Genomic DNA, 144179 nt, shown 5'->3' on the forward strand with positions numbered 1-144179 from the left:
GGTCACTTTTAGAAAAGGTAAGCGGACATAAACAATTGCACATGAGATAATAAACACAGAGGTCCAAGTTAGAAAATTTTGCGCAAGAATCACATAGCAAGAAATTACAATGCACGGGGTGCACAAAGCACAACACTCACAATGTCCCTCAGGCCAACTGGCCTCGAAAGGGGCGGAATGCCCTGAGTCTCAGTGTCAGGGAGGTCTGCGCAGGCAGCACAGAACACAAAGCCTAAACGTGGCAACTGTCCACTAAGTGCTGGACAGTTGTAAATATGACTGGGCAACGTTGGAGCCAGGAGGGCTCAAGAACAAGGGGGCAAGGAGCCTCTCAGGGGCTCACAAAGCAAATGTGCAAATTAGAGCTTTAGCGCTCTCAGGATAATCAAAAATGCCCCCAGAGCCTCTCTCAGGGCTCTAAACGATGTGGGCGTGTGGAGCCTCTCGGGCTCAAAGAAGGAAATGCCCTGAGCCACTCGGGGCTCTCAAGAACTAATGCGGCTGGTGGAGCCTCTCAGGCTCGTAAATCACGAATATGGCCACGTGGGAGTCCCTCACGGGGGACTCAAGAATTACACAATGCCCCCAAGAGCCTCAGGCGGCTCTCCTCACTTGGGCCGCTCTAAGGCCCGGTCTGCACACGGAAGGGGAGGGGCGGGCACCGACAATATGCCCCGACGCCCTCCTCCCTTCCCTCGCTCTCCCTCGGCCCCGCTGCACTCACCGGGTCTCCTGACGGCAGCAGCGCGGGGCTCCTCTCCTCACTCGGGAGCCTCGCGGACACGGGAGCAGGCTTCCTTGGTCTCCCGCCTGGCCTCGTCACAACGTCCTTCTGCCTGACTTCCGCCGGGGCCGCCAATGGCAGCGCGGCACTGGGGGTCAGGAGGCGGGACTTCCGGGTCGCGGAAGGCAGCGGCCCGGCAACAGCTTTCGGTGCTCCTGGGCCGCGGCGGTGATTCCTTGGCAATGCAGGGTGGCACCGGCTCTCAAATTTAAATATAAAGCGAGGTAGGCACTCGCTGTGCACAAAAATCGGCAATTCAGCTCCAATGCCGGTTGGGCACCGGCGATGCAAATAAAGCGCTCCCAAGCGCTTAGGGGCTGAAGAAAGCACGCTCAGCGCTAAGAAATATCAGCAAAGCGCTATTGAGCGCTGGGGCACAAGGAAAGCGCTCCTAGCGCTACAAATCAATTAAAAGCGCTTCCAGGTACAGCAAAGCTCCAGCAGGGTCTGGAGGCAGGCAGAGGGGCAAGGCAGGGCCAGAGCCAGCACACTGGGTCTCCAGGCAGGGAGACAGCCAAGTGGCGGTCCTCTTGGCCCCTGCAGCAGCAGCAGCCCCCTCTGGCAGGATCCTGGGAGGAAACCAAAGACAGGACAAAGTGTATGGGGACACAGCCCCTTCCTATACAGAAAAACCCCTTTGTCTCAGGGTGCAGGGTGGGGGGAAAACCAGTCGCAGCTGGTTCTGAAGTACTCTGTTTACCTCAACCACCCTCTCTATTCACTGGCAGGGCTAGGGCCATCAGTCGCACTACAGGGGGTGGAGCCAGCATTGTCTGGGGAAAGTCCAGGCCCATCAGGGACCAAGTGCACTCCTCCCAAGCCATCAAGGAAGCTAATCTCACACTCACCACCGGGCAGACCCATCCAGCCTTCCTGGAGCCAGGCTCACCAGCCAGCTCCAGCCAATCGCACTGCAGACATATTTTACAGTAATATGCCAAGTCCAAGAAATGGCATTTCTACTTATGACACACACATGCCACATACACCACTGCGAAGCATTCATTCCCACGAACTCGCACATACCAAATTCGAGCATGCACTCCCCACGCATCAGGAACTACTAGGGACACAGACATTCCCCATGCATCCCTATGGGAGAGCAGGCCAGCCTAACTACATGCACGCACTTTACTCTGGGGCACAGAGAAAAAGTGCGCACAGACCAGAAAATCATCCACGCATATCACAGATTAAAAGCAAAAAGATTAGGGGTGAACCTGCCTTAAGGGCCAAGTCCAACATACTGCATGAACAGTCTCAAATATTTCAAAACGAGATATTGAAATATAGTAATAAGAGCATACACAAATTGGGATTACAACTCGGGTATAAATTTGGAACATAAATGACTTTTCACCCACATGATTTTCAATTGGAAATTAGGAGTCATGTAAGCATGAATGGAGTCGCCCTTGAACAAGTGGATGTCATGACCTATCTTGGAGTGATTTTAGATTACCGGTTACGCTGGAACCCACAGGTAGATGCTCTCCACTTAAAATCAGTTCGCTTAATGGGTTGTCTAATCCAAGAACAAAGATTATCTTTGACTAAAAGAGTCCTACCAGCATTAAAGATTTATGAAGCAAAAATTAATTCAGCAATTTTGTACGGGGCCGATCTTTGGGGTTATAAGGACCTAACACCCTTAGTTAGAGCTCAAAATACATTTTTGCATAAACTGGTAGGCTTACCCCAATCCACACCAATTAAACCCTTTTGCTAGATATGGGTTGTAAACCGATAAACGCAATTGGCTCGTTGCATTGTGGAGACGGATCTGGACGTCGCCGGATCTAAGTCTCTTTGCTAACGAACTAGCGGATGTGAGATCAATAATGGGCGCAGGTAATATCCCATGGCTCCGGGAAGTGAAACTTCTTTTGGAAAGTATGGGACTTACCAATTGTGGGCTAACCCGGGGTTTTCTGTGTTTTCATCCAAAAGAGAATTTAAAATGCTTTACTGGGCTTCGGTTAGAACTCAATCTGTTGCACTGTCAGATACCCCCACTCTAACTGGTTGCTTCCTGGCTCACTAACTGGATCCCCTACTTGAAAACTATTGGGATGTTATTACCAAGAGTCTGGACAAAAAATTATATTTTTAAAAATAAATTATATTTTTAAATAATTTAGAGTGGGGTCCTTACCTGTCAGGTCTTTTACTAAGAAATGGGATGGTCATACAACTGAGCACTGTACCTGGTGTAATGACCAAAAATAGAGTGTGGGTCATCTTTTCTTTGCCTGCCCAGCCTATTTAGCTGCTAGGAATAAATGGATTAGGCCTATTTGTCCGCCAGTTGAATTGTGGAGGGAGTGTAGAGGCGCTGTGGGTTTTAAGAACAAATACCTTTGAGATAGTGGTTCTAGGAGCGGCAAAGTTCTTAGGGTGGGCTTGGATAACCAGAGCCAGACATCTTCATGTTCAATGATTTTAACTTTTACATTTCATACTAAGTCTTTTTACTGTTTAATTCTTGTCTTAATGAACCTAGGATGTAATATGTTGCTGTTAAAATTTCAAACAAATGAGCTGTTTTTTTAATCTTTTTTGTAACTGTCTTTTATGATGTAAAAATCGAAATAAAGACGTATGAATCTGAATCTGACTTTTCACCTTGATGATTTTCAATTGGAAATAACTGGTAAAATTGTGGAGGTAAACAACACACAATCATAGGTTGCATAGCTCAAAATTGGGAATAACGTTCCTTGTTTGCATGACACCCCTCCATTCTGAGGTGAATAATCAATAATGGGGCACAGATTGTAGATTTAGTAAATAATGAACACTGCCGGGGCGGCTCCTCCACTAGGGCGGAGGAGCATTGCCCCAACACAGTGCGAAAAAGCCAAAACATAAAATGGTAATTACCATTTTATGTTTCTTTCTGCATTGCGGGTGGTTGGGCGGAGATGCCCAGGCAGGGCAGGAGCGGTTTGCCCACTCCTTAATGCGCATGACTGGTTAGGTCTGCCCTTTCGGGCTGCCCAAACCAGTCATGCACGCTCTGCACTTCTCCATGCAGGCTAAGGAAACCCACCATGCTTACCCATGAGCCCACCTGTGCAGCACATTTTCGAGTAGCCCCCTTCGCCTTTCCGCATCAAATTCGAAGACCCTCAGCACTCTGCTCCCTCCCGATCCAGGATGCTCCCAATCTGCTCCTGCTGGAAATTTGAACCTGATATCGACACCGACCTAGAAATGCGCATGTGCGGGCACACATGCATGCAGTTTTTCCAGACACAACCGTGGAAAAAGAGGAGGGAAGCCCGCGGATGCCTCAGGCAAGGTAAGTGGTTTAAATTTACTTTGGAGTCATTTGATTTTACTGTCTATAAATTGTTAATAGAGGTAAACAACACACAATCATAGGTTGCATAGCTCAAAATGGGGAATAACGTTCCTTGTTTGCATGACACCCCTCCATTCTGAGGTGAATAATCAATAATGGGGCACAAATTGTAGATTTAGTAAATAATGAACACTGCCGGGGCGGCTCCTCCACTAGGGCGGAGGAGCATTGCCCCAACGCAGTGCGAAAAAGCCAAAACATAAAATGGTAATTACCATTTTATGTTTCTTTCTGCATTGCGGGTGGTTGGGCGGAGATGCCCAGGCAGGGCAGGAGCGGTTTGCCCACTCCTTTAAGCGCATGACTGGTTAGGTATGCCCTTTCGGGCTGCCCAAACCAGTCATGCACGCTCTGCACTTCTCCATGCAGGCTAAGGAAACCCACCATGCTTACCCATGAGCCCACCTGTGCAGCACATTTTCGAGTGGCCCCCTTCGCCTTTCCGCATCAAATTCGAAGACCCTCAGCACTCTGCTCCCTCCTGATCCAGGATGCTCCCAATCTGCTCCTGCTGGAAATTTGAACCTGATATCGACACCGACCTAGAAATGCGCATGTGCGGGCACACATGCATGCAGTTTTTCCAGACACAACCGTGGAAAAAGAGGAGGGAAGCCCGCGGATGCCTCAGGCAAGGTAAGTGGTTTAAATTTACTTTGAAGTCATTTGATTTTACGGTCTATCAATTGTTAATAGGGGAGTGGGATGCTGGGACTGGCCAACTCTGCGCCACCGCAGAGTGTGCAGAGATTTACCTACTCCACGTTCTCCGCGTAATGCTGAGTATGCAAATCTCTGTACACTCTGCGGACAGAGCGGAGTTCTCTGTCCACAGTTAATTTAGATGTGGCCATGGCATGAACAATAGTTTTCCTGGCTGCTATGGGTAAAAGATTTATAGGTTTCATTAGAGCTTTAAGAATTCCAAAGCTCTTGACAGCAACTTTTCTAATTTGGTTATTGAGTTTGGATTTGAACTACACCCCCAGATTTTTTACCTCTGTTTGGGGGTTGGGGGGGTCGCTTCAAGGACTCTGAGGTACTGATAGAGGCATCTTTCCCAACTGTCAGTACCTCAGTTTTATTGCCTTTAGGTTTAAGGCAATGATTGGCCACCCACAATGCTAGCTCTTCTAGACATAGGGAAAAACGGTAGGCTATAGCCTCAGTGTCCTGAGAAAGGGTGAATTAGCTGTGTGTCATCAACGTAAGACACAATTGTCACATTGTGTCTTTCCACAATGTCCACAAGGAGACCAATATAAAGAGAGAACAGGGTAGGGCTTAGAATACAATCTTGTGGAACTCTTTCCTTAGGGGCACGTTGATTGACAGAAAGGGATTCTGACAGACCTGGATCCTCTGCTCATAAATAAAGGAATGTAGTAAGCGCAAACTCGGCCTCCTACACCGCATTGGTTTAGCCTATGAAGGAGTAAGTTGTGCGGTATGGTGTCAAAGGCCACAATTAAATCCTGTAGAACTAGTGCAGCTGTTTGTACAGCATCCGCAAACTTTATCAGAGTTTCAGTGACTAGCAGGAGGGCAGATCCCAAAGAACAGGAGGTTTGAAAGCCTGACTGAGTCGGATAGTATAGGTTGTTCGTGGTGATGTATGTGGTTAGTTGACTATTCACCACTTTCTCATAGATTTTGGCAAATAAAGGTAGCAAGGAGATGGGACATACGTTTTCTAGTACAGTGTGGTCAGTGGAGGGTTTCTTCTGAAGTGGTAGGACTATTGCCTGCTTCCAATTCAGAGGGACCTCACATGCACGGAAAGAGAGTGTAATGAGCGGTTGAATGTATGGCATGATGATGTCCTTCCCCTGCATCAAAACCTTAGGTTTCTTCAGCTCCTGCAGATTTTGGGCCGTAAATTTCTTAAGAACATTCACGCTAACTGTTTCTTACGTCAGGACGTCTAGATTGATGGAACTATGCATTTCTAAAGGAAAGGTATCATAGATGTTTGCTACTTTGGACCTAAAAAAATATGCAATCTTATTGTAGTTCTCAACCAATGATGGAGCGGGTGCTGTAGTTCGGTCCAGTGAAGACATGGATTTCAGGTTTGAAAACAATTCTTTGGATGAGTTATTGGCAGTTTCTATTTTTTCTGTGTAGAAGTTACATCTAGTTTTCCTAATAAACACATGGCAGTTTGTGAGTTGCGCTTTATAGTTATCTTTGCTGATGGGGCATTATTCTTTCCTCCAAATGCGTTCCAAATGTTTGTATGCTTTTTTGGCTAGGCTAAGCTCTTCTGTAAGCCAAGGAATGGAGTTCTACCCCCTGGGATTTTTATTTCCCTGTTGTCCATGGCACTGCTTTATCCAGGGCTTCCAATATAAAACTTTCAATTTTGGAGTTGGCTAGAGTGACATTTTCAATCACCTGGGGGACTGCATAAGAGAGACTTGGCAAATAGTTTGGGGGTGAGTGTGTTCCACTTTCTTCTCCTAGACATTTGTTTAGGCTTGTTATTAGGAAAAGTCCTCATAAATGGCACGAACAAAGGCACCCCATAACTGTCTGACCAGGGAACTATTAATGGTGCCTCGACTTTAATTGTGTTAAAGTTGGTGAATATGGGATCTAAGGAGTGGCCTAGTTGATGAGTCAGGGTGCGCACACTTGGGTTAGACTCATGGAGTCCAGCTCCCTGCATGGAGCTAGTGCCTCAGGATTTGTAGATTCAAATCATCTAAGGCTGTCAAGTTTTTATGGCGTAGAGTCAGCTGGACAATGTGCTCAGCCAGACTAGAGATTAATTGAGTTGTGAGGCCAAGTGGGTGATAAATCAAAAAGCCCATGAGGTCAACATTTTCTCCTAGAGAGGGAGAGAAAGAGATGGATTCACAGTTTTCGGTATTGGTAGCTTTAATCGCTCATTTTTAGTTAACTTATGAATAATGGCAATCCCTCCACCTCTTTTTATGGGAGTGGTCTAGTCTTTCAATAGCGTAGTCTAACATGATCGCATCTCAAATGTTTGGTGCTGAGGATTCACTGAGCCAGGTTTCAATCAGAAATAGGGCACCAGGTTGCTTTTCTATAATGATTTCGAAAATGTAATTCTTATTCATGGATCAACAGTTGATCAGTAGGAACTAAGCCTTGCCATCCCTAGGCCTGAGTTGCTCACTGCATATGAGACTAAAGTCACAGTGAGGACATTTCATTTGATGATGTCCCAACGTGAGATTTTGCACACACCCTGAGGTGGTTTTTAAGGGCTAAACTTTTGAGCTGGTCCGGAGCGTAACTTAGCTTAGGTTGAGTCCATCTCCAGGGGTGTGGCCAATCTGGAGTGAGTAAGGGAGGGGGTCGAAGCACTCACTCGTGAACTGGAACAGGGACCCCATCCCCTGTAAAGGCTGTATGGGGAAAGTGGAGGGAGCCCTGAGATCATGAGATTTTACAGAAATTCTATATAAAACAAGAAAAAGAGGGACAAAAATTCCCCAACAAAAAAAATTGTTCTATGTATATACAAATTAAATACCAAACAAATATTGATTTTCAGAAATAATAAAAATTTAAATATCAAATCCACCTTAGGCGTTGAGTCTACATGTAATGGGCTTTTATATATAAAGTATTCTTGAGAATTATGCACTACTAGCTATAGATCTTTTTCAAAGAAAGGGAGCCCTGCAGCCCTCATCCATTAAAGTCCCTGGGAACCCTATCCACTATGGCTGGCTTACAGGCAATGTCCAGGAGTACGCTCCCCTGAAAATTAGCAGTTTCCCTGGCCGCACTCCCATGGGCTGGAAAACCTGTGCTTACTTTCGCTTGGCGGAAGCATATTTAAATCTCCCGCTAAGTGAGAGCAAACACTATGACCTCTCCCAGCGGCGACAGCTTGAACATTTATCCCAACCACTGTGAGCAGACTTTAGATCTGTTTTCCTTCACGCCGTAAAGCACACAGGAAAGCAGATCTAAATATTGCTACTGACTGGAATGATAATTAATATTAGCTACTCCCTCCGTGCGGAGATCTGGGCATAAAACCATCGTTTTTTTGCTCACCATGCCATTCCAGTTTGGACCCAGCCATATGCAAATCAGTCTTGACCCTGCACCCAATGCGAACAGTCCTGCCCGAACTGCCAGGTCAGGTCCTCCCTGGACTGGAGACAAGCATTCTAACCTTTGGCCATCATAGCACAGAGATATGAAAGGCACAAGTTAACTCTCAACTCTCTTCCGTACAAACTGACTGTAGCTCAGGTTTATGGAACTTACCTTACATTACAAGATTCAGCTGAAATGTTCAGACTGTTAGGAATAAAATGAAAAATGTATAAATAAAAACTGTAAAATAGTGAGTGTGTGTGTGTGTGGCATTTTGGGTATGCACCAATGAAAGTGCCCCTTTATGGTTATATTAGATGATGTACAGCAAGCATCTCAGTGAGGATGTTGATTATTGTAAGTTCCCAATTGCAGTGCTTTATGCATCTTTTTGTGTTCACCCATGATTTATAATAAACACAAGTCACCACCTAATCATGTAATAAGATATTTCATTTGTTAGATATTCAGTAACACAATGCTTCGCTAATTCCCAGCTGTCCCTACATTGAAGTGCTCTATAGAAAAAAATATTTCCAAATTGAAGGTGACCTTATTAGCCGATGTGGCACAATTCTGCAGATTTCAATGGAGCCAGACACTGTGGATGTGAATGATCGTTTTCATATTCCCACTTTTAAGCGTGGTACGGTAATAAAGCTAAAGTTTGCCAGTTTATCAGCCAATTAGATGTGAAATGCTAGTGAGCTATTATTCGTATTTACTGTAAGTCCACTCTCCCAATGACAATAAATGTAATGGATGTGTGAATGGAATGGTCTCAGTAGCCTGAATTTATTAGTTTTGCGCAAATCTAAATTCATTTCACGTTTGGATGACCACTTTCTGATGCACTAAGGAGGCTTTAACAATATGTTTTCTGTTCCTATTTTTTGAACTTTATCTACAGTCAACTTTTCTTTAAGCAGTTTTACGAAAACATTTAACGAACGGTGAATCTTTTGCAGTCCAATAGCTTGCACCATAAAATTTAAGTTGCTGTATAACTACCATATTCTTGTTTTTTTTTTCATTTAAGAATCTACTCCTATGTTGATCTGACATGTCCAAAATGCTTCAATGCCCCAAAATTTACGAAAACAAAATCTAAACACGCATATATTGCCTATTCATATCGAGTACAAAAATATTCCAGCCTTATACTTAAAGAAGCGGCACACACTCACTGATTCTAAAATATCGCTCATAAAAATCTGTAAAATACCTAAATATTGAAATAAAAAATACAGACATACACACTATCATTATCACATTAACTATAGTAATCAATACACATAATTACCAATGATGTAAAAAAAATAATACTAAAATATGATATATAATAGAAGCAATCAACACAACTATAACAATATATATTTTTATATCTTTTTGAACATAATCTGCAAAGGTCACTACTTTGGAACAGTGCCTGGAGTATATTTCAAAATGCTGTGTCTTATCATTGCTTTCTTCCTGTTCTTGATGTACCACTTCATGTGGAGAAGTAGATTGACCTTCAGCTCCCCAACTTTTCTGCATCTGAGCACCAGCAATGCCCTCAGATGCTTCCACACCCCACTGGTCCACGAGGATTGTCCAGCTTTTATCCGTTCAGCACCTGGTTGAACTCCTGATGCACTTGTTTGGCCAACTGGAAGCTTGAAAAATTGTCCACCACTGACTTTTGTACAGCCTTGGTTGTTGTTATACTATCATAGCGCGCAGGACCACTAGCTCAATTTACCATACTCACCTCAGCAAATAAAACATTCACACTTTGAACTAGTAGTCCTGCTTTTCTTTACTAATTTTAGCCTATCAGTACTTTGAGTCCTTTTAGGACTTTTATTTGTAAACCATGACTTACCAATCCTTGTCACCTTAGCTATAAGTCCTAGGGATCGAAAAGGGTGTCATAATAAATAAGTAGTTTCAAACCAATTTACCTTTCCTGTAATAACCACAGACTCTGGAGAAGTTTTAAAAGCTTTATATATGCACGTTTTTTGTGAGTCTTCATCCAAATTACAGAGATCATACATTTTATATGTAAGAATATAATTAATAAAGTTTGCAGGAAATCACAGTAACACCTTTAGACATTGGTCCTGGGAAGGGTGAGAAAGGGAAATAGCACGAGGACATGCCACATGGATTATATTTCCCTAGAATGGTGCAAGGACCAATCCTGGCCATGGGCTAGGGAAATAGACAAGGCTCCCGACTAATCAGGTGCCCATGGGACTGGGCAGGTGCGGATCAGGACAGGTGACCTCCGCTAAGTGCAACGCTAGCGTCACACCCCTCTCTAGCCAAATTTGGTACCCCAAATGGGTAATCAATAATTTCCCCTCAGCAAATTTCGATTCTTCTGACAGAGTGCTCCACCAGCACCTCAGCTTTCGATCTCCTATTGCATGCATTGGGTCAGTGACAGGTCAGCTACTCAGACAAGTCCGACAATTTCTCTATCCAAGCCTACCTTAGTTATACCATTTCGAGGACCCCTAAATGTTGCAAATCTATGTGTTCCCCTTCAGTGATTGATCAGAAAGACGAGCAGAGGTCATCACACCATACTAAGATGAGGTAATTTCAATTGACTTATATTGATCAAGTTCCCGCCCATAATTTATTTTCTCACCACTTTATTTGGCCCTCCAATATTATTTCATTTTGTTATACAAAATAAAAATAGTTGCAACATCTTCATCCTTTGCCAGGCTTGTAGTTTGTGGTTCTCAGCCTCGTTGCCGGAAAGACAGTTCATTGGCAAAGTTTCAATGCCATTGCTTGAGGTCTCCTAAAGTTCCCAGTGCCTGCGCAATGCTAATTCAATATGGAGATGCAAGTCACTCTTGGGCCCAAATACGAGCGAGTAACAAAGTCAAAGAGATACATATTAGAATACAAAAATAAATGAATGCACTGTATACCACTTATCTCTACTATAACCCCCTTACTTTATTTATACTATAGCATTAATGGTTAAGCAGAACAAACAAAGTTTAGTACAAGCGGCAGCATGTGTGTCAGTATGAGTAAGCATGAAGCAGCCATCTTGGCACTAGTGCGCAGAAGCAAGAATTTCCCACCAAAGCACAGATACGTCACACCACATAGATGTGGCAGACGCATGGCAGAAGAGTTCCTGCGTTTTCGACGGCCATTTTAAGGCACTCGGGTTACTGTTAGTAAAAGCACATTGTCAAGCTTCCCCAACTTATGAAATATGTTGTGTAATGCAAATATTAATAGACAAAACATGTTGATTAGTACGTTAAATGTTACTTTGAGAGTGCTGAATATGAGCAAGTTTCTGTAAATGTGAAACCTTGCTCCATCAACTGAAAAAAACCATGAAAGAACAATGATGTCACTGTCGCAAATGCTGAACCCGAATCTGTTAGGCCTGGCAGATGATGTGCAAGAGATGTTTCTCACTGTTCCAGTTTGTCTGAGGCCAAGATGGATTGGTTTGTATTTATAAAGCACAATTTGTGAAAGTGGTTCTGTTGAACACCAATCCAGCAATGTTGGTCAGGAAAATCATGTGAATGTCTTTCTGAATGGCATTTTTCAATTGTGCCTTTTGAGTACTCATTAAAATGGCTGCTTTATTTTACCACCTATACGGTGCCCTTGGCCCCATAGAACCAATCAGCTGTTCCCGCACCAAACCTGCAGGGCCTTTCTTTTCTTTTCTGTGTCCTGTTGAAGTACTGCACGACCTCAACGTTTTACATAAAAGTTGTGTTACTGTGTAGGGGTAATATTATTTAAACTGGTTGTCCAGGGGTACCCCAACAGGAGTAAAGAAATAGGCAAGATATCTTGCACTTTTTGGTGAAATACACCTTTTTAATGAGGAGCTGTGGTACTACAGTTCTTTTAATCTGCACTGTGTGAACTGTGACTTTCAGTAAAACCACACCTGATTGACTGATGTCCTTGTATTTATGTATTTTGAGTCACGCCCTATTATTGCTTTATGGGGTGCCACTTGAGTATTCTCTAAGTTTTTCTATAGTTCTGAACTTTTTGGGGGATGCAACAATGTACTTCACAGTACATTGTTTTTAAATCATGTTTAGTCCTTATACGAAAGAAGAAGATCTTGGCGAAGAAGTCAACATGTAACCTCTGCTACCCTAAATTTCAGGGGTCCTGAAAATAAAGTTCTCACTCAGGAGATCTGGAATTAGAAAAACATGGAATGCAGGGCAAAACCCTCAGTTGAAGTCTGCTACAAGAAGATATAATAAAGGTGAGGGAGCTTCTACATCGTCAGTTGGACCCCAGAATGTTCAGCTTGGTGAGCGTTTTCCTGAGAAAGTTGTTTGCATCCTCAGCCAAGACACCAATAAATCATGTATGGATTTAGCTTTTTGTTGCACAAAATGTACTAAAATAGTCTTTTTGGAGAAACAGTTCAGCAGTACGAGACCAGCCGTTGGTTGCTCACAAGGTAAGCTGCAAACTATGTTTTCATTTTTTTATTCTTTGGATTCAAGTTTAGACACCTACTTTCAAGTTTTTTTTATTTGAATACTTAAATTAAATAATACAGAAAAAATGAAAACATGTTTACGAAACAAAACAACAAAGACTCTTTTGAAACATATATTCTTTGTTAAAAGATAGATTGTTTTTGTCATTTGTGTCCATTAACCTGTTAAGAGCTTCTCGCATACCCTCCCTATTACAGCAAATGGACATTCTCCCTGCCCCCCTACCAATTTGTGTCACAAATCCCCACAGGACTGGTTACAGATAGCAGGTAAGGGCTATTCCTGGGTCTGGGTCTTTTGGGGGTTTTGGATGACCCCACCCCATGTTTGTGGGAGGCATCGCCGGAAAGGGGTGAGTCTCAACTTTCCAGCGATCTCTATCACAAATGGATTCCTGCTCCTGGATCAATGTGCACCAAGAGCAGGAATCTCACTTGGCCCACTAGGCCACCAGAGGCACCGCAAGGGAGGGTCGTCCCTTGTGGTACCGGCTGGCCACCCACCCAGGGACAATTTTTATTATCTAACTTTGTTTTTGGTTCCCGGTGAGCATAATCGAGCCCTCTTTCGAGACTATAAGAAAAGCAGGAAAAATTGAAATTGTCAGGGAATCGGCCCTTGTACATGGAGGCCAACCTTCTGTGAGGGGCAATTTTTTTATCTATTCATTGTTTCCCTGGGGGCCGTGATCGGCCTGATAAAAAACACACATGTATAATAAATTGCAATCTTTGTAAATATATATAGAGAGAGGCTCACTATATATATATATTCACTGAAAAAACATAGGTTTCAGGGACATTATAGTTAGTTGGACATTCCTCTCGTACAAAACAATAGAAATTGCCCCATTATAGTTAGTTCAGCTAATTATAACTTGCGCACCTGCAATGCAATTTTGATGACGGCACATATTACATCATTCACGACATGGTCAGTGACATCACTGATGACATCACTGATGTCATCGCAAATGACATCACTGATGGCATCACTGATGACATCATCCAGTGACAGTGCTTTTCTGTAAAATATGTTTTTATTTATATATATATTACCTACTGGCGGTCGCCAGTAGGTATATATAGTTAGGATTTTTTCCCTATGGGATTTCTGAAAATTCTATGTCTAATAACTTTGGCGTTTGTGGACGGAATCGGCTGAAATTTTCAGGAAAATGGCACATTTTGTTTCTGAGCAGCCCCTGAAAATTTGGGGGGGGTTCGGCAAGGGGGGGCCGAGAAAAAAGGGGGGTCCCAAAACGCGTTTTTCCCATGTTAATTTCCATAGGGCGGTTGGCCTCACTTTTAGCCCGAACGGCTGAATGGATTTCCACGAAACTTGGCAAAATTGTAGGGACTGTTAGCCCGATGTGCCTTTGCTAGGTCTCAATATATGTGCTTCAGTGGATTTTGAGAAATTAACATTTAAAACAAGATATATATCTGTAACAGCGCTCCGGGCTGCGCTCCGGTTCGCGTACTTTTCGCGTATCGGAACTTTGCGAAGCGAAGCTGATTGGCTCTCCGGTGTCTGTCAACATTCTAAACAGTCCGGAGCGGCCGCCATCTTGTCTCTCGGTAGGATCGAGAGACAGGAGGAGGCCAAAACAAAGGGGGAAATGAAGGAAAGGGGGCAAGGTAGACCCCTTCTGACCCCCTAGGATTGATGAGGGGGATATTATAGAGCCACGCGGGGCCCCCAAAAAAAAAAAAAACTCCGATTTTTTCGCCGTAGAGACGCGTCTTGGTACGCGAACCGGGAAGCTAACTGGCAGAGTAACGGGAGTTTGAGGAGTAGCTGATTGGCTGTCAACATTGTAAACAGTCCGGAGCGGCCGCCATCTTGTCTCTCAGTAGGATCGAGAGACAAGAGGAGACCAAAACAAAGGGGGAAATGAAGGAAAGAGGGCGAGGTAGACCCCTTCTGACCCCATAGGATTGATGAGGGGGATATTATAAAGCCACGCGGGGCCCAAAAAAAAAAAAAAAAATCCGATTTTTTTCGCCGTAGAGACGCGTCTTGGTACGCGAACCAGGCAGCTAACCGGGCAGCTAACCGGCAGTGTAACGGGAGTCTGAGGAGTAGCTGATTGGCTGTCAACATTGTAAACAGTCCGGAGCGGCCACCATCTTGTCTCTCGGTAGGATCGAGAGACAAGAGGTGGAAAAAAAAAAGGTGTAAATGAATGAAAGGGGTAAGGCAGACCCCTCCTGAAACCCTAGGATTGATGAGGGGGCTATTAAAGTTCCCTGCGGGGCATAAGAAAAAAAAATTGCGATTTTTCGCGGTAAAGGTGCTTCCTGGTACGTTAACCGGGCAGCTAACCGGCAGCGTAACGGGAGTCTGACATATTGTGTTTTTTGAACGTTTGTGATATGTGCACGTGTGGATTTTGTCTAATTAAGGTTAAAAAAAATATATATATATCTTTAAGCGTGTTCTGGCGCGCTTACGTTTTGGGTTTGGTTTGCGCTGCAGAGACGATACGTCACGGTTATGCGATGCATCATGAGGCGTCCCACGGGCTACGTGATACGTCACTTAATAAAGAATATATTTTACAGCTATAGATATTAGCTTTTAAAACAAAACCTTGAAAATTCACTGAAAAAACCATAGGTTATAGACCATATATAGTTAGGGATTAGCATTTAAAAAACCTTATTTTATTTGCACAAAACCATTGAAATTCCATATATAGTTAGTTGCACTAACTATATATCGCGGACCCGCAATCCACTGCTAATGATGTCACATATTACATCATTCATGACATGGTCAGTGACATCACTGATGACATCACTGATGACATCTCAAATGACATCACTGATGACATCACTGATGACATCTCAAATGACATCACTGATGACATCACTGACATCTCATTTGACATTACTGATTACATCACTGATGATATCATTTATGTGATAATACATCTTCAGACTCTAATATAACCTTAGATACACTCAGTGTAAACAGGCACTCACAGACTGTCACACATCCATGGAGTTACTCACACACCTAGTCAGTCATGCAAAGAATCAATCACATCTCCATTTCCTCAACTATACAGTTATACACACCTTACTTATTCAAACATATAGTAACACATATTTACTCTCTTATACAATCCTTGATACAAGTTCACAATGATTCATACAGCCACTCACACATTCACTGGCTCTTATGTTCAGTTATTTATATATGTCAACTCTCACATGGAGTGTGTTTTACATATGTACTTACTTTGACATGTAGCACTGAGATATCCATTCACTCACCAATATACTCATGCACACAGTCAACTGTCCATACAGCTGTTTCTACATGCACTTTTGAACCCATACACCTAGGGAATCAACTGCTCACACATCTATGCACAGAGTTATACACCTCCCAGCCACCCACACACATACTCAGTCTCCCATACAAATACTTGGGCAACCATTCAATAACCCATATAGTTACTGATATAGCTACTGATTTAAACATGCAGCAGTTTACAGAACAACATAAATAATGATTGCCAAATTAAGACACTTTAATCACTAACCCATACACTCAGTGAGACACATTTAATCATTCTCTCATACAGTCAGTCATGCACCTACTAAATCCTTCATCCAGACACTTATACATCCACTCATTCTTCAATATGTAAGACATATTTTAACTTTACAGAAACATACAGTCACTGGGTGTTGTCATCAATGATGTCATCAGTGATGTCATCAGTGATGTCATTTGAGATGTCATCAGTGATGTCATCAGTGATGTCACTGACCATGTCATGAATGATGTAATATGTGACATCATTAGCAGTGGATTGCGGGTCCGCGATATATAGTTAGTGCAACTAACTATATATGGAATTTCAATGGTTTTGTGCAAATAAAATAAGGTTTTTTAAATGCTAATCCCTAACTATATATGGTCTATAACCTATGGTTTTTTCAGTGAATATATATATATATATATATATATATATATATATATATATATATATATATATATATATTCACTGAAAAAACCATAGGTTTCACACCAGTTATAGTTAGGAATTAGCATTTAAAAAACCTATTAAATTCACTGAAAAAAACATAGGTTTCACACCAGTTATAGTTACCTGGAAATTTTACTGACATAAAACCATTGAAATTCCCATGTTATAGTTAGTTGGACTCACTATAACTTGCGCACCCGCAATCCACTGCTGATGATGTCACATATTACATCATTCATGACATGGTCAGTGAAAGAAGGTGAGTGTGGAGAAGGAGAGTGAGGAGAAGGAGAGTGAACATGGGGAATGTGGATATGCGAAGAAAATGTAGTAAAGGAACGGGGGTGTAGAAGGGTGAGAAAATAGCAGTGAAGTTTTGGAAAGAGTGGAAATACAGACTGGATAAAGACAAGTAAGTGTGAGCCTAGGTGAGTAAGGCAGTGAGGAAACAGAGAAAGTGAAAGAAAAAATAAGCGTAAAAATTTTTGCTTTGCGTAATTTTTACGCCACCGGTACGTCACTTTTTGTGATGCACCAGTGCTGTAAAAAAATGCACCTTATTGAGTCATACTTACAAAGTGACGCATCTAGGTAGATGCGTCACTTTGTAAACCCCTGCGCCACATTATACCTACGTCATGTGTAATGTATACAAAAGGGGTGTATTGACGCAAGAAAGGGTCGTAGAGGTGGCGCAGTGAAATCTAGGAGATATCACTGCGTCACTTTTATGACGCTGTTGCGTCCAAATCTTGTGCCTGTATCACAGCAGGCGTAAGACTGATGCAGGCCCTTTCACATGGGCCTGGCTCCATGTGAAAGGATGCATTGCTGGAGTTGCATCATTTTTGTGACACACTCCAGCAATGCATCACTTTTGCGCTTACAGATACGTCTGAAATACTGATGTATCTGTAAGTACTTGCGACATAATGCGTCACATATTTAATATGACGCATGCGTAGAAGACTGAAGGCCTCATTTATGAGGCCATGCATCTCTTTTACGCCACCGGTACGTCACTTTTTGTGACGCACCAGTGCTGTAAAAAATGCACCTTATTGAGTCATATTTACAAAGTGACGCATCTAGGTAGATGCGTCACTTTGTAAACCCCTGCCCCACATTATACCTACGTCAGGTGTAATGTATACAAAAGGGGTGTATTGACACAAGAAAGGGTCGTAGAGGTGACGCAGTGAAATCTAAGAGATATCACTGCGTCACTTTTATGTTGCTATTGCGTCCAAATCTTGTGCCTGTATCGCAGCAGGCGTAAGACTGATGCAGGCCCTTTCACATGGGCCTGGCCCCATGTGAAAGGATGCATTGCTGGAGTTGCATCATTTTTGTGACACACTCCAGCAATGCATCACTTTTGCGCTTACAGATACGTCTGAAATACTGACGTATCTGTAAGTACTTGCGACATAATGCGTCATATATTTAATATGACACATGAGTATAAGACTGAAGGCCTCATTTTATGAGGCCATGCATCACTTTTACGCCACCGGTACGTCACTTTTTGTGACGCACCAGTGCTGTAAAAAATGCACCTTATTGAGTCATATTTACAAAGTGACGCATCTAGGTAGATGCGTCACTTTGTAAACCCCTGCGCCACATTATACCTGCGTCAGGTGTAATGTATACAAAAGGGGTGCATTGACGCAAGAAAGGTTTGTAGAGGTGACGCTGTGAAATCTAAGAGATATCACTGCGTCACTTTTATGACGCTATTGCGTCCTAATCTTGCGCCTGTATCACAGCAGGCGTAAGACTGAGGCAGGCCCTTTCACATGGGCCTGGCCCCATGTGAAAGGATGCATTGCTGGAGTTGCATCATTTTTGTGACACACTCCAGCAATGCATCACTTTTGCGCTTACAGATACGTCTGAAACACTGACGTATCTGTAAGTACTTGCGACATAATGCGTCATATATTTAATATGACGCATGAGTAGAAGACTGAAGGCCTCATTTATGAGGCCATGCGTCACTTTTACGCCACCGGTACGTCACTTTTTGTGACGCACCAGTGCTGTGAAAAATGCACCTTATTGAGTCATATTTACAAAGTGATGCATCTAGGTAGATGCGTCACTTTGTAATCCCCTGCCCCACATTATACCTACGTCAGGTGTAATGTATACAAAAGGGGTGTATTGACGCAAGAAAGGGTCGTAGAGGTGACGCAGTGAAATCTAAGAGATATCACTACGTCACGTTTATGACGCTATTGCGTCCAAATCTTTTGCCTGTATCACAGCAGGCGTAAGACTGATGCAGGCCCTTTCACATGGGCCTGGCCCCATGTGAAAGGATGCATTGCTGGAGTTGCATCATTTTTGTGACACACTCCAGCAATGCATCACTTTTGCGCTTACAGATACGTCTGAGATACTGACGTATCTTTAAGTACTTGCGACATAATGCGTCATATATTTAATTTGACGCATGAGTAAAAGACTGAAGGCCTCATTTATGAGGCCATGCGTCACTTTTATGCCACCGGTACGTCACTTTTTGTGACGCACCAGTGCTGTAAAAAATGCACCTCATTGAGTCATATTTACAAAGTGACGCATCTAGGCAGATGCGTCACTTTGTAAACCCCTGCGCCACATTATACCTACGTCAGGTGTAATGTATACTAAAGGGGTGTATTGACGCAAGAAAGGGTCGTAGAGGTGACGCAGTGAAATCTAAGAGATATCACTGCGTCACTTTTATGTTGCTATTGCGTCCAAATCTTGTGCCTGTATCGCAGCAGGCGTAAGACTAATGCAGGCCCTTTCACATGGGCCTGGCCCCATGTGAAAGGATGCATTGCTGGAGTTGCATCATTTTTGTGACACACTCCAGCAATGCATCACTTTTGCGCTTACAGATACGTCTGAAATACTGATGTATCTTTAAGTACTTGCGACATAATGCGTCATATATTTAATATGACGCATGAGTAGAAGACTGAAGGCCTCATTTTATGAGGCCATGCATCACTTTTACGCCACCGGTACGTCACTTTTTGTGGCGCATCAGTGCTGTAAAAAATGCACCTTATTGAGTCAAATTTACAAAGTGACGCATCTAGGTAGATGCGTCACTTTGTAAACCCCTGCGCCACATTATACCTACGTCAGGTGTAATGTATACAAAAGGGGTGTATTGACGCAAGAAAGGTTCGTAGAGGTGACGCTGTGAAATCTAAGAGATATCACTGCGTCACTTTTATGACGCTATTGCTTCCTAATCTTGCGCCTGTATCACAGCAGGCGTAAGACTGAGGCAGGCCCTTTCACATGGGCCTGGCCCCATGTGAAAGGATGCATTGCTGGAGTTGCATCATTTTTGTGACACACTCCAGCAATGCATCACTTTTGCGCTTACAGATACGTCTGAAATACTGACGTATCTGTAAGTACTTGCGACATAATGCGTCATATATTTAATATGACACATGAGTAGAAGACTGAAGGCCTCATTTATGAGGCCATGCGTCACTTTTACGCCACTGGTACGTCACTTTTTGTGACACACCAGTGCTGTGAAAAATGCACCTTATTGAGTCATATTTACAAAGTGATGCATCTAGGTATATGCGTCACTTTGTAAACCCCTGCCCCACATTATACCTATGTCAGGTGTAATGTATGCAAAATGGGTGTATTGACGCAAGAAAGGGTCGTAGAGGTGATGCAGTGAAATCTAAGAGATATCACTACGTCACTTTTATGACGCTATTGCGTGCAAATCTTTCGCCTGTATCACAGCAGGCGTAAGACTGATGCAGGCCCTTTCACATGGGCCTGGCCCCATGTGAAAGGATGCATTGCTGGAGTTACATCATTTTTGTGACACACTCCAGCAATGCATCACTTTTGCGCTTACAGATACGTCTGAAATACTGATGTATCTTTAAGTACTTGCGACATAATGCGTCATATATTTAATTTGACGCATGAGTAGAAGACTGAAGGCCTCATTTATGAGGCCATGCGTCACTTTTATGCCACCGGTACGTCACTTTTTGTGACGCACCAGTGCTGTAAAAAATGCACCTCATTGAGTCATATTTAAAAAGTGACGCATCTAGGTAGATGCGTCACTTTGTAAACCCCTGCGCCACATTATACCTACGTCAGGTGTAATGTATACTAAAGGGGTGTATTGACGCAAGAAAGGGTCGTAGAGGTGACGCAGTGAAATCTAAGAGATATCACTGTGTCACTTTCTTGACGCTGTTGCGCCCATATCTTGTGCCTGTATCACAGCAGGCGTAAGACTGATGCAGGCCCTTTCACTTGGGCCTGGCCCCATGTGAAAGGAGGCATTGCTGGAGTTGCATCATTTTTGTGACACACTCCAGCAATGGATCACTTTCCATTAAACACTCAACATTTTTTTTACTCTAGTTTTTTTACACTGTTTTTCCCCGTGGTGCACTCACGGTGCGCGTACCGGAGAGCATACTGGGAAGCGCCGCCAGCGCTTACCCTGCAAAAAAAGAAAAAAAAGAAAAAAAAGTTTTTAGCCCTTCATGGTCCTTCTAGGTCCCTTGGCCTTTTAATTATTTCCCCCTTTCTTTTTTCACCTCTTGTGTCTCGATTCTATAGAGACACAAGATGGCGGACTCTCCAGACTGTTTAGAATGTTGACAGACACCCAACAGCCAATCAGCTTTTGCTCGCGCACTGCCGTAGCGCGCCGGTTGCGCTCCCCGGTACGCGCACCGGTGAGCGCCCGCAGCGCGCCTACAGATATATATGTGTTTTTGAACTTAATTTTCATAAAAACCACTGGAGCATTTTTCACTAAACATAGCAAAGGCACATCTGCGTACCAGTCCCCACAATTTTGCCAAGTTTGGCGTAATTCCGTTCAGCGGTTCGGGCTGTAGACTTGTCAGACCGTATTATGGAAATTAACATGGAGAAAACACGTTTTGGGACCCCCCTTTTTTCTCAGCCCCTACTTCACAAATCCCCCTGAAACTTTCAGCGAAGGAGCAGAGCGCACCAAGACCATTTTAAGGAACATTACAGGTAGATCCCTCAATCGGCGCCAAAGTTATTCCCAATAGAATGTTTGAAATTTCCTATGGTTGCCAATCCTAACTATAACTGTCTGTTGTTGTGTAAGCTGCTGCATGAGTTGGTCTATGGGCTATTGATTGGTTGATTGAGTATTTGTATGGGTGCCTGAGTGTGTGTGCAGGTGGGTGGGAGGTTTGTAACTCTGTGCATAGTTCTGTGAGTGGTTAGTTTACTGGGTGTATGGGTTCAAGAGTGCATGTGCAAACAGCTGTATGGGTGGATAAGTGTGTGTCTGGGTGTGTTGGTGAGAGAATGGATGTCTCAGTGGTACATGTCCAAGAGTTGGAGTATATAAATGACTATACATGAGAGACAGTGATTGTGAGAGTGGCTCTATCAATGAGTGTGTACTTGTATCAGTGATTGTATAAAAGAGTAAGTATGCATGTGTTTCTGTTTGAATAAGTGATGTGGTGTGTGTATAAATGTATAAATCAATAAATGGAAGTGTGATTGATTCTTTGCATTACTGACTAGCTGTGTGAGTAACTCCAAGGATGAGTGTAGGTGTGTGAGGGTCTGTATAGGTGTATGAGTGCTTATGATAGTGTTGTCTTGATGAGTGACAGCATGTATGAATGACTTTATGGGTGAATGAGTGGATGTGTGTATAGACCTACGAGTCAGTGAGTGCGTATGTAGTAACAGGTATTGGTATGTCGATGGTTTTGAAAATGGTAGTCTGTATTTTTCAGTGGGTGTATCAAATGTTATATTAGAGTGTGAGGAGGTGCATCATATATTCACATGGATGAAGTCATCAGTGATGTCATTTGAGATGTCATCAGTGATGCACTGACCATGTCATGAATGATGATGTGATGTCATCAGAAGTGCATTGCAGGCTCGTGAGAAATAGTTAGCTGAACTAACTATAATGGGGCAATTGCTATGGTTTTGTACGAGAGAAATGTTCAACTAACTACAACAACCCTGAAACCTATGGTCTTTTCAGTGAATTTCACCATTTGTTTAATGCTAATTTCTAACTATAATGTCCCTGAAATCAGTTTTTTTCAGTGAATTTCAAAGATTTTTTAAATGCTAATTTCTAACTATAGCATACGAGTCTTGTTTCCAGAGTGGTGGAAAAAGTTGAGCATGGCCTCCGAGACACCTCTTAGCAATCCCACTGTGTGATATTTACTGGTGTTAACAGGAGGGGTAGTTAGCCCCCAAAGTCAACATTGGGGGCCGACTATCCCTTTTATTACCACCAGTAGGTCCCACAGAGCAAGATTGCTAACTTCTTATATCAGGCCCGCCCCCTCCCTGCACCACTGTGCAAATGTGACAACTAGCACGTTGTAAATTGGGGATTAGGTCCCCTTGAATCCTAAGGGTCTCTGGGGGCCAATTAGCCCACCAAGTACCGGCAAGAAGCGGCACAGAGCTGCGTTGCAGAGAGGTTTTAGAGGCATGCCCCTTTTTACACCTCTCTGCAATGCACCTCATGGGTGCTTACTTGAGGTACCTGGTGGGCTAGGTGGACCCAAGGGACCCTCAGGATTAACAGACACTTTATCCCACAACTTACATTGTGCCAGAGGGCCCATTTACACAGTGGGGCAGGAGAGGGGGTGGGACCTGATGTGACAAGTGTACAAACGTGCCCTGTGGCACATTTTAAGTTGGGGGATTAAGTCCCCTTGAATCCTGAGGGTCCTTGGGGGCAAAGTAGCCCACCAGGAACATCCAGTAATCCCCCTCCTTTAAACACACCACAGGACGTGTTTGCTCACATGTTACATTAGGCCCCGCCCCCTCACTTCACCACTGTGAAAACACGCCCGTGCCACATTTAAAGTTGGGGGATTAAGTTAATTTATATATATAGACCTAAGTCGACTTTCATACCTCCAATGAGCTTTGGCACCATTGACGTATTCGAAGAATTTGTCATAAATGACCTGGTGAATTTAAGACAACAAAAATTTGGAAGAAATAATGGAATTATTAAGATTCCTGCAATGAAAGAAAAAAGAGCAATTGCGAACATTGTGAAAAACCCAAACATTGTCGGTAGACCTTCTGATAAAGGGGGTATTATTGTGCTTATGACAATAGACTTCTATTGTAAAGAGGCATTAAAACAGTTATCGGATAATACATTTTTTGTACAAATCAGCAAAGAGGAATATAATTACAGTATCCAAGAGTATAATTTGATGATTCTGAAATGGCATTGATAAAGCAATGATCAATATGGATGAATTCAATTTTCTCTCGTGTCCCCATCCCATGATATCCATGTTTTAGCACCTCCCAAAGATTCACAAAGATGCTATGAAACCACCTGGTCGTCTGATCATATCATCTAAAGGAAGCCTGACTGAATTCATTTCAAAATGTATTGACTTTTTTCTTGTGGATTTTGTCAAAATATTACCAGCCTATATTGTGATACTAAAGATTTTATCAGAGCAATATCACATATACCAAAGGAATCTGACATGTTGATGATGGTACTTGACGTAACAAGTTTATAAACCTGTATAAATCATGCAAATGGTGTCAATGCAATTCGCTACTTCCTCTAAGGCAGATCTTTGAAATACGCTGAGCATAACGATATATTGATTGAGTTTCTCCTTGTCTGCTTAACCAACAACATTTTTCTTTTTTACAAACAACACTATAGACAGGTCAAAGGTACAGTGATGGGCACCTACTTCACCCCCAGTTATGTAAACTTGTTAATAGGCTGGTGGGAGAAGCAGGTGGCCTGGGCCGAATGTAACAATTACTGGGTCTCGTCTATTGTGGGTTGGTATAGGTACATAGATGACCTTTTTATTCTTTGGAAAGGCTCAAGAGTTGAGGCAGAAACATACATCAAGGAAGTAAACAGCAACACAGTTAATCTTCATTTTAATGGACAGATTAGTGCAACTGAGGTGGAGTTTCTTGATCTCCAAGATTTTATTCAAGATGGTGAAATCTGTACATCCCTGTACAGCAAAACAACAGTGGGGAATTCGATTATGGAGGCCCAGAGCATCCACCCGAAATCTCTAAAGGACAGTATTACCTATGGGGAACTCTTACGACTTAAGAGGAATCATCCTAGAGATAATGATTTTCAAAAAGCTGCTAGGGAGGCCATAGATAGATTTACTGTGAGAGGGTATTCACAATCAATATTACAGAAGACTCTGGGCAGATTTGAAACAATTCCCAGACAATCTTTTCCTAAATATAAGAATCAGCCCGATAAAAATTAAGGGGAGACACCGAGATGTATCACAGCATTCTCAAGTGACTCTAATGCAGTAAGAGTGATCATCTCATGTAATTGGCACATCCTCAATCAGACGTGGTGATAAGAGGGAGCCTATCAGGCCATACGCCAATTACTATCTTGAGCTGTCAGTCATTTAGGGATACTCTAGTACAAAGTCATTTTGAAGGGATTCCACAAAATCCTAGAATGAGTAACCTAACCGGATTCTATCACTGCTCCAAATATAAAGCTTGTAGGAATAGTCCAAAAACTTTCACATATGAGATCCCAGGCAGAAAACAGAGCCACACATTAAATTCTTAACCTGCACTACTTTATTGTCTAGTCTGCCCATGTAAAAAGTGCTGCATAGGCAGTACTATACACCCAGTGAAACAAAGAATTTTTCACATGCCAGGGCTATTGAGAAGAAAGATTTCTCGTGTGCCGTGGCGAGACACTTTGCCAGATTCCTTAAAAAATTATTGGAATCACCCTAGATTATATTGTTTAGTTCATGTTTTCGCTCACGAACGGGGAGGCAATGGAGAATTGAAATTATGCAGACTTGTCTCTATATATATATATATATATATATATATAGTTGATTTGCAGACCAACTCTCCCCTAGGATAAAATACAGAGGAGGATTTAGCAATTCATCTGGGATGGAATGTGCTAAATTGTAACCAAACCTAATGTTGCTGTGTTAACTTAGATTATGAATTAATTGTAAATAAGTAACCCTGGTCATAGTTCGAGTAGTAGTGCTACGTGTAGCGACGCGCAGTGCACTTCGCTCTGCGCAAGCTACACGTAGCACTGTGTGAACTGCGTAGTACAGTATGTAAATGCTGTTCGCAATGATTGCACAGCGCCAGATGCTTGTCCGCACTGTGCAATCATTGCAAACGGCATCTTGCACAGTGCAAGTGGTCATTTTCTGCCGCTCAAGTAGATTTGTACTCGAGCTGCAGTTTTCTCAAAGCGGACTAGTAGTTTCTCATCGCGAGAGGTTGCGAGCATAAGCAACCACTCTCAATGAGAAATCTGACCTCCCCACATTGAGAATCTCACCGGGAGGTTTTTTTCCACACTCTCCTCTGACTTAGAGGTAATTTTAATACCCCTGCCCTAATATGTACTAGGGCTTACAGAGAAGGTCATGCTAATCACAGGGGTACCCCAACGCATCGTAATCCCTAGTGTATGTAGGTGTTTTCACTGTATTCTAAGTGTCTTTTAGCATAGCACTGGCCCTAGGCTTGGTTAGTCAGAATCAGTTACCACCAGTACCTATCGGAAATAGTTGTGGGTAGAGGATGATTTTACAACAAAGGCCTCTTTTTGTGCCTCTGTTGGTCCTTTCTGCACACGTCTTGCTTCTTCTTGTACTTTCCTTCATCTTTGTGGACTTCTGCATTTCTTTTGCTTCTTTCTGTGCATTTTTTCTTCTTTCTTCACATGTCCTACCTCTGTAAGCACACTTATAAAGTAGCATTTAAAAAAACTTTGAAATTCACTGAAAAAAAATAGGATTCAGGTAAGTTATATTTAGAAATTAGCATTTAAAAAACCTTAAAAATTCACTGAAAAAACCATAGGTTTCAGGCACATTATAGTTAGAAATTAACATTTAAAAAACCTAGAAATTCACTGAAAAAACTATAGGTTTCAGGGACGTTATAGTTAGTTGGACATTTCACTCGTACAAAACCATAGAAACACATGCACTGCTGATGTTGTCTAAACAACAGGAGTATGGATCCTTCAACCACGTTGGGATTAGTGTAAATATTAGCAAAAACACATATAGTATCCCAACTGGTGTAAGTATTAGAACAATTAGAGAGGATATGTAAGAAACATTATCAGAAAAGAAGTAAGGAGACTCAATACATATGTCGAAAGTGCCTGGGGCATCATGTTTATCTGGCCAAACAAGGTATTTTACAGTTGTAGCAGCACTGTAGGTACATAAGTAATACAACCCCAATTGTACTTGGTGCGTAAAAGGTGCATATGGTGAGCAAGGTGGTGACGCAAGTGATCAGCGTAAACGGCGCAATGGTGATTTGGTGTCAAATATATACAGTGGTTTACACAAAGCAATGTGGCTGCAATTGATTTCACACAGGTTTGTTTTGGATACCTTGTTTGTCCAGATAAACATGATGCCCCAGGCACTTTTGACATATGTATATGTGTTTTTGCCAATGCACTGCTGATGATGTCACATATCACATCATTCATGACAGGGTCAGTGACATCACTGATGTCATCTTAAGTGACATCACGGATGACATCACTGATTACATCATCCAGTAAATGTGTGTTTGTACAAAGTTTAAATATGTATTATATATATGCCAAGGTGTATTGAAGAATGAGTGGGTGTATAAGTGTCTGGATGGAGGATTTAGTAGGTATGTTTAAGTGAGTGATTACATGTGTCTTACTGAATGCACAGGTTAGTGACAGATACAGACATTCACACAGTTTAGTTTGACATTTGGTGTGTAAGCGGTTTCATGGGTTGGTGAGTAGCTAAATGAGGATATATATGGGTTAATTATTGGTTGTCTGAGTATCTGTAGGGGTGCCTGTGTGTGTGAGTGCGTGTGAGATGTTTGAGTCTGTGCATAGATGTTTGAGTGGACGATTCACTGTGTGTACAGATTCAAGAGTGCATGTGGAAACAGCTGTATTAGTGTGAGTGTGTGTATGGTGTGTTGGTGAGAGAAAGGATGTTTGAATGTTACATGTCCAAGAAACTACATATATAAAAGGCTGTGTATGTGAAAGTTGAAGTATACAGATGTCTGTACATGAGAGATAGTAATTGTGAGAGTCGCTGCATGGATGAGAGTGTACTTGTAGCAGTGATTGTAGAAAAAAGTAAGTATGGATTTGTTTCTGTTTGAATAACTGCTGTTGTGTGTGTATAACTGTATAGGTCATTAAATTGAATTGTGAATAATTATTTGCATGACTGAGTATGTGTGTGATTAAATCTGGCTGAGTGGTGGTGTGTGAGCAATGTATGAGTGCTTATGATAGTGTTGTATTGATGAGTGACAACATCTATGAGCGATTCCATGGGTGAATGAGAGGATGTTTATGTATATCTTCAAAAAGGAGCCTAGAAGGAGAAAGAGACTAGGGTTGCCCTCCACTCACAAATTACAAACACAAGTAAACCCATTCCCTACGGAAATATATATTAGGACAGAGTATATCGGTCGCTTTGGTTTCCTGCTCTGCGAAGTGTAAACATCACATCAGTTTTCGTTATTTCTATAGCAAAACCCCCTATTCTTTTTTCTTGGTAGTTTGCAACACTCTCTTGCCTATTATCTAAAAAAATAAAGGGATTACAATGTAACCATGAGTGGGCATTCCCTTATGTAAACAACTGGTACTAATAACCAGGACCTGAGCAGTATAATCCAGGAGGACATCAAAGGGGGAGAGGGGGGAGACAACAGATGAGGCGTACCCCTAACAACTGGTCTTTTGACAACACATCCAGTGAAGAAGAGGGTCAGCAAGGCAATAGGGTGAGATTCAACCAGAAAGATCGGAATAACGAGGATTTTGAAGGACTTCTTCGGTCTTTTTTAGGACAAGGACAGAGGACCAACAGAGGGGAAGGGCAGACAGGAAGAGGCCGAGGGAGGGTCGATCAGCCTCCACAATGGCAATCCTTCTCCCAGAGAGTAACCCGAAGTCGTTGGCAAAATCAGATATAAATAATATTGTGGTCAATTTGTCTGACCACATTTTGACTATCATCGAAGAGAGGGTCCTAAACAAGGGGCTTGTGTTTGTTCCGATGCCTAAACATGACTCATTTAAATGTAGGGTGGAATTCCACGAGACTATGCGTAGGATAAAACTCAAGAAGTTTTTTGGTTTTTTTTAGGGCTAGATTGAGAATATGCGCCTTGAGAGAGTATGTGTGAAAGTTCACTAGGATCTTTCTCGGTTTAGTCCTTCGAGGGTTACGCCTAAAAGGGTCTCTATGAATCTGTTGGATGTCTGTGGCCAATTCCTCATCAGATTGGTCCAAGCAGAGAGCCTGTTTTAGGAGAAAGATGGCAAAGTGCCTAATATCTGAACATCCTTGAAACCTATGTTTTTTCAGTGAATATATATATATATATAGTGGCGAATGCATTTCGGCGTCTTCAGCTTTCTTCAGCACCGTGGGTGTGTCAGGCAGGAAGCAGGTGAGTATTCTGATTTAAATGTTCTCCCTCAACCTGCTTCATAAGTAGCAGCCCCGCCCTCAATGGTCAGTACCAATCGCCTTAGCCTTCAAGTCGACGCCTCTCAACCAGCACCTACAGGTTTCACCATGCAATGGGAAAATTCTGGAAGACAATGCGAGGGGTGGAACAGTGCCGCCACAAACCCCAATGTTCAGCAGTCCTGAAACTCACTCCTTCCTCCAGTCCCCTTACCGTATCCCCCAGCACGTTTCAGGATTTCTCGTAGTGGGGTCCAGGTAACGCAATCACCTCGCCCTGCGTGATGGCAAAGACATTTACTCCGCTGCTTCTTCTCCAGTTTGTGTGGGTAGGCTTTGGTCATTCCTGTACCCAGGATTGCAAAAGAGTTCCACCGAGGCGGAGACCAGTGAGTCCAAAGCCACTTGATGATGAGGGAGCCTTGAAAGCGGAACACTGAAGAGTGCGCTGAGATTATGTCCAAAACACTCCTCCAAAGGAAGAACAGGCCACAGCAGGGGAAACGCTGGAAGCAGCTTTATTTCATAAACAGCCGGCAAAGAGAAACACAAACACCTGCAGTGGTGAATGCATTTCGGCATCTTTAGCCTTCTTCGGCGCTGTGGGTGTGTCAGGCAGGAAGCAGGTGAGTATTCTGATTTAAATGTTATCCCTCAACCTGCTTCGTAAGCAGCTGCCCGCCCTCAATGGTCAGTACCAAACGCCTTAGCCTTCTAGTCGACGCCTCTCAACCAGCGCCCACAGGTTCCAGCATGCAATGGGAAAATGCTGGAAGACAATGCGAGGGGTGGAACAGCGCCGCCATGAATAATATATATATATATATATATATATATATATATATATATATATATATATATATATATATATATATATATATATATATATATATATATATATATATATATATATATATATTACCTACTGGCGGTCGCCAGTAGGTAGTTATAGTTAGGATTGTTTTCTATAGGAAATCGGCGACATTCTATTGGGAATAACTTTGGCGCAGGTTGAGGAATCTGCCTGTAATTTTCCTTAAGTTTGCCTCGATGCACTCCGCTCCTTCCCTGAAAAGTTTGGGGGGATTCGTCAAGCGGGGGCCGAGAAAAAAGGGGGGTCCCAAAACGTGTTTTCCCCATGTTAATTTCCATAGGGCGGTTGGACTCCCTTTTAGCCCGAACGGCTGAATGGATTTCCACCAAACTTGGCAAAATTGTAGGGACTGGTAGCCGGATGTGCCTTTGCTATGTGCTCCAGTGGATTTTGAGTAATTTTGGTTCAAAACAATATATATGTATCTGGGCGGAGCCTAACCACACATCTGATCTGATTGGCTGTCAGCACTTCATCCAAGAAGTGTTGGCAGCCATCTTGGGACCAATATACATGATAGCACCTCATTAAAAAGCATTGTAGTTAATAGAGGGTTTTAGGACTTTAGTTACATTATAAATCATTTGTTGATGGTATCATAGTCATTTTAGGAACTGTGGTGTGTTCTAAGGTGATTTTACCATGTGAAAAAGCCTTCTGCTTGTTTGAAAGAAAACTAACATCTCATGATTTTCCCACAGTGGTTTGGAAGGGGGATCTATAAGCTAAACTGAAAGCATATTTTCTGTAAATTCACATTATCTTTCTCAGTCATATGAGAATGAAGTCTGACATTCTCAGTAAAAAATGTACATCCAACAAGGACAGAGACTGTCAGTGGATTCCTTTGTGTTCTACTGCAGCCTCCTAGAATGTTCTAAAGAACAACTAGAGCGCTAACAGTCCTACTTATTACAAAGGTATAGCACACCTGAAGCCATCGTGAGAGGAATAAAGTGGTAACTCTAAAAACATTTAATTTAAAAAGGAACAAAATGAGGGGGTATATTATGCCATAGAAAGTATTATTAGTGCTGCAGAAAGAAAAATTAGGGCACATTTTGAGTGACTTCTCAAATCCTCTTCTATTTCATTAAAAAATTCTGACATGAAGTCTCCCAAGACGGCCACCAGAGACAAAAGAGCCCAAATGTAGCCCAAATATCACCCAGATGTAGCCCAAGTATAGCCCAATGACAGAATGTCCCAGAGTGTTCTAAAGAACAACTAGAGCGCTAACAGTCCTTCTTATTACAAAGGTATGGCACACCTGAAGCCATCTTGATTGGAATAAAGTGGTAACTCTTAAAACATTTAATTTAAAAAGGAACAAAATGAGTGGGTATATTTTGCCATAGAAAGTATGATTAGTGCTGCAGAAAGAAAAATTAGGGCACATTGTGAGTGACTACTCAAATTTTCTTCAATTTCATCAAAACATTCTGACACACAGTCTCCCAAGATGGCCACCAGAGACAAAAGAGCCTAAATGTAGCCCAAATATCACCCAGATGTAGCCCAAGTATAGCCCAATGACAGAATGTCCCAGAGTATTCTAAAGAACAACTAGAGCGCTAACAGTCTTACTTATGACAAAAGTATGGCACATCAGAAGGCATCTTGATTGGAATGAAGTGGTAAGTCTGAAAACATTTAATTTAAAAATGAACACAATGAGGTTGTTCATTTTGCCATAGAAAGTATGATTAGTGCTTCAGAAAGAAAAATTAGGGATCATTTTGAGTGACTTCTCAAATCCTCTTCTATTTCATTAAAAAAATTCAGATATGCAGACTGAAACATGCACTTTGCATACCAGCAGCAGACTTCCCTGGTGAGCAGTAGCTTTACTACAGTGGTCAAATGAGCAACTAGAGTGCAAACATTCAGAATTTATGGCAAATGTGTGACACATCTTAATGCCTTCTTGATGGAACCAAAGTAAACAAGCATTGAAAATGCAATAGATCTCGCCCTCGTTTAAGTTAAAGCCATTCTGTTTGTAATGAGGTGGCTTTTTAGCTTTGCTTTTATTAGTGTTTTTTAAACTTTCATGTAAATAACATGCATCTGTATGCATATATGTATATGTATGCATGCATTTATATTTGTATTTATATAGATATACAGATTATATATGTTTATATATGTATGTATACATATATACAGACACATATATATATATATATTCACTGAAAAAACCATAGGTTATAGACCATATATAGTTAGGAATTAGCATTTACAAAACCTTATGTTACTCACACAAAACCATTGAAATTCGCATATATAGTTAGTTGCACTAACTATATATCGCGCACCCGCAATCCACTGCTGATCATGTCACATATTACATCATTCATGATATGGTCAGTGACATCACTGATGACATCACTGATGACATCTCAAATGCTAATTCCTGACTATATATGGTCTATAACCTATGGTTTTTTCAGTGAATTTCAATGGTTTTTTATTAGCAAATATCAAAAGCTGTAAAATGTATTCTTCTTTTAAAGGAAAAATATATTTTATATGTATTTAATATAATTTTTTTATGTATATACATTCTTTGAGGGAACAAATTTATCAACTATCATGCTGAAGAAGAGTGTGGGGAAAAAAAACAAAGAGGAGGACTAAGAGGAAAGAACAATCAGTTCAAAAATACAATTGCTTTAAAGCATGAAGTGCTTTTCCACATATTTACATTTAAATAACCCATATTAGAACATACAAAATATCTACAGAGGAGACGGTGTACATTGAATTTTAGACTCTTCATTGGTACCTACATGTTGGTACTTACATCACCCACACAACACAACAGCTCTATTCAGAGCTACCCTACCTCAAAGCACTCTAAAATATAATTTTACTATTTCCCTTGGTTTTCCCCTTGTTACGCTTTCCGGAACGCTACTCGGTGCGCGGACCGGGCGCTAACCGTGCAAAAATTTGAAAGAAAAAAGGTTGTTTTTTTAACATATATGGGCCTCCTCAGCCACCCTCAGAAAACCTAGGGGGTCAGGATATGTCTCCCGTGCCCCCTTATACCCATTCCCAACATTGTTTATCCTCCATCTTGTGGATAAATTCGTCCGAAACACAAGATGGCGGACTCCCGTTACGCTACCGGTGAGCTACCCGGTTCGCGTACCGGGTAGCGCTTCCACCGCGAAAAAGAGCCAATCCGCTTCTCCTCGGGAAGTTCCGTTACGCGTCTGGTACGCGAACCGGGGCGCTAACCGGGACGCTGTCACAGATATATATATTTTTGGAACGTTAATTTCTCAAAATCCACTGGAGCACATATCTTGAGACCTAGCAAAGGCACATCGGGCAAACAGTCTCTACAATTTTGCCAAGTTTCATAGAAATCCATTCAGCCGTTCGAGCTAAAAGTGAGTCCAACCGCCATATGGAAAACTCAATGTTAAAAACACGTTTTGGGACCCCCCTTTTTTCTCGGCCCCTGCTTGACGAAACCCCCCCAATCTTTCAGGGGACGCTCAGAAACAAAATGTGCCATTTTCCTGAAAATTTCAGCCAATTCCGTCCATCAACGCCAAAGTTATTCAACATAGAATTTTCAGAAATCCCTATTAAAAAAAATCCTAACTATATATACCTACTGGCGACCGCCAGCAGGTAATATATATATATATATATATATATATATATTTTGAAAAAGCCAGGAGCCGACCCCTCTGTGATGGCCAACTATCGCCCCATCTCCCTTCTCCCGTTTCTGGCGAAGGTGCTTGAGCGACATGTTACATCTGCGCTCAGCTCCTTTGCCGAGGAGAATGGGAGGCTGGCTCCGTGCCAGGCTGGGTTTCGGCCCAAGCACTCGACAGAGTCAGTGGTGGTGTCAGTATTAGACACCCTCAGAGAGGGCTTGGACATGGGCAGATCTCAGGCGCTGGTCCTCCTCGACTTGTCCGCCGCTTTTGACACGGTGGATCACTCCATCTTGCTTTCCCGTGTCAAGGCGGCGGGCATAGGAGGCTCAGCCCTCATCTGGCTCTCATCCTTTTTGAGGGACCGGACCCAGGCGGTTCACCTTGGGGAGTTTTCTGCTACCCCCTGCCAGGTCCAGTGCGGTGTTCCTCAGGGCTCTTCTCTCTCTCCTTTACTATTTAATCTTTACATCGCCCCTCTTATCTTTGCCTTACAGCAGCTGGAGGTCACGGTATATAATTATGCCGACGACCTCCAGCTCATCTTCAATCTGTCTTCTACCCCTGACTCTATCTCTAACTTCCAATCTATCCTATCTTTCATCAGGGACTGGATGAATTTCAACCACCTTAAACTTAATCCCGATAAAACGGAACTTGTGGTGACGGGTGGTTGCTCCAGTCCCTGGAATTCTCTCTTTTGGCCCCCCTCCTTTGGTTCTCCTCCTACCCCTGTTCCCTCTGTTAAGACCCTTGGCATCAAGCTAAACGATAAACTCACTATGCACTCCCAGATTGGTTCGGTGGTTTCTTCTTGCTTTCTCACTCTCCGCACTATCCGCTCTATTTCACATTTTTTTTCCTTCTCTGCACTTAAACTAATTATGTCCGCACTGGTCCTGTCGCGCCTGGACTACGGGAACATCTTGTTCAATGGCATCCCTCAGTACAGCCTGCGTAAACTGCAATTAGTGCAGAACCAGGCTGCTCGCCTTGCCTTCGGTCTTCCCAAATTCCACCATACCTCCCCCCTCTTGAAAACCCTCCACTGGCTCCCTGTGCGGGAACGCGCCTTGTTCAAATTAGGCTGCATGGCGTTTCAGGCCAGGACTGGCCTGGCCCCCCTCTTTATATCCTCTGCCATCAAGGCCTATGTCCCTGGCAGAGACCTCCGCTCCTCGGCACATCTTCTTTTATCAGTCCCTCGCTACCGGAAAAAAAAACAGGGTGGCTCGAAATTTTCCACTCTTGCCCCCATGTTTTGGAACTCTCTCCCTTTTCATCTTAGGTCCCTTACCCAGTATTCTAGTTTCCGCAAAGCTCTGAAGACCTTTTTATTTTCCCAGGCCTTTCTACCGTAAGCTTTGCTTGCCTTTCCAGTCGACGCCTTAGCAATTGCTCTTGCCCATTTGGCTGCCAGTTACTTTAGCGCCAAGAAACCGCCCAGGTGTACGTTGCGCTTAACAAATATTTTAAACTTAAACTTATATATATATATATATATATATATATATATATATATATATATATATATATATATATATATATATCATGCCACAAGGTTGCCCTTTAGGATGTCACGCACCTCAGGGTTTCCGCACACTGAATCTCAGGAGGCAACACCGACAGCATGCCACACGCGTTCACTGAGCCATACGCGTTTCGAGCTTCTTGAGCTCTTGATCACTGGCAGGGAATGAGGCAAGAAGCGGTGCTTTGCAGAACATGTTTTTAATTGAGTATATATATATATATACACACACATATATATATATATATATATATATATATATATATATATATATATATATATATATATATATATATATATATACATACATATATATATATATATATATATATATATATATATATATATGTAACATTTCTATGGCAAAATGAAACCCCTCATTTTGTTCCTTTTCAAATTAAATGTATTAAGTGTTACCACTTTATTCCAATCAAGATGATTTCAGGTGTGCCATACTTTTGTCATAAGTAAGACTGTTAGCGTTCTAGTTGTTCTTTAGAACACTCTGGGACATTCTGTCATTGGGCTTTAGTTGGGCTACATCTGGCTGATATTTGGGCTACATTTGGGCTCTTTTGTCTCTGGTGGCCATCTTGGGAGACTGCATATCAGAATTTCTTTAATGAAATATAAGAGGATTTGAGAAGTCACTCAAAATGTGCCCTAATTTTTCTTTCTTCAGCACTAATCATAATTTCTATGGCAAAATGAGCCCCCTCATTTTGTTCCTTTGCAAATTAAATGTTTTAAGTGTTAACACTTCATTCCAATCAAGATGACTTCAGGTGTGCCATACTTTTGTCATAAGTAAGACTGTTAGCGCTCTAGTTGTTCTTTAGAACACTCTGGGACATTCTGTCACTGGGCTATAGTTGGGCTACATCTGGCTGATATTTGGGCTACATTTGTTTTTTTTGTCTCTGGTGGCCATCTTTGGGCTACATTGGGCTACATTGGGCTACATTGGGCTACATTTGGGCTCTAACATATATATAGCCCAATGTAGCCCAATATATATTTTTCAAAGGTAATTTCCGTAAAAACCACTGGAGCATATATCTTGAGACATAGCAAAGGCACATCGGGCTACCAGTCCCTACAATTTTGCCAAGTTTTGTGGAAATCCATTCAGCCGTTCGAGCTAAAAGTGAGTCCAACCGCCCTATGGAAAACTCAATGTTAAAAACACGTTTTGGGACCCCCCTTTTTTCTCGGCCCCCGCTTGACGAAACCCCCCCAATCTTTCAGGGGACGCTCAGAAACAAAATGTGCCATTTTCCTGAAGATTTCAGCCAATTCCGTCCATCAACGCCAAAGTTATTCAACATAGAATTTTCAGAAATCCCTATTCAAAAAAATCCTAACTATATATACCTACTGGCGACCGCCAGTAGGTAATAAATGCATATGCATATATATGCATATATATATATATATATGTGTGCGTGTAGAGAGAGGTAGAGAGGTAGAGGTGTAGAGGTAGAGAGGTAGAGGTAGAGAGGTAGCGGTAGAGAGATAGAGACTAGTAGGGAGAGAAGTAGAGAGAGGTAGAGAGTAGAGAGTGAGTAATAGTGAGTGAGTAATAGAGAGTAGTAGAGTGAATAGTAGAGTGAGTAGTAGAGAGTAGTAGAGAGTGAGTAGTAGAGAGTGAGTAGTAGAGAGTGAGTAGAGAGTAAGTAGTAGAGTGAGTAGTAGAGAGGAATAGAGAGTGAGTAGTAAAGAGTGAGTAGTAGAGAGTAGTAGAGAGTGAGTAGTAGAGAGTAGTAGAGAGTGAGTTGCAGAGAGAGAGAATAGTAGAGAGTAGTAGAGAGTGAGTAGTAGAGTGAGTAGTAGAGACTAGTAGAGAGAGAGTAGTAGAGAGTGAGTAGTAGAGAGTATTAGAGAGTGAGTAGTAGAGTGAGTAGTAGAGAGTGAGTAGTAGAGAGAGAGTAGTGGAAAGTGAGTAGTAGAGAGTAGTAGAGAGTGAGAAGTAGAGAGTGAGTAGTAGAGAGAGAGTAGTTGAGAGTAGTAGAGTAGTAGAGAATGAGTAGTAGAGAGTGAGTATTTGAGAGTAGTGGAGTAGGAGAGAGTATGTAGTAGAGAGTAGTGGAGAATATTCCAAAGTTTGGCACAGCACCACTTGCACAATAAGTCCAATCAAATCATATCACTTAGAGTCCTTATTGAAGCGCTGAATCTTGGTGTATATTCAAATGCTTTTATTTTCCTTAAGTTTATCTACCACAGCCAGCCGAAACGTTTCGTTCTGTACAACAGAACTTCTTCAGGGGGTTCTTATTTCTATATAACTAGATATTTCTTTCAAATGTTAGAGGAGACGTAAGTACATTCTTATTCTAAGTGACTAGGTATCAATTTTACCCACACAATTCTGGCAGACTTGAATAATTTATAGCATCCTCAAAGTCAGTCTTTCGAAAATTCCAAAGTATTGGACATGATAATCCAAATCCAAAGTTTCTCAAGAAAAGTCATTTTCAATTGTTCGGAATATCGGTGTTTGGGCAGATATGACCCAGGGACACCCAGTATGCAAGGGGAATTATTCCCCCCTCTGCAAACGTGTCAGTGGCCTGCATTGCAGAGAGGTGTAAAAAGGGGCATAGCCTCATTACACCTCCGTGCAATGCAGCCCCCTGGCACATACTGGAGGTTCCAGGTGGGCTAGTTGGCCCCCAGGGACCCCTAGTATGCAAGAGGAATTAGTTCCTCCTCTTCAAACATGCACGGGGGCTGCGTTGCAGAGAGGTGTAAAAAAGGGTGTGGCCTCATTACACCTCTCTGCAATGCAGCCCCCTGGCGCATACTGGAGGCTCCTGGTGGGCTAGTTGGCCCCCAGGGACCCCCAGTATGCAAGGGGAACTAGTTCCCCCTCTGCAAACGCGGCAGGGGGCTGCGTTGCAGAGAGGTGTAACAAGGGGCATAGCCTCATTACACCTCTGCAATGCAGCCCCCTGGCGCATACTGGAGGTTCCAGGTGGGCTAGTTGGCCCCCAGGGGCCCCCAGTATGCAATGGGAATTAGTTCCCCCTCTTCAAACATGCACGGGGCTGCGTTGCAGAGAGGTGTAAAAAGGGGTGTGGCTTCATAACACCTCTCTGCAATGCAGTCCCCTGGCGCATACTGGAGATTCCTGGTGGGCTTTCAGGTCTTATATAGTTAGGAATTAGCATTAAAAATACCTTTGAAATTCACTGAAAAAAACATAGGTTTCACACCAGTTATAGTTAGGAATTAGCATTTAAAAAACGTATTAAATTAACTGAAAAAACCATAGGTTTGACACCAGTTATAGTTAGTGGGAAATTTTACTGACATAAAACCATTGAAATACCCACGTTATAGTTAGTTGGATTCACTATAACTTGCGCGCATGCAATGCACTGCTGATGACGTCACATATTACATCACTCATGACATGGTCTGATTGAGGGATCTGCCTGTAATTTTTCTTAAATTTGCCTTGCTGCGCTCCGCTCCTTCTCTGAAAGTTTCGGGGGGATTCGTCAAGTGGGGGCTGAGAAAAAAGGGGGGTCCCAAAACATGTTTTCCCCATGTTAATTTCCATAGGGACATTCTGACAAGGCTACAGCTCGAAAGGCTGAACGGAATTACACCAGATTTGGCAAAATGGTAGGGACTAGTATGGAGCAGTGCCTTTTGTATGTTTGGTGTAAATCCCTCCAGTAGTTTAGGAGAAAATTAAATGTGAAATTGAGTCCAATGCAATTTTCCATAGGACCTTTAGACACAGCTACAGCCCGAACGGCTGAATGGAATTACTGCAAACTTGGCAAAATGGTAGAGCCTGGTATGCAGAAGTGCCTTTTGTATATTTGGTGAAAATCCCTCCAGTAATTGTTGAGAAAATTGACTTTTTTCAAATTATATATCTTTAGGCGGGACACGGTGCGCGCACAGGCTTGCACCGTCCTTGCACTGTCCTTGCACATGCGCGGACTTTAACTTTAATTGGCTGTTGGACGTCTGACACATTCCAGTCAGTCGAAATGAGGAAGTGTTGTCCGCCATCTTGTTTTTGTGGCAGATGATCGCGGTTGTAAACAGAAGTGTAATAGTTGACAGGAGGCAGGGTAGAGATTCCTGAGCCCCCTAGATTTTGTCATGGTGTTTAGATGTTGGTTGAGTGCAACATTGAGTGATGACTCTTTCACCTTTAGGTTTAGGTAGGTGTTTTGTGGAGAGTTAGTATAGTAATTGGTAGAGAGCATTGGGGGTAGGTTGAAGATTATGTGAGTTTGAATGTGTTGATATTTTGAACCAATTAAAATGTTACTTTGGTTTTGATTTTGTGTGTGATAAAATTTGATTGGCTGGGTATCTGAATATGTATGAGAAATGAGAGGGAAACACAGCCATGTTGAGATTTTAGTGTTTGAGGTGTACTTCTGAGGTGTGAGATTGAGACAGAATTTACTGTTCAACAGTTTTCTAGAAGGTGAGTTGTTAATTTGTAAGGAGAACTCTGTTGTTCACTTTAAGTTACACAGCCATTTTGAGATTTTAGTGGTTGTGGTATACTTCTGAGGTGTGAGATTGAGACAGAATTTACTGTTGAACAGTTTTCTAGAAGGAGAGTTGTTAATTTGTAGGGAGAACTCTGTTGTTCACTTTAAGTTATTAGGACAAATGTTTTCTGTTAGTTTTTAAATGTTTTTTCTGTTATACTTATGGCTTGAGTAGGGCAACATCAGATGCAGTGCTTTATATTTCAAATTCTTGCTTGATACTATACACTGTCCAGGGAAACACGGCCATTTTGTGACTATAGTGTCTGAGGTAGTTTTGTGAGGAAATTTTGGTGTTCAATTTCTGGTGTGAGATTTACAAAGTAGTGACTCTTCTAATAGAATTAATTAGTTTTTCTCTGCCCTATCTCACTCTTCCTAAGCACTGTTTCTCTTTCTTTTAATAGTACACTAACATAAAATGATGACTGAAAATTAGGAGCCTACCAACATCTTCTTTGAAATATCAGCAACATTTATTGAGGCAACTTATTCTGTGGTGGATATTGATCCTCTAGATGAAACAAATCATGAAGAACATGAAGGAGATACCATGGCAGATTTTTTGGATGAAACACTAGACATGGAATTAATGGAGTGTGTAGACATTGTTGAGTTTGATGAATCATTTTCAGACACTTTGACGGATGAAATTTCTGATGAAGAAATGCTATAAGTTCTTTTAGATTTTGAAAATTCTGATAAATGAATTTTAATATATTAAAGAAACATTTGTTTTGATATTTATACTTATTTAAATGTAATTGCTGATGATGCAATCTTAGAGGATCATTTAAATTTTGGAAATTCCCAACAATAAATTTAAATTTAGTAAATAAATATTGTATGAGAATTTATACTTAACTAAATGTAATTTATGAGGTAGTAGCAAACTGATAATTTGTTGTGTTGCATAGTAAGTTTACTCATAAACACTTCCCTTCTCCCCCCAAATTTTCTTAAATGTGTATTTGACATCTCTTCTTCATGTCCTGCATCCTTCCTCTCACTGTGTTTCTCTGATGCAGAAGATTGCAACATAAGTACGTTTAAAGAACAGCAAGTGTGTCTCACGAGAGCAGGAAATCATGCAGTAAGCGCTGTTTCTCTTTCTTTTAATAGTACACTAACATAAAATGATGAATGAAAATGAGGAGCCTACCAACATCTTCTTTGAAATATCAGCAACGTTTATTGATCCTATAGATGAAACAAATCATGAAGAACATGAAGGAGATACCATGGCAGATTTTTTTGATGAAACACTAGATATTAAATTAATGGAATGTGTAGACATTGTTGAGTTTGACGAATCATTTTCAGACACTTTGATGGATGAAATTTCTGATGAAGAAATGCTACAAGTTCTTTTAGATTTTGAGAATTCTGATAAATAAATTTTAATTTAGTAAAGAATTTGTTTTTGAAAATTATACTTATTTAAATGTAATTTATGAGGTAGTAGCAAAGTGATACAATTTTGTGTTCTTCATGTCCTGTATCCATTCTGTCACTGACTGTCTCTGATGCACTAGTTTACAATATAAGTAAGTATATAGAACAGCAAGTGTGTTTCACCAGAGTAGGAACTCATGACCCCCTACGCCAATTCTGACCACACATTGAGAAAGGAAGGAATCATGTGAACAAATCTGTTTCTGCTTTCCTGAAAGACTACAGTGTAGATTCAATATACCATAATAACTTGCATTACAATGTACAAGGTATCTACAGAGGAGACAATGTCCATGTCAATTTAGTTTTATTATTATTATTTTTTTAATTCCAATAGGTCCGCGCACCGTGAGTGTTCGGTGAATGCACGGTGCGCGAACCCTTTCGCTGCTATTTTGTGGTTTCAGAAGAGAGTGAAAAATATAACTTAAAAACGTGGGAAGGGGGTAGGGTAGTGTATCCCTGACCCCTTAGGCCTTCTCAGGGGGTTCTTCAAGGACTTCTAAGGTTAAAAATAATGTTTATTTTTTTAAAAAAATATTAGAAAACACGATAGGTTCGCGCACGGGGAGTGCTTGAGAAGTGCTCGGTGCGCAGACCTCAGTAAAAATTAATTTAAAAAATTAAGTTAAAAATCATATTTGAGTGTTTACATGTTGGTTTGCTCTAAAAAGAGCCGTTGTGTTCATTGTGTTTTTTTTGGTACCTACAAGTAAGTACCAATGCAGAGTCTGATGTTAAAGAGAAAGACTTTGTTCCCTTCATCGGTGAAATGTACACCATCTGTCCTATAGATGCCTTGCATGTTGTAACGCAAGTTGTTGTGGTATATACAACCCATTCCATAGTCTCTCATGTATGCAGAAACAGATTTCATTACATGTTTCCTTGCTTTCTCAATCTGCGGACAAAATTGATTGGACCAACTCCATTTTTGCCTTTGGCATATATTGGAATAGACAAAGGCAGTTTGGTATAAAAGTGACATCAATTGTCCAAAGATGTCCTTCAATAGCATTTCCAGACCAACCCCAGTCAAAGTGCATAAGTCATTTCGACCACAGTGCACAATTATGAGGTGAGGATTTGGGAGATGCATGAAGGATTTCACCAATGGTATCAATTGGTGATATCTCAATCCTCTCTGGCCAATCCATAAAATATCCACATTTGGTAAATCAAGGTTTAAAATTCCTCTGTTTGTTGCATACATTTTAGACCAGAATACAAAGCTGTGTCCTACAAACAATACTGAAAGCATGTTCAAGGCAGATCTGGTTGCATTCAGATGAGGGCTGTAAATGAACTGGCAGTTGGAAAGCTTGCAGTTTAGAAAAAAAGAGGATGACATTCATTGCAATTGAAGCTTAAGAAATGATTGGTGCTTTCTGAAAATGCAAAAGAGCATATTAGGGTGCATAGTTTTGCTTTTTAAACGAAGAAATTCGAATGGTTCAGAAAAGGTCATTGAAAGGAACATTGCACATGATTAGCTGTTATATTGAAAGCTCTAACAACCTTGATGGATTCATTTGCAACATAGTATGATAAACTTTTAAACTCTGTTCTTCCTTAGGTGGGGGTTACCATGGTAACAGGTTATATGAGCAGTAGGGGGATGGGTGAATAGTATGTGAGTTTGAAAGTGTGGAAATGTAGAACCAATTGAAATGTTAGTTTAGTTTTGAAATAGTGTGGGAAGACATTTCATTGGTTTTGAGCAGAAATAAGTGAGAAGAATGAGTGGGAAACTGCAATTTCTGTTTCCAGAGCTGCAGTTCAGGGATTCTGCTTAAGAAGATTTGGTGTGTGTTTCACACTGTTCTACATTTTCAAAAGCAATTTTAAAGGTGAGTAATATAGAGAGTGTGCTGTTTGCAGTATTGGGAAGCACAACAAGCATATTGGGCTTCATTACTGTTGTATTTTGAAAATGTGTCAGGTTTCTGCATTGTAGTGGAGTGCTCATTTAAATGGGTTGTGCTCTGTGTGTAAAATGATTTACCATGCTAAATGTTTTTTGATAACATGTGTGGCTTAAACATTTTTGACAAGGATCACAGTGAGTGGCTGTGTGAATTAAGGAATTATATTTTCACCTTTTTCTATAATGTTAACTGAATGGTGCATATTAGAAATGACATTTTGAAATGAGTTAGGTTTCAGCAATGTAATGTAGTGCATATTGAAATGGGCTGTGTTCTGTGACTAAATCGATTTACCATGTTAAATGATTTTTGCTGAAATGTGTGGCTATAATATTTTTCACAAGGGTCACACTGTGTGTGTTTATGTGAATTAAGGAATTATGTTTTCATCTTTTTCCATAATGTTAGCTGGTGTGCTTACAGTTTGTATCTTTTAGTTTATAGTTTTATTACTCTGCATGCATTTTCTGTTTGCATCCATGTTAAACATTGCGCAAGAGGCTTGTAAATATGCCCCCTTTTTTGTATATTGTATCTCAATTTATGCCATTAGTAAAATCCTTTATGCATCTCTCACACCATTTCATATGGTTTTCTATCTGCTATTCCTATCCTTCTCCATACATTCACTGCTTCCACCCATGTTAAAGATTGCACAAGGCACTTCTAAAAAAGGAGCATATTTGCAAGCCAAATTAAACTATTAGCACTATCTCTGTACCACCTATGAATTTAAGCATGAAAAACACTTTAAAAAGAAGTCTACCCTGTAAGCTAAAAGATACAAATTGTGAGCACACACAGCTAATATTATGGAAAAAGAAAAAATATAATTCCTTAATTCACATACGCACTCAGTGTGTTCCTTGTCAAAAAACTTAAAGCCATACATTTCAACAAAAAACATTTAGTATGGTAAATCGTTTTAGATACAGAAAGCGAGATGAGACACACACACAAAAAGACAGATGGTGTATGCAGAGATTGAGATGACACACACATACAAACAAAGAGATGGTGGAAGGAGAGAGTGAGATGAGGCATGCAAAGACGGAGATGGTGCAGGCAGAGAGTGATATGAGACACACAAAGAGAGATGTGAACTAGTGTTTATATTGTTTAGTTAATGTAATTGCTATATGCTATGTTGGCAGTGGTCTATAATATGTCATATTTTTCTTTTCAACAAATTGTAAATATCTACAGAATCATAATAGATTATGCCTACCAAGAACCGCAAACAAAGACTTTATAAGCAGGTTTTATCAATGAAGAGGACTCAATTAGAAGATTCATCCAGAAGACAATCTTCAGAGAAAAGAAAAAATGCTCCTGGTAATGCACCTGTGCTTCCTGTTTTTTTGCAGGATAACTTGAATGGACTTGGAAGTTTTAGCCACTGCCACAGTCAATAATTCTTCCATTTTGCTCTTGGGTGATTTTAATTTTTGGCCCTCTGACCCAGCCGAATGTCCATCCTCTAAAGAATTTTCAGACACCCTTCACTCTCTTAATTTCATTTCTCATATTCACTCTCCCACTCACATCAAGGGTCATACTCTCGACCAGATTTGGTCTCTAAACTGCCCAGTAGAGTCCCCCTCTGTCTCGCCCTGCACCTGGTCTGACCATCACATGATTTCCTTCTCTCTCCCTATCCACCCCCAGGTCAAGCCCTCACTCCCAAAAAACATCTGGGTGCGTGCATGGGGCCGAGTGGACCCGGATAGTCTAGTTTCCCTACTTACCACTTCTCTTCCCTCCCTGGAAAACCGGCCTACTCATTCCCAGGTCACGGCCATTGGTCAATGGCTCTCTGCAGGCTGTGACTCTATTGCCCTCCTGAAGCGAGTCTCAACCAAACGAGAGAAGGAAGCCAATCTGTGGTTTAATCAGGATCTAAAAACAACTAAACTGGCGGTTCGTCGAGCGGAGCGAGCCTGGAGGAAAAACTATTGCCCCTCTTTACGACTAGAGTTCATTAACATCTTGACTCAATACAAAAAAAACATCTTGGAGGCAAAAAACATCTATTTTTCCTCCAAAATTCTCGCAGCCGAAAACAAATCGAAAGAAATCTTTTCGATCGTCCAAAATTTGGCGTTTTCGGATAGAACCTCCCTCAAACCCACTCCTTCCCAGGAACTTTGTCACTCCCTCAATAACTTTTTTATTCAAAAAATCGCCACTATAAAAGCTAACATCCCCCTTCCTTCCCCCTCTTTTGTGGACCCTCAGTGCCCTCCCCCCAAGGAACACCTCACTGCCCTTCCACCTCTTACTAAAGAATCCCTGACTGCTATAATCCCACTCGTCAAATCTGGTTCCCCACTAGATCCCTGCCCGCCCATATTCTCCTTCACATCTTCCTCAGCTGTCCTGACCCTCCCCTCCACGCTCTTAACAGCTCTCTTTCTCAGGGCGTGGTACCTAACTCACTCAAATCTGCTGTCATTGTCCCTATATTGAAAAAACCGGGCGCAGATCCCACAGTCCCAGCCAATTTTCGCCCCATCTCCCTCCTACCGTTTTTGGCGAAAGTTCTCGAGCGCCATGTTACCTCCGCCTTGAGTTCTTTCGTGGAGAAGAATGGGGTCCTTGCCCACCGCCAGGCCGGGTTTCGCCCCGCACACTCTACGGAGTCCGTAGTGCTTTCGGTCCTTGACAACCTCAGGGAGGGTATGGATACCAGCCAACCTCAGGCCTTGGTCCTCCTCGATCTCTCAGCTGCTTTTGACACGGTGGACCATTCCATCTTGCTTTCCCGTGTCAGGGCGGTGGGGATCGGGGGCACGGCGTTGGTCTGGTTATCCTCCTTCCTGAGGGACCGCACCCAGGCTGTCCGCCTGGGTGACTTCACTGCGGACTTCCGCAGCGTTCAGTGTGGGGTCCCCCAAGGCTCCTCCCTCTCCCCCCTTTTATTTAACCTATACATTTCCCCTCTTATTTTTTCACTGCAAAAAATGGAGGTTGCCGTATTTAATTATGCGGACGACCTCCAGCTCGTCTTTAAACTTTCTTCCTCCCCCGACTCTGCCCTTAACTTTCAAACCATCATGATTCACATCTGTGACTGGATGAACCACAATCATCTTAAACTCAACCCAGACAAAACTGAGCTGGTGTTGACGGGTGGTTCATCCAGCCCCTGGTCCCCCATCTTCTGGCCCCCTTCCCTTGGTCCCCCACCTGCCCCCTCTACCTCAGTCAAAACTCTTGGCATTAAGCTCAATTCCCAACTCACCCTTCACTCCCAGGTCAGCTCTGTGGTTTCCTCTTCCTTTCTGGCACTGCGTACAATACGCAAGGTGTCCCGTTTTTTCTCATCTGATGCACTAAAACTGATTACCCTCGCCATGGTCGTGTCCCGCCTGGATTACGGCAACGCCCTATATGCAGGCATTCCTGCATATAGTCTTCCGCGATTACAGCAGATCCAAAACCAGGCAGCGCGCCTGGTGTTCAAACTTCCTAAATCTCACCATACCACCCCCCTCCTAAAGTCCCTACACTGGCTTCCTGTCTGTGCCCGTGTCCAGTTCAAGCTTGCCTCTATCACCTTTCAAGCACGACTGGGCACGGCTCCTGCTTTCATCTCATCTGAGATTATTCCCTATGTTCCCGCTAGGGAACTGCGGTCTTCTACCCAATCCCTTCTCACGGTCCCACGGTTCCGGAGAAAGAAATGGGGAGGCTCTAAATTTGCGACCCTTGCTCCGATCTTCTGGAACTCACTACCTTTGGAGCTCAGAGCCTCAACCTCGTACCTACTGTTCCGAAAACAGCTTAAGGCACATCTTTTCTCTAAATTTTTTAACTAATATTCTACTTTTCTCTCCTGTCCCCACTTAGCTTCCGTCCCTATGTCCAGCTCTCTGTCAGTCTAGCGCCATGAAACCGCTGGTGTACCTGCGCTGTATAAATAATTTTAAATAGAAATAGAAATCTTGTGCAAAGGTTATTAGCTTCTGGCAACAAATGCATTACATCATGAAATTCTTAAGTTCAGGTGGGATATTTGCAACCATTGATGCTTGCATTGGTGGTGCTGTTGCTTCAGAAAAAGTGCTGGGAGTAGAGCCCTGCTCCTCTGATGATCTTTTTATTACAGCTTTACTCCAATTGTTTCGGTGTTTATTCTGGACATGTCATTCCATGCTATACATTCCAAAGCTGTACTGTTTCTGTGGATTCCCTCTTGAAAGTACTGTGTGACAGATTTTACATGTGACAAAAGGCGCATTTACCTTTTTCTCTTTTTCTGTTTTTTTTGTAAATTTCTGTACTATGGACTCTCTCTGTGTTCTAGGTGTTTCAGGAACAAACTCTTCTGAAGATGATGTAGAAGAATGAACTTTTTACATAAAACAATTGTTGCATCTGTGGTTCCTGTTCTTCTGCAAAATTACAATGGACTGTTGTCCGAAGACTACTAATTTATTGCAATGTCTGCATTGCATCATTATATTTTTCAGTTCTGGCTGAATGTTCGCCACCATTGAAGATGGCATTGGTGGTACTCTGGTTCTTGCTTTAGATGTACTAGGAGAAGAGTCCTGCTCCTGATATCTTTGCACCACAGCTCTACTCCAATTGTTGGGGTGTATATTTTTTACATGGCGTTCCATGCTGTGGGTTCGAATGAATATTTCTTATTAGGATTTCCTCTAGATAACACTGTGTCACAGATCTTGCAGGTGAACAGTGATTCATTTACTTTCTTCTGATGTTCTGGAAAGCTGAAAAACTTCCAGACTAGAAAAAAGGTGTTGCCTCTCTGAAAGCCAAAGAAGAATGATAAACATTGGAGGGGTCTTTCAAGAATTAGAGTAGGAAGTATTATAAACCAATAAAATCTTTTGTTATACGGTCACATGTTTGGATGTAAGCTTACAGAGTGTTTATGGAGTGTTTACCGAGTGCTCACGTAAGCTTATGTTGCATTTACGTTTTATTTACGGAGCGCTTGCGTCATCTTATGATGTGCTTACGTGGTGCGCACCCTCGTGACATTTATATTTGTTTACAGAAAGTTATATATGTTGTTTAAAAGTTTAAAATAAACATGTTCTTTATTATCCCAGTTAATATGTTCCTTTATTTACTTATTTTTTTAACCAGTAGAGGTAGTTGTAAAAAGAACTGTTTGGTACGCACCCTTACAAGATTAGTAATTGCTGAAAAAAAGTTATATATGTTTTTTAAAAGTTGCTTCAATAAAGTTATATATGTTGTTTAAAAGTTGCTTAAATAAAGTTATATATGTTGTTTAAAAATTAAAATAAACATGTTCTTTATTATCCCAGATAATGTGTACTTTTATATTGTACAATGAATATGTAGATATAACGATAAAACTTTTGGGGGTAAATAATGAATTGCTGTGTACATGCACATCTGTGCATGTACATTTGTGCCATGTGGCACACATACATGTCGTTAGACCATGTGTGTGTGTGACATGGCACACAAGTCAGAATCAGGGGTGCAATAGGCTGTCAAAGTGACAACCTGTCCCCTTTGACAATTCGGTAATTTTTTCAGTGAATATATATATATATATATATATATATATATATATATATATATATATATATATATATATATATACACGGACTGCCACAGGAGCAACACCGCAGGAAATTAAGTTTTCCTTGGTAACAGGAGAAAACCGGCAAACGGCAACTCAAGCATCACGGATGAAGCGGGACTTCAAATTCCATCATGCCGTGCGACCATCACCAAAGATGTCCACCAGAGGGCCGGCAAGTACTTAAAAACATTGTAAGGGCTCCCGCGCACATCTCCGTCATCACCTGGGCCAACCTTTGAAAAAGTTCACAGTGAGGTGAACGAAACGCGTCAGGAGTAAAACTGCCCATCTGTACCAAATAAAGTGCTTTCAGCAACCGGTGTTGTTTGTGCGGCTCACTTCCCCATCTGGAGAAGAATTTGGCAGCATGTAGAGCGGAGGGTTCCGGCCGCAGAGCAACGCACAACCTACAAGAGCGCCGACCATTCACCCAACCCACGGAACCAGAACTTCAGCCTCGGAAACGAACACTAGGGTGATCGGCTGCCACCAAGCACCAGAGTTTGGCAAGGTTCCCCGGCGGTCCCGTACACGGACTGCCACAGGAGCAACACCGCAGGAAATTAAGTTTTCCTTGGTAACAGGAGAAAACCGGCAAACGGCAACTCAAGCATCACGGATGAAGCGGGACTTCAAATTCCATCATGCCGTGCGACCATCACCAAAGATGTCCACCAGAGGGCCGGCAAGTACTTAAAAACATTGTAAGGGCTCCCGCGCACATCTCCGTCATCACCTGGGCCAACCTTTGAAAAAGTTCACAGTGAGGTGAACGAAACGCGTCAGGAGTAAAACTGCCCATCTGTACCAAATAAAGTGCTTTCAGCAACAGGTGTTGTTTGTGCGGCTCACTTCCCCGTCTGGAGAAGAATTTGGCAGCATGTAGAGCGGAGGGTTCCGGCCGCAGAGCAACGCACAACCTACAAGAGCGCCGACCATTCACCCAACCCACGGAACCAGAACTTCAGCCTCGGAAACGAACACTAGGGTGATCGGCTGCCACCAAGCACCAGAGTTTGGCAAGGTTCCCCGGCGGTCCCGTACACGGACTGCCACAGGAGCAACACCACAGGAAATTAAGTTTTCCTTGGTAACAGGAGAAAACCGGCAAACGGCAACTCAAGCATCACGGATGAAGCGGGACTTCAAATTCCATCATGCCGTGCGACCATCACCAAAGATGTCCACCAGAGGGCCGGCAAGTACTTAAAAAAAATACTTAAAAACATTGTAAGGGCTCCCGCGCACATCTCCGTCATCACCTGGGCCAACCTTTGAAAAAGTTCACAGTGAGGTGAACGAAACGCGTCAGGAGTAAAACTGCCCATCTGTACCAAATAAAGTGCTTTCAGCAACAGGTGTTGTTTGTCCGGCTCACTTCCCCGTCTGGAGAAGAATTTGGCAGCATATATATATATATATATATATATCCATCCACAAGAGTTGCCCTTCAACGGAAAAGGCCCACACAGGTTTAGTATAGCTAACAATTTATTGAAAAGCTGCAGCATGAACAGGCAAGACCTCACTACCCGTATATTTGGCCGACGCGTTTCAAGCTCCAACCCTTTCTCGAGGCCTATTAACACAAGTATTCATAGCAAACAGTGCACTTATCTTCATTCTTGATACCTGCCCCCGTGGGTGCGGCCGCTCGCACCGAGACACAAGGAAAAAAAAAGAAAAGTGCAAAGCGCAAAAAGGGGGCAGGGTAGAAACACCCTGAAGCCCTAGGCCTGCTCAGGGGGTCCTACAAGGACCCATCAAGGCCCCAAAATTAATATAATTTTTTAAATAATCGCAGGATTGCGTAGGATAACCGTGTCCCGTGAATAAAAAAAATGAAGCCCGCTTTTGTGCTTTATTATAATGGGGGCCCAGAGGGGCCCTCCAGCCTCAGGGACCACCCCCTGGGGCATTTTTCAAAATGTATGTGGGGGAGCTCATGGGCCCCCCCCGCAGCCCCGGGGACCACCACCCCCAGGGCTTTGGTTGAATATGTGAGGGGGCTCACGGCTCCCCGCAGCAAATGTAAATGTGTGGGGGGCTGAAGGGCTCCCTGGGGTCCGCCACTTCCCCGGGGCAAAAAATATTCAAATTAAGGGCTTATTACTTTTTTTTACGGTAAAATTTGAATACACGTACACAGTGCGGCCCTTAGCGCGACCTCTGGTGTGAATGCGTTTGGTACACGTATCCTACCATGTATGCTGCGCGAATCCATGCCAGAAAAATCAAAATATTTTTCAGATATCTATCAAGCTTATGTGTTTAGATGTTTGGTGGCTCTAAAAAGAGCCTTTGTGTTTCTTGGTACCTACAAGTAAGTACCTTCTTCTTCGGCTGCCGATTGGACCCAGATTGGCAGGAATGGTCGCCTGTCAATATGTTTCCTCCAGCAGGCTCTTCCCAGCTAGCCAAGAATCTGGGGCTCAAGATTGATAATGGCCTGACGTTGAGATCACAGATCCTGGGCCTAACTGGTACATGCTTCGGCCTCCTCAGGATGCTCCGCAAGTTTCTTCCTCTGCTCCCGAAGGATCATAGGAAGAATACGGTCCAGGCCTTAATTGGCTCGAGAATGGACTACTCTAATGTCCTTTATCTCGGCTTGCCGGAGTATCTTTTGCAACGGCTGCAGGTGGTCCAGAATTTGGCAGCACGGGCCTTTTTTGGCATTCCCGGGCGAGCTAGAACCTCTGGCCTCCTGCAGTCACTTCATTGGCTGCCTATCCGGAAGCGGATCGTTTTTATGGCCTTGACCCTGGCCCATAAGGCTCTTCACGCTTCTGGAGCGAAATATCTCCAAAAGAGGCTAGCCTTCTATTGCCCTGCCCGTTCCCTGAGATCAGAGTCTCTGTTCCTTGCCGTGGTCCCTCGAGTAAAAAGAGCACGCATTGGGGGCCGGTCCTCCAGGTTGCTGGCACCACAGCTTTGGAATACTCTGCCAGTGGCATTGCGCAGTACTTCCAATCTTTTGGCTTTCAGGAAGGGCCTTAAAACTTGGCTTTTTACTCTTTAGATATGAGTCTTGCTTTCTGTTTTTTTTGTTTCTTTGGTCCTTTTATTTCCTGCTACTTTCCTTGTTATGTTTTTTTTGTTACAGGTTTGCAATAAAGCGCCGGGACACTCTTTGGACTATCCGCGCGCTATAAAAGACAAATATAACATAACATAACATAAAATAACATAACATAACATATGTAGATCTAAAGTTGTTGAGTAGGACTCTGTTAACCTAATCTGTAAAATGTACACCATCTCTTCTATAGATGCCATCCATATCAAAAGGCAGATTGTTGTTGAAAATGGACCCCATTCTATAATCTCTGAGATATGCAGAAACAGCTTTATTGACATGTTTCCTAGCTTTCTCAATCTGTGGACAATATTGGTTGGACCAGTTCCATTTCTGCCTTTGGCATATGTTAGAATAGACAAAGGCAGTTTGAGGGAAAAGTGACATCTATTCTGCAAGCATTTCAAGCCCTACTCCAGTCAAAGTGCCTAGGTCGTTGCGACCACAGTGCTCTATGATGAGGTCAGGGTGTTGGAGATGCAAAAATGATTTCTCCAATGGCATCAATTGGTGCTAGGTCTTTTTCAATACGTCTGCTTTCAGCATACCTTTTGCACCAGAAAATATAGCTGTGCCCCACAATCCATACTCTAAGCATCTTGAAGGAAGGCCTGGATGCACTCCGAATGTGTTTGTATGTGAAATGACAGTTTGAGAAGTAAGGTTTTTCTAAGATGTTGTGTGAGATGCAGTTTTGAAAAAAAGGAGAGAAATGTTTGGTTGTTTGAGAACATTATAGACTAAAAAGTAGGGTGCATGTTTCTATTTTTTAAAAGTATGTTTCTTAATGGTTAAGAAGAACTGTTTGAAAGGAACATTACTTAGGATAAGGTAATATTTTGAGAAGTCAAGCACACTTGCTGTTTGGTTTAGTAACATTCTGTGGTGAACTTTTGACCTGTGTTTCAGTTGACTGTTGCATGGCCTATTACTATGGTAACAGCACAAAGCAAATTGGGGGTAGGGTTAAATGGTATGTCAGTTGGAAAGGGTTCAAATGTTCAAGCAATAGAAATGTGTGTTTGCTTTTGAATAAATGTGGGAAGAAATGGGATTTTTTATTTACATGTCAATGTGTGTGTAGATTGAGTGTGTAGATCGAGAGAGAACGTTTGCTATTTGCCATAGGACCTCCTGACCGCCTAGGCCTGCTCAGGGGGTCCTACAAGTAAATGAAATTTCGGGATGTGCGTTGGATACCGTGAATAAAAAAAAAACGAAGCTCGCTTTAGTTGTAATTAGCTCCCGGGGGCCAAGTCCCAGGGGCAAAGTGTTTATTGTAGTGGAGGGCCAGAGGGGCCCCCAGCCCTGGGGTCCACCAGCTCCGGGGCTTCTTTTTTTATATAAAATAAAAAACCTGTGTGGGGAATTTTGAGCCCCCCCCGAATGCCCCAGGGACCACCACCTACCCAGGGCACTACTTTTTTAAATGAAGGGGTCCATGACCCCCCAGCCCCGGTGCTTACCACCAACCTGGGGCTTTTTTTAACAGTAAAATTAGGATGTGAGTACCCAGCGTGGCGCTCAGCTTGACCTCTAGGGTGCACGCGTTTGGTATGCGTATCCTACCACGTAGGTTGCGCAGTTTCTAAGGCGTCGGGTACGCGCATCCAAGTAAAAAATACATAAAATATATATATTTTTCAGCTAGCCATCAAGCATAACCACTCTCACCCTCAGGTTCAGCACTGCCACCCTCTGGTTCACCACTGCCACCCTCTGGTTCACCCCTGCCACCCTCTGGTTCACCACTGCCACCCTCTGGTTCAGCATTGTCACCCTCAGGTTCACCACTGCAGCCCTCTGGTTCACCACTGCCACCCTCTGGTTCATCACAGCACCTCTGGTTCACCACTGCCACCCTCTGGTTAACCACTGTCACCCTCTGGTTCAGCACTGCCACCCTCTGGTTCAACACTGCCACCCTCTGGTTCACCCCTGCCACCCTCTGGTTCACCACTGCCACCCTCTGGTTCACCCCTGCCACCCTCTGGTTCACCACTGTCACCCTCTGGTTCAGCACTGCCACCCTCTGTTTCAGCACTGCCACCCTCTGTTTCAGGACTGTCACCCTCTGGCTCACCCCTGCCACCCTCTGGTTCATCACTGTCACCCTCTGGTTTATCACTGCCACCCTCTGGTTCACCACTGCCACCCTCCACCGAGACCTCTTGTGATGCAGCGGCAGCACAAAAGATGCGCCATGGTGCTGGGTATTAACAACGTGATGATTCTGAGAGATGCGTCACATTGTAAAGCCCTGCGCCATCAGGAGGCTATCCTGCGCAGGAACGCCTCCTAAAAGTGGCTGAGTGAAATCTAGAAGATTTCACCTAGTCACTTTTAGGCCAATGCTGCGTCAAAACCCTGCGCTTGCTTGAAGCCGGCTCAAGGCTTGATGCAGCATTGGGGAGATAGGGCCCCCCTGAGCATTGCTGGAGCTGCGTCGCAAGCGCGACACAGCTCCAGCAATGTGCTGCTTTTACAGCACAGATGCGTGACGCATCTGTGCCGTTTTTGCCACATGGTGCGCCGCATTGTAAATGCGGCGCACCATGGGTGGCGGAGCTGCGGCGCACAATAACTGGCGCATCCCTGGGGATGCACCAGTTATTGTAAATCTGCCCCAATACATTTAGCCAACGAGGGAGCACTTACTGATTAGAAAGTTGAAAGTACTCCAGTTGAGTAGAGGTATTGCACAAAAAGGTGGCATCTTTGTGGACAAACACGCAGGGCGGGATTCATTCTGCCCCCTGTTAGACTCGTCTTTTGTGCCCTTCTGCCCTCTGTTAGACTTGTTTTTCCCTTGTTTTTCTGCCCCTCTACCCTCTGTTAGACTCGTTTTTCCCTTGTTTTTCTGTCCTTCTGCCCCCTGTTAAACTCGTTTTTTGTGCCCTTCTGCCCTCTGTTAGACTCGTTTTTGTGCCTTTCTGCCCCGTTAGACTCGTTTTTTGTGCCCTTCTGCACTCTGTTAGACTTGTTTTTCCCTTGTTTTTCTGCCCTTCTGTCCTCTGTTAGACTGTTTTTTTGTGCCCTTCTGCCCTCTGTTAAACTTGTTTTTCCCTTGTTTTTCTACCCTTCTGCCCTTTTTAGACTGCTTTTTGTGCCTTTCTGCCCTCGGCATCACCACATCATCACTCAGCGCTACCCCAGCGTCACTCAGCACCAACACATTATCACTCAGCACCACCACATTATCACTCAAAACCACCACATCACCACTCAGCACCACCACATCATCACTCAGCACCACCACAGCATCACTCAGGACCACCACAGCACCACTCAGCACCACCACAGCACCACTCATTGCCACCACAGCATCACTCAGCACCACCACAGCACCACTCAGCATCACCACAGCATCACTCAGCACCGCCACAGCACCACTCAGCGCCACCCCAGCATCACTCAGCGCCACCACAACATCACTCAGCGCCACCACATTATCACTCAGCACCACCACAGCACCACTCAGCACCACCACAGCATCACTCAGCACCACCACAGCATCACTCAGCACCACCACAGCACCAATCTGCACTACCACAGCACCACTCAGCGCCACCACAGCATCACTCAGCACCACTACAGCATCACTCAGCACCACCAAATTATCATTCAGCACCACAAAAGCACCACTCAGCACCGCCACATCATCACTCAGCATCACCACAGCACCACTCAGCATAACCACAGCACCACTCAGCACCACCCCAGCATCACTCAGCACCATGACAGTATCACTCAGCACCACCACAGCACCACTCAGCTTCACCACGGCACCACTCAGCACCACCACAGCACCACTCAGCGCCACCCCAGCATGAATCTGCACAACCATTCAACAACAACTGGTTCAAATATGTTCTCTCAATGTTTCAAACTTTATTACAAATGTCACAAAAAGTTGTTAATATTTCACTTCTGTTCTTGGATTTTCGTCCCAATAAAATACACTGAACATAATCTTCACAAAAGTTATTTACAAAAGTTTAGGCTATTGCCATTATAAATTAAAATCACTTTTATTTAAGTATCAATTATTTAAAAAAATTAAAAGCCATTGTAATTTGTAATATCAATACAGCTAAGTCACGTAATACAAAACATGTTGCGTTACAAATGCTATAGGTGTCACATTTGCGAAAGCTATAACTATTGGCATTGTAAATGACAAAGCTATTAATTTAGCTATTTTCAAACCCAACACATAAATAAAAAAATTGTCATTTACAAGACCAATAGCTCAGACCTATTGCATTGCAAATGCTTGTTTTTATATCTGTCAGTGCTTCCTGTTGAGGTTTAATTTTCATGACAGGCACCTCATTGCCTACTTGTAACTATTCCCTGACCCTGCTTCAAGGGTCAGAGCAGGGTCAGAGAATAGTTGCAAGTAGGCAACGAGGCTCCAGAAAGCACTTACAGGCTTACAGCAGCAGTTGCCCAAGTTGAAGTTAATTTCTTTGTAACCCTTTTGTAAAAGTTTGCAAAAAATAGCTTCAACTTTTGCATCTGCTGCTGTAAACCTGTAAGTGCTTGGCTGAAAATTCGTCCCCGCTGATTGGCGGATTTTACCGCTATTTTGCGAGATTCGCGGATCGCGAAATCGCAGAAAATCCGCAAATTCCGCGAGCGGAACGAATTTTCAGCCAGTGCTTACTTCTATCCACCTGCACATTTGTCTTTCATATCTTCAATTTTCCAGTCTGTATCCTTACACTTTCACCAAGCACTCTGTCACTGCCCTTGTACTGTTGTAGTGGCCCATTCATCAGTATGTACTAACCCATTCACTGCTCTATAACTCTAGCACTTATATAGTGAGTCAGGCACTCTTCTTGCAGAACTGCAATCATTCAGTCAGTACCCACGTACTCATGCAGGGAAGTAGGCCCTAGGACATGGAATGCTTCAAACCTCTATGTATTATGCATGCAGTCTTGTATCCACTTGCACACTTGTGTTTCACATCTTTAATTCCCCTGTCTGTTTCCTTACACTTCCACCAAACACTCGGTCACTGCTGTTGCACTGTTGTAGTGACCCATTCAGCAGTATGTATTAATCCATTCACTGCATTAAAACTCAAGCACTTATAAATTCAGTCAGACAGTGTCCTTGCAGAACTGTAATCATTCAGTCTGTACCCAAGTACTCATGCAGTGAAGTAGGCCTTAGGACATGGGCTGCTTCACATTCCTGTGCATTATACATGCAGTCTTCTATACACCTGCACACTTGTCTTTCACATCTTCAATTCCCCAGTCTGTAGCCTTATACTTTCACCAAGCACTCTGTCACTGCTGTTGCCCTGTTGTATTGAACCACTCATCAGTATCTACTAATCCATTCACTGCGTTAAAACTCAAGCACTCATAAATTCAGTGAGGCACTCTTCTTGCAGAACTGTAATCATTCAATCAGTACTCAAGTACTGATGCAGCGAAGTAGGCCATAAGATATGGACTGGTTAAAACCCCTATGTACTATGCATGCAGTGTTCTATCCACCTGCACACTTGTCTATGACATCTTCAATTCCCTAGTCTGTATCCTTAAACGTCCACCAAGCACTCTGTCACTACCATTGCACTGTTGTAAGAAACCATTCATCAGTATGTACTAATACATTCACTGTGCTAAACCTCAAGCAGTTATAATTTCAGTCAGGCACTCTCCTTGCAGAAATTTAATCATTCAGTCACTACCCAAGTACTCATGCAGTGAGCCAGCCTTTAGCAGATGGCCTGCTTCAAACCCCTATGTGCTACTCATGCAGTCTTCTATCCACCTGCACACTTATGTTTCACATCTTCAATTCCCTAGTCTGTATCCTTACACTTCAACCAAACACTCTGTCATTGCTGTTGCACTGTTCTAGTGACCCATTCAGCAGTATGTACTAATCCATTCACTGCGCTAAAACTGAAGCACTTATGACAGAGGGAGAAAGGAAGCCCCTCTGGGGTGTGGTCACGAGTCACAACCCACAAACAACCCTGCTGTGGTCAGGAGCCGTGGTCACAGGTCACCGACGCACACTTCACTGAGGAACAAGGAGCAATGATATGAGATGACAAAGATCACATTTGAAGTGGCATTTTATTTGTTAAGTCTTAAGTACATCAGAAAATACATTTATTAATTGATCAGCCTGAGCAATGAAATGTTTGAAAGTCTGACTTTTAATCTGTCAGGATAAAAACAAAACGCAAGTTCACATTCATTATGTCCTAGAAAACAGGCTGGAATGAGGACCTGTAAACCGGTATAATCTAAATCAGTAGGCGATTCAAAAAGGCTCAGAATACATTCAAAGAAAACATAGCGCCTACAAAGGTGCTTTTCTGAAGAAATAACCCAAGCAAGTTTAACATTCTAAAGAGATTCAAGGTGCAAAAGGACTGGGATCTTTCAAAAGGCACAATTGAAATTAGTTAGGGAAAGCAGAACACTTTATAAAGTCTAGTGCCTTGAAGCACTTTAACTATGGAGACTATCCCAGCAGGGCCTAATAGTTTAAGGAAACCTAAAAATGCAAGGAATTGGGTGTGAATGGAAAATACAGAGCAAGGACAGAGATTTAAAAAGACAAAAGTATTATCTGGCTTAGGAAGTCTACCACCTGAGAGAGAGGATTTGAAGTCCCAAGTCAGACAATCGGCTAGCCGGAGAGCTTGCATGAAAGGGTCGCATCAGCAGAGCTCTGGCTTCAGATTTGACGTTTGGGCCTGATATACCCAAAATTGAGGAACTAGGGTTCTATGATGACGCTGACCTACGCCCTTTCAGTGCAGGTGGTTTACACCGGAAGGAAATCTTTTCAGTACATTATGTTCTGTTCTAAAAATATACGGAACATCTTGTACCTTTGAAAGAGAACATTTTCAGGACATCTTGTACCTTTGAAAGAGAACATTTTCAGGACATCTTGTACCTTAGAAAGAGAACATTTTCAGGACATCTTGTACCTTAGAAAGAGAACATTTTCGTCCCTTATTTCTAAAAAAATGGTTACATGTTGTACATTGCTAAAAAAGGACATTTTTCTGTCACGTACATTTCTACATATCTGAAAGTGTGAACTCCCATGATAGATGCTGTTTATTGCTAGAAATTGCTGCTTATACTTGTGCAAGCTATGTTTCAAAATATAACGTTAGCAAGGGTTTCAGGAAGCTGTACCAACGGGCCCCCGTCTGTGTGTGTGTGTGTGTGTTCGTCTTGAAGCTGGCAATGAAACTAACTAATCTTTGAAGGCCTAATTTTACCTTGTTCAGTTCAATGCACAGAAACGTGTGTTTTTAAGCCTTAAGCATAGTGAGCCCTGGGGCCTTTATTTACTAATGAGGAAAGCTAGTTATTTTAGCATATTTTCAGATTTCTATCACGCAGGGCCATGTAGGGCCTTCAGGCTACCAGGGTCGATTAAAAAGGCCCCTCTATCATCTCCCTGCTCTTGTTCATTCTATGAACACTCTTTTAACTGAGTATCTCTGTGGCCCTTCAGCCAGTGGCGGTATCCAGGGCATGTCAATAACATAACACTTAAAGCTACCTTGTTGTTGATCTATTTCATTGGCTTTGTCTTCATTTGGCCTAATGAGTATTTTCGCATACTCTGCATCTTGCTCATTAAGCAGGCGTTCATATTGGGCTTCTGTTGGACTCTTACTCAGACAGTCTAACTGGGAGAAGTGGAGGAGCTGTTTGTATTCCATAGTGGGTGCTAGGTGCTGCTAACTCGCTCATCTCCATTCGTATTCCAGTCCCATCCCAATGAACACGATCTTTGTCCTAATACTCAGCTACCTGTAAATACCTATGCTAGTGTAGTTTGTCCCCACTATCTTGGTGCTAACTTTCTTTTCCTACAATGGCACTCATCTGCGGGATGCAACACAAAAAGAAACAGCAAAAAATAAAAACTTTTTAGAACTGCCACAAAGGTATCCAGTCAAAGTTCAACAAATCTGTGGCTCTCTACTATGGCATCTCCTCCAGCAATCCATTTCTTTTCTATCTTGTTCAAGTTGTTGATGGCATGGTCAGTTGAGCCATGTTCTTCGTTGTTAGTAATGTACAGCTCACTCCTTATCCAAAGGCATACTCTCCTCTTGGTATTTCGAAGCCAGAGTCCTTCAGCCTTAGTCTGGAGCATCACAATGATGGTAAAGGGAAAAGAACTGGACTCTGCTCAACCGGCAAACCTCTTTTGGTGGGACTTTGAACACTGTCCACCCTTAGAACTGAGCACACTGCTCTTGTCCGTGGAGCCAGATAACAGAGCCAGAGATGGGCATCGATGTTGGAGATATTTGCTGGTGGAACCATCATGGAGACTTGGTGCAATGTCCTAGTGAGCTCAGGCTGCTTCTTCGTTAGGGCTGCTGGAGATAGAGCCATTCTCTGCAGGCCCAGAAAAAGTCAATTCGGTCAGAGATGCCATATTTATTGTCTGAAAAAACTGCTGTTTTCAATTTGAGTGTCGCCCCACAGGTAACATGCCATTCTAGAAAAGAGAGAAGAGGTGTCTTTTAGTTTGAAATCAGTTCATGCTTTTGGACATTTTTATTTTATACACCCTAAGTGGACAACCTGTCTATCTTATTTTATAATCCTAGTCTACCCTATGTTGCCCTAAGAGCGCTTCTTTATACCTTAACTGACCTTGGGCACTGAATTTTGCCATGGGCGTAACTTTTTGCGAATAACAACAGCGCCATTCTAATCTGTTATGGGCAATGTAGGGTGTGGGGGACGGAGCAATGTTAGACTAACATAGAACCCGCTATCATAAACCCATTGATGCTGCAAAAAACTACACTATGGGCCATATCATGAACAGTGATCTAAAATAGCCTTGTTGCCTTTACTTCCATTCTGCATGTGTCAGTGATGACCTCATGCATCAGTGAGGTGGAGGTGTTGTCCCTTCCTGTTCTAGGTATAAACACTTTAGGGACAGTGGCCTCAATAATCTGACATTAGTTTGTGTATCCTGCAGGAGGTGTTCTATAGTCTGTGGTCGTATCTTCCTAGGTGAGAAAATCTATCTGTTCTCCCTGCATGGGGAGTGTATGAGTCATGTAACAGTGCCTTAGTCTTCTGTCTACCTATTGTTGTCATCTGACTGTATCTCATACTCTGCAGAGAATCGTGAGCAGGATGCTGTCTAGCTGCTTGGGCACTATTTCTTGTTATTGCATTATTACTTCCATCAGAGGAGGGCGATGAGGACACATGCTGCAAACACAATTAATCTGGGGTGCTAACTGTGCTAGTAGAGGGGGTGTTGAACCTTTCTGCATGCTTGCAAGGGCTATTTACTCCATGTGCTAACAGATATATTGGAAGTGACTTTGTTGCTATTGGCAACTTCAAAGATATGAGCAATACAAGTCTTCCTTTTAACACAATTTAAACAAAACCAATTCAATCTATCTAATTCCACTTCTGCCAGTACTGCAAAATATTATAATACAAAATACATAACTTTAGATAAGACACTTCTGTGCGGCAGGTGTTGTGGTTACGTCTGAATCCATAAACGACCAAGCTGTCACCGCCTTCTTCCTCTTGGACAGTCAAATGGAAACAAGTTAGTCTTCTCTGATTTGCAGAGTTGACCTTGAAGTCTGTTCTGTTATTTCTTTCCTCTTGGCAATGGGGACAGCTGCTGGTTAGTAGTCTATTATTTCCAAAAGTCTTTGGGCCAAGATCTGACTTCCATTATTCATATGTCGAAGCCCAGAACTGATGTGGCCCTACTTCCTGGAAACCTGACTTTGAAAGAAACTTCGCAGTGCATGTTAGTGTATACAAACTTTTGTTATTTTTAATATTTTTCATTATTCTCGAAGAGTTTTCACTTGTGTTGATGTATAAATAATAATTTTGTGAAACCTTGGAACATCCATTACTTAAAAAAAAAAATACACTAAACACCTAAAACATGATGCTGTCATTATTCCAGGGTATTTAAACTTTTAAAGCAGGTAAAAAATATGTACAACCATCTGAAGTCTGCAACTGTACTTCAACCGGCCTGGCAATAGTAGTGCTATTCACTGCTGTATGTTGTGTGTTGGCTAGCTGGGGTATGGAGGGAACTCCAAATGAAGGAAAGAATCTGGGAATTATATTGCCTTTTTGTATAAGATACTTTAAAGAAAAATCCATTATCTAAAAAAAGGAACTTAAAAAATGTTGGGCTATAGCTTGTCTCAACGTCAAACATATTTGAAAATCTCTGTCACAGTGACACCTTGTCCACAACCTGCCCCAGGCTCATAAAACGAAATTCTAAAAGATTTCACTAAACTACTTGAATCAGGAACGTACCATTTCTTTGCAGCATAACAATAAACAAGCCTTGCCAAATCCAGTAGGCCTCAAACATTTTGTTAACCTTTTGGCTTTGTCAATGCACAATCAGTATTTCAGTCCCTGGCTTATGTACTGCTTAAAAAAAAGCATTTTAGCACAGTCGCCTTACAGTATTTCCTGCAATTTTGAAGAACCTAGAAAAAAAAATTATTAATATACCTACATATTACTTCTGTTATACACATATATATATATTTGTATATATACATATGTATATATTTCTCATGTTGTGTGATCCTGCGATCATCGACGTTCCAACTGCCTCGTTACAGACCACAGGAAATGTATTTCCTGCCTGGCTCAATGCCCAGAATCTTGTGGTTGGTTACTTCCAACGGCAGAGAAAGCCTGTTAACTCTTTCGTCACCTTGTAACATCTAAAAACATGTGCTTTTTAATTGTAGGCTATGCTGACCAGAATATTTAACATCACATTAAACACAGGCTCATGTTCTCTGTATGTCGTGCATGCTGAGTAAACGCCGTATATTCCATTCCATAATTTTATCCCCCTATTCTCTCAGTATTTCTGTGCATAAGAAATTGTGGGAGATTCTTTTATTTCATTATTATCTGCTCCGACATCTACGTTGCTCTAAGGCCATTGGCATCATTCAACTTGAACGCAAGCCAAAATTTCACTAACCCTATTTTGTAATGGCGAACATCAACTGTCAGTGCCCTGTTGTAACACCCTCCCCGATCTGTTCCTGCATTCAGACCATTACTTGCCTACTTAAACTGGGACTGAATTCGGATGCTGGTAAGAATAAATTATTTTGTATTTAGTACCTGGGTGCTGCAGCATTTTTTTCTTTTTGGGGCATTATTTTGTGTATAGGTGTCTATTGATGCTGTTGCATGGGAACGTGCATTCACAGGAACTATTGTTGGACTTGGGCCACATTCATAGGGGCCATAGGGGCTTAGTCCTTGTTGGGCTGGACTCATAAGTTGCTGGCTTTGGTCTCGAAGCCTATTGCGGCACTGTCTTTGCATGTGACCTATTCTGTGGCAATAATAACAAGTGCGCTGTGTTGGCTGTGATTGGAGCCTCAGTTGTACCATTCCATTTACTCTTCCCTGTATACCTGATTTTCTGGTGGCATTCTTTCTGTTATTTATATAATAATTTTGTTGGTTATTTCTGTAGGCATGCTGTGCTGCTATGTATGGTACTGGGGGCTGTGGCTGTATGTACTGATCAGCTGGCTGTCGTTGGGCCTGAACGTATTGTGCATATTGTTGTGGCTGGGTCGCTACGTATAATATGGCAGGCTGTAATGGGGCCTGGATGTATTGCATGGTGAGCTGTTGTAGCAGCGCAGGCGGTATATTGACTGCCGTCATTTGACTGACAGGTGCTGCTATCATGACAACTTATTAGTTCAGAATGACTATTTAAAAGTTCAATAGCAATCAGTCAGAAATCCCTAAATGCGGAAATTTTAACCGTGCACGAATTTACAACTTTAAAGCACATACAAATGCAATGAAAGGGTGAACTGTCATGGTCCTGTAGCACTAAGCCAAGGCGGCTTTTATTTGAGGGGGTGCTTTGCAAATTTATGACATAAATAGATGTGCACGTTATAGAGAAAATACCTCATTTATATGGTAGAAGAACTGTTTTCAACATTACACTGGGCATTTGGCAAAGTCTTGGCATTTACATGCACATTCCAGAGTGCAAATCAGACTCATTCAAATGCAAAGAATAATATTTTAAAGCAATGGAACTACTTAAAAATGTAACCTACAATGAAAAAAACACTACACGCTCATGTCAACCACCACTGCTTTGTGATTGCAACAAGCTTCTCCAACCAGTAGCTCTTGAGCTACTGGTAGCTCTCCAGTATGCAGTTCAATTTACGAAATTAAAACCTATTTAGTGCTTTGTTGAATTAATGTATGTATATCAAAATTGAAACGCACATATTTGATATAAAAGATTGGTATATTCTAAACGCGTAATGTTATTTTTGAAGAAACAATTTTTGAATTTGCCAATATTTGTAAAGCTTATTTTGGAGTAATAAATCATGCAGCATTGGGAGTCTTATTCCTCATACTATTTCCTTGGTGCTAGGGTCATTGAAGCTTTAGCTGCTATTTATTGCCCACCTAGAAGCATTCCATGTTAAACGCCCCCCCCAGTTAAATGTATAAATGCAGGATAATCTTTTAATGGGGGTCTATGGTGTGACACTCTCTGCCTATACTCTTCCTTCTTAGTTGCTGTAATTGAGATCTTGTATAGGTCCCTCTTCTATACCCTTAATGACACAGGGGTATATAACGTCTTATAATTCTTGGTCCTGTGCAGCGGCGCAACCAGGGTAGTGGAGCTGGCTGCCACAACTGGCATAGGCAATCTTAGACTGACATGGGTATTTTGTTCAAAAGCTTGATAGAACTAGCAGTCTTTCCCAATTTTCAATTTTAAGATAAAATATATGTCAAAGTCAGTAGGTATTCTTATATATAGTAGAACTCAGTATCTTATTCATAGGGACACTAGTATCTGTGTTGTTCACTGTGAGCCTGTGAGGAGAAATGTTATTTGCTTGCTTGGGTGTGCCCTGCTTGTATCTTTATCCTAGATGTTGGGAAAGTTGGGGAATCGATCTAGTGTTCATTTCTCAAACACTGCCTGACGCATCTGCATGGGGATTTTTGTCTTGGTGGTGACGAATGGGTGGACTTACAACAGACTGCGTAGGATATGATGAATCTGAGTCTTCCCCATCAGTGATGACAATGGAGTTTGAGCCGTCTGAGAGACCGGAATGGATCGAATGAGCGGAGTGGGACGTGGATAGGGTGTCAGAACTAGACGAGTTGTCAGAGTTGCAGAATAATGTATGTGTGGTTGCACATACGTCAGTCATGGAAATGGTAGAGATGTGAACCTGGGTGTTGGGAGTGAAGATGAACCCCAGAAGTTCCCAAGCAGTGGCTAGTCTCTCTCGGCTCTTGTTATCAAGCTCTGTTAACGTGTTAAAAGTGGTGTTATGGACTGATATAGGGACGTCATGTACCATATGGATAGAGCAATTTATAGTACGTGGGGTGGTGTTGGACATCACGGATATAGAGGATGTGATGAGGACGTCAAGGGGCTAGGAGGAATACTTGGATACACGTCCCCCCTTTTTGGCTATCAGTCGCTATGGCTAATGATAGACAAAGACCCTCGTTATTCCAGAGGCAAGGAGAAGCAACGTCAGTGCGTATCTTTAGACGGCTAGCCACCTACCTAGCAGGGCTGCAATAAGGAAAGGGAGATACAAACCAGACAGCAATGGGAAAGGGAAGGCCAGGTAGGGCACCTGGCGGCTGTGGGAGATGGTGCAACTAGGACTGAGACGCTATGTCACTGGACGCACAGAGAAGCACCATCAAAGCACAACTACTACACAGAGCAAAGCAATGGACAGTTTACATGGAACAAAAACAAATATCCACCATGACAATACTTTCAAAGACAAATCAAACAGCAAGGCAAAAAACAAATATCAACCATGACAACATATTCAAAGACAAATCAAAAAGATATAAAAAGATGCGTCATAAAAACTGAAAGTACAGTACAAAGGACCTAGATATTAAATCTCACTAAACACGGTGGAGCACCACAGTGTGCAAGAATGGGCGAGAAAGGAGGGGGGAATCTGAAAATACCACAAGTTACTTCCTCTTTCTGTACCTTCGCGGAACGAGAGAACACGGCAGCAACTGACAAAGCCAGTCAGTAAAGCAGACTAAAAGTGGAACTGAACAAAAGATATGGACACCCAAACCTTGCTAAAATAAATCGTGAGGAGAAGAAAGTAAACAATGGAAGGGCGTGAAGGCAGCCCTCATGGAAGAGAACGTAGGGGCACAAGTGGCAGAGGAAGGGCGCGGAGAGAAGAATGGGCAACAAGGAAGTGCGAAGATGAGGACTGAACAGACCGGAACAGAGGAAGAGCACAATGTGCTATGTAAATAGGCAATAAACAGTTTGGAGAGAAAAAAAGTAAATAAAAAAAATACAATATGCAAAGTAGTAATGTGTTATCAAGCTAGAACATGGCACAGAACAAAATGCGATTGCACGTCAAACCATAATGCAAAAATGGAGAACTAGGGGAGACTCTTACTCCGACCCCGGACACAGAGGCTCCGGGGGACACCCTGCACACAGACTTGAACTGGAGAGGGATCATAAACCTGCCCACAGATTTGAACTGTAGAAGGGGAGACTCAAACTCCGACCCCGGACACAGAGGCTCCGGGGGACACCCTGCGCACAGACCTTAACTGTCGAGGGATCAAAAACCTAGAACCACTGATGCTATAATCATTCCCTCCGGACCGGAACCGGCAGGGCAAACAAGAGTGCAAAACAGGAAAACCCCCAACCTCGAAGGCACAACTGTTATGAACCAATATGCAGCAGAAAAGCCTATACTGGCCTCTGACAAGAAAGTGACAAATCGTGACCTCACAAAGACAGAGAGAGAGAGGGTTCAAATCGTGACTAGAAATAGTGCTGCAGGGGACAGGTGGCAGCCAGAGACAGTCCAAAAAGAGTCAGTCGCACCCTCAGGCAGCAGAGACCCAGGAGATTCAAGGGAAAAACAAAAACCTTGTCTTACCCGTGGTCTCTGCCGCAAAGAAGCGGAGCCCGGACCCCTCAGGGACCTGTCGTGGATGTTCACCGGATCCGCTGCAAACAGTACGTAGTACGATTTTACGTTGGGCGCCAGCTGACAGAGGGAGAAAGGAAGCCCCTCTGGGGTGTGGTCACGAGTCACAACCCACAAACAACCCTGCTGTGGTCAGGAGCCGTGGTCACAGGTCACCGACGCACACTTCACTGAGGAACAAGGAGCAATGATATGAGATGACAAAGATCACATTTGAAGTGGCATTTTATTTGTTAAGTCTTAAGTACATCAGAAAATACATTTATTAATTGATCAGCCTGAGCAATGAAATGTTTGAAAGTCTGACTTTTAATCTGTCAGGATAAAAACAAAACGCAAGTTCACATTCATTATGTCCTAGAAAACAGGCTGGAATGAGGACCTGTAAACCGGTATAATCTAAATCAGTAGGCGATTCAAAAAGGCTCAGAATACATTCAAAGAAAACATAGCGCCTACAAAGGTGCTTTTCTGAAGAAATAACCCAAGCAAGTTTAACATTCTAAAGAGATTCAAGGTGCAAAAGGACTGGGATCTTTCAAAAGGCACAATTGAAATTAGTTAGGGAAAGCAGAACACTTTATAAAGTCTAGTGCCTTGAAGCACTTTAACTATGGAGACTATCCCAGCAGGGCCTAATAGTTTAAGGAAACCTAAAAATGCAAGGAATTGGGTGTGAATGGAAAATACAGAGCAAGGACAGAGATTTAAAAAGACAAAAGTATTATCTGGCTTAGGAAGTCTACCACCTGAGAGAGAGGATTTGAAGTCCCAAGTCAGACAATCGGCTAGCCGGAGAGCTTGCATGAAAGGGTCGCATCAGCAGAGCTCTGGCTTCAGATTTGACGTTTGGGCCTGATATACCCAAAATTGAGGAACTAGGGTTCTATGATGACGCTGACCTACGCCCTTTCAGTGCAGGTGGTTTACACCGGAAGGAAATCTTTTCAGTACATTATGTTCTGTTCTAAAAATATACGGAACATCTTGTACCTTTGAAAGAGAACATTTTCAGGACATCTTGTACCTTTGAAAGAGAACATTTTCAGGACATCTTGTACCTTAGAAAGAGAACATTTTCAGGACATCTTGTACCTTAGAAAGAGAACATTTTCGTCCCTTATTTCTAAAAAAATGGTTACATGTTGTACATTGCTAAAAAAGGACATTTTTCTGTCACGTACATTTCTACATATCTGAAAGTGTGAACTCCCATGATAGATGCTGTTTATTGCTAGAAATTGCTGCTTATACTTGTGCAAGCTATGTTTCAAAATATAACGTTAGCAAGGGTTTCAGGAAGCTGTACCAACGGGCCCCCGTCTGTGTGTGTGTGTTCGTCTTGAAGCTGGCAATGAAACTAACTAATCTTTGAAGGCCTAATTTTACCTTGTTCAGTTCAATGCACAGAAACGTGTGTTTTTAAGCCTTAAGCATAGTGAGCCCTGGGGCCTTTATTTACTAATGAGGAAAGCTAGTTATTTTAGCATATTTTCAGATTTCTATCACGCAGGGCCATGTAGGGCCTTCAGGCTACCAGGGTCGATTAAAAAGGCCCCTCTATCACTTATAAATTCAGTCAGGCACTCTCCTTGAAGAACTGTAGTCATTTAGTCAGTACCTAAGTGTGGATGCAGTGAAGTAGGCCTTAGGACAAGGACAGCTTAAATGCCCTATGCACTATGCATGCAGTCTTCTATCCACCTTCACACTTATCTTTCACATCCTCAATTTCCCATTTGGTATCCTTACATTTCCACCAAACACTCTGTCACTGCTGTTGCACTGTTGTAGTGACCCATTCAGTAGTATGTACCAATCCATTCACTGTACTAAACCTCAAGCACTTATAGATTTACTCAGACACCCTCATTATGGTACTCTAATCATTCAGTCAGTACCCAGTAGTCATGTAGCGAAGAAGGACTTAGGGCATGGACTGATTCAAACTCTTATGCACTATGCACACAATCTTCTATCCACCTGCACACTTGTCTTTCACACCTTCAATTCCCCAGTCTGTATCCTTACACTGCCACCAGACACTTTGTCACTACCTTTTCAGTGTTGTAGTGACCCATTCAGCAGTATGTACTAATCCATTCACTGTGCTAAAGCTCAAGCACTATTAGAATCACTCAGACACTCTCCTTACAGTAATCTAATCATTCAGTCTGTATTCAGTACTCAAGTAGCGAAGTAGGCCTTAGGGCATGGACTGCTTCAAACCCCTTTGCAGTATGCATGCAGTCTTGTATCCACCTGCACACTTGTCTTTCACACCTTCAATTCCCCAGTCTGTATCCTTACACTTCCAGCAAACACTCTGTTGCTGCCCCTGCACTGTGGAAGTGATCCATTCAGCAGTATGTACTAATCCATTCACTGTGTTAAAACTCAAGCACTTATAAACTCAGTCAGGCAGTCTCCTTGCAGGACTGTAATCATTCAGTCAGTACCTAAGTACTCATACAGCGAAGTAGGCCTTAGGACATGGACTGCTTCAAACCTCTATGCACTATGCATGCAGTGTTCTATCCACCAGCACACTTGTCTTTTACATCTTCAATCCCCAGTCTGTATCCTTACACTTCCACCAAACACTCTGTCATTGCCCTTTCACTGCTGTAGTGATTCATTCAGCAGTATGTACTTATCCATTCACTGCGTTAAAACTCAAGCACTTATAGAATCACTCAGACACTCTCCTTACAGTAATCTAATCATTCAGTCAGTATCCAATACTCAAGTAGCGAAGTAGGCCTTAGGGCATGGACTGCTTCAAACCCCTATGCAGTATGCATGCAGTCTTGTATCCACCTGCACACTTGTCTTTCACACCTTCAATTCCCCAGTCTGTATCCTTACACTTCCACCAAACACTCTGTTGCTGCCCTTGCACTGTTGAAGTTATCCATTCAGCAGTATGTACTAATCCATTCACTGCGTTAAAACTCAAGCACTCATAGATTCAATAAGACAATCACCTTACAGTACTCTACTCATTCAGTCAGTACCCAGTACTCATGCAGCGAAGTAGGTCTTAGGACATGGATTGCTTCAAACCCCTTTGCACTATGCATGCAGTATTCTATCGACCTGCACACTTGTCTTTCACATCTTCAATTCCCCAGTCTATATCCTTACACTTCCAGCAAACACTCTGTCATTGCCCTTACACTGTTGTAGTGACTCATTCAGCAGTATGTACTAATCCATTCACTGCCCTAAAACTCAAGCACTTATAAATTCATTCAGGCAGTCTTCTTGCAGTACTCTAATCATTCAGTCAGTTCCCAGTATTCATGCAGCGAAGTAGGCCTTAAGACATATACTGCTTCAAACCCCTATGCACTATGCATGCAGTGTTCTATCCACCTGCACGCTTGTCTTTCACATCTTTAATTCCCCAGTCAGTATCCTTACACTTTCACCAAACACTCTGTCACTGCTGTTGCACTGTTGTAGTGACCCTTTCAGCTGTATGTACTAATTCCTTCACTGTGCTAAATCTTGGGTAAGTATGGGCGTAAAATCCGCTCCGCTCGCAGATTTTGCGGATTTTCGGGAAATTCGCAATCCGCGAGATTCGCGGATTTCCCGCAAAATAAGCTAAATTCGCACGCAGCAAATTTTTTTTCTGGGTGATACAATTTTTGCAGCGCGCGGCGTTCATCAGCGTTTGCCGAGTTGTTTTTCTCGATATTTTGCGAGTGCTGCGCCATTTTGGATCTTGCTGCGGGATCGCGCGAGAATTTGACGAGCGCGATTACGTAATCGCGGCTTGCCAACTTGCACAGCGAGAGTTTGTCAACGCGAGTACGCCGTGATCACGTATCTCGGGACTTCGCAATTGCGAGCTTGGAGATGCGGCGAGCAGCAACAATCTTGCATTCGCGAAAATATAAAATTTGCAATTCTGCACAAGAAATCCACCAGCAAGCAGCATAAACCTTCTGGAAATGATGATTTTTATCTGAATAACTCCTCAGGTTGACATTTGCCTGCACTTTTTTTGCAAAGAGTCCATTTTGGGGAGGGGAGGGGGTGGTGGGAGAAAGGAAGTGCCCCAGAGTCTTTAACTTCCTGTTCCTGTCCAGCAGGCTCCTCCCAGTGCTTTGTCCATCTCCTGGTCACTTTTCATTTGGATCTGGAGCTGGAAGGATTACTTTTTGTGGATGCTGCTGGATATTTGGATTTGAGGCCTTTTTGACTTTCTTTGGATCACTTTTGGATTAGAAATTTCACAAGACAGTTTGTTTGGGGCATTACAGTTGCTGCAACTACAATTTTGGAATTTTCGATTTTGGGCTGTTTTGGGGCCTTTTGCCCAGGGGTACTCAGTGGTGGGTGGACTGAGTCTTTCTGTGGGGTGTCTTGAATTTAAACATCATGGAGGGCAGGGATGGAATGGGATTGTGCTGATTTTTCAGTGATTTTCGTTTTTTGGGGCTGTACTTGTGGCCTTTTCACCAGGGGTATTGAGTCTTGCATGGGCCTAGTCTTTCTGTGGGGTGTCTTGAACTTAAACATCATGGAGGGCATGGATGGAATGGGATTGTGCTGATTTTTCAGTGTTTTTTGATTTTTGGGGGTGTTCATGGGGAGGGACAGGCCATGTGGCAGGGGGCCATTTTGAGTGCTGCTACAGGCCCTGGCCATGTGCTGGGAGGCAAGTGGCCATTTTGAATGCAGGCATTGTTGTTAGGTCTGCAACCATTTTGCCTACTTTTCAACCTTTATGCCCAGGGGTAGTGAGTCTTGCATGGGCCTAGTCTTTCTGTGGGGTGTCTTGAATTTAAACATCATGGAGGGCATGGATGGAATGGGATTGTGCTGATTTTTCAGTGATTTTCGTTTTTTGGGGCTGTACTTGTGGCCTTTTCACCAGAGGTATTGAGTCTAGCATGGGCCTAGTCTTTCTGTGGGGTGTCTTGAACTTAAACATCATGGAGGGCATGGATGGAATGGGATTGTGCTGATTTTTCAGTGTTTTTCGATTTTTGGGGGTGTTCATGGGGAGGGACAGGCCATGTGGCTGGGGGCCATTTTGAGTGCTGCTACAGGCCCTGGCCATGTGCTGGAAGGCAAGTGGCCATTTTGAATGCAGGCATTGTTGTTAGGCCTGCAACCATTTTGCCTACTTTTCAACCTTTAAGCCCAGGGGTAGTGAGTCTTGCATGGGCCTAGTCTTTCTGTGGGGTGTCTTGAATTTAAACATCATGGAGGGCATGGATGGAATGGGATTGTGCTGATTTTTCTGTGATTTTCGTTTTTTGGGGCTGTACTTGTGGCCTTTTCACCAGAGGTATTGAGTCTAGCATGGGCCTAGTCTTTCTGTGGGGTGTCTTGAACTTAAACATCATGGAGGGCATGGATGGAATGGGATTGTGCTGATTTTTCAGTGTTTTTCGATTTTTGGGGGTGTTCATGGGGAGGGACAGGCCATGTGGCTGGGGGCCATTTTGAGTGCTGCTACAGGCCCTGGCCATGTGCTGGGAGGCAAGTGGACATTTTGAATGCAGGCATTGTTGTTAGGCCTGCAACCATTTTGCCTACTTTTCAACTTTTATGCCCAGGGGTAGTGAGTCTTGCATGGGCCTAGTCTTTCTGTGGGGTGGCTTGAATTTAAACATCATGGAGGGCATGGATGGAATGGGATTGTGCTGATTTTTCAGTGTTTTTCGATTTTTTGGGGTGTTCATGGGGAGGGACAGGCCATGTGGCTGGGGGCCATTTTGAGTGCTGCTACAGGCCCTGGCCATGTGCTGGGAGGCAAGTGGCCATTTTGAATGCAGGCATTGTTGTTAGGCCTGCAACCATTTTGCCTACTTTTCAACCTTTATGCCCAGGGGTAGTGAGTCTTGCATGGGCCTAGTCTTTCTGTGGGGTGGCTTGAATTTAAACATCATGGAGGGCATGGATGGAATGGGATTGTGCTGATTTTTCAGTGATTTTCGTTTTTTGGGGCTGTACTTGTGGCCTTTTCACCAGGGGTATTGAGTCTAGCATGGGCCTAGTCTTTCTGTGGGGTGTCTTGAACTTAAACATCATGGAGGGCATGAATGGAATGGGATTGTGCTGATTTTTCAGTGCTTTTCGATTTTTGGGGGTATTCATGGGGAGGGACAGGCCATGTGGCTGGGGGCCATTGTGAGTGCTGCTACAGGCCCTGGCCATGTGCTGGGAGGCAAGCATTGTTGTTAGGCCTGCAACCATTTTGCCTACTTTTCAACCTTTATGCCCAGGGGTAGTGAGTCTTGCATGGGCCTAGTCTTTCTGTGGGGTGTCTTGAATTTATCATCTTGGAGGGCATGGATGGAATGGGATTGTGCTGATTTTTCAGTGATTTTCGTTTTTTGGGGCTGTACTTGTGGCCTTTTCACCAGGGGTATTGAGTCTAGCATGGGCCTAGTCTTTCTGTGGGGTGTCTTGAACTTAAACATCATGGAGGGCATGGATGGAATGGGATTGTGCTGATTTTTCATTTTTTTTTCGATTTTTGGGGGTGTTCATGGGGAGGGACAGGCCATGTGGCTGGGGACCATTTTGAGTGCTGCTACAGGCCCTGGCCAAGTGCTGGGAGGCAAGTGGCCATTTTGAATGCAGGCATTGTTGTTAGGCCTGCAACCATTTTGCCTACTTTTCAACCTTTATGCCCAGGGGCAGTGAGTCTTGCATGGGCCTAGTCTTTCTGTGGGGTGGCTTGAATTTAAACATCATGGAGGGCATGGATGGAATGGGATTGTGCTGATTTTTCAGTGATTTTCGTTTTTTGGGGCTGTACTTGTGGCCTTTTCACCAGGGGTATTGAGTCTAGCATGGGCCTAGTCTTTCTGTGGGGTGTCTTGAACTTAAACATCATGGAGGGCATGGATGGAATGGGATTGTGCTGATTTTTCAGTGTTTTTCGGTTTTTGGGGGTGTTCATGGGGAGGGACAGGCCATGTGGCTGGGGGCCATTTTGAGTGCTGCTACAGGCCCTGGCCATGTGCTGGGAGGCAAGTGGCCATTTTGAATGCAGGCATTGCTGTTAGGCCTGCAACCATTTTGCCTACTTTTCAACCTTTATGCCCAGGGGTAGTGAGTCTTGCATGGGCCTAGTCTTTCTGTGGGGTGGCTCGAATTTAAACATCATGGAGGGCATGGATGGAATGAGATTGTGCTGATTTTTCAGTGATTTTCGTTTTTTGGGGCTGTACTTGTGGCCTTTTCACCAGGGGTATTGAGTCTAGCATGGGCCTAGTCTTTCTGTGGGGTGTCTTGACCTTAAACATCATGGAGGGCATGAATGGAATGGGATTGTGCTGATTTTTCAGTGTTTTTCGATTTTTGGGGGTGTTCATGGAGAGGGACAGGCCATGTGGCTGGGGGCCATTTTGAGTGCTGCTACAGGCCCTGGCCATGTGCTGGGAGGCAAGCATTGTTGTTCGGCCTGCAACCATTTTGCCTACTTTTCAACCTTTATGCCCAGGGGTAGTGAGTCTTGCATGGGCCTAGTCTTTCTGTGGGGTGTCTTGAATTTAAACATCATGGAGGGCATGGATGGAATGGGATTGTGCTGATTTTTCAGTGTTTTTCGATTTTTGGGGGTGTTCATGGGGAGGGACAGGCCATGTGGCTGGGGGCCATTTTGAGTGCTGCTACAGGCCCTGGCCATGTGCTGGGAGGCAAGTGGCCATTTTGAATGCAGGCATTGTTGTTAGGCCTGCAACCATTTTGCCTACTTTTCAACCTTTATGCCCAGGGGCAGTGAGTCTTGCATGGGCCTAGTCTTTCTGTGGGGTGGCTTGAATTTAAACATCATGGAGGGCATGGATGGAATGGGATTGTGCTGATTTTTCAGTGATTTTCGTTTTTTGGGGCTGTACTTGTGGCCTTTTCACCAGGGGTATTGAGTCTAGCATGGGCCTAGTCTTTCTGTGGGGTGTCTTGAACTTAAACATCATGGAGGGCATGGATGGAATGGGATTGTGCTGATTTTTCAGTGTTTTTCTGTTTTTGGGGGTGTTCATGGGGAGGGACAGGCCATGTGGCTGGGGGCCATTTTGAGTGCTGCTACAGGCCCTGGCCATGTGCTGGGAGGCAAGTGGCCATTTTGAATGCAGGCATTGCTGTTAGGCCTGCAACCATTTTGCCTACTTTTCAACCTTTATGCCCAGGGGTAGTGAATCTTGCATGGGCCTAGTCTTTCTGTGGGGTGGCTCGAATTTAAACATCATGGAGGGCATGGATGGAATGAGATTGTGCTGATTTTTCAGTGATTTTCGTTTTTTGGGGCTGTACTTGTGGCCTTTTCACCAGGGGTATTGAGTCTAGCATGGGCCTAGTCTTTCTGTGGGGTGTCTTGACCTTAAACATCATGGAGGGCATGAATGGAATGGGATTGTGCTGATTTTTCAGTGTTTTTCGATTTTTGGGGGTGTTCATGGAGAGGGACAGGCCATGTGGCTGGGGGCCATTTTGAGTGCTGCTACAGGCCCTGGCCATGTGCTGGGAGGCAAGCATTGTTGTTCGGCCTGCAACCATTTTGCCTACTTTTCAACCTTTATGCCCAGGGGTAGTGAGTCTTGCATGGGCCTAGTCTTTCTGTGGGGTGTCTTGAATTTAAACATCATGGAGGGCATGGATGGAATGGGATTGTGCTGATTTTTCAGTGTTTTTCGATTTTTGGGGGTGTTCATGGGGAGGGACAGGCCATGTGGCTGGGGGCCATTTTGAGTGCTGCTACAGGCCCTGGCCATGTGCTGGGAGGCAAGTGGCCATTTTGAATGCAGGCATTGTTGTTAGGCCTGCAACCATTTTGCCTACTTTTCAACCTTTATGCCCAGGGGCAGTGAGTCTTGCATGGGCCTAGTCTTTCTGTGGGGTGGCTTGAATTTAAACATCATGGAGGGCATGGATGGAATGGGATTGTGCTGATTTTTCAGTGATTTTCGTTTTTTGGGGCTGTACTTGTGGCCTTTTCACCAGGGGTATTGAGTCTAGCATGGGCCTAGTCTTTCTGTGGGGTGTCTTGAACTTAAACATCATGGAGGGCATGGATGGAATGGGATTGTGCTGATTTTTCAGTGTTTTTCGGTTTTTGGGGGTGTTCATGGGGAGGGACAGGCCATGTGGCTGGGGGCCATTTTGAGTGCTGCTACAGGCCCTGGCCATGTGCTGGGAGGCAAGTGGCCATTTTGAATGCAGGCATTGCTGTTAGGCCTGCAACCATTTTGCCTACTTTTCAACCTTTATGCCCAGGGGTAGTGAGTCTTGCATGGGCCTAGTCTTTCTGTGGGGTGGCTCGAATTTAAACATCATGGAGGGCATGGATGGAATGAGATTGTGCTGATTTTTCAGTGATTTTCGTTTTTTGGGGCTGTACTTGTGGCCTTTTCACCAGGGGTATTGAGTCTAGCATGGGCCTAGTCTTTCTGTGGGGTGTCTTGACCTTAAACATCATGGAGGGCATGAATGGAATGGGATTGTGCTGATTTTTCAGTGTTTTTCGATTTTTGGGGGTGTTCATGGAGAGGGACAGGCCATGTGGCTGGGGGCCATTTTGAGTGCTGCTACAGGCCCTGGCCATGTGCTGGGAGGCAAGCATTGTTGTTCGGCCTGCAACCATTTTGCCTACTTTTCAACCTTTATGCCCAGGGGTAGTGAGTCTTGCATGGGCCTAGTCTTTCTGTGGGGTGTCTTGAATTTAAACATCATGGAGGGCATGGATGGAATGGGATTGTGCTGATTTTTCAGTGTTTTTCGATTTTTGGGGGTGTTCATGGGGAGGGACAGGCCATGTGGCTGGGGGCCATTTTGAGTGCTGCTACAGGCCCTGGCCATGTGCTGGGAGGCAAGTGGCCATTTTGAATGCAGGCATTGTTGTTAGGCCTGCAACCATTTTGCCGACTTTTCAACCTTTATGCCCAGGGGCAGTGAGTCTTGCATGGGCCTAGTCTTTCTGTGGGGTGGCTTGAATTTAAACATCATGGAGGGCATGGATGGAATGGGATTGTGCTGATTTTTCAGTGATTTTCGTTTTTTGGGGCTGTACTTGTGGCCTTTTCACCAGGGGTATTGAGTCTTGCATGGGCCTAGTCTTTCTGTGGGGTGGCTTGAATTTAAACATCATGGAGGGCATGGATGGAATGGGATTGTGCTGATTTTTCAGTGTTTTTCGATTTTTGGGGGTGTTCATGGGGAGGGACAGGCCATGTGGCTGGGGGCCATTTTGAGTGCTGCTACAGGCCCTGGCCATGTGCTGGGAGGCAAGTGGCCATTTTGAATGCAGGCATTGTTGTTAGGCCAGCAACCATTTTGCCTACTTTTCAACCTTTATGCCCAGGGGTAGTGAGTCTTGCATGGGCCTAGTCTTTCTGTGGGGTGGCTTGAATTTAAACATCATGGAGGGCATGGATGGAATGGGATTGTGCTGATTTTTCAGTGATTTTCGTTTTTGGGGCTGTACTTGTGGCCTTTTCACCAGGGGTATTGAGTCTAGCATGGGCCTAGTCTTTCTGTGGGGTGTCTTGAACTTAAACATCATGGAGGGCATGAATGGAATGGGATTGTGCTGATTTTTCAGTGCTTTTCGATTTTTGGGGGTATTCGTGGGGAGGGACAGGCCATGTGGCTGGGGGCCATTTTGAGTGCTGCTACAGGCCCTGGCCATGTGCTGGGAGGCAAGCATTGTTGTTAGGCCTGCAACCATTTTGCCTACTTTTCAACCTTTATGCCCAGGGGTAGTGAGTCTTGCATGGGCCTAGTCTTTCTGTGGGGTGTCTTGAATTTATCATCTTGGAGGGCATGGATGGAATGGGATTGTGCTGATTTTTCAGTGATTTTCGTTTTTTGGGGCTGTACTTGTGGCCTTTTCACCAGGGGTATTGAGTCTAGCATGGGCCTAGTCTTTCTGTGGGGTGTCTTGAACTTAAACATCATGGAGGGCATGGATGGAATGGGATTGTGCTGATTTTTCATTTTTTTTCCGATTTTTGGGGGTGTTCATGGGGAGGGACAGGCCATGTGGCTGGGGGCCATTTTGAGTGCTGCTACAGGCCCTGGCCAAGTGCTGGGAGGCAAGTGGCCATTTTGAATGCAGGCATTGTTGTTAGGCCTGCAACCATTTTGCCTACTTTTCAACCTTTATGCCCAGGGGCAGTGAGTCTTGCATGGGCCTAGTCTTTCTGTGGGGTGGCTTGAATTTAAACATCATGGAGGGCATGGATGGAATGGGATTGTGCTGATTTTTCAGTGATTTTCGTTTTTTGGGGCTGTACTTGTGGCCTTTTCACCAGGGGTATTGAGTCTAGCATGGGCCTAGTCTTTCTGTGGGGTGTCTTGAACTTAAACATCATGGAGGGCATGGATGGAATGGGATTGTGCTGATTTTTCAGTGTTTTTCGGTTTTTGGGGGTGTTCATGGGGAGGGACAGGCCATGTGGCTGGGGGCCATTTTGAGTGCTGCTACAGGCCCTGGCCATGTGCTGGGAGGCAAGTGGCCATTTTGAATGCAGGCATTGCTGTTAGGCCTGCAACCATTTTGCCTACTTTTCAACCTTTATGCCCAGGGGTAGTGAGTCTTGCATGGGCCTAGTCTTTCTGTGGGGTGGCTCGAATTTAAACATCATGGAGGGCATGGATGGAATGAGATTGTGCTGATTTTTCAGTGATTTTCGTTTTTTGGGGCTGTACTTGTGGCCTTTTCACCAGGGGTATTGAGTCTAGCATGGGCCTAGTCTTTCTGTGGGGTGTCTTGACCTTAAACATCATGGAGGGCATGAATGGAATGGGATTGTGCTGATTTTTCAGTGTTTTTCGATTTTTGGGGGTGTTCATGGAGAGGGACAGGCCATGTGGCAGGGGGCCATTTTGAGTGCTGCTACAGGCCCTGGCCATGTGCTGGGAGGCAAGCATTGTTGTTCGACCTGCAACCATTTTGCCTACTTTTCAACCTTTATGCCCAGGGGTAGTGAGTCTTGCATGGGCCTAGTCTTTCTGTGGGGTGTCTTGAATTTAAACATCATGGAGGGCATGGATGGAATGGGATTGTGCTGATTTTTCAGTGTTTTTCGATTTTTGGGGGTGTTCATGGGGAGGGACAGGCCATGTGGCTGGGGGCCATTTTGAGTGCTGCTACAGGCCCTGGCCATGTGCTGGGAGGCAAGTGGCCATTTTGAATGCAGGCATTGTTGTTAGGCCTGCAACCATTTTGCCTACTTTTCAACCTTTATGCCCAGGGGCAGTGAGTCTTGCATGGGCCTAGTCTTTCTGTGGGGTGGCTTGAATTTAAACATCATGGAGGGCATGGATGGAATGGGATTGTGCTGATTTTTCAGTGATTTTCGTTTTTTGGGGCTGTACTTGTGGCCTTTTCACCAGGGGTATTGAGTCTAGCATGGGCCTAGTCTTTCTGTGGGGTGTCTTGAACTTAAACATCATGGAGGGCATGGATGGAATGGGATTGTGCTGATTTTTCAGTGTTTTTCGGTTTTTGGGGGTGTTCATGGGGAGGGACAGGCCATGTGGCTGGGGGCCATTTTGAGTGCTGCTACAGGCCCTGGCCATGTGCTGGGAGGCAAGTGGCCATTTTGAATGCAGGCATTGCTGTTAGGCCTGCAACCATTTTGCCTACTTTTCAACCTTTATGCCCAGGGGTAGTGAGTCTTGCATGGGCCTAGTCTTTCTGTGGGGTGGCTCGAATTTAAACATCATGGAGGGCATGGATGGAATGAGATTGTGCTGATTTTTCAGTGATTTTCGTTTTTTGGGGCTGTACTTGTGGCCTTTTCACCAGGGGTATTGAGTCTAGCATGGGCCTAGTCTTTCTGTGGGGTGTCTTGACCTTAAACATCATGGAGGGCATGAATGGAATGGGATTGTGCTGATTTTTCAGTGTTTTTCGATTTTTGGGGGTGTTCATGGAGAGGGACAGGCCATGTGGCTGGGGGCCATTTTGAGTGCTGCTACAGGCCCTGGCCATGTGCTGGGAGGCAAGCATTGTTGTTCGGCCTGCAACCATTTTGCCTACTTTTCAACCTTTATGCCCAGGGGTAGTGACTCTTGCATGGGCCTAGTCTTTCTGTGGGGTGTCTTGAATTTAAACATCATGGAGGGCATGGATGGAATGGGATTGTGCTGATTTTTCAGTGTTTTTCGATTTTTGGGGGTGTTCATGGGGAGGGACAGGCCATGTGGCTGGGGGCCATTTTGAGTGCTGCTACAGGCCCTGGCCATGTGCTGGGAGGCAAGTGGCCATTTTGAATGCAGGCATTGTTGTTAGGCCTGCAACCATTTTGCCTACTTTTCAACCTTTATGCCCAGGGGCAGTGAGTCTTGCATGGGCCTAGTCTTTCTGTGGGGTGGCTTGAATTTAAACATCATGGAGGGCATGGATGGAATGGGATTGTGCTGATTTTTCAGTGATTTTCGTTTTTTGGGGCTGTACTTGTGGCCTTTTCACCAGGGGTATTGAGTCTTGCATGGGCCTAGTCTTTCTGTGGGGTGTCTTGAACTTAAACATCATGGAGGGCATGGATGGAATGGGTTTGTGCTGATTTTTCAGTGATTTTCGTTTTTTGGGGCTGTACTTGTGACCTTTTCACCAGGGGTATTGAGTCTAGCATGGGCCTAGTCTTTCTGTGGGGTGTCTTGAACTTAAACATCATGGAGGGCATGGATGGAATGCGATTGTGCTGATTTTTCAGTGTTTTTCGATTTTTGGGGGTGTTCATGGGGAGGGACAGGCCATGTGGCTGGGGGCCATTTTGAGTCCTGCTACAGGCCCTGGCCATGTGCTGGGAGGCAAGTGGCCATTTTGAATGCAGGCATTGTGTTAGGCCTGCAACCATTTTGCCTACTTTTCAACCTTTATGCCCAGGGGTAGTGAGTCTTGCATGGGCCTAGTCTTTCTGTGGGGTGTCTTGAATTTAAACATCATGGAGGGCATAGATGGAAAGGGATTGTGCTGATTTTTCAGTGATTTTCGTTTTTTGGGGCTGTACTTGTGGCCTTTTCACCAGGGGTATTGAGTCTTGCATGGGCCTAGTCTTTCTGTGGGGTGTCTTGAACTTAAACATCATGGAGGGCATGGATGAAATGGGATTGTGCTGATTTTTCAGTGTTTTTCAAATGTTGGGGGTGTTCATGGAGAGGGACAGGCCATGTGGCTGGGGGCCATTTTGAGTGCTGCTACAGGCCCTGGCCATGTGCTGGGAGGCAAGTGGCCATTTTGAATGCAGGCATTGTTGTTAGGCCTGCAACCATTTTGCCTACTTTTCAACCTTTATGACCAGGGGTAGTGAGTCTTGCATGGGCCTAGTCTTTCTGTGGGGTGGCTTGAATTTAAACATCATGGAGGGCATGGATGGAATGGGATTGTGCTGATTTTTCAGTGATTTTCGTTTTTTGGGGCTGTACTTGTGGCCTTTTCACCAGGGGTATTGAGTCTAGCATGGGCCTAGTCTTTCTGTGGGGTGTCTTGAACTTAAACATCATGGAGGGCATGGATGGAATGGGATTGTGCTGATTTTTCAGTGTTTTTCGATTTTTGGGGGTGTTCATGGGGAGGGACAGGCCATGTGGCTGGGGGCCATTTTGAGTGCTTCTACAGGCCCTGGCCATGTGCTGGGAGGCAAGTGGCCATTTTGAATGCAGGCATTGTTGTTAGGCCTGCAACCATTTTGCCTACTTTTCAACGTGTATGCCCAGGGGTAGTGAGTCTTGCATGGGCCTAGTCTTTCTGTGGGGTGGCTTGAATTTAAACATCATGGAGGGCATGGATGGAATGGGATTGTGCTGATTTTTCAGTGATTTTCGTTTTTTGGGGCTGTACTTGTGGCCTTTTCACCAGGGGTATTGAGTCTAGCATGGGCCTAGTCTTTCTGTGGGGTGTCTTGAACTTTAACATCATGGAGGGCATGGATGGAATGGGATTGTGCTGATTTTTCAGTGTTTTTTTATTTTTGGGGGTGTTCATGGGGAGGGACAGGCCATGTGGCTGGGGGCCATTTTGAGTGCTGCTACAGGCCCTGGCCATGTGCTGGGATGCAAGTGGCCATTTTGAATGCAGGCATTGTTGTTAGGCCTGCAACCATTTTGCCTACTTTTCAACCTTTATGCCCAGGGGTAGTGAGTCTTGCATGGGCCTAGTCTTTCTGTGGGGTGGCTTTAATTTAAACATCATGGAGGGCATGGATGGAATGGGATTGTGCTGATTTTTCAGTGATTTTCGTTTTTTGGGGCTGTACTTGTGGCCTTTTCACCAGGGGTATTGAGTCTAGCATGGGCCTAGTCTTTCTGTGGGGTGTCTTGAACTTAAACATCATGGAGGGCATGAATGGAATGGGATTGTGCTGATTTTTCAGTGTTTTTCGATTTTGGGGGGTGTTCATGGGGAGGGACAGGCCATGTGGCTGGGGGCCATTTTGAGTGCTGCTACAGGCCCTGGCCATGTGCTGGGAGGCAAGCATTGTTGTTAGGCCTGCAACCATTTTGCCTACTTTTCAACCTTTATGCCCAGGGGTAGTGAGTCTTGCATGGGCCTAGTCTTTCTGTGGGGTTTCTTGAATTTAAACATCATGGAGGGCATGGATGGAATGGGATTGTGCTGATTTTTCAGTAATTTTCGTTTTTGGGGCTGTACTTGTGGCCTTTTCACCAGGGGTATTGAGTCTAGCATGGCCTAGTCTTTCTGTGGGGTGTCTTGAACTTAAACATCATGGAGGGCATGGATGGAATGGGATTGTGCTGATTTTTCAGTGTTTTTCGATTTTTGGGGGTGTTCATGGGGAGGGACAGGCCATGTGGCTGGGGGCCATTTTGAGTGCTGCTACAGGCCCTGGCCATGTGCTGGGAGGCAAGTGGCCATTTTGAATGCAGGCATTGTTGTTAGGCCTGCAACCATTTTGCCTACTTTTCAACCTTTATGCCCAGGGGTAGTGAGTCTTGCATGGGCCTAGTCTTTCTGTGGGGTGGCTTGAATTTAAACATCATGGAGGGCATGGATGGAATGGGATTGTGCTGATTTTTCAGTGATTTTCGTTTTTTGGGGCTGTACTTGTCGCCTTTTCACCAGGGGTATTGAGTCTAGCATGGGCCTAGTCTTTCTGTGGGGTGTCTTGACCTTAAACATCATGGAGGTCATGAATGGAATGGGATTGTGCTGATTTTTCAGTGTTTTTCGATTTTTGGGGGTGTTCATGGGGAGGGACAGGCCATGTGGCTGGGGGCCATTTTGAGTGCTGCTACAGGCCCTGGCCATGTGCTGGGAGGCAAGTGGCCATTTTGAATGCAGGCATTGTTGTTAGGCCTGCAACCATTTTGCCTACTTTTCAACCTTTATGCCCAGGGGTAGTGAGTCTTGCATGGGCCTATTCTTTCTGTGGGGTGTCTTGAATTTAAACATCATGGAGGGCATGGATGGAATGGGATTGTGCTGATTTTTCAGTGATTTTCGTCTTTTGGGGCTGTACTTGTGGCCTTTTCACCAGGGGTATTGAGTCTTGCATGGGCCTAGTCTTTCTGTGGGGTGTCTTGAACTTAAACATCATGGAGGGCATGGATGGAATGGGTTTGTGCTGATTTTTCAGTGATTTTCGTTTTTTGGGGCTGTACTTGTGACCTTTTCACCAGGGGTATTGAGTCTAGCATGGGCCTAGTCTTTCTGTGGGGTGTCTTGAACTTAAACATCATGGAGGGCATGGATGGAATGCGATTGTGCTGATTTTTCAGTGTTTTTCGATTTTTGGGGGTGTTCATGGGGAGGGACAGGCCATGTGGCTGGGGGCCATTTTGAGTCCTGCTACAGGCCCTGGCCATGTGCTGGGAGGCAAGTGGCCATTTTGAATGCAGGCATTGTGTTAGGCCTGCAACCATTTTGCCTACTTTTCAACCTTTATGCCCAGGGGTAGTGAGTCTTGCATGGGCCTAGTCTTTCTGTGGGGTGTCTTGAATTTAAACATCATGGAGGGCATAGATGGAAAGGGATTGTGCTGATTTTTCAGTGATTTTCGTTTTTTGGGGCTGTACTTGTGGCCTTTTCACCAGGGGTATTGAGTCTTGCATGGGCCTAGTCTTTCTGTGGGGTGTCTTGAACTTAAACATCATGGAGGGCATGGATGAAATGGGATTGTGCTGATTTTTCAGTGTTTTTCAAATGTTGGGGGTGTTCATGGAGAGGGACAGGCCATGTGGCTGGGGGCCATTTTGAGTGCTGCTACAGGCCCTGGCCATGTGCTGGGAGGCAAGTGGCCATTTTGAATGCAGGCATTGTTGTTAGGCCTGCAACCATTTTGCCTACTTTTCAACCTTTATGACCAGGGGTAGTGAGTCTTGCATGGGCCTAGTCTTTCTGTGGGGTGGCTTGAATTTAAACATCATGGAGGGCATGGATGGAATGGGATTGTGCTGATTTTTCAGTGATTTTCGTTTTTTGGGGCTGTACTTGTGGCCTTTTCACCAGGGGTATTGAGTCTAGCATGGGCCTAGTCTTTCTGTGGGGTGTCTTGAACTTAAACATCATGGAGGGCATGGATGGAATGGGATTGTGCTGATTTTTCAGTGTTTTTCGATTTTTGGGGGTGTTCATGGGGAGGGACAGGCCATGTGGCTGGGGGCCATTTTGAGTGCTTCTACAGGCCCTGGCCATGTGCTGGGAGGCAAGTGGCCATTTTGAATGCAGGCATTGTTGTTAGGCCTGCAACCATTTTGCCTACTTTTCAACGTGTATGCCCAGGGGTAGTGAGTCTTGCATGGGCCTAGTCTTTCTGTGGGGTGGCTTGAATTTAAACATCATGGAGGGCATGGATGGAATGGGATTGTGCTGATTTTTCAGTGATTTTCGTTTTTTGGGGCTGTACTTGTGGCCTTTTCACCAGGGGTATTGAGTCTAGCATGGGCCTAGTCTTTCTGTGGGGTGTCTTGAACTTTAACATCATGGAGGGCATGGATGGAATGGGATTGTGCTGATTTTTCAGTGTTTTTTTTATTTTTGGGGGTGTTCATGGGGAGGGACAGGCCATGTGGCTGGGGGCCATTTTGAGTGCTGCTACAGGCCCTGGCCATGTGCTGGGATGCAAGTGGCCATTTTGAATGCAGGCATTGTTGTTAGGCCTGCAACCATTTTGCCTACTTTTCAACCTTTATGCCCAGGGGTAGTGAGTCTTGCATGGGCCTAGTCTTTCTGTGGGGTGGCTTTAATTTAAACATCATGGAGGGCATGGATGGAATGGGATTGTGCTGATTTTTCAGTGATTTTCGTTTTTTGGGGCTGTACTTGTGGCCTTTTCACCAGGGGTATTGAGTCTAGCATGGGCCTAGTCTTTCTGTGGGGTGTCTTGAACTTAAACATCATGGAGGGCATGAATGGAATGGGATTGTGCTGATTTTTCAGTGTTTTTCGATTTTGGGGGGTGTTCATGGGGAGGGACAGGCCATGTGGCTGGGGGCCATTTTGAGTGCTGCTACAGGCCCTGGCCATGTGCTGGGAGGCAAGCATTGTTGTTAGGCCTGCAACCATTTTGCCTACTTTTCAACCTTTATGCCCAGGGGTAGTGAGTCTTGCATGGGCCTAGTCTTTCTGTGGGGTTTCTTGAATTTAAACATCATGGAGGGCATGGATGGAATGGGATTGTGCTGATTTTTCAGTAATTTTCGTTTTTGGGGCTGTACTTGTGGCCTTTTCACCAGGGGTATTGAGTCTAGCATGGCCTAGTCTTTCTGTGGGGTGTCTTGAACTTAAACATCATGGAGGGCATGGATGGAATGGGATTGTGCTGATTTTTCAGTGTTTTTCGATTTTTGGGGGTGTTCATGGGGAGGGACAGGCCATGTGGCTGGGGGCCATTTTGAGTGCTGCTACAGGCCCTGGCCATGTGCTGGGAGGCAAGTGGCCATTTTGAATGCAGGCATTGTTGTTAGGCCTGCAACCATTTTGCCTACTTTTCAACCTTTATGCCCAGGGGTAGTGAGTCTTGCATGGGCCTAGTCTTTCTGTGGGGTGGCTTGAATTTAAACATCATGGAGGGCATGGATGGAATGGGATTGTGCTGATTTTTCAGTGATTTTCGTTTTTTGGGGCTGTACTTGTCGCCTTTTCACCAGGGGTATTGAGTCTAGCATGGGCCTAGTCTTTCTGTGGGGTGTCTTGACCTTAAACATCATGGAGGTCATGAATGGAATGGGATTGTGCTGATTTTTCAGTGTTTTTCGATTTTTGGGGGTGTTCATGGGGAGGGACAGGCCATGTGGCTGGGGGCCATTTTGAGTGCTGCTACAGGCCCTGGCCATGTGCTGGGAGGCAAGTGGCCATTTTGAATGCAGGCATTGTTGTTAGGCCTGCAACCATTTTGCCTACTTTTCAACCTTTATGCCCAGGGGTAGTGAGTCTTGCATGGGCCTATTCTTTCTGTGGGGTGTCTTGAATTTAAACATCATGGAGGGCATGGATGGAATGGGATTGTGCTGATTTTTCAGTGATTTTCGTCTTTTTGGGGCTGTACTTGTGGCCTTTTCACCAGGGGTATTGAGTCTTGCATGGGCCTAGTCTTTCTGTGGGGTGTCTTGAACTTAAACATCATGGAAGGCATGGATGGAATGGGATTGTGCTGATTTTTCAGTGATTTTCGTTTTTTGGGGCTGTACTTGTGGCCTTTTCACCAGGGGTATTGAGTCTAGCATGGGCCTAGTCTTTCTGTGGGGTGTCTTGAACTTAAACATCATGGAGGGCATGGATGGAATGGGATTGTGCTGATTTTTCAGTGTTTTTCGATTTTTGGGGGTGTTCATGGGGAGGAACAGGCCATGTGGCTGGGGGCCATTTTGAGTGCTGCTACAGGCCCTGGCCATGTGCTGGGAGGCAAGTGGCCATTTTGAATGCAGGCATTGTGTTAGGCCTGCAACCATTTTGCCTACTTTTCAACATTTATGCCCAGGGGTAGTGAGTCTTGCATGGGCCTAGTCTTTCTGTGGGCTGTCTTGAATTTAAACATCATGGAGGGCATGGATGGAATGGGATTGTGCTGATTTTTCAGTGATTTTCGTTTTTTGGGGCTGTACTTGTGGCCTTTTCACCAGGGGTATTGAGTCTTGCAAGGCCTAGTCTTTCTGTGGGGTGTCTTGAACTTAAACATCATGGAGGGCATGGATGGAATGGGATTGTGCTGATTTTTCTGTTTTTTTTTCGATTTTTTGGGGGTGTATAACTGAACTGATTTTCCTCTGACTTCCATTGCTTTTAGGTGCACAAGACTCAAGAGAACCACCAGTGCCAGGAAGAAGTCCTGCAGCGGTGTATGTGTCTAGCATAACGTCACGAGACGTCACGTCTGGCCTCAGACAACTCTGTAGGAGAGTAGGGTCTGCTATCCTATGGTCACCCCAAATTTTTGCTTTTTGCTTCACTGGTTTCTGACTTAATGTGGCTGTGGGCCTGCTAATCAGACCCACAGCCTGCTGTTCTCTCTCTAAATTACTGCCAATGCACTTTAGGTGCATTACGAATTGGAACTGGTTCACCTTATGAGCCCCTGTATTAGTGCACCCTAGGTGCCCAGGGCATAGGTGTATCCAAGGCCTACCAGGGGCTGCAGCATGTATTGTGCCACCCCTGGCCTGGCCTCCATATTTGACACAACTGGCTGATCACTCAGCTGGGGTAAGTCGGTGTAACCACCTCTTACTTAGGTACAGTATGTCTGTACCTAACCCTAAACTGGACATATATGTTCCTATCAGCCACTCCTATGGAAGGCCTCATCAATCCTGGAGGCAGAGTGCTTGGAAATATGTGAGATGGTGCCCTAGCATGAGCTGAGCCTGTCTGCAGCTGTCGGGAACCACTCCCTAAGCTGTTCCGGGATATTGCCATACCATATACTCTTAAGTGCATTAATGTCCTCGCGGTTATTTGCTATCTTTGGTTTGGCTTTATCAAAACATGTCGAGTGAGGTGTCATACGAATTGGAATACTATCCCCTCGCCAATTCTGGCAACGGGGATAGCATTCCACCCTTCTAGAGGGACACGACATGTGTGTAGCCTTAACCCCGGTTAAAGTTAAACAGAGCCTCAGCATCACAAAATGGATGCTGCCACCACAGACACGAGTCTGGCCTCCTGCTGCTGACCGAAACTCTGCAGATGGTGGCCTGGACAAAGGGTTTCCTGCCTTGGGAGGTGCGAGCACCACCCCAGACAGGATTTTGTGTATTGGGTAGGACAGGGCTGAATAGAATCAGACATGCCCGGGGCACACAAGGTGTCCCCGTGCATAGGCCAGTCCAAACCGGTTCTGGGGCCTTCCAGCCCCAGTCCTGGCGCGGAGCTGGACAAAGGAAAGGGGGTGTAACCGCCCCCCTTCCTGGTTCCTCCCAGAGGAGGGACCTAGTAGGTGATCCACCCCTCAGATTGGGAATAAGAGAGGGAGCAGTGCCATTGCACAGCAGATCATCCTGAAATCAACTTTACACGAAGAAGAAGACTGGACTTCGACATTCTGCTGCACAGAAGACTGAAGAGAATCTCCCTTGTGGCCTAGGAGTGGCCACCCTGTGAACACAGGTACCAACCAGCAACTCGACATCTGCTTTGCCGCCGACTCCCGCCGGAGACCGAGCCCAGAGCCCGACAAGAACCAGATTCCCAGACCTCTCAGAGCCCGATCCACAGTCCCTGCGAAGAAGGGACCCGTGGAGGCACCGAGTGACGTGGGACCGGACCTCTTGGAAGACACTCGAAAAGCTGACTGCGCAGCTTCTGAGGTATCCTCGACGTTGTGCTTTGGGGACTGAGAACCCCCACCACCGAGCAGCCCTTGCACCGAAGATCAGCCCTCCAGCATCTCCACGATCTGCGTGGGGCCCTTTTGCATTGTGCCACTCGACGCACCATCCCGGCCACTAGCCACGTGGTCAGCGGCCATATTGGCGACGAAACCGAAGATTTACACAGCAGGTCTGGTTGCTCCAGACCTACCCAAGCTCCTGTGAAAAGGAGTACCAGCTCTGACCTTGCTGGTTTGAGTGAACAGCATCTTTCAACTTCTGCGGGGCTTGCATTTGCCAAGGCCTGTTTGCTCCGATCAGGTCGCCGATACCGCCAACAGCGAGAAGCCTACGTGGGACAGCTCGTGACCGACTCCTGGACGTCCTCGACCCCGGGCATCCACGTGGCTGCAGAAAGAAGCTACCCGACAACGCCTGTTTGCACCGGACATCGCCTGGTTCCAATCTGGTTCCACGGTAGTCACTGGCTAGTGACTTTGAACACTGTCCCCTCTGCTTTCAGGTCTTCACATCTTCAGATCCACCCTTGGATCCACCGGAACTCTTCTCATCGAGCCGCCTGCAGCATCTTCAGCTCCAAGCACCATCGACCAGCGTGACGAAACCCGACACGACTCCGACCCTGTGCACCCGCTTCCTGTGGGTGAGGTAACTCAGCTCCGCCGGTGCTCCTGCACTGGTACACATCCCAAGGGCCTGTGTTTTAAGTTTCAGCTCCGTAGGTCACTCGGAAGGTTCCTAACTTTCTAACTTTGTGCTTTTTACGCACCATAGACTCTGTATTGAAAAGTGCGTGCACTTTGAACACTGCACCGAGTCCCGTGGGCCTTTCCCGACTTAGTCATTGCCAGTCTCGAATAGCTCCAGCGATTCCCAAGGCCCTAGGCCTCTTCACTTTCCTCCTGGTATCTCTTATACCACTTTCTTAGTATATGGTTTAGGTGGCCCCTAGGGCTCATCCATATTGTGCAACTTTTGTGTATTTTAAACTGTCTTGTGATTTAACGCTTGTGCTTCTGTGCTCATAAAAAGTCCAGGGGATTTTATAGTTAATAAATCAATATATATTTTCAATATATATCTGTGTGGTGTCCCTCTCATTTGGTTTTCAAGGGGGTTGTGTATGGTATAACAGCTGGCTTCACATGCCTTTCAGAGTTTAGCCTAAGACTGCTTTGTCCACGTTACCACTAGGATAACTGGTCTACAAGGTTGAATTACAACCATCATCATAAGGGTTGCTTGGCATGGTACAAAGTGATCACTAAGAATTAGTGAGCATTATATACCAGGCCAACTTGTCACATTGGTGAGCAGCGGATTGGGATCTGAGCTTGCTGTTGTTTTACCATTGCAATCTTTGAGATTATCATTTGAAAGATCATACAGGTACCTGCTAGGTACATATAAAACAAGACTAGTATACTTAAGTTCTACTGAACTTAGTTGTTGTAGAGCAAAGGGAGTAGCACACCCTAGCTACAACTACTAGATAGGTTTAGTAGGTAAACACCAGTGTAGGTAGATTGCAACACATCCACCACACTAGAGCAATGTCTGGAACAGAGGGGTCCAGTGGACTTACTCCTGTTGAGAGTGACCCTCCAAGGGCACCATCCAAATTTGCTATTTTTTCCTTTACGGAATTAAGACAGCTTTGTGTCTTAAGGGGTCTGAAGACAGGGCCTTCCCCTACTACAGACCACCTAAGAGAGCTCTTAGACCAGTCTGAGACTCTAAAGCCCTCTAAGGTAAACCCCACAGGGGATACTGAAGGAGGCCATCCTTCAGAGGATGACACTGTAGACACCCCTGCCCCTATCATCCTGGTAGATGAGGAAGCCTCCACCACTGGAGCTCCTCAGGTAGATGTAGAGGAAGAGGAGGAAGAGGAGGAAGAGGAGGAGGTGGAAAGCAGTGAGTCAGATGATGACAGAGATAGTCAGGTGCTGGTCAGTAGACTGAACCAGGCTAACTTAAGTCAACTTGGGAATGAATCAGGTAACAACCCATTCAGACCCCCAGGTGGACTTAACCAGGAGCCTAGGAGGAGAAGGACTCACTCAGGTGACTCTGACAACTCCCATGCTTCTAGAGGTTCTCATGGTCACTCCAGAAGGAGGATGACTAGCCCTCAGAGAAGGGAACATGAGACCAAGTTGAGAGAATCTCAAATTAGAGAGGCTGAATTGAGAGTCCAGAGACAAGAGTTAGAGATTGCCCTGGCCCAAGAGAAACTTGCTAGAGCAAGACAGCCTAGAGAGAGTGGGGTAATAGAACCCACTGGTGGCAGCAATATCCACAAGGATAAAGACAGGTCTTTTGATAATAGAAACCTGAGTAAGATTGTGCCCCCCTACAAAGCTGGGGATGATATCCATAAATGGATTACTGCAATGGAGAGAGCCTGCAGAGTACAGCAGATCCCTCAAGAGCAGTGGGCAGCAATCTTGTGGCTCTCCTTTGAAGGTAGAGGCCGAGACAGACTCCTCACAGTTAGTGATGGGGATTCTAGAAACTACCTGGTCCTGAAGAGTGCTCTGATTGATGGGTTAGGCTTAACCACTGAACAGTACAGGTTAATGTTCAGAGATACCCAGAAGACACAGACTCAGGACTGGTCTGAATTTGTTGAGTGTGCCACTAAGGCTCTGGAGGGATGGTTGCTGGTAAGCAAGGTTACAGACTATGAAGGATTGTATAATTTGCTGATGAGAGAACAAATTTTAAATAATTGTCAGAACCAGCAGTTGCATCAACATTTGGTTGACTCAGATTTGACCTCTCCCCAAGAATTGGGAAAGAGGGCAGATAAATGGGTAAGAACCAGAGTTAAGCAAAAGAACCAGAACCGGAACCAGGGTGGTGACCAGAAGAAAACAGACCAGAAGGGTGGGGAGCAGAAAGCTAAAGACCAGAAGTCTTCAACAGGGCCCCAAACTGAGACAGAGGGTGGGTCCCAAACTTCCAAGAAGAAGAAGAAAGAAGGTCAGAAGAAACCCTGGTGTAAAACTTGTAAGAACACCTCTCACTGGACAAGTGAGTGTAAAAAGGGTGGAGCCCCCAGCACTGCAGCCCCTAAGGCACCTGCACCCACTAGTACAGTTAGCAGTGCTGGTCCTCAAGCCAAGGGATTAGTGGGAATCACTTTGGGAACTGAAGGAGATTCTGACCTAGTCAGAACCCTTACACAGGCTGTTCTGGTTTGTGAAGGGGACATAGATTTGACCCCTGACATAAGTCCCAGTAACCTGGGCAAATACAGACAGACACCTTTGATCAACAATAAAGTGGCTCAAGCTTACAGGGACACATGTGCTAGTGTCACTATGGTGACACCTAACTTTGTGGACCCTGGACAATACATGCCAGGCGATGATTACCTGGTGACCAATGCCAGCAATGTCACTACTACACATAGTGTGGCACTTGTTAACTTTTCCTGGGGAGGGGTAACTGGCCTAAAGAAAGTTGTGGTTAGTGCTGATCTCCCAGTAGAATGTTTGTTGGGCAATGACCTGAAGAACTCTCTATGGTCAGAAGTTGAGTACAGGACTCATGCAGAGATGTTAGGGATATCATCACATGTCCTTGCTGTGACCAGGTCACAGGCCACAAAGTGCCTCTCTGAACCTCAGGTCTTGGATCCTGGAACAATGGACCAAGTACCTTCCAAGAAGAAGAACAGGAGGGTTAAGGCTGCGCCTTCCCAACTGCCTACAAGTAAGGATCAGGCTTCACAGGAAACTGATCTTGAGACCCCTGAAGGAACTGTCCCTGAAGAACTTGAACCTGATCAGGTTGAGTTTCTGGGGACAGGGGGACCTTCTAGGGCAGACTTGGGGCAGGCTCAGTTAACCTGTCCTTCTCTTGAACCCCTCAGACAGCAGGCTGCTGCTGAGGCTGCTGGGAATGCTCAAGGTGCCCATAAAGTATATTGGGACGATGGACTCCTTTATTCAGAGGCTAGAGACCCCAAGCCTGGTGCTACCAGGAGGTTGGTTATACCTCTGCAATTTAGGGGCTTCCTACTCACCTTGGCCCATGATATTCCTTTAGCAGGACACCTAGGCCAGAACAAGACTTGGGACAGGCTTGTCCCTCACTTTCACTGGCCTCACATGTCTGAAGACACCAAGGAGTTTTGTCGCTCCTGTGAAACCTGCCAAGCCAGTGGTAAAGCAGGTGGAACAACAAAGGCCCCCCTGATACCACTACCTGTGGTGGGGGTTCCCTTTGAAAGAGTGGGGATTGATATTGTTGGTCCAATGGATCCCCCTACAGCATCTGGGCACAGATTCATACTGGTGGTAGTGGATCATGCCACCAGGTACCCAGAGGCAATTCCACTTAGGACCACAACAGCTCCTGTTGTGGCCAGGGCCTTACTTGGAGTTTTCTCCAGAGTGGGGTTTCCTAAGGAGGTAATATCAGATAGAGGTGCCAACTTCATGTCTGGATATTTGACAGCTATGTGGAAGGAATGTGGTGTCAACTACAAGTTCACCACTCCTTATCACCCACAATGCAATGGGCTTGTTGAGAGATTTAACAAGACCCTAAAGGGCATGATTAAAGGATTACCTGAAAAGCTCAGGCGAAGATGGGACATCCTTCTGCCCTGCCTTTTGTTTGCTTACAGAGAGGTCCCTCAAAAGGGGGTTGGCTTCAGACCCTTTGAATTGTTGTTTGGGCACCCTGTAAGAGGACCCCTGTGTCTAGTGAAGGAAGGATGGGAGTTACCTCTCAAAAAGCATAAGCAAGACATAGTGGACTATGTACTTGGTCTCCGCTCCAGGATGGCAGAGTACATGGAAAAGGCATCAAAAAACCTTGAGGCTAGCCAAGAATTACAAAAAGCTTGGCATGACCAAAAGGCTGTCCTTGTTGAATTTCAGCCTGGACAGAAGGTATGGGTGTTGGAGCCAGTGGCCCCAGCAGCACTCCAAGACAAATGGTCTGGACCCCATACAATTCTGGAGAAGCAGGGAGAGGTTACCTACTTGGTGGACCTAGGAACTCCCAGGAGCCCCCACAGGGTGCTCCATGTAAACAGATTGAAGGCATATGTCAGCAGGGCAGACATGGGCTTGCTCATGGCTACAGATGAGGGACAGGAGGAAGAGAGTGACCCTATCCAGACCTGCTCACTCAGAACCCTGAGGATGGCTCAGTTGATGGTGTGGCCTTAGGTGGCAGCCTCACTGAACATCAGCAACATGACTGCAGACAAGTTCTACAGGCATACAGGCATATTTTCTCATTGACACCCAGTCAGACTAACTGGTGTACACATGTGGTGGACACTGGTGACAGTCTTCCTGTAAAGAGCAAAATTTACAGGCAACCTGACCACGTCAGGGACTGTATAAAGACTGAGGTGCAAAAGATGCTGGAATTAGGTGTCATTGAGCCTTCAGAGAGCCCCTGGGCTAGCCCAGTGGTTCTGGTCCCCAAACCTCACACCAAAGATGGCAAGAGAGAGATGAGGTTCTGTGTGGATTACAGAGGACTCAATGCTGTCACCAGGACAGATGCACACCCTATTCCAAGGGCAGATGAGCTCATTGACAAGTTGGCTTCTGCCAAATATTTGAGCACATTTGACTTGACAGCTGTCTACTGGCAAATCAGGTTAGCTGAGGAGTCTAAAGCCAAGACAGCATTTTCTACCCCCAGTGGGCATTATCAGTTTGTGGTGATGCCCTTTGGTTTGAAAAATGCACCTGCCACCTTCCAAAGGTTGGTGAATCAAGTCCTCACTGGGTTGGATGACTTTTGTGCAGCTTATCTGGACGATATTGCTGTCTTTAGCTCCACCTGGGAGGATCACCTGGTCCACCTGAAGGAAGTGCTTGAGGCTCTGCAGAAGGCAGGCCTCACTATCAAGGCAACAAAGTGCCAGATAGGGCAGAGTAAGGTTGTATACCTGGGCCACCTTGTAGGTGGAGGCCAAGTTCAACCACTGGAGAGTAAGATCCAGACCATCAAGGACTGGTCCCCTCCAACTACCCAGACTCAGGTCAGAGCTTTCTTGGGCCTGACTGGGTACTACAGGAAGTTTGTTAAGAACTCTGGGTCCATTGTGACTCCTCTTAATGATCTGACATCCAAGAAGATGCCCAAAAAGGTTCAGTGGACAGAAATCTGTCAAAAGGCATTTGATGACCTGAAGAAGGCCATGTGCTCTGCACCTATCCTGAAGAGTCCTGACTACTCAAGAGAGTTCATTGTCCAAACAGATGCTTCTGAGTTGGGAGTGGGAGCAGTGCTTTCACAGCTTAATGTAGATGACCAGGACCAGCCCATTGCTTTCATTAGCAGAAGGCTGACCCCCAGAGAGAAACGTTGGTCAGCTATAGAGAGGGAGGCCTTTGCTGTGGTGTGGGCCCTGAAGAAGTTGAGACCATACTTATTTGGCACTCACTTCAAGATTCAGACCGACCATAAGCCCCTCCTATGGCTTAATCAGATGAAGGGTGAAAACCCCAAACTACTCAGGTGGTCCATTTCCCTACAGGGGATGGACTTTACAGTGGAGCACCGCCCAGGGACTGACCATGGCAACGCAGATGGTCTCTCCAGGTACTTCCACTTAGAACATGAAGACACAACTGGTCAAGGTTAGTCTAATGTCCCTGCGTTTGGGGGGGGTTATGTAGGAGAGTAGGGTCTGCTATCCTATGGTCACCCCAAATTTTTGCTTTTTGCTTCACTGGTTTCTGACTTAATGTGGCTGTGGGCCTGCTAATCAGACCCACAGCCTGCTGTTCTCTCTCTAAATTACTGCCAATGCACTTTAGGTGCATTACGAATTGGAACTGGTTCACCTTATGAGCCCCTGTATTAGTGCACCCTAGGTGCCCAGGGCATAGGTGTATCCAAGGCCTACCAGGGGCTGCAGCATGTATTGTGCCACCCTTGGCCTGGCCTCCATATTTGACACAACTGGCTGATCACTCAGCTGGGGTAAGTCGGTTTAACCACCTCTTACTTAGGTACAGTATGTCTGTGCCTAACCCTAAACTGGACATATATGTTCCTATCAGTCACTCCTATGGAAGGCCTCATCAATCCTGGAGGCAGAGTGCTTGGAAATATGTGAGATGGTGCCCTAGCATGAGCTGAGCCTGTCTGCAGCTGTCGGGAACCACTCCCTAAGCTGTTCCGGGATATTGCCATACCATATACTCTTAAGCGCATTATAATCCTCGCGGTTATTTGCTATCTTTGGTTTGGCTTTATCAAAACATGTCGAGTAAGGTGTCATACGAATTGGAATACTATCCCCTCGCCAATTCTGGCGACGGGGATAGCATTCCACCCTTCTAGAGGGACACGACATGTGTGTAGCCTTAACCCCGGTTAAAGTTAAACAGAGCCTCAGCATCACAAAATGGATGCTGCCACCACAGACACGAGTCTGGCCTCCTGCTGCTGACCGAAACTCGGCAGATGGTGGCCTGGACAAAGGGTTTCCTGCCTTGGGAGGTGCGAGCACCACCCCAGACAGGATTTTGTGTATTGGGTAGGACAGGGCTGAATAGAATCAGACATGCCCGGGGCACACAAGGTGCCCCCGTGCATAGGCCAGTCCAAACCGGTTCTGGGGCCTTCCAGCCCCAGTCCTGGCGCGGAGCTGGACAAAGGAAAGGGGGTGTAACCGCCCCCCTTCCTGGTTCCTCCCAGAGGAGGGACCTAGTAGGTGATCCACCCCTCAGATTGGGAATAAGAGAGGGAGCAGTGCCATTGCACAGCAGATCATCCTGAAATCAACTTTACACGAAGAAGAAGACTGGACTTCGACATTCTGCTGCACAGAAGACTGAAGAGAATCTCCCTTGTGGCCTAGGAGTGGCCACCCTGTGAACACAGGTACCAACCAGCAACTCGACGTCTGCTTTGCCGCCGCCTCCCGCCAGAGACCGAGCCCAGAGCCCGACAAGAACCAGACTCCCAGACCTCTCAGAGCCCGATCCACAGTCCCTGCGAAGAAGGGACCCGTGGAGGCACCGAGTGACGTGGGACCGGACCTCTTGGAAGACACTCGAAAAGCTGACTGCGCAGCTTCTGAGGTATCCTCGACGTTGTGCTTTGGGGACTGAGAACCCCCACCACCGAGCAGCCCTTGCACCGAAGATCAGCCCTCCAGCATCTCCACGATCTGCGTGGGGCCCTTTTGCATTGTGCCACTCGACGCGCCATCCCGGCCACTAGCCACGTGGTCAGCGGCCATCTTGGCGACGAAACCGAAGATTTACACAGCAGGTCTGGTTGCTATAGACCTACCCAAGCTCCTGTGAAAAGGAGTACCCGCTCTGACCTTGCTGGTCCGAGTGAACAGCATCTTTCAACTTCTGCGTGGCTTGCATTTTCCAAGGCCTGTTTGCTCCGATCAGGTCGCCGACACCGCCAACAGCGAGAAGCCTACGTGGGACAGCTCGTGACCGAATCCTGGACATCCTCGACCCCGGGTATCCACGTGGCTGCAGAAAGAAGCTACCCAACAACGCCTGTTTGCACCCGACATCGCCTGGTTCCAATCTGGTTCCACGGTAGTCACTGGCTAGTGACTTTGAACACTGTCCCCTCTGCTTTCAGGTCTTCACATCTTCAGATCCACCCTTGGATCCACCGGAACTCTTCTCATCGAGCCGCCTGCAGCATCTTCAGCTCCAAGCACCATCGACCAGCGTGACGAAACCCGACACGACTCCGACCCTGTGCACCCGCTTCCTGTGGGTGAGGTAACTCAGCTCCGCCGGAGCTCCTGCACTGGTACACATCCCAAGGGCCTGTGTTTTAAGTTTCAGCTCCGTAGGTCACTCGGAAGGTTCCTAACTTTCTAACTTTGTGCTTTTTACGCACCATAGACTCTGTATTGAAAAGTGCGTGCACTTTGAACACTGCACCCGAGTCCCGTGGGCCTTTCCCGACTTAGTCATTGCCAGTCTCGAATAGCTCCAGCGATTCCCAAGGCCCTAGGCCTCTTCACTTTCCTCCTGGTATCTCTTATACCACTTTCTTAGTATATGGTTTAGGTGGCCCCTAGGGCTCATCCATATTGTGCAACTTTTGTGTATTTTAAACTGTCTTGTGATTTAACGCTTGTGCTTCTGTGCTCATAAAGAGTCCAGGGGATTTTATAGTTAATAAATCAATATATATTTTCAATATATATCTGTGTGGTGTCCCTCTCATTTGGTATTCAAGGGGGTTGTGTATGGTATAACAGCTGGCTTCACATGCCTTTCAGAGTTTAGCCTAAGACTGCTTTGTCCACGTTACCACTAGGATAACTGGTCTACAAGGTTGAATTACAACCATCATCATAAGGGTTGCTTGGCATATTACAAAGTGATCACTAAGAATTAGTGAGCATTATATACCAGGCCAACTTCTCACAAACTCTACAATTCGTGCAACTGCGGCCTGCTGTCTGACCTGCTCTGAAGAAGATGGCCCCCAAAAAAGGTCTCCGTAGCTCCTCTACCAAGAAAGTTGCTAGTAAGGAGCAGAAGAAGCAAGTTACCAAGGAGGCTGGTGTGTCGCCCGCCGCGTTTTTTGGGAGCAAAAAAAAAAGTACGCCTGCAGCAGCAGCAGGATCTGCTGGGGACCAAGCTGGGAGCAGCACCCCCGCTCCATTGGGTTCAGTGCCTCCACCACCACGCCAACTTAAGTCAAAGCCCTTGAGTGCTTCAGAGGCAGTCAGTGTACTTCTCCAATCACCATCGACCAGTGATGTTGGCTCATCGCAAGAAAGTAGCAGCAATGTCCCTGAATCAACACAGGTTGTTGTAACTCATCTGACAAGTGTTGAACAACCACAGCTGCAACAACAACACCATGTGCAAGTACAAGCCCAAGTACATGTGGAAGGAGAGGCAGCGCAAGGAGATGCGCAAGCAGAGGTGCATGGAGGGTCACAAGTGCCCACAATAGTTGTTCCTCCCGACGTAGGGGCACATCAGGAAATCGACAATCAAGGCGAGGTATCAGTTGAGGAAGCCACTCCTCCTGATGATCATTCATTGTCTTCCACACCCCTAGCAAGGAAGAGATCAAGGGTGAGGTCTACATCTTCTTCAAGCACACCTCCTTCTGATGATCGGGATGAAGATTTGGATCCACCAAGGCTGTCTGAGAGTGAGGCACACCATGATCTGACAAAGATACCTAAGCGTAAAAGGAAGGTCGTCGAAAAACTCATAGCTATGGAGTGTGATGAGGCTCAACAAGAAGTGACGCATACTGCTGCTGATGAATCCCTTCACGACGACGATCCAGTCATCATAATGGTCACTGCAGCCCCAGCGGGCATGCAGCAAAGAGACATTTTGACCCTATCCCGAGAAGCTGCTGAGCGTGATGATGATGTCGACGAGGAGTCAATGGAAACACAACAATCATTGGATTTGGAGTTAACTAGTACACCAACACCTACCGCTTCCATATTTCTTCCTCGCAAGAAGGGACCTCCATCCACCCCGACCTCAATTAGTGGTGGTGAAAGTGCAAAACGTACTGAAGTTCGGCAATCCACATCCTCCACTTCATCTGGCATTAGCAGCAGGACCACCACCACCAGTATCGCCGCCTCCTCCGGCCCCCAAAGACATTTCAAGTCTGCAGTTTGGGACTTCTTTAGTGTTTGCCCAAAAAAGGAAAACGTAGCCATTTGTAGCATTTGTAAGCTTCGAGTTAGTCGTGGTAAGTTTGGTACCAACTATGGTACCGGAGGCCAGAGAGGTCATCTTGAGAGACAGCACGCTGTCCAATGGTTTGCGCACCTACAGGCGATCAAGGAAGCCCGAATTGCACAAAATGAAAACGTTGATGTTTCATCTGATGATGACAAGGAGGAAGAAGACGTGTCAAACACTTCACTTACACCCAGTACCCCTGTCAGCAGCACACCACATGTGAGCCACACTAAGAGTGTGGGAGAGAGTGAGACACCAATGCGAAAAAGTTCATCAGCGAGCATAACTGGGTCGAAGATATCATCATCATCAGCCCGTAAATCCTTGGCCCAGGGCAACATTAAAAAGATGTTGTTTACAGAAGCGCAATATGAACGCAACCACCCACTGACGCGTCTGTATAACACTAAGCTGGCTAAAATGCTAGCTCTGGACCTTCTCCCTTTTTCTTTTGTAGAAGAGGTTGGTTTTCTAGAATTAGTGGCAGTGCTCTGCCCTAAATGGAAGGTTCCCAGCCGGTTCTATTTTGCCCGAGTTCCGGTTCCAGCACTACATGAAGATGTTCTGGAGGTGATTGGGGCAGCTTTGCAGAAGAGTGCTGTTCACACTATACATCTGACAACAGACATATGGACCAGTGGCGCAGGCGCTGATTACATGTGCATCACTGCACACTGGGTCTCTTTTTCAGGGGCTAAAGCAATGCTAAACACAGGTGTTGACCCGGACATTGTTTTTAAAGCTGCTCGGAAACATGCAACACTAGCCATGTTTGGTTTGGAGAAACGACACACAGCAGAAAACATTTTGGATGTCTTTAACACAAAGGTCCTTAAGTGGCTGTCCCCAAAAAAACACCAGGTTGGTTATGTTTCCACTGACAATGGCGCCAATATAGTTAAGGCCATGAGGCTGGGTGAGTATTTCAGAGTGCCGTGTTTGGCGCACTGTATAAACCTGGTTGTCCAAAAATTCTTGGGTAATAAAGACAGTGCAGCGTACAGAGTATTGGACACCTGCCGAAAAATGTGCAACCATTTCAGCCATTCTTTTAAGGCCCGGAAGCAGCTGAGGAGCCTGCTATATCAACGTAAAAATGCCAGTGAAAGCACTCATCCAGGAGGTGATAACACGTTGGAACTCAACCTTCTACATGCTTGAGCGTCTGTATGAGCAGTATACGGTACTTGATCACTATTTCTTAACAGAGGGTACAGCTCAGAAGGAGGACCTGAGGATGGGTGCGGCGCAATGGAACATAGTTCAAAGCCTGACACGCATGCTTTGTCCTTTTGAGTTCTTCACGCGTACAGTCAGCAAGGAGGACTGTAATTTGGGAAAAGTTATCCCATTGTTGTACATGCTGGAGCACCAACTGAAGGAGGTGTGTTCTGTGTTTGAAAAAGATGTAAAAAACCAAGACTCTTTTGTTCTGGCTGAGAAATTATTAGAGCTCCTACAAGGTGATGAACGTCTTAAAATGATCCACTTAGAACAGCATTACATTTGTGCTACTATTCTGGATCCACGCTACAAAAAGGCGCTGGCAGGCCAAGCATTCTTTCCTTTTGATGATGAACATGTTCCAAAGTACAAACGTTGGCTAGCCTTGTCAGCCAAGAGGTTTGAAAGAGAACGGCAGAAAATTGAAGGAAAAGGCAGTACATCAGCATCAGCAGGCCATCCCCAGTCAAAACAATCCACTTCTGCACCTGTGGCTGTGGCACAAGTGACCTCTCAGCCGTTAAAGACACCGGCAACCGGATCATCTGCACCAGACACAACAGAAACATTGGAGGCTGAAGAGGATTGGCTAGCTCGGCTTGGGTTTGGTTCTCAAAAGGTCACAGGCACAGCAACAGCTAAGCAAAGTGGAGGAACCTTGGATGAGGACCTTGAGTCGATGGTGAAGGACAATCTGAATGACTCAACAGAGGTCTATGTTAATGCTGACCCATTGGCGTATTGGCATGGGAAAAAAGAATTGTGGCCACAGCTCACCAACCTGGCTTTAAACTACTTGTCTTGCCCACTCGCAAGCGTGTCTTCTGAACGTGTTTTCAGTGCTGCTGGTGGCATTGTAACTTCCAAACGGAGCCGCCTCTCGCCCAAAAATGTGGAGAGGTTAACAATGATAAAGATGAATCAGCACCTCATACCACCAGATTTCAGAGTACGAGAAAGCGCGCCGGATGAAGACGAGGTGGCCAGCAACATAGATGAGGGAATTTCTACTCTGTCAGGTGACACTGAGCTCACCCTGCCTGAATTCGCAGAGTATGATGACGAAGCCTTATTCTCATTCCTGGACCGTGATACCGAGCCCTGAAAATGAGACAACGAATCAATAACTTTCTTTTTCGTCCTTATTCACTTTTATTCCTGTGTGTCTGTCTTTCTTTGTTGTGCACAGTTAATATAATTCAAACTTTAATCAGATAATCACAAAAACAAGCCCATCAGCAGAACTGTCTTCACTTGTTTGCTAATTGATTTGAAGGTGCCTCAGTCTGCATTCCTCAGGTTCACAAGTTCAGAAGAACATGCTCCTCTATCCTCCTCCTCCAGACACCTATTTCCATCAAAGCAAAGGGCTGGTTTATGCCCAATGAAGAAAGACTCATCACAAGTGGGGATGTTGTTCTACCTCTTTGCAGATGAGTTGACGGCTCTGGGGCCATTGCTGGGAAGCTCTAAAAGTGGTTTGGACCAAATCGGAGGCGCAGATTTTTTAGTGTTTTTGCTGACTTGCTTGCCTTTGAGGTGCTCTTACGGGGGGTTCCGTCTGTTTGTGGGTGAGTTTCGGGGTCTGTCAGCACTGCTGGGACACTCTAATCTTGATTGCATTTGCTTTTCAGGAAATCCATGGTGGCAACCCCGACTTATGGCCTAGCTACGCAGCGCGTTTGGACCGAAGGCCGAGAAATATTGTAAGTAGATGTTGCTTTTGGCCTGTTTGGGGGTGTTATGCTTTTTGGCGGGTGGGTTGGCGGGTCTTGGGCCATTTCTGGGAAAGTCTAATACCGGGTGGAAGTGGTTGGGACAAAATCCAGGCCGATTTTATTTTTGCTATTTCTGACATTTTGCTCAATGTAGCGTTTTCGGGGGCCGGTTTGGGGGGCTTCTTGGTGTTTGTGGGTGAGTTTCGGGGTCTGTCAGCACTGCTGGGACACTCTAATCTTGATTGCATTTGCTTTTCAGGAAATCCGTGGTGGCAACCCTGACTTATGGCCTAGCTACGCAGCGCGTTTGGACCGAAGGCCGAGAAATATTGTAAGTAGGAGATGTTGCTTTTGGCCTGTTTGGGGGTGTTATGCTTTTTGGCGGGTGGGTTGGCAGGTCTTGGGCCATTCCTGGGAAGGTCTATTACCGGGTGGAAGTGGTTGGGACAAAATCCAGGCCGATTTTTTTTGTTGCTATTTCTGACATTTTGCTCAATGTAGCGTTTTCGGGGGCCGGTTTGGGGGGCTTCCTGGTGTTTGTGGGTGGGTTTCGGGGTCTGGTAGCACTGCTGGCTATGGATACTTTACATTGCAAGAGGTTTGAAGCAAATCCATGGTGGCAGAGGGGAGTTAGGGCCTAGCTGCAGAGCGCGCGCGGAGTGATTTGGGAAATTTGGGAAAAAATGACTAAGTCCCCATTTTTGTACTTTTGCTCTTTGGCTGTTTGGGTGTCTTCTACTCGTTTTCTCTTGGGTTGACAGCTCTGGGGCCATTGTTGGGAAGCTCTAATACCGGATAAAAGTGGTTTGGACCAAATCCGAGGCGCACATTTTTTAGTGTTTTTGCTGACTTGCTTGCCTTTGAGGTGCTCTTAGGGGGGGTCCGTCTGTTTGTGGGTGAGTTTCGGGGTCTGTCAGCACTGCTGGGACACTCTAATCTTGATTGCATTTGCTTTTCAGGAAATCCGTGGTGGCAACCCTGACTTATGGCCTAGCTACGCAGCGCGTTTGGACCGAAGGCCGAGAAATATTGTAAGTAGGAGATGTTGCTTTTGGCCTGTTTGGGGGTGTTATGCTTTTTGGCGGGTGGGTTGGCGGGTCTTGGGCCATTCCTGGGAAGGTCTAATACCGGGTGGAAGTGGTTGGGACAAAATCCACGCCGAAAAGCCTTTTGGCACTTTTTGTAACTTAGGGTTTGTTAGCCCTAGCAGCAGGATTGCATGTGTTTCGGGGTGTTGTACATTTTTGCAACTGAGTTCTGGGGTCTTAGAGCACTTGTGAGAATGTGTAATTTTGGTTGCAAGTCATTTGAAGAAAATCCTGGGTGGGAAAGGGGGGATTTGGCATAGTTAAAGAAAGCCTTTGCCACTACTCTTAACTTAGGGTTCGTTAGGGTTAGCAGTATTTCTATTGCATGTGTTTGGGTGGGGGGGTTTTCGAGTCTTGGAGCGATGCTGGCTATGGATACTTTTACTTGGTTGCTTGCAAGTGGTTTGAATGCAATCCACGGTGGGTAAGGGGGTATTTGGGCCTACTTTTACTTTCAAAGTACGTTTTGTCACCAGTTTTCTGATAGGCCTCGTTTTTTCCGATTTGATTGGGGGTCTTCTACATTTTTGCGACTGGCTTTAGTAAGGGTCTTGGTGGGAGCACTGCTGGGAAGATCTAATTTTGTTCTAAAACACAGTTTACAGTACACCTAGCTTGAGGGGAAAGATCCGCTACATTAATTTGCCCATACTTATTTATCCTTCAAAAGGTGACTCAGACAGAGTACGCACTGTTAAAAATATTGTACTGTCTACTAGGAAAAGCAAAGTGTGACTTTTTGCACTCCACAGCCTACATACCTTATATTTATTTATCAGTGGTGTTGTAATATTATATCACTTCCTGTTTTTCGTTGAATAATTACAGGCCGGGTTTCAGTCTGTGCAATGGGGAAAAAAGGATGGAGTCAGGCTTCACATTAGCGAGCCGCAATTCAGCATCCGCCAGGCAGGCAGTGGACAGGGCGTCTTCTGGTCAACAACAATGATGGACGAAGCGTGAGATGGAATGGAGGAGTGCCGCTAATAAGAGGATATTTTTTCTGCATGCAATTTACTTACCAAATTCAACAGGACAACTACAACAACATACAGATACAGTATCCATTGTGTTTTTCTATGACTGTGACTGCATTTCTTGGATCTCTCTCTGCTTCTAAATTGATCCCTTAACACATCACTTAGTCCACTCCACTATCATATCTGCACCACACATAGTCATTTGTAAGCGCTCCTACGTAATTCGCAAGTCGCAGCACGCCCCAGCCCGTAGAGGACTGGGATGGCCCCAATGATGAAGCATGTCACCAAGGGGCAACCCTGGTGAGTGAGGGGACACCTAGAAAAAGAGCAATTTCTCCTTTTCTATCTACTACACCTTCCAGAACAACCCCATTGAGTGTTGTGAATGGATTTATAGTGACCAGCAAGGCTCTCAGGTATCTAGCAACAGAGACCTTATGTTGAATATAGTTATCAATAATTCCACACACGCCCTGTACTGTCGCATTCTTTCTTCCACAGTTGTCGAAAGTACTACTGACTTTTCACTGACATGCATGCAGTAGTGCATGCACTTTCAAAGATTGATGGATAGGTTTGTACCCAAAGATTTGTTTATGTTCAATTGTTTGTCCATGCTGTGCTTTTTTTACAGGGTGTCTTCTGGTGGTGACCAACATCGATGGACGAAGCGTCAGCTGCAATGGAGGAGTGCCGCTAATAAGAGGAGTTTTTTTTCTGCATGCAACTTACTTACCAAATTCAACAGGACAACTACAACAACATACAGATACAGTATCCATTGTGTTTTTCTAGGACTGTGACTGCATTTCTTGGATCTCTCTCTGCTTTTAAATTGATCCTTTAACACATCAATTAGTCCACTCCACTATCACATCTGCACCACACATAGTCATTTGTAAGTGCTCCTACGTAATTCGCAAGTCGCACACCGCCCCAGCCCGTAGAGGACTGGGATGGCCCCAATGATGAAGCATGTCACCAAGGGGCAACCCTGGTGAGTGAGGGGACACCTAGAAAAAGAGCAATTTCTCCTTTTCTATCTACTACACCTTCCAGAACAACCCCATTGAGTGTTGTGAATGGATTTATAGTGACCAGCAAGGCTCTCAGGTATCTGGCAACAGAGACCTTATGTTGAACATAGTTATCAATATTTCCACACACGCCCTGTACTGTCGCATTCTTTCTTCCACAGTTGTCGAAAGTACTACTGACTTTTCACTGACATGCATGCAGGAGTGCATGCACTTTCAAAGATTGATGGATAGGTTTGTAAAAAAAGATTTGTTTATGTTCACAATTGTTTGTCCATGCTGTGCTTTTTTTTCTTGTCTCACAAAACCTTTCCCAAAAACCCCCGTACCCATCCATTTTTCAAACACTAACCCTCTTCCCCCGGGCTGTGTGGTTTTGATTGATGTGTGACTAAATTACAGCAATAAATCCACACACTTGCTGGGGAGGATAAGGTGATACCAACAGGCTGGTGAAGAAATCCGAGGATATTTTCTTACTCTGCTTGACAAAGACCCATGGCTAATGTCAAAGAACTTCAACCGAATTAGTAGTTATACTTTACCATTTGTTAGGCTACAATGTGGCACTGTTCTAGTGTACTGTCACCTGCTATATTCTCTATTGTACCGTTGTATTGCTCAGGAGGACAAACCAGATTTCATTTTCTTTTTTTTCATAGGCATGCAACTGCCACTGTGTCACACCAATAGTACCACCGCTATGAGGAAATTTTATCCGCCCAGGATTGCCAACCTTATTCGCTGTTTCCCATGGAGCCAGCCCTGGGCCTAGCCCTACTTGTAAACAGAAATTACAGGTAAGATAGGCGTTTGGTTGGAGGTAGTATAATGGAGTATTAGGAGAGACGAGAGATTGACGGTAGTACTACTAAAGTCACAGGACTATTCAGGAAAACAAACTTACTGTTAAACCCCCACCCACCAGACTCAAAAGCTGTAAAAAACAGGTATGTTCAGATAAAGTTAAAAAAATTATATTTTTATAGCCCTAACAAAATAATCTCCCGCAAGACCCTCCCTAACCCCAACGATTGTCCTTCAAAAGTCCCCAAAAAACCCAACTCCCAATTCCCACCCCCCAAAAGTCTCTAAAAAAGGGGCAAGGGACACTATGGCAGGGTGCTGTTGCCTTTAGCAGCCAGGGCATCATGCTCCTTGCGGAGGGTGGCAAGTTCGAAGCGGAGGCCCTCCACCAAGTTCCTATAGTTCAGGACCTCCTGCTCCAGGTAGGACAGTCTGAGGGATAAGCGGCGCCGGTGTGCCTTGCAAATCCTGTGGGGGGCAGCTGCTGTCTTTGCTGCTCGGCGTTGGCATTGGGCTTTGTTAGCCCGGCTCCGTACCGCTGGAGCACTGCGCTGCCTGGCAGCCCGCACGGAGGAGGATGCAGCTGTCCCCGTGGACGTTGTTGTTGTACCAGACTGCGTCTCCTCCTCCTCCAGGGCCACCAGCCGCCGATATTCAGCGACAGTGGCATCCAGCCTCCGTTGCCAGGCCATTCGAGCCAGCTCCTTCCTCCTTGATGGTGTCTTGGATTTGGAAGGAGCAACTACATGAAGAAAGAAAGACATAGTCTGTAACCAATGCTCCTTAAGATTAACACAAAATGATTGAGCAGAAAGTTGTCACAGTACAAGTAGCAAATTGAAAGCACAGTACATAACTATTGAGGACAGTCTCTATGTAACCTCCGACTTCTTCATCCTTGCTCTAACATTAGTGGGAGTTTAAGGGACAAATTCTACAAGCACTATGGACTTCCATTACAGTCGACTATGACAGTACACCAGTCTTATTCCTCTTCTTCTCTCTTGTTTAGGAAATTTGGTACGTTATCTTATGCAAGCCGGCATAATGCCAGCGCAGTGAACTTGCACCCGAGAAAAACAGACGCACACCATGGTGAGTGAGACAGACTTGCGTTACTGTACCGGTCCAGTACATGCAGGTGGTGAAGCTCTTACTTTTCTATTACGGGTGGCACTGAGAATACTCTGTTAAAAGGGCTACTGCTTAATTAATTTAGCATTCACCCTACAGTGCAAATGAGTATTAGAAAAAGAAAATAAAGAAGCTAAATAATCTGATTATCTATCACTTCACATGGGATGTATTTGATGACATATGGGATGACTTTAGGTGCTTTGCTTATTATGGAGTGAACAGTGATACCCCCACACATGAATGACGTACTACTACTAAACTAAAGTTATTAAGAGAGGTAGGGAGTGTCCACCGTAATAACCGGATATATGCTGTGCTTGCAGTTGCAATACAAACTACTGCTACTATTCATGGTAGTATTTGGACAAAATTACAACTTCTTTTCCTTGCCTTTCCTACACTGGAACGGACGTGCGGGTGCGGTGTTACATGCTCTTCAAAGTAACACTTAGTTCATCCAGTGACCGTCTACTCTCTCTAGATACACATATGCTATCTAAGAGTCAGATAGTACCATGAATGATCCAGGCATCCATCCATTCAAAGTATATGCACACATACAGTTTCTGTTTCACCCACCCAGGCTGTTCTCCTTACACCCATCCTTGCTTCATCATTCACCCAGCCATGCACCATACCATATTCTTTCCTTCCCAGCCACCTCGGGGACCAAGCAAACACATATCATTCTTCTTTGCCAGTCATCATTACATTTCTCGTCCTTCCACACTTACTTACACCCTTCTTTCGCTTTTCGTTCAGCCCTTCCATCAAGTTCACTTCAGATCTGATTGGGATTCTTCTCGCCAAAAACTTCACAGCTAAGTCGAAGTACATTTAAAGGAGCCTACTACCTGGTTTATTTATATAATACACCCGTGCAGAAAGCACACTCTGCAGTCTTCAATCTCAAATGAGTAAGGAATGTATAGCTTACCTCTGCCCGCCACCACCGTGTCATCCCCCACAGATTTGTCCGGCACTTGCACCGCCTCCTCCCCAGAGTTGTCCTCCTCGTCCAATGCCACCACCACCTCGACGCTGGCCCCGCCTCCAGATGTTCCACCTACAAAGTACATTTAATAATGTTAGAATACACCACTCACTACTATATAATACTTGGTCTAGGAGGAAGAAAGAAATGTGAAAAAAACTGTATACAATTTAATAATTTGTGACTGTCTACTGTAAAGTAAAAATGTCCCTTTTTCCATGGAAGGCTGTTGTCTTGCTGCACTTTTTGGCACAACTGATGAATGCTTGCTTTTTATTTTTAACACGCACCACTTTTTCTCTTAACAGACAGAAGCTTGACTTCTAAGAACACGAGCAGGATCAAGTTCAAACCAGGTGAGAGCTCGGCTCGACCACAAGAAATGTGTCCAATTAATCGTCAGCACTAAGCACTTTTCCATTTCCAGTTAAACGTTTACTTTTATGACAAACTTGATTTCAATAAATGTGTTTACTTTTAATAAAGCTTTTAAACTCAAATAGACTCTGTGGTTTTTTGGTCCTCCAGACTAGAGTGGATGAGCTAAAGGTTTTGGAAGTTTTGCAAGCATGAGTCCGTGCCTCTGCCATCGGTGACTTTGGGAGCTAAATGACTCTGCCACACTATCTAGTCAGTAAGGAGATTGGGGGTTCAACTACAAAGTCTGTTATCACTGAGGTATGTGGAAAGTCTAACAGCACCTATTATAATTGATAAGCTAAGCAATGCATTTTTTAGTGTCCATAGTTCTGTTTGTGCAGATTTGTCCAGGCAACAGTAGTAGAATGGATTGTCCTCCTATCCAAACTAAAAGTAAAGTAGTATCTTATTCTTTCTTGGTGGTCATTCACCTTTTTATTGTTGGCAATTGTCAAAGCATAAACATTTAGAATACTTGAAAAGACATTATGGACAATCCCAGAGGACTGCACTCAGTGCATAGAGCTATTGCTGACTAGAATGGGAGTCCAATGGAAATGCCAAATGTGCAATCTTAGTTAGCTACACAGACAGACTAATAAGAATAATCTAGTAATACTACACGGAGTCATAGTCGAGGCAGGATAAGAATTTAGATCCTGTCTACAAGAAGATCAAAGACGATTTAGAAAAAATCGAATGAGGAACGCTAGGAAAAAATAAGTACTCTATATTAAAATTAAAACTTACTGGGGCCAGCAAAGGAGCCCTCGCCTGCCCGGTCCTGGCCTGCATCGTAAACAGCACCCTCCTCCTCCTCCTGTGTCCTCCTCTTGCCCCTGGGGGAAGCTGATGTACAACATGAAAGAAAGAAAAACAGAAAACATGGATGATATTTGTCAACCAAATCAAACATTTCAAAAGAACTAACAAAATATTTTTGCGAAATAGCAAATAGACAACTACTCCACGGGATATATTATTGACCAATCTCATGTGGTCGACTACGTTATTACTTTAGTATTGCTTGATTTGCGGACCGTCGAATTGGAAATTACCTTATGAAACTCACTAAACAAAGTACTAAAAAGGTTTGCCTAGGATTGGCAGGCAGCAGTCCGCAGCACGCGAAGTGACAGCCAAAGTCCATCGTGATTTAAGATCAGCGACAACACTAAAGTTTCCCACTACATTAACCAGTCATTAAAATACTCAAACTATTAATCCACCACCACTATTTCTTCTTATCGCCATGTGTACAAAGGAAGGACTGGACTTGAGTCTGTAGGGGCTGATTTAGAAGCCCCTTGCTGCTCTTTTGCTCCATTGTTGCGTGACTTTTGTGACGCAGCGACAGCACAAAAGAGGCGCAATGGTGCGGTGTATATTAACAACGTGACGCATATGGGAGATGCATCACGTTGTAAAGCCCTGCGCCAATAGGGGGCGTTCCGGTGCAAGGGAGGGCATTCCTGCGCAGGAACGCATCCTAAAAGTGGCTGAGGGAAATCTACAAGATTTCAATCAGTCACTTTGAGGACAATGATGCGTGACTCAAACCCTGCGCCTGCTTGAAGCAGACGTACGGCTTGACGCAGCATTGGGGAGATAGGGCACCCCAGAGCATTGATGGAGCTGCACCATCGTTGCGACGCAACTCCAGCAATGCGCCGCCTTTACGGCACAGATGCGTAACGCTTTGGTGACGTTTTGGGCCCATGGTGCGCCGCATTGTAAATACGGCGCACCATAGGTGATGGTGGCGTGACGCACAATTACTGGCGCATCCCTGCTACTTTGCAGGGATGCGCCGGTAATTAAAAATCTGAACCTTAGTGTGTAGCATTACGCAGTTCTTTAAACTACACTCATACATAATTTCACAGGCCAATGAAATGAACACAAAATCGAAAACAAATAAGCATAGTAGCAACACTACTGAGAAGAAGGAGAGCAGTGTACCTGAAATGCACAGAAGATTTTGAAATATAATTTACCTATAATGTAATGAGCAGCATTATTGCTTTTGGTAAAAAACAAAAATTTGCAATATAATAACACAGCAGGAGAAAACATAGTAGTAAAGAAATAGCTACTACTACTCACCAAGCCCGGGGATCTCAAGGCCAAGGAGGTCAAGCAGATCTCGCTCACGGGTCAGGACATCCGTCCAGCAGTGGGTGGCCTGGTTGTAGGTGCGCCAGACCCGAGAGTGGTGGTAAATAGCCTGGCACACCTTCTCCTACCGCTTCCGGCGCTCCCGGACCCCGTACCCGGCACTGATATTGCCGCCTCCCATGGTGGTCCTGGGGAGGCGGCGCTGAACATAAAAAATGAGTTGGCCCACCTCCTCCGGGGTAAAGATCTCCCTGGGTACGACCTCCTCCCCCCTCAAACGCCCGCACGGGAGCCGGACAAGGGGTGCGGGACCCTTCCCCTTCTTGGGATGCTTCCCGGCTCCCTTCACCATGGTCTGGGCGGAAAGGAATAAAGAAAATAGAATAGGGAAGAGAAGAAAAGAAAAGAGTTTAAAAAAGTAGTTTAAAATTATCCAAAATTAGCAGTAAACACAAAAATATAGGGCTAGAAAAATAGAGGGATAGATAATAAGTAAAATAGATTAAAAAAAAACTACAAACAAGCAAAGGATGGCATAGAGGATACAAAGACCATGCCCAGAACCATAGCAATGAATGAGAAACAAGATGGCTGCGCCCGTTCACGACCGCGCGGGTAAGTTCGCGCGAGATTTTCCTTGCGAACACGCGCAAAACTGTACTGGCAAGCCGCAGACTTTGCGAGATTACACTTCGCGCCCGGAAACGGAAATACGTCAGGCAAACAAGATGGCCGCGCCCTTGAACGACGGCGAGGGTAACTTCGCGCCTTGCGCTACGAGCGGCTCGCAAAAACGCACAAAACCTTGCCAACTAACACGCCGCAAAAAAACAAAATGTATATTCGCACGAATTTGCGGCTTCCGAATCCAATCTCGCGCGTTTTCGCGCCCGGCGAATCCCGCGAAATTGCAGAAAAACGAGTTTTTCAAAACTGAAAGCACTCGGCAGGGGCAAGAGTTCAAACTCATCATTAGTAACAATTCCCTGTAGTGCTTCCTGACTGGGGCCCCTCCAGAATTCAGTTGCTAGTTGCAACAATTGTATGACCCTGCTCTGACCCTCACAGCAAGTCAAGTCAAGTCAAGTCAAATAATTTATATAGCGCGCTACATACCCAGAGGGTCTCAAGGCGCTTGGGGAGGGGTGGGGAATTACTTGTCAAATATCCACGTTTTAAGTTGCTTTCTGAATGCTAGGTGGTTCTGGGTAAGGCGAAGGTAAGTGGGAAGTGAGTTCCAGGTTTTAGCTGCCAGGTAGGAGAAGGATCTGCCTCCCATGGTGGTTTTGTTGATGGGAGGTACAGTGGCAAGGGCTTGGTTGGATGATCGTAGCTGGCGGGAGGGGGTGTAGAAGGACAGTCGTGTGTTGAGGCATTCCGGTCCGATTTCGTAGAGTGCTTTGTGTGCGTGGGTTAGGAGCCGGAAAGTGATCCTCTTGTTGACGGGAAGCCAGTGGAGGTTTTTCAGGTGACCAGAGATATGTTCTTTACGTGGGATGTCTAATATGAGCCTGGCTGAGGCGTTTTGGATTCGTTGGAGTTTTTTCTGGAGTTTAGCGGTAGTACCGGCGTAGAGGGTGTTTCCATAGTCCAGTCGGCTCGTGATCAGAGCGTGGGTGACCGTTTTCCTGGTTTCGGTGGGGATCCAACGAAATGTTTAGGCTCATAGAATAGCTACAAGTAGGCCATAAAGGTCCTGGGGAAAAAAAATGCACTGCAACAGAAAGCAAAATTACAGATAAGGAAGCAGGTGCCAGACTGGAATTTTAAAACAGTGACACATTAATAAACTAACCCCAAATTAATTCATGTCAGTTGAAGCAGGGCTGGTGTGCTTGCTTTTCCCCCCCATAATCTACAGTGATGATGAACCAGAGGGTGGCATTGATGTAACAGAGGGTTGCAGTGGTGAAACAGAGGGTGCTGGGAGCCTGTGATGATGAACCAGATGTAGAAACAACATAATCGCAACCGTTGCGTGCCGAAATGTAAGTTCGCAATTGCGAACTGGTATGAAAGCCTCGCGAACTGGCAGAAATCCTTGCGAACACAAAAAAAATAAAAAAAACGCAAATTCGCTAGAATTCGCGGATTTTACGGATTGCGAGTTCGCAAATCCGCAAAATTTGCGAACGCGAGATTCGCAAAATTCGCCCATGCTTAATCTTGGGCACTTATAAATTCAGTCAGGCACTCTCGTTCCAGAACTGTAATCATTCAGTCAGTACCCAAGTACTCATGCAGCGATGTAGGCGTTAGGACATGGACTGCTTAAAACCCCTATTCACTATGTATGTATTTGTCTAACCACCTGCACACTTGTCTTTCACACCTTCAATTCCCTAGTCTGTATCTTTATATTTCCAGCTAACACTCTGTCACTGTCCTTGCTTTCTTGTAGTAACCCATTCAGCAGTATGTACTAATCCATTCACTGTGCTAAAACTCAAGCACTCATAGATTCACTCACACACTCTCCTTACAGTACATGGACTGCTTTAAACCACTATGTACTATGCATGCAGTCTTCTATCCACCTATACACTGTCACTCCCTTTGCACTCCTCTAGTAATCCATTTAGCACCATGTACTAACCCATTCACTGAGCCAAAACACAAACACTTATATATTCACCCAGGCAGTTTCACCAGTAGTGCGGAGGGAAGCATAGACTTGTAACATATTTTTGTACATAGGTTACATTCCTGTTCTACGGAAGTAATACAGTACACTGCAAGTAAACACCTTATAGAGTTATGCTGTAGCACCTCGTTATAGTTCTGCACTTATACATTCACCATACGCTACCAATGTATTCTTTCATACAATTATGCACTACGCATTCATTAAAAAAAACCTTTACACACTATCATACTAATATAGCTCTTTTTTTGACCAGTGAAGTTAGTTCTAAAAAGAATTTTTTTGTGTTTTCTGAACAATTGTTTTTGTTTTTTCTTAAGAGAAAAAAAGGAACTGCAGAAACAAAACAGTCTGGAACAAATGAACAAAAAAAATAAGGTGTGGGAGCAACGGAGCTCTTGTTTGCGCCTGCAAATTAAGTCTATGGATGTTCTCGATAGGAAAGAGTCTCTTTGCAAAATTTGTACAAAATAATCAAATCTCCAAAAACTGGACCGATGTCCAGATGAGGACTTGATGCTCTTTCAGATGTGCTGGTCACAGCTGGTGGAATCTCATCCCGAAGTCTGTTGCATGCAGCACGAGCATAGTTGCGAAGATGTTTGGTTTTAACATGCTTAACCATGCTGGCAGTCCCAAAAGAGTAGTGCTTGTTTGGATTGCCTCTGGACAGCACTGCTAAACACACCTTTCATGTCACCTTCGCCGCATTCACTTTTTTTTCTCCATCAGGAAAGGAAAAAAACTTCCAAATGAATGCCTCTTTTCTTTTGGGGACTGGATCTTCTACAATAAATTCATCATCAGAAGAGTCTTCTGAAAGATCTACATCTTGCTGTTCAGCCATAGTGAAGATCTGCAAAAAACAGCTGCTACACAAAAAGATGTTTCTTCAGTGAAGGTCAAAGAAGAATGATTAAAATGGCTGGGGTCCTTCAACACGTAGAATAGGAAGTATTATGAACCAATCAAATATCTTGTTTTGAAGTCACATTGTGTACGAGTAGGCTGCTCTTATGATGCGCGTATGTACGATGTACCCTGTGATTCGCGTACTGTGCGCCGTACAAACGTTATGACATCACGCGGAAGCACCAATGCAACGTGTAACGTCAAAACGTAATTGTGATGTATGCGCGGGTACGTTTATAGTATGAAAAGAGATCCGCAGGACACCATGTGCCGAGCGCTTGTCCTACGTGGACCCAAATATTAATTCTAAAATGGCGGCTATGTTTCGCGGATTGTGCGAGGAAGGTACGCGTACCCTACGTTTACCACAAAAAAATAAATATAGAAATTAATTTTAATATATTGAAAAAAATATAAACATTTTTTAAAAATTCTTTTTGATTTTTTTTTATTATTTTACATAAAAAATATGTAATGTAATTGAAAAAAATAAAATAGCTAAAAATAATTATTATAAAAATGTTAGTAAATCAGTATCGAAAAAATAAATATAACAATTAATACATTTAAAAAATGGCATTTACAAAACCTTGCAAATTCACTGAAAAAAACCATAGGTTTCAGCCATGTTATAGTTAGAAATGAGCATTTACAAAACCTTGTAAATTCAGTGAAAAATCCATAGGTTTCACACATGTTATTGTTAGCTGGACATTTCACTCATACAAAACAATTGAAATTTCCCCTTTAATGTTAGCTCAGCTAACTATAACTCGCGTGCCTGCAATCCACTGCTGATGACGTCACATATTACATCACTCATGACATGGTCAGTGACATTTCTCATGACATCACTGATGACATCTCAAAAGACATTACTGATGACATCATCCAATGAATGTGTGTCTTTCTGAAAAATAAATATTTTTTATATATGTATATCTAGAGGTCGATAGAAGAATACATGGATAAATAAGTGTCTAAATGGATGTTTTTTTTTGTAAAATTGATTGTATACCTCACTTATTAAGTGTAACTTAGTGAATACACGTATTAGCGAGTAATGTTTAAATATTTAAATATCTGTATCAGTGTCTCACTCTGTGTATAAATGGCTGCATGGGTTGGTGAGTAGCTACATGATTGTGTATTTGGGTTATTAGTTGCAATTTTGAGTGTCAGTATGAGTGTCTGTATGGTTCGTGGGAGGTATTACTTAGCGCAAAGATGCATGAATTATTGACTCACTGTTTGTATGTGTTTTGAAGACAGCATGTGTGCAGGACTCTATGGGTGGATGAGTGTGTGTATGGGTGTGTTTGTGAGTGAATGACTGTCTCAATATTGTCATTATGAGTAAGTACGTATGTTTTAAACTAGTATATGTTAGTATTGATGTATATAAGTGAGTATATATGAGAGTGAGAGATTAGAAGAGTTCTTGTATAAATAAGTATGTGTTTCTATAAGTGATTGTTTAAGAGAGTAAGTATGTGTACGTTTCTGTAAAAGTAAGTGTAGTGGTGTGTGTATAGCTGTATATGCATGTCAATGGATTTTTGATAGTTTATTTGCATGTGTGAGTAACTCTATGGATGAGTATTGGTGTGTAACAGGAGGTATACGTGTATGAGTACATATGATGAGTGAGTACATGTATGAGTGGCTACATAGAACTGTTGGTGAATGAGTTGATGTGTATATAGATGTTGGAAATACTGACTAAGTCGTTGTAACTGGTATTGGTATCTCCTTTTTTTAGAAAATTGTAGTTTCTATTTTTTAATGTGTGTGTCAAAGGTTATATTAGGGTGAGAGGAGGTCTGCCACTCTTTCACAAGGATGATGTCAGTGATGTCATTTGAGATGTCGTCAGTGATGTCATGAGTGATGTCACTGACCATGTCATAAGTGATGTAATATGTTACGTCATCAGCAGTGCATTGCGGGCGCTCAAGTTATAGTTAGCTGAACTAACTATAACGGGGGAATTTCAATGGTTTTGTATGAGTGAAATGTCCAGCTAACTATAACATGTGTGAAACCTATGTTTTTTCAGTGAATTTCTAAGGTTTTTTAAATGCTAATTCCTAACTATAATATGGCTGAAACCTATGGATTTTTAATTGAATTTACAAGGTTTTGTAAATGCTAATTCCTAACTATAAGGTGGCTGAAACCTATGTTTTTTTCAGTGAATTTCAAAGGTATTGTAAATGATAAATTTTAAATGCATTAATTGTTATATTTTGTCAAACTGATTTACTACATTGTTTTTAACTATTTATTTTTAAATATTTTATTAAAAAAAATTACATTACACATTTTTCAATGTAAATGTACGGTACGCGTCGGTGCTCGTACCATCCTTGTATCTGTAATTGTATGGTACGCTTACTCCCGCATACAGTACGAATACATCTCGACGTCTGCGTCACATCGGCGCTTTCACGTTTGTACGTCACACCATACGCGTACTCCGCGAAAGTTTCTTAATGTTTAAAAACATATATCTATGTATTTAATGTAAATATTAAGGCAAGACATTATCTGAGATAATCAAGAAAATAGTTTTTTTTTACTTTTAATAAGCGTATATTACTTTTAAAAGCAATTACCCAAATCGCAGCGGTACGTCATCCGCACGTGCACCGTAAGCGCACCCTACACGTACGTAAAGCCATGTGACTTCAAAACAAGAGATTTGATTTGTTCATAATACTTTCTATTCCAACTGTTGAAAGACCCCACTCATTTTAATCTTTCATTCTTTGACTTTCACAGAAAAACCATCTCTTGTCTGGAGCTCCAATGATTTGGGAAACAACTTTAATATGGCGGCACTTACAGAAGATTTTTCTGAATATTCTCCAGAAGAGGAATTTGTAGCTGAGGAGCCACAGGCAAAAAGAAAAGAAGCACTAATCTAGAAACATTTCAGCTTTCTAGATGGAGAAAAAAAGGTTAATGCTGCAAGGGTCACCTGCAAGGTGTGTGGGACCATACTATCAAGAGGTGATCCGATGAAAAAATACTCTTTTGGGACCGCAAGCATGGTTCGTCAAGTGAAGAACCTTCATCCTCGCAATTATGCGAGAGCTTCTTGCGATAGGCTGCAGGACGACCCTCCAGCAGCAGTTTTCAGCACTTCGTCAGCACCAGCCACAGCACCATCTCCTACACATGCGGACATCCGTCCCGATTTTGGTGACTTAATTATCCTTTGCAAACTTTACCAAGAAACTCTCTGCTACGGGGAGTAGTCAATTGACTTAACTTGCCGGCGCCAACAGGAGCAGCGTTGCACCGCCGCTTATTTTTTTTGTTTATTTGTTCCTGTTGGACATTTTTTTGCTTCCACAGTTCTTTTTCCTTTAAAAAAAATGTTCAGAAAATACAAAAAAAATTAAAACTTCAAAAAAGACAAAAAAAAAGTAATTTTAAGAACTAACTCCACTGGTCAAAAAAGAGCTACATTAGTATAATAGTGTGTACATTTTTTTGAATGAAGGTGTAGTGTATACATGAATAAAATAATACATTAGTAGTGTATGGTGAATGTGAAAGTGCTGCATTATAAGGAAGTGCTACAGCATAAATCTATAAGGTGTCAACTTATAGTATACTGTATATTGATATTAGTAACATCGATATTTTTGCTATCAATATTACTAACTTTAATATTAACAAAAACAATATTTCCTACCTTCAGTTCGTCGATATTCTTGATTTCAATATTCTGTCCCTATGATATTTCCAACTCGATATTCTTGTACTTCGAAATAAAAAAATCGATGTTTAGACTGTTTATCATGCTGTGTACAGCATGTGCAACCATGTCACCCCAGGCAGTGGTGTAGACCTGGGACATGTAACCGTGCTGTATCTTCATGTGTGCGTAAGCGGGGTGGACAGGCCTACACAGTACTGTGTAGGGGTGTGGCCCCTCCACACGTGGATCTGGTTCAGCGTGGGCCTTGCCAAGGAGGTGGATGATACGTGTGTCTCTGTTGTAGTGTCTTTGCCACCTGTCCCGCAATGGACAATGTTGCTATGTGGCATGCTCCTGGTGTTCGTGGTTGGAGGAAGGGGTACAGGGGAGAGGGCATGCCCACTCGGGTCAGGGATCACACATGCCAACCATTGTATGTGTCATTATTAGCACAGGATGAGCCAAAGATGTACCCTCAACTGCATGTCGAGTTCAGCCAGGCTGGTGCTCTACATCTGTGTCAGCCCTGACTTTGCAATGGACCTACACACACGTGGCTGGCCACATTCTGCGCTGCATCCTCACTGTGTAGTACTCAGGCTTGTAGACATGTGCAGACAGGCATGTCAATCGTGTGCCATAGGGGTGCATGTGATGTGATTCCGCTGCGCACCCCAGTGAATGTACTCGGGGGAGGTGCAGCAGTGCGGTTATGTAGGACACAGTCATGCAGCAAATGTGCAACATGCAGTTCATGTCATACAGGAATTACTAGATCACACATTTCACACACTGAAGAAGCAGTGAGCCTGCCAACACATAATGCAGTACGCAGTCTTGACTCATGTTTCTCTGCATTGTCACAGGTGACCAAGGAAACGCACTCTGCGCTTGGATGATGAAACCCCTCCGACCCCCATACACACAGGCCCAGAGGCAGTACAATTTGGCCCACAAACACACCTGAGGCATCATGGAGCGCACATTTGGCGTGTTGAAGTCACGTTTCAGGTGCCTGGATGTCACAGGTGGTAAGCTCCTGTACTGCCCAGACCTCGTTTTCAAGATGATTGTTGCATGTTGTGTGTTGCACAACATATGTGTATGTAGCAAGGCCCCATGGATATGACTGCCAGATGCACTGGATGATGAAGATGAGGCAGGTGCACCACACCCCACTGCAGCCTGAGCAGGAATAGCCCATAGGGACTACATCATTGACAATGTATTCTCTGGTTGATGTCACATTGTGTGGGTCCCTAGCAGTAATGGCACAGTATGTTGACAGACCTGATATCACTCATCCGCACAGGCACTTCACTCAGACAAGTGTGAGTAAGACATATTGTGCTGTCAATTGAGCGATTTGTTGACAGATGGTGGGTGTGTCACCTCTGTGCAGAGAGGCTGTTTATGGTGTCACGTATCCGGACTGCCAGTTCTGTGTGTTACAGTTGTTAAAGTATCCCACTCTTCGATGTTTCACATGTGTCTCAAATCATTCCATTTTGTCTGTCATATGTGGCCTACAAGTGACAACAGGGATTATTTTGTGTTCTGCTATGTGCCGCCATGTTGCAGGGATACATCCTGTGAATCACATCCCATGACATGGGCAACATGAACGTAAGGGGTAGTCGCTGCCCCTACATTAGTCCCTGCATTCATTCTTGTTTGCTCATGGACATGGCACGTCGGTGTGTAGGGGTTGTTGTCTGTCCCTCTGCAATTTGAGGGGGAGATGCGATTTCACGGTGTGTACCATGTTTGTTTCCGCATTGGTGTAGGTTACATACTGAATGCAGGTCGATGTATATTGTAGCTGTTTGTTGGGAATTGCATATATGATTTGGATAATGGACATTTGTTCTGCGTCACAGCTGTGGGGTTGTGCTAGCACGTTGTCATTTTGCAGTTTATTTACTCTGCTTTTATGCTGCATTTTCCCATCAGACTCGTGGAATTTGCAGGCCTGCCGCTGGTTTTCGCAGCTTTTTGTACTGCGATTGGCCTCATCACAATATTTTTGGTGTTTGCTTTTTGCATTTTTGCGGTGTGGCATTGATTTTAACGGAGACATTTGACGCATTATCTTGAGACTATCGCATGGTACAGCCGTGTTGAGAATGCCTGTTTAACAGGGCGTAATTTTCCCGTGATAGACTGCAATGTTGGAAGTTGCGTTAAGTTACTTCAGTGATGGTTATCACACGTTCTTGAGAATATGCCCCACACTCTTCTATGTTAACTCTAATTTATCATGCTGACAAGTTTCTTACTAATAGCTTCAGGCAGCTTTCAAAAATTAGTATCTACTATGTATAAACTTTCTCCTGTAGGAAACATTTTCTGTGGAACCAAAATATGTGTCTGAAGCATAAAGAACACAAGCTAATTGTCACCTGTGCACAGAGTTACTCTTGAATAAAAGAATGTATATCATGTTCACAACCTCTAAACAGCCACAGTGCATTAGCAACACCTGCATTTAGTAAACACATGCATTAGCCAAATTCAAGCTGTGCAAAATTAGGTAGAAAAGTAAGATGAAAGCCATCCAGAGGTATGTAAACTACAAGAAAAACTAGCACACTTATTGGATGATATCATCAGTGATGTCATCAATGATGTCATTTGAGGTGATATCAATGATTTCATAAATGATGCCAAAGAACATGTCATAAGTGATGTTGTAGCTGAGGGGCTAACAATATTTTGTGAATTTCTGAGTTATTGTTTAGTTCAAATTGCTAATGTTGTCACTGAAAAATTCCACAAACTATAACATTACTTTAGCCTCTGTTTTTTTGAGTGCATATAAAAATAGATAGATAGATCGATAGATAGATCGATAGATCGATAGATCGATAGATAGATAGATAGATAGATAGATAGATAGATAGATAGATAGATAGATAGATAGATAGATAGATAGATAGATAGATAGATAGATAGATAGATAGATACATAGATAGATAGATAGATAGACCCAACCCACCATTGCACAGGCTCATTTGCAGTGGGGATGTGGCTGCCCACAAGTGGGGGCGTGTGCTCTCCATGAGGGTTGGATACAGCCAAGGGCAAGTACAGCTGAAGGATATGAGCATGTGGGGTTGGATGCCTGCCCAGGGTTGGACACACAGCTCTCTTAACATGTACTGCTTTTGATCTCACATGTTACATCACTTATGACAATTTAAATGAAATTACAGATGATGACTTCATACAGTCATCATGCCACGTCCTAAGGGGTTTGTCAAATTAAAGTAATTCACAAATTCTCTATTCGCCTACTCTGCCCCCTTATTAATTTATTTAAAAAAAAATACAGAACACTTAATCAGGAGGCCTTGCCCTACGGGCAAATTTAAACTGTACACTGCTGAAGGATGTGTATAACGATAGGGGGTTGGCTATCTATGGGGTTGTGAGTACAGGCGTGGTTAGAAGCCAGGCCCCGCAGTCAAACCCCCAATAGGCATAACCATAGGCTGTGCACAGCATGCATCTTACTGTTCATGGCGGCTTGGGTGCAGAGCTTGACTGGAGTTCAGGCTCTGCAACCAACCTCCCACTGAGCATGGAGTTCGGCCATGTGCATGGCAGGTGGCCTCCTTTCACCTGGCTAAGTGCAGGGTCTGGCCGGAAACTAGGCTCTGCTTTCAATTCTGGCGGAAGGACATTTACATACAACGCGTCCAAAACCTGGAACACCCTGCCACTCCATCTCAGAGCTAACCCTAACTTCACTGAATTCTGCAAGCAATTAAAGACCTTCTTGTTTGCATCTGCTTACTAACGGCCTGCCTCCCCCCCACCTGCCCTTCAGTAGACACTGGTTATCCTAGCGCCTGGACGCCTCCGGGCAACAATTTGCGTTCTACAAATTCACAAGTTTACAAGTTTACAAGTTTACAATTCCCTGCTGTGCATGACCTACAACTTTGCTTAGCAGGGGACATGGCTGAATATGATAAAAGAAACAGAATATTACTAAAAAACTAAAGTTTAAATGACATTATATTCAGGTAAGGTAATCAGATTTTAGCTCACATTTATAAACCTTACAAATTCCCGGAAAAAAGAGAGATTTTCATGACATTATAGTTAGGTGTTTGAGTAACACAAAATCTAATGATTAAAGAAAACCACTTAAATTCACCTGCTATATTTTACTAAACTACCTTTAACTTGTGTCCCCACCTGTCATCCTTAGGGTGGTCTTCACCCCAGCTTTTTATCTGTTTACCTCCATTTTTGGCTGTATCTTTTCGTTAGCCTGAGGACTCTGAGCATTTTAGCACTGCTAACCAGTGCTAACGTGCATGTGCTTTTCCTCAACATGTTGATAATGGTTTATACATTATTGACATATTTAGTTTAGCTGTAAGTCCCTTGTAAAGTGGTATATCGTATACCAAGGGCCTGTAATCTAAATTGTACTATTGGGCCTGTAGCACTTGTAGTGCCACCCACACAAGCAGACTTTCAAAACAGGTCTCGGGCTTGCCATTTTTGGGCCTGTGTGTGCAGTTTACTGCCACTTCAACTTACCTGGCATTTAAAACCATTTGCCACACCTTAAACCCCACTTTTATTACACATAGGTGACTGCCTAGGTTGCCATAATGGAAGGGCGTTGTGCAAGTAAAAGGTAGGACATGTGGTTTTAAGTTTTACATGTCCTGGTAGTGACAAATAACCAAATTCGTTTTCACTACTGTGAGACCTACTATTCTCATAGGAAAGCATTGGGAATTCCTGTAAACACCTTTAAGCTGTAATTACTAATCAGAAAGGAGCAGATACATTATGCTTAATAATTGGAATGGTATTGATATATCCTCTTTATTGGTAAAGTTGGATTTGACATTACTATTTTAGAAATGTCAATTCAAGAAAGTGGGCATTTCTCTACTCTCAATGTAGCACTCTGCCTCCCTAACACGTCTGGGCTAGGAAACATCTACACTTTGTGCATTCCTCCAGACAGCCAGAAACACTGGAAGGGTGGGTGTAACAGAGGACTCATCTGAATTAATCCGCATTCTGATAGCTTTCCTGGGCAGGAAGGGGAAGAGTGATCTAACACTTACATCTGAATAGACAGTGACCTGTCTTCACACACATGACAGATTACCCCTAACAGATAGTCTGGCATCAATCGGAACTGACATATTGACCTTTGATGCCAACACAGCGGTTGCTCAACAACTGTGACACAACAGCAGGCGTGGCCCATCCACGACATAGTGCCTGGAGGATTTACACTGTGTTAAGTTAGCATGAGCTTATAGAATTGTAAACGCCATTTTTCCTTTCTCCTGCCTTTGCACACAGCACACATTATTACAAATGTTTAGAGTCTAGCAGACTGTTTTGTTTCACACAAGAATAATATGTTGTCCTATAGTAGCAGCTTTGCTTGGTAAGCTTTGTTTGAACAGTGAGTGCCGAGGCCTTCAAGGTTATTTCAACACAGTGGTTGTTGTTCGGTCTGATCAGCGCACGTTCTAAACATAACATATATGCAGCTGTGGCCACCTCTGATTTTGGCATGCAAACACACTTTGGAGAACATTCACATGCCGAGAGCTGGTGTAGAAAATGATGTGTTCTATTTCTACTAGGACCAGAGGTATGGGGCCACCCTTGTAAACCCAAGAGACATTCTATAGATATAAAATAACCTACTAGCAAGGGAGGGTGAAATCTAGGTGTTATCTAACCTATTTCCATTTAGCATTTTAACATGCTTTCTCCTTTTGTATTTTATGGAATAGTAACTATGCTGATAATCTTGCTGCTTATAATGAGTCTGCTTGTATTAGCTAAGATACTGTGCCTGAGAACACGGCATTAGAAATAAATATTTCAAACTTGCACTTATCTTCATTTACTCCCCGTTTTGGACTAGTATGAGAGTATAACGAAAGAGTGTTCATGTGTTCCACATTGCCTGAGGTGTTCTAAGTTCCATGTAAGTATGGGCAAATTTTGCAGATCTCTCGAAATGGCAAAAAAATCTGCGAGTTCGTGAAAAAATTCTACTTTCTACTGGCTAATCAGTAAGTGCTAGCTTGTTGGGTAAATGTATAGTGCTATTCCTACACTGCAGCTGCGTAAAGGTCAAAAGAGTTGTGTCGAGTGACCACGTGTGTTTGTAACTTTGCCACCGAGCCCAGGTCCCTCGAGTGAGCTGTCCATCACAGTGGGGGAAAGGGCGGGTTGACGTTGCATACCCTAGTGTGTGTGTGGTGGGGCCAAACTGGCGGGGCTTCTATACGAGTTCACATGTCTCTAGTTTATAAAGGGTCAGAGACCGATCAGAGCAGCAGATGAGGAGAAAGAAGCCTCCTGGTCACAGGAAGTACACGGGGATTGCGCTCGAGAAACTGGTAGATGCAAAGACCTCCATCAAGGATTACAGCTGATTGTAGACAGTAGATCTGGGGAGAAAGCACACCTGCCTAGCTTTGACCGTGCTTACTAGTTTTTTGGGCTGATTATAATGTGTTACTGAATTTGAGCTTCCACTCGAGCACCTGCTTTATTTATATCTGTAAGTGCTTCCTGTTGTGGTTGAATTTTTGTGACAGGAGTATCGTGCCAGAGTGAATCCTGCCTGCATATGTATCCATGAAGATGCCACAGTGTTGTGCCATACCTCTACTCAACTGGAGTACTTTTTACTGGCTAATCAGTAAGTGATACCTCGTAGGGTAAATATATAGTGCTTTTCCTAAACTACAGCTGTGTAAAGGCCAAAAGACTCGAGTTGTGTCCAGTGACCACGTGTGTTTGTAACTTTGCCACCACACTGAGGTCCCTCGAGTGAGCTGTCCATCACAGTGGGGAAAAGTTCTGGAAGACATTGCACACCCTAGTGTGTGTGTGGTGGGGCCAAACGGGCGGGGCTTCTATGCAAGTTCACATGTCTCTTGTTTATAAAGGGTCAGACACAGATCAAAGCAGCAGATGAAGTGAAAGCAGCCTCCTGGTCACAGGAAGTACACAGGGATTGCGCTCGAGAAACTCGTGGATGCAAAGACCTCCATCAAGAATTACAGCTGATTGTAGACCGTAGATCTGGGGAGAAAGCACACCTGGCTAGCCTCAACCGTGCTCAGTAGTTTTTTGGGCTGATTATAATGTGTTACTGAATTTGAGCTTCACCTCATGTGCAAAAAAAAAAAAACCTGCCCGCGAGTGGATTTGTGGATTTTTTGGCAATTTTGCAAGATTTGCGGATCGCAAAATTGACGAAAATCTGCAAATTCCGCAAGCGGAACAGATTTTCTGCCCATATTTAGTTCCATGTTCTGGGTTGTCTAATCATTGAGGGTATGGAAGAACCAATGAGACACTGATTGCTAGTCTGGTAGGGGATTTTGGCTACTAAGGTGAGTTTTGGTACATCCTAATTCACTGAGGTTCCAAGTCTCTATGCACAGTTCTGTGTATGATTCAGAAAAGGGGGTGGTGATGAACAGAGTGTCTGAATTAAGCAGACTACTCTTACCCAGTCCAAAGATCAGGGCTTGATCCATCACCGTTTTTTAGCTCACTGCACCATCCCAGCTCAGAACCTGGCTACATGCAAATTAGTCTGTCCCTGGCCCAGTGCATCCTGGGAACAGGGCAGACAAGACTACCAAGCCAATTCTTCACTGGAAAGGAGACAAGCTTCCGGGGACCGCTTTCTGGCATTTCAGCCGTGGTCGGCCCGGCTTGCTTGAATCCTGATGGTGCAGTGAGCAAGGGACTCATTTTGAGTATACCCTGCCACATATACAGTGGCCAAAAACGATTCAGAAAAGGGGGTGGTGATGAACAGAGTGTCTGAATTAAGCAGACCACTCTTACCCAGTCCAAAGATCAGGGCTTGATCATCACCATTTTTTAGCTCACTGCACCATCCCAGCTCAGAACCTGGCTACATGCAAATTAGTCTGTCCATTGCCCAGTGCATCATGGGAACAGGGCAGACCAGACTACCAAGCCAAATCTTCACTGGAAAGGAGACAAGCTTCCGGGGACCGGTTTCTGGCATTTCAGCCGTCGTCGGCCCAGCTTGCTTGAATCCTGATGGTGCAGTGAGCAAGGGACTCATGTCTTAGTATACCCTGCCACACCTATAGTGGCCAAAAACGATTCAGAAAAGGGGGTGGTGATGAACAGAGTATCTGAATTAAGCAGACCACTCTTACCCAGTCCAAAGATCAGGGCTTGATCCATCACTGTTTTTTAGCTCACTGCACCATCCCAGCTCAGAACCTGGCTACATGCAAATTAGTCTGTCCATTGCCCAGTGCATCATGGGAACAGGGCAGACCAGACTACCAAGCCAAATCTTCACTGGAAAGGAGACAAGCTTCCGGGGACCGGTTTCTGGCATTTCAGCCGTCGTCGGCCCAGCTTGCTTGAATCCTGATGGTGCAGTGAGCAAGGGACTCATGTCTTAGTATACCCTGCCACACCTATAGTGGCCAAAAACGATTCAGAAAAGGGGGTGGTGATGAACAGAGTGTCTGAATTAAGCAGACCACTCTTACCCAGTCCGAAGAACAGGGCTTGATCCATCACCGTTTTTTAGCTCACTGCACCATCCCAGCTCAGAAACTGGCTACATGCAAAATAGTCTGTCCCTGGCCCAGTGCATCATGGGAACAGGGCAGACCAGACTACCAAGCCAATTATTCACTGGAAAGAAGATAAGCTTCCGGGGACCGGTTTCTGTCATTTCAGCCGTCGTCGGCCCGGCTTGCTTGAATCCTGATGGTGCAGTGAGCAAGGGACTCATGTCTGAGTATACCCTGCCACACCTATAGTGGCCAAAAACGATTCAGAAAAGGGGGTGGTGATGAACAGAGTGTCTGAATTAAGCAGACCACTCTTACACAGTCCAAAGATCAGGGCTTGATCCATCACCGTTTTTTAGCTCACTGCACTATCCCAGCTCAGAACCTGGCTACATGCAAATTAGTCTGTCCCTGGCCCAGTGCATCATGGGAACAGGGCAGACCATACTACCAAGCCAATTCTTCACTGGAAAGGAGACAAGCTTCCGGGGACCAGTTTCTGGCATTTCAGCCGTCGTCGGCCCAGCTTGCTTGAATCCTGATGGTGCCGTGAGCAAGGGACTCATATCTGAGTATACAATGCCACACCTATAGTGGCCAAAAACGATTCATAAAAGGGGGTGGTGATGAACAGAGCATCTGAATTAAGCAGACCACTCTTACCAGGTCCGGACTTACAAGTCCGGGCACCGGGCAATCCCCCGGTAGGCTGGATGGGTGTGGGGGGGCGGGTTTTCTGTCAGGGGTGCCGGTTTTGTGTCAGGGGGCCACCGGGCCGGTTTTGAATTAATTTGGACCTGTCCCTGGTGACACCGTGACAGTCCGAGAGTAGCAGCTATCTGCTGCATATTTAATTCTAAATGTGCTGCTGTGCTTGTCTGTGCATAACGCTGGCAGTTTTCCATGTAAAATTAATTAAATAAATGTGCCACCTGCTGCTGTTCACGCAGATCCATGTGCAGGCAGTGCCCAGATGTCTCCTCCTCCTCCGCCTGGCCCCCGCGTCTGTGCGAGGCCTAGTTCACACATCCAGACACCGGATGTGAAGACCATGCGAATTGGGGCTGGCTCGCGCTAAATGCGCGTGCAAGATGTCAATGAGGCAGACACGAGTCACGAGTAAAGGACCGAAAAAGAGTGAGGCTGGGCACAACATTTAATTGTTTTTAACTAGCCCCCTCCCCCCGGCCCCTGTCTGCTGTCTGCAGGTGTGTGTAGTCATGCTAAATTGTAGAGCTGGAAAGTTCCAAAAGATCAAGGCAGCAGACCGGGTCAAGCACTACTAGTTCTATCGTTCTAAATTCTGGATGGTGCAAACTTCTTCCTACACCTGCTACCAATAGGTGTATAAGTCAGAGCTACAAAACATAAGATGGAAGGTGCACACAATTAGAGTCCAAAGGAAGAATAGTACATTGTATATCTTCTTCTTTATTTAACAGTTTTTGTCAGATACAGGCACAGCCAACGCGTTTCGTTCCATTTGCCTTGTGGAACTTCGTCAGGGCGAATCAATTCAATTTGAAGTTGTCAACCTATTCGGACCAACCGTGTGGATCAAACAGCAGATGGCAATAGTTTTTCAAAGGCATATAACCTTCATATATTAAAAGGTGGTGTTCACACTAGGTACGAATAAGTCAGCCCAGTAGGTATCCCAATGTTAAGTCCAGCAGTTTTCAGAGATTGCAGAATTCAGGGACTTGATACAATGATTGTTCAAAGTTGAGCGAACGCTCGCCGGGGAGTCTAGTGGTTTCCAGGGGAAATTTCTTATTTTCTTTCTAATATCAAACTCCGGTACGGGCATAGAGTGAAGCTGTAGAGGACACCGGTCTGTAGTGTAGCACGGTGTTCGTGGTAATAACCACCGAGCACCTGTAGTCGGGTGCTCAGGTTCAGTAATCTGGCTCGTAGCGGCGTCCCGGATTCTGCAATACTCTGAAAACTGCTGGACTTAACATTGGGATACCTACTGGGCTGACTTATTCGTACCTAGTGTGAACACCACCTTTTAATATATGAAGGTTAAATCCCTTTGAAGAACTATTGCCATCTGCTGGGAAGGCGTTTGTACCAGCCCTTCTGACTATCGAAAAGCAGAGCCAAAGCAGGTTGGAAGTGAACCCTGCGTGCAAATGGTTAGAATACCTCGAGGCGACCTGACGTTTTAGGAAACTGACATGGGCCTAGAACATGGGTACTCGCAAGCTTTTTCCAGGGGGCCAACAAGTTTTGACTGTCATGAGACCGAGGGCCGCATTGATTATCGCAGGGTGGCAGGTTTGTGGGGCAATATAAGGTGAGCATAGGGTAGGAGAAATGGGTGCATATAAAGGCTGATTTGCACATGATAAAGCCAGAAAACCTCCGATTAATCCCGAGTTCTCCACTTGATCAAATTGTGTAATTATAGGCACTTATTTTTAAATTTCACTTTGCCTCTTTTTGTCTTCATTATCACATATAGGAGCACCTCGAAATAAATTACTTCAAGATGTTTGTGGTACAAAACCTCTTGTGTTTTATTTCATAATCTATAATGCTGTCTGTGTGTAATAGCAACCCAGGCCATTCAGATGGTAAATATAACAACTGACTTAGCTCTTCCACCCAACTCTGAACCCTGACTGGACACTGCCTGGCCTTCCATAGCAGAGCATAGTTAGGCGTAGTGAAGGTGCCCCGGTCCAACTGCAACACTCATTCAAATCTGCCGGACGGGGCCTCAACCCCTTTAACCTGTAACCGAGGGTCTTCCTACCTCCTAAGTCCTCTACGACTATGAACATTAGCGGGTATGGAGGCCCATATTCCCACCCACACACCAAGGGGAACACAGACTGGGTTTAAAAAGCAGGCCCGCAGCCCCTCCCCTCCCGCCCTTGTTAATTCCACCCAACTACATCAGTGGTGCCTCTGCCCCCAGCTATTTCACCAGTGGCCCCAGCACATTTTTTGCTAAATATATTGATATGTGGTAAACCTGCACACTATTACTTCACTAAGGCCACTATCGTAACAATGTGCTACCAGCTAGTGATGTTGCAGTCTCAGCGAAGAGGTCATGCATTGACTTGGCACGGGTCTGTAGTCCCCTTCCTGAGAACGTGTGATGCTAAATGGTGTGAGCATAGTACAATGTTAGCGCTTCATTGGCAGGATGAGGACACTGGTGAAAAACGTCAGGAAAATCCACAGCAAGGCAGTGGCACAGAGGGGCAACCTATGGGCCACGTGAGAAGCAGGTGACTCGTGAAGCTGTTACTGTTGGGCGATCTAATGTGTATGCGTCAGATGCAGTATCACACACAAGCGTGGAAATGTGAGCTGCACGATACGCTTGCACTTGTGCACAGCATGATAAACTAGAATGGGGCAGCAGTATAGGACACACTGGTGAGCGCTCATGCACGTTGATGACACTTTTGGGCAGTGCAAGGAGCTAGCACTGTGAACATTGCAAGACCACGGCAGACAGTTTTTGAAGCAAGTGGGCCGTAAGAAATGCTGATGCCAGCAAGTAGGTCACAAAACTGACACTGGTGAGCACGATGAGATGCTGCAAAAACATGCAACAGAATCATTCCCGAAAGGGTAATCAATTTTAAATGCGCGCATTCATAATTTAATGTTAATGTTCACCCTATTTATTTAGTCGCATGGCATGCATTTACTTCTTGCACAATTCCTGTACCGTGATTGGCATATTTAAGCGAGGGAATGAAAGGGGGCCATTATTTTACATATCACCGATAAACAATGGCGAGGGAAGGAGAAGAGGGTTGTTGCGGACTGGTATATATGTGTTTTTCAAGTTCTCGGTAATCCACTGGAGGCTGTTCCATAAATTATCATTGAAGGGATGCAAGCTAGCCTATAATTACAGGAAAGAAAGTGGCAGATCTGGTATTTCACAACTATGTGTCCTCGAAGAAAATTAACCAAAATTAAAAAAGCAGACATTAAGTTACATGAGGTAAAAGTGACAATTGTGAGCAAACAAAATACATGAGGTAGCAAACGATGCAATTCAGGGGGAAAAAGTGACAAGTGTGCAGGTTACAAGAGAAACAAAGTACAATTAGAGGTATAATACTGCAATATATGCTAGACACTCAGGCACAAGAACAAACGTTACGTCGGCAATGGTGGCACTTGTGCAAGTATCAAAAGCAAACAAAATGTGAGAGGTAGCAAACAGTGTGTTACAAGAGAAAAGTGACGTGTGCAAGTTACAAAAGGGTACCATACACAGGTACAAGGATAATACTGCAATAAATGGTAAACACTCAAGCTACCAGAACACACTGGGAAGGCACTTCCATAGTCATGGAGAATAGTTTTCAGTGATGGGAGTGGTTGCTGCTCGCCGTGAGTTTATGGCAGCCAACAAACTATTTGCAGGCAGATTCTCTGTGGAAACTCTACAAAGCGACTGAGAATGGAAGCCGCACCTGCCTTAGGTTGTGAAAGTTACACATTTCACTCTGAGGCGCATCATAAAATGCTCCCATATTCTCTGTAAGAGAAGCTCAAGTGCACTCCTCTGAAGCAGGTCCACGCAGAGCAGCTGCATAAGCGAAAGCGAGGCTGATCCCGGGGCTCCTTAATGCTACAGTGATGCGTCCTTCATGTGCCAACTCCGAGTACAGTGCTTCAAGAACTTATTTTTATGCGCAGACTCCACACAAGTGGGTTTCATAGCGCTGTATAGTGGATATTATTTTATTTTATTTTTATTTTATTTAGAAGTTTGTAGAGCGCACAGCCACCTCCAACGGGGGTGTCCCGGCGCTGAAGACAGTATCTCAACAGGTTCAGAAGTTCAGCGAAAAAGATTAGGGAATGGGAAAGTTAAATAAGGGTAAAAAGCCAGGTCTTGAGTTTTTTTCGAAATTGGGACTCAGAGGTCAGGAATCTCAGTTCTGTGGGTAGGAGGTTCCACAATTTAGAGGTGGCTACTGCAAAGGCCCTTCCTCCCATTCGTGCAAGACGAAACCGGGTCAGATCATCAGTCGGAGATGGTTTGATCGAACATTACGGGGTGATTGTGAGAATTTTATTCGGCGACGTAAATAGGTGGGGCCTAGATCATTAAGAGCTCTAAAAGCCAGGATTAAGGCTTTAAATTGGATGCGTAATCTCACTGGGAGCCAGTGAAGTTTGATCAAATGGGGTGAGATAGAATGTCGGTAAGGAATATTGCAGATCAACCTGGCAGCTGCGTTCTGAACTGTCTGCAGTTGTTTTATGAGATACGCTGGGGCTCCGATATACAAACTATTTGCGTAGTCCAAATGAGCGGTAATAAGGGCATGGACTACTGTTTTGCATGAGTCTAAAGGGAGATAAGAAATGATTGTTTTTAGCATACGAAGCTTTCCGAAGCAAGATGAAGTGATTTTATTAATTTGAGTTTTGCAGGAAAGAGCAGTATCAAATTGAAAGCCTAAGTTACGTGCAGCTTGAACTGGTATCGGGGGTGGATTGAGTTCGGTCGGCCACCAGAGAGTGGGGGGGTCGGAGATTTCTGATTAAAAAAAAGGACCTTCGTTTTGTCAGTATTAAGTTTTAGGTTATTGGAGGAAATCCATGTGACGATGTCCAGCATGCAGTGGCGGAAATTGTGGAATGATTGTTCAGCATGATCTTTAAAGGAGAACACCAGCTGGGTGTCAATCACTGACCGACATGTTAAAGGCTCCTTCCTCAGCGAAAATGTCAGTGTTTTTTTTTAGTTAATTTTTTTTTATTCGTGATTATTACTCAGGACAGGTCCCCAGCATATTATTTTATCATTAGTATTATCCACACAGGGCAGCTTCAATCAGAGATTGTTTTTTATAGAATAACTGCGCATGCGTATCACCTGTACCAGCGACAAGTCACCAGAGGTCACTGACGCACGGGCCCCGGGCTGAGCAGCTCTCTTTTTCCCATCCTTGAAATCGCTAGGAGGCTGCGATGTCGCTAGTTTGCTACAATGAATCAAGGCACAGAGAGGGTGTCCTTTTCCCAACATCGCAGAAGCTGAACAAGTGGGGAAGCTAGGTTTGTAAGTTTCTTGCTCCCCATAATATGTTTTTCTAAAAATGCACAGATTTTGCAGTCACTACTTTAAATCAAGTATTTTAAAGAAAGCAAATATTGAAGATGGTTTGAGGCCAATTTTGGGTGGGAACGGACAGCGGGAGGGGGGGGCGGGAACGGGCACACATGGACAGCGGGAGGGGGGAGGGAACGGGCATACATGGACAGCGGGAGGGGGGCAGGAAAGGCACGGACAGTCGGAGGGGGGCGGAAAAGGACAGAGGGAGGGGGGCGGGAACACGAACAGTGGGAGGGGGGGCAAGAACGGGAACACGGACAGCGGGAGGGGGGGCGGCGGGAACGGCCACATAAGCACTCACCTGGACCTGGACTTCCTCCTGCGGCAGTCGGCCGCGGAATGACCCAAAGAAACATGGACAAGCAAAAAAATAAACCCCGCCCACCGCCGCACTGACGTCCTAACAGTGGCTGGATGAGAAAAAATCTCAGGAACGCCCCCGAGTCGCCTCGCAGAATGATGGACGCCTCTGTTTTCCAATAGCTAGCCTCCATTTATGGAGCTAGCCAATGGAAAACAGAGGCGGGAAAAGCCCACATACTGCTAAACAAAAGTTTTCGCCTTGCGCGAAAGTCTGCTACACAGCTTTCGGCGAGGCGAAACCTAAAAACTCTCACCTTCATGCTGGAGAAGAAAGGACTATTTTAATGGCGAGGTTCATTTGTGTTCTCTTGAAAAATTCAATCAAGACAAAACGTCATTGACTTAGTGTACTCTTGTATTCTAATGAGAGCGCATAAATAAATTGCATGTATCTTCAAGACTGGAACAAATCAATGCAAACATGTTAGTGTTGGAGAGTTGTCTTGAAAATTATGCAGGATTGCTACAAAGGAGTGAGCACATTTTATAGTTTCTCTTCATGAGAGAAAACATGCAAAGCTATCTGGTCTACACTGTCTTTGTGGCCGAAATAAAACATTTTTTTTTTAAGTTTCTATATTAATTATTGAGAGCTTTTACTGTAGCTAGCAGAGGCAAAATAAGGTTGCTTTGTGCCATCAGTATGTGAAATTGGTTGTAAAGGACGAGATAATCTAACTGCAACTTCACTTTACATGCTGCACCACAGCTGCAGGAGGACCATGGGGTTTGCCCTATACATTGCTTTATAGACATTCTAGGTCATGTGAACTAGGTAAAACTCTTGGTATTCAATCTTTATTGCAACCAATTGTTGGTTTAAATATGTGTCTTTGATTTTGTAAGTCATGATTGTCAAATGGGTAGGATTAATAAGTCACCAAAATTTTTTCGGTGTCACAGGATAAAGGAAACACCGGTATCAAATTATAGGGGTAAAGATGAAGAACATGATAGATTTATGTGTAAACGGCAGGCAGGAAATGTATAGAATGTGTTACCTTTCCGTACTGCCGTCATAGCTATGGGCAAGATTCCTTCAAACGCAGCAACACATTTAAAAGGCACTTTTCTGGGTGTATTTTTCCAGCCCTCGGTCTCGGCAGTAGAAGTAATTGTTAATAAAGTGATAATATATGTCAGAGCTGCGTGTCGCTGCATCTTTTTCATTCCTTGTACCATTCCGGTTAGCAGGGAAAGTGCGTAGTTTGATGTCGATGTATCCGGCACATTTCTTACCCTCCGTTTCCAAATGTCCGTGTGGCGCGGCAGTAAGACTACCATTGTTATAGTTTCCAGGCTTACTCTGTTTCCCATTACTGCAGTTGCGTTACTTTGTCCGGCGACGGCAAGGTGAAAAAAATATGCAGATGTAGGTTTAGGAACAAAACATAAGCATCTATTCAATATCACACGCAAATCACCCCAACTCCGACACCCCTCTTGGGTCCCGTGCCCCTCGTGAACATGTAAAGCATCACAGACCAGGGGTTTCCAAGTCATCTGATAGTTTGTCATCTCTTCGTACCATTTTTATCCTCAGTTCGTCTGGGGGATAGTGCAGAATTGTCTAGAATTCAATCACAGTTTGTATCGTCGCACAGCTTGTTTCTCATTCTAAAGTTTTTTTGCCATTTTGTGAAACGAAGGTGTAAAAGCATCATTAGGGATGTTGGTTGTTGGCATATTATAGAAAGACTGCAGTGTTCGGGGACCCTTGAAACGTCAGCCAGAAAAGTATTTCTTATTGTTACTCCTGAGCCTACAACGCCCCTTTTAAGCGCATTTAATGACCTTTGTTCTAGTGACAATCAATCACTAAAACATGTTTGCCTATTTCATGTCATATCTCTTTCTTCACGTCCTCTCAGGTACTACTTATAGCAAGTAGTGTAAGCTTCTATACTACCTTGTCTCTTACAGGGTGCAGCAACAGTCTTTTTTAGGAGTCATCTTTTCCAATCGTATTGAAACTCTCTAATTTGAATTTTAAAAAAAGCATGAAAAATGCTTAAGTTGTTAAAAGCCACTTACTACTGCTTTGCAACCTAGCTACTGATAGAATTAGGATATCCACATGAACCTTCCTGCTTTCTCAAATTTGCTTGAAAATGCACGATTTGTCGACTCTTTTCTCAACATTTTCTCGGGGTGGAGACCCCCCTGACCCCATTGACCCCATCTAGGTTAGTCTGGCTCACACACAACGCTTGCTCGCTGCAGTGCAGTATCACAATTATTTTACGCCTCACCACTTTCAAATGTCACCAGCTGCCCCTGGGTAGCACTTAAATGCAGCAGGTGAGGTAGAAAAATCTATTTATGTAGCGAAATGAGGAAGGCTGTACAGAGATGGTTATGGTACAAAACCTCACTCAACTCTAAAACAGAATGCTGTCTACAGTTTGAAACCGAAAGCAAGTGGGACGTCAATGGCCTGCTCCTGTGTCCAGCCTGTTGCGGCCCCCCTATCCTGTCAGAGAAGCTGCTGGCTTTGTCCAATGTTTCAACCGGTCGACCTAACTTTGACCAGAAACCAGAAAACCAGGTAAGACTCTTTTCCAGAATAGGGCCAGGGAGGGCGGTTTGCCAAAAGGCGCCAAAACTTCTGCTCGACCTCTGTGTAAAAAGCAAACAACCTCCCTGCTGCAATCACAAGTGGGACGCAGTGTCTCTAAAACTGCAGCCAAGGAAATAATAAGCAGGGATAACAGAGCAAGGTCTTTGCTAAAGTTCTGGAAATCCTAGCTCTGAATATGGGAAGAATGGCTTCATCATGACTCTGCACTGCTGAGATTTCCAAATTAGAGCCGGACCAAAAGGATGATTTATTTATTTAAAAACGGGTTCGGATGGAGCTGTGTCTGTGTGCGCACAAAGCTATTTGTGTCTCGTTTAGTTTTCAAATTAAGTGCTCAATTTCTATCCCGTTTAGACAGATGCTGCTTGGCCTGTCCCACGTGTCTGGCGCAGCTCCACTATGGCTTTTTATTGTATTTTTGTGTGTGCCAAACAGTGTAACATTTGTCTTCACCCGAGCATCTGTCTGTAATGCCCGTAAATAGCTATGTCAAAATCTGAATGCAATGGTATGTGTTATGGCAAAAGTGAATCATTTTGAGATATGTTTATTTACACACAAGAGTTGTGTTTAGCCTGCTTCCAATCTTTTAATTGTGACTGCTAGGAGCGCTGAGCGACATGGAGATAAAACTATTTGCAGAGAATAACATTTCTTGATCAAGCGAGGGAGCCATGATTAGCATAGAGGTCTCCTTGTTCGTCTGTGGTAACTTTCACCAGAACTAGGCCACATATCTCCCTTATGTGCCATGCATGTAATGTGTGAGGTGTGCACAGCCTCTCTCTGTAGCTGGCACCAATGGCAGTCCTGGTACCTGTTAATTATTGTCATGTGCATTGCACACCGTTCACAGGCAGGAGGGTGTGCAGCCAGGGTGCTTCTCAAAGAAAAACAGGGCTTTACACACAGCTGCCCAGGGGCCCGGGACACCTCAGACAGGTCAGGCACTTTAGGTAACAACATAGTGTCACTGCGTACACCCCACCATCCTCCATCTCTGCCAGCCTCCATCTGCGCAGCTTCTAGCTGGGGCTATATGCAGACACCCTAAGTAAGTATTTCTGAAATGGCGATCCATGCAGGAGGATCTCTGCAGGGGCGGTGGGAAGGGATACCCTGCAGGGTGTTGTGTGAAAGCACTTTGTGAGAGGGCATGTTGCACTGGCTGTGGACCGAGGCATTTTGCTGAGGCATTGTAACATGCTTTGTGTTCATGCCGATCTGTGTAAAACCATTTTGCTGAGGATTAATGTACAGGGCACAGTGCCGGGCTCTGTTATGTAGAGTAACAATGTACGAGTCCAACTTCTAAAGGTAATTTACAGGGTTATTGTGTACAGGCTTTTTATGCATTGGTATAATGAAGGAGTAATGTACATACAACTTTTTGTAAGAGCAATGGTCAGCAGCAGCATCATCCAGGAGTTTTTTGCATTGGTCATAGTGAAAGGGCACCCAGTACTGAACAGAATACAGCGCCAATGTGTTGGTTTCTTACAATGGAAGCATGATGCAGGAGCATCATGAAGGGGTGTTTTCATTGCTTTTCAATGTGCAACATGACGGAAGGGCAATATGTACATAGAAGATGGAATTGTTCACAAGAAAAGTTTTCGACGTAGGCATCTACCTCTATGCATTCCGCAAATGTAAAAAGTAGTTTACAGCCCATGTCCATTCAGAGCCTAGTGTTTATGGCCTGACACATGGCTTTAAGGAAAGCAGCCTTTACAGCCCTTCCCAAATGCAAGCAATACATTAAAGTAACTTCTGAGGGCATAAACGCAGGGCCTGGAATCAAGCAGAGCAAAGCAGATTGGCAATTCAAAGAAGCATGTATGGCCTCTAGCTATAGTGTATGTAGTGTAAACTTTCAGAAAGGAAAATCCCAGAAGGCTCCCGCCTTGCCTTTGATGCTAGTTTTGTGACCATCTCAGGGAGTTTGCAGTTGTTATCTGTTCCTTGTACTATAATGTATACATTACCAAAATAAGATGCAGAACTGAAGTGGCTTTTACTTGCAAGAAGTTATAGAATATCTTCTAAAAAATATTTTAAATGTTATTTGTGTTGGACAGGAATGAATGGCAGCGAATGTGTTGCATGTTATGTGTTAATTACTATTACCCACAATATATCTAAAGTATGCTTTACATAATCCAAGTTTTATATAGCTCTTTATTAAACTCGTTGCTTTCTGAAATTTGCTTGAAAATGCAGCATTTGCCCACTCTTGTTTTCAAAACTTTCTCCATGGGAGACTCAAACTGCCTTCCCCCACCCTGCAGCCCTGCTTATGACGGTTGGTCTTGCCACCATCCACTCATCGTGAACATGTACGCCTCACCACTTTCATATGTCACCAGCCACCACTGGAATCCAGCACAACTCGCTACTACTTGGCCTCTTGACCCTTTCACCGCCTGTGGGGAAACTAAAGTTTGTAAACTGGAAGTGTCGTTTGATAATGAACATTTATTTGGCAACTGTAAATTAGCACTTTATCATATATGTCTGTTTATCGGTTTTCTACCATTTCACCACTGGCAGACAACAGTTCCAATTGGTGTATTAATATAAGTGCTCTGCTTTAGTGCATTTAACTTTTATGCTAGCTTCTATATATCTCTAACATCAAAGTGGGTTAATGAACATCCCGCAGTGCAGTTGTGTTCGCAAACTCACTGCCATTTTTTAATAACATTTTTATAAGGGCAAGTAATTACCTTTTTAAATCCTATTATTGTCATTCCTTAATCCAGCTGAGTGCAGTGCATACAATCTCAGCAGCTTGTTTGAGCTGATGCAACAAGTCAGTAAGTTAATGAACTTATTTTATGAAATGTAAAATGTACTACCTTAAAGTCTAAATAGTAAATTTTTGTATTTTCACTCTTAAAACTTTTAAATGTATACATCCTATTAAGTACTTCAACCACAATTAGCCATTGTGCTACTCAGGAGGGTTACAGCTTTCAGATCTGTAGGATGATGCTTATATTAACACTAGGTTACCATAATAATGTACAGAAAGCAATTATGAACCAACCTTAACACTAAACCTCACTGTCTCTGTTCTTTCACAAGACACAGTGTTAGGATTTTTCCAAAAAACAGGTGAAGTAGAAATGACTTAATTCCACTTGGTCTGCTGGTTCAGGCATCTGCTGAAAACTGACAGTCTACTAGGCATTGCTCATGTTAACTCCTGTTTTTCACATTTATTTATGCCTTGACAAGTAAACTAGGAATATATCTCACTGTGTAATGCAATTTCTGAATAGTTTATACGACACCTACGAATGACAGGATCTAATCAGCATTGTTCGACTCCAGCCGTTTAGTCTTCATGAGTCAATTAAACAAGTACCACTGTAATAAACTCAATTTTCCTACTATGTAAGAAATGTGACTGAGTGCCTAGAGCTGCTGACTTTAGAACCTGGTGTTCCAGGTTTGAATTGTGTCTTTGGTACAGTGCAGCCAGCCTTGCAGACCAGAGTCTGAAATTATGGAGTGTTATCGTCCATATAGGTACTATAATATAGGCCTCGGTAAACTTGTTACCCTTCACCTATATTCTCTCCCTTCATTACACTTAAAATAGTATAGCACATGAACCTACAAGCAGTGATTTTTTATTGTTACACACGGTTACATGAAATGCTTCGACAGCCACTGTCCCCAAATGTGAAGTGTATGTGGGTGGGTCTTCCTGGGGGGTTGTGCCACTAGACAATGCACACACTACGGGAGTGAAAGCGAACAGAGAATGTTTACTAACATGGTGCACTCCATGTGACTGCATGCAGTGTTCACCCTTTTGATATGAAAACGTTTAGCAGCCGGACATGCCCCCAAATATGTCGTCATGACCTGTCACTTCAAAGCAGCTGAACATATGTACTTATCCTTGCTTCTAGAACAACGATGCCATAACAGAGTGGCCATGCATGTGATTGCCCATGTATATAGTCTTTGTGACATGTCTTGTTTGCCCGGGGGGGGGGGACCCATTTCTATCATAGAAACCACAAAATGTTACTCTCACTTTTACTTTGTTCTCTCTGATTCACTACTTGTGTCTATTTTTGGTGCTCTCTGAAAGAATGTCTATGGGTACATATGACTGGGTGGTAAGGTCATCATCTACTATTTACTGTGCTTTGAAAGTTGATACAATTTGAATATGTAACAAAAAATGTGGTGTAAAATGCACTATTTTGGTCTGTCGTTTTCCAAAATTTTCTTGGGGGGAGAACCCCCCCAAACCCCTCTGGTGGCGGTCGGCCTCGCTCGCTGCGCTCACTCGCTACGCACGAGATGGGGGCTGGTCTGCTAAAATTTGCCAGGGCTGCTTTTAGTTCCCAGTCCGGCCCTGACTCTTACCAAGTCCAAATATCAGGGCTTGATCCATCACCGTTTTTTAGGTCACTGCACCATCCCAGCTCAGAACCTGGCTACATGCAAATTAGTCTGTCCCAGGCCCAGTGCATCATGGGAACAGGGCAGACCAGACTACCAAGCCAAATCTTCACTGGAAAGGAGACAAGCTTCCGGGGACCGGTTTCTGGCATTTCAGCCGTCGTCTGCCCGGCTTACTTGAATCCTGATGGTGCAGTGAGCAAGGGACTCATGTCTGAGTATACCCTGCCACACCTATAGTGGCCAAAAACGATTCAGAAAAGGGGGTGGGGATGAACAGAGTGTCTGAATTAAGCAGACCACTCTTACCCCGTCCAAAGATCAGGGCTTGATACATCGCCGTTTTTTAGCTCACTGCACCATCCCAGCTCAGAACCTTGCTACATGCAAATTAGTCTGTCCCTGGCCCAGTGCATCATGGGAACAGGGCAGACCAGACTACCAAGCCAATTCTTCACTGGAAAGGAGACAAGCTTCTGGGACCAGTTTCTGGCATTTCAGCCGTCGTCGGCCCGGCTTGCTTGAATCCTGATGGTGCAGTGAGCAAGGGACTCATGTCTGAGTATACCATGCCACACCTATAGTGGCCAAAAACGATTCAGAAAAGGGGGTGGTGATGAACAGAGTGTCTGAATTAAGCAGACCACTCTTATCCAGTCCAAAGATCAGGGCTTGATCCATCACTGTTTTTTAGCTCACTGCACCATCCCAGCTCAGAACCTGGCTACATGCAAATTAGTCTGTCCCTGGCCCAGTGCATCATGGGAACAGGGCAGACCAGACTACCAAGCCAATTCTTCACTGGAAAGGAGACACGCTTCCGGGGACCAGTTTCTGGCATTTCAGCCATCGTCGGCCCGGCTTGCTTAAATCCTGATGGTGCAGTGAGCAAGGGACTCATGTCTGAGTATACCCTGCCACACCTATAGTCGTCAAAAACGATTCAGAAAAGGGGGTGGTGATGAACAGAGTGTCTGAATTAAGCAGACCACTCTTACCCAGTCCAAAGATCAGGGCTTGATTCATCACCATTTTTTAGCTCACTGCACCATCCCAGCTCAGAACCTGGCTACATGCAAATTAGTCTGTCCCTGGCCCAGTGCATCATGGGAACAGGGCAGACCAGACTACCAAGCCAATTCTTCACTGGAAAGGAGACAAGCTTCCGGGGACCGGTTTCTGGCATTTCAGCCGTCGTCGGCCCGGCTTGCTTGAATCCTGGTGGTGCAGTGAGCAAGGGACTCATGTCTGAGTATACCCTGCCACACCTATAGTGGCCAAAAACGTTTCAGAAAAGGGGGTGGTGATGAACAGAGTGTCTGAATTAAGCAGACCACTCTTACCCAGTCCAAAGATCAGGGCTTGATCCATCACCGTTTTTTAGCTCACTGCACCATCCCAGCACAGAACCTGGCTACATGCAAATTAGTCTGTCCCTGGCCCAGTGCATCATGGGAACAGGGCAGACCAGACTACCAAGCCAATTCTTCACTGGAAAGGAGACAAGCTTCCGGGGACCGGTTTCTGGCATTTCAGCCGTAGTCGGCCCGGCTTGCTTGAATCCTGATGGTGCAGTGAGCAAGGGACTCATGTCTGAGTATACCATGCCACACCTATAGTGGCCAAAAACGATTCAGAAAAGGGGGTGGTGATGAACAGAGTGTCTGAATTAAGCAGACCACTCTTACCCAGTCCAAAGATCAGGGCTTGATCCATCACCGTTTTTTAGCTCACTGCACCATCCCAGCTCAGAACCTGGCTACATGCAAATTAGTCTGTCCCTGGCCCAGTGCATCATGGGAAAAGGGCAGACCAGATTACCAAGCCAATTCTTCACTGGAAAGGAGACAATCTTCCGGGGACCAGTTTCTGGCATTTCAGCCGTCGTCGGCCCGGCTTGCTTGAATCCTGATGGTGCTGTGAGCAAGGGACTCATGTCTGAGTATACCCTGCCACACCTATAGTGGCCAAAAACGATTCAGAATAGGGGGTGGTGATGAACAGAGTGTCTGAATTAAGCAGGCCACTCTTACCCAGTCCAAAGATCAGGGCTTGATGCATCACCGTTGTTTAGCTCACTGCACCATCCTAGCTCAGAACCTGGCTAGATGCAAATTAGTCTGTCCCTGTACCAGTGCATCATGGGAACAGGGAAGACCAGACTACCAAGCCAATTCTTCACTGGAAAGGAGACAAGCTTCCGGGGACCAGTTTCTGGCATTTCAGCCGTCGTCGGCCCGGCTTGCTTGAATCCTGATGGTGCAGTGAGCAAGGGACTCATGTCTGAGTATACCCTGCCACACCTATAGTGGCCAAAAACGATTCAGAATAGGGGGTGGTGATGAACAAAGTGTCTGAATTAAGCAGACCACTCATACCCAGTCCAAAGATCAGGGCTTGATCCATCACCGTTTTTTAGCTCACTGCACCATCCCAGCTCAGAACCTGGCTACATGCAAATTAGTCTGTCCCTGGCCCAGTGCATCATGGGAACAGGGCAGACCAGACTACCAAGCCAATTCTTCACTGGAAAGGAGACAAGCTTCCGGGGACCGGTTTCTGGCATTTCAGCCGTTGTCGGCCCGGCTTGCTTGAATCCTGATGGTGCAGTGAGAAAGGGACTCATGTCTGAGTATACCCTGCCACACCTATAGTGGCCAAAAACGATTCAGAAATGGGGGTGGTGATGAACAGAGTTTCTGAATTAAGCAGACCACTCTTACCCAGTCCAAAGATCAGGGCTTGATCCATCACCGTTTTTTAGCTCACTGCACCATCCCAGCTCAGAACCTGGCTACATGCAAATTAGTCTGTCCCTGGCCCAATGCATCATGGGAAAAGGGCAGACCAGACTACCAAGCCAATTCTTCACTGGAAAGGAGACAAGCTTCCGGGGACCAGTTTCTGGAATTTCAGCCGTCGTCGGCCCGGCTTGCTTGAATCCTGATGGTGCAGTGAGCAAGGGACTCATGTCTGAGTATACCCTGCCACACCTATAGTGGCCAAAAACGATTCAGAATAGGGGGTGGTGATGAACAGAGTGTCTGAATTAAGCAGACCACTCTTACCCAGTCCAAAGATCAGGGCTTGATCCATCACCACTTTTTAGCTCACTGCACCATCCCAGCTCAGAATCTGGCTAGATGCAAATTAGTCTGTCCCTGGCCCAGTGCATCATGAGAACAGGGCAGACCAGACTACCAAGCCAATTCTTCACTGGAAAGGAGACAAGCTTCCGGGGACCGGTTTCTGGCATTTCAGCCGTTGTCGGCCCGGCTTGCTTGAAATCTGATGGTGCAGTGAGCAAGGGACTCATGTCTGAGCATACCCTGCCACACCTATAGTGGCCAAAAACGATTCAGAAAAGGGGGTGTTGATGAACAGAGTGTCTGAATTAAGCAGACCACTCTTACCCAGTCCAAAGATCAGGGCTTGATCCATCACCGTTTTTTAGCTCACTGCACCATCCCAGCTCAGAACCTGGCTACATGAAAATTAGTCTGTCCCTTGCCCAGTGCATCATGGGAACAGGGCAGACCAGACTACCAAGCCAATTCTTCACTGGAAAGGAGACAAGCTTCCGGGGACCAGTTTCTGGCATTTCAGCCGTCGTCAGCCCAGCTTGCTTGAATCCTGATGGTGCAGTGAGCAAGGGACTCATGTCTGAGTATACCCTGCCACACCTATAGTGGCCAAAAACGATTCAGAAAAGGGGGTGGTGATGAACAGAGTGTCTAAATTAAGCAGACCACT

This window comes from Lissotriton vulgaris, chromosome 4_1, assembly GCF_964263255.1.
Source record: "Lissotriton vulgaris chromosome 4_1, aLisVul1.2, whole genome shotgun sequence".
Lineage (NCBI taxonomy): Eukaryota > Metazoa > Chordata > Amphibia > Caudata > Salamandridae > Lissotriton > Lissotriton vulgaris.